The 144,179-nt window shown below is 37.6% G+C and overlaps 3 protein-coding genes across 3 annotated transcripts; 1 reads left to right on the top strand and 2 right to left on the bottom strand.

The window, feature by feature from the left end:
* The first annotated feature begins 25,011 nt into the window (after positions 1–25,011).
* LOC124160327 (cuticle protein 6-like) lies at positions 25,012–74,948 on the top strand. The gene is made up of 4 exons (XM_046536157.1): positions 25,012–25,224; positions 68,258–68,438; positions 71,221–71,353; positions 74,102–74,948. The coding sequence occupies exons 1-4, from the start codon at positions 25,204–25,206 to the stop codon at positions 74,205–74,207; spliced, it is 441 nt and encodes a 146-aa protein (XP_046392113.1). The 5' UTR covers positions 25,012–25,203; the 3' UTR covers positions 74,208–74,948.
* A 9,089-nt stretch (positions 74,949–84,037) lies between these two features.
* On the bottom strand, positions 84,038–85,368 carry LOC124161135 (biogenesis of lysosome-related organelles complex 1 subunit 2). The gene is made up of 4 exons (XM_046537367.1): positions 85,164–85,368; positions 84,955–85,085; positions 84,692–84,803; positions 84,038–84,506 (listed from the first exon to the last, which is right to left on the bottom strand). Exons 1-4 carry the CDS (start codon positions 85,210–85,212, stop codon positions 84,370–84,372), a joined length of 429 nt encoding a protein of 142 aa, XP_046393323.1. The 5' UTR covers positions 85,213–85,368; the 3' UTR covers positions 84,038–84,369.
* Positions 85,369–87,954: 2,586 nt separating this feature from the next.
* On the bottom strand, positions 87,955–99,440 carry LOC124161134 (cuticle protein 19-like). The gene is made up of 3 exons (XM_046537366.1): positions 99,264–99,440; positions 93,298–93,426; positions 87,955–90,238 (listed from the first exon to the last, which is right to left on the bottom strand). The coding sequence occupies exons 1-3, from the start codon at positions 99,423–99,425 to the stop codon at positions 89,951–89,953; spliced, it is 579 nt and encodes a 192-aa protein (XP_046393322.1). The 5' UTR covers positions 99,426–99,440; the 3' UTR covers positions 87,955–89,950.
* Positions 99,441–144,179: the final 44,739 nt, after the last annotated feature.

Raw genomic sequence — 144,179 nt, 5'->3', positions numbered from 1 at the left:
AGTGGCGCAGTTTTGGGGGATAAACCCCCAAAAACTCAGAGAAATTTTAAAATATAATCCAATTTACCCAATTGGATACATATTACTTACAGAATAGTAAAAATATTAATTAAAAATATCCCACCGAAAGCCGTAAAACTCACCATCTTGAACCATTTATCTTGAAAATATTCTGAAGGAGTGCCCCCGCACCTCCCCCTTACCCTGGCGGGTATTCCACACCCCCCAGACACCCCAGTATTAGTTGTGCCTAAGTCTTAATTCCTAGCTACGCCCCTGTTTGTATTTATCGATGGGTTTTGTCCTATCTTTATTTCTGTGCGTTGTTGTGCGTCAGTATGGACGGGGTCCTTGGGAACAAGAGGCCGGGGGGGGGGACTGTGGGGGAGGTGGGATGTTAGGAGGGAAACAAGGAGATTGGTGCGCGCATTGCCCGGGGCGAAACACGAAGAGGCCGGCCTCGCACCGTCTCGCCAATGAGGGCCGACGCCGCCAATGAGACTCATCTTCCTCCAAAAGCCACGGGCTCGGACGATAAGCTGACCAGCGAACGAACCGGTTCCCAGCGAGACGGTAGCCGCGGAGAGATGCAGATTATGGCTTTGAGCTCCTTCGTGTTTTTCCATTCCCTTTATTTTTAGACGAAAGAGATTTCTATTTGTCATCCAAAGTCGTTGAGTTCCTCAGAAGTCGTGGGGAAGCCATTCTGTCAGAGGAATAAGCTGTGAATATTTTGAGGATTTGCACAGCATGGGCGTAAAACTGTATCTTGTAGCTTGGACCTACTCAAAATATGTAATTTATACTATAAGGTCATTTAAACGAGTTTTTATCGTTCCTTACCTCTAATGTTGAGGAGTCGAGGATTCACCAGGATTCTAGTTACTGTAATACGTTGTATTGAATATGGGATTTTATCATAAAAAATTACGGCGTCAATTAGCATAGTATTACTAGTAAAAGTCATTAAAAAGCATAGTTTAAAATTTTAACCATACCAATTACAACAAAAGTTCAGATAATGAAATTGTATATCTCTATCCACATGTGAATATAAAATCCTAAAATGGTATCCACTTCAAAGAATAAGGAGTTTTCATTTCAGACAAATTATGATGAAAATTTGGAAATCGCCGGAGCAATAGGGTAGTTTCCTTCATCAAAGAAACGGAAAGGCATTGATTGCGATTTGTTACCCACAATTACTGTATTCATAATATACAAATTATTTCGTTTTAGAAATACCGGTTTAGACGAATGGCAATGGTCCATTTTTATCCTCATTTGAAAAGGGCCAGATTGGCGCCCATGCGATGCCACTCCACGTGACGTCACAGGGACCTAGTTTCTATAGGAGAAGATAGGAGTTATACATCGTCTGAGATTACCAATGCATGCATGAGGCGCAGAGCTCAGGGGAACATGTCTTAATAATCACCTATTAAAACTGGCTAGGGTCGGAAAGTTTTCTTCGTTTGATAAGGCATTAATAAACCTTTTTTAAGCCAAGCGCTACCATTCAGCAAGGCACTCAGCTATCCGCTAGGATCCTGCGTCCTATCAGCGCTCAGAGCCTCGATCAAGGTTACCTCACAAGGCGGGAGGGGGAACCAGAAATACGTCACACGGAGAGATTTTCTTACCCGTCGCGTTTTCGCGCGCTTGAAATTTTTCACTTTTCATTTAATCGTGAAAAATAGATATCGTCATTTAAAAATCTAAAAGCGTGAAATACGTACTCCAGGAGTAATAATATTCCGATATAGGCAATAAAAAAATAATAGGAAACCACCCTATTGCTTAAAATCCTCAAAGAGCCAAGAGCATTTTCATTAATTCCCATATATCTTTAGCTACTTCTGATAGAGAGTTGATTTCTTCAACACACTCGATTTAAATACAACAGAAATAAGGAGCCGCTGAACCACCAAGCGGCCTGAGTCAAAGGATATTTAGAAAGCTGGGTGCACGATATAATACGAGGATCGAATTCTATTATCACATAATGATCTACCAAAATGTTCACGCTTTCACGTCCTTATGCATATTCGAGAACCGTGCATGTTTTCCAAAACAAACATGATAGCACTGTATCAAAAGCTGGCAATAGTCACTAAGCCCATCCACTTTCATCAAAAGCGGCGTAACGGTTTTAAGGAAACGGTAAGATAAGGATATTCTCAAGTGTTCATTCATAGTTTCCGAAGAATCCGTGGAAAACAATAGAAGTCAATTCTTCCTTTCATGATTTCCGTCTTTGATTGTCCACACAATAGCTTTCCCTCAACCGCAACAAAGTCATGAGAAGTAGGAATCAGAAGTGTTCTTTTTATTTTTCAGTTTCATCTGGCAAGCGCTACCTTTCAAACTGCATGGTACGTGGTGTGAAAACTAAAGCGTGCTTTTATCTATCGCTGACAAATATACTGCTATAAATACAGGCGCAAATAAAATAATTTAATCTTCAAATAAAAAGGAGGATGTATATTTCCTTCTTTACTTTCCGCAAATCACTTTTCTTCAAAACCAAAGGCATTTCTTTGACCTAAAAAATATTAAAATGGCAACTAAACTGCACATAAATAAGAGTACTCTCGTACTAATCAATAAGTCTAACGGATATGAGTGAATATACTGACTTGGCACACAATTAACTCAGTGGTAAAATTAATCATATCGTGTACTTATAACAATGCTAGCAGGGATAAAGAGATTCAAAGCAACATTCGGAGGAAGCAGTAGCAACCTTTGAATTCAGAAAATCAATCACTTATTGTTAGTGGTTATTGCCATCATTCGCAATGAATATAATATTAGTGGAAAAGAAGTAAAAATTTGAACTATATTGAATTTAATTGTTCACCTTGAAACACCCTTAAAAACTGATCTAATAACAGAAAACTGAAATATTTCCTAATTAACAAAAATATCCAGAATGACCCACCTCTTTTAACCAGTGCTTCCATGAAGATTCTTAAAACCTGCAGGAGGCTCCAAATATGCTTAGAAATGGAGGATTTATGACAATTTTGAATAAAATACCGTATCGATGATGAGATTTACTTCACTGTAATTTAAGCGAAATATTACCATTTTCCTATGCTGTCGTAAATCGATTGGAAACTTTAGGATCAGCCAAATAAATGAACGTCTGGAAACTACCACGATCCGTTTAGAACACAGTTTTCCATCGGTGACTCACACGCTGCGAAGAAACAGTGGACGCGCAAATAAAGGGAGAGCTAAGAAAATCCAGTCTGAAAAAAAAAACTTTATAGGTTCAGAAGCATTCGACCACGTGGCAGACAAAGGTCATCTACAGCCGGATACGGATTCGGGAGGTTTTGAACAGAAGGTTATTTTTACTATAGACTGTGTTGGCAAGGGTACCTTCCTTTTAAGTATTTTCACCGGCTGGATGAGATAAAAAAACCATTGCTGACTCAACCCCCTCGTTTCCGAACGAAAGGTAATTAGAGATTGAGTGAAGCGCGGTAACCGTCCATTTGCTCAAATGATATATGTTGGACGAGATTCCAATGATGACCCATGCCCTCGTACCCATGGCTGGCGTGAAAAGCCTTTTAGCAAAACATCATCTTTTTGTGAAGGCAGTCGAAATTTTTTTTTATTCATTCCCTCTGATTGAAAAATGAAATTGTTTTTTCCCATCATATACTTTCCTTCAACATGAATTTCTAACATCAATGATAACTTATACAAAAGGAAATATAACTGATGACTTAAAGTGTAACTTCGTGAAATCTTTCGACTATAGAAAATGAACGAATATACCTTATTCGGTCCACTAATATATTAGAAAAGGCTCTACCCGGGTTTCTTAGCATAACCTGACGATGTGCCTACGTTATTAAACCCGGATCGTGCTTTTTCAAATATATAATACTAAATCAAATACAGTTTTTTCTTTCATTTTCCATTAGAAAGTATGTTCTGCGAGATATTGTGTATTAAAAAGGTAATCATATTATCCATTACTTGTAAAATCAGATCAATATAGCACATACAGCTCAGGAAAAAGTCGATGTCTATAGAAAATTCTAGCAAAACATTCTTAAAAGAAGGAGTTAAGAAAATTCTAACACAGAGTGTAACTGTGTGGAAATAGAAAACAAAAAAATAAATTATCCAAATACCACATTACACAAAAATATAATTTCCCATCGATATAGTTTTTCCTAAATACGACGGCTGGCTACGTGAGTTAAATTGAAGGATTGAATTAATATCTAGACCCGGCGGACAATGTTATAAAACTGTATCCTTAGCATTTGTCAGGAAAACCTGATTTCATGAATTTTTATGTTTTAACCCGCCTAAAATTCAGAAAATGTATTGAACTTCAAAAGTAATTAAACAAGGAATAAAACCACAGCTACGTCATCAAAGGTACCGCACATGATTTGTAACACTATGAGCATACCAGAATTCGTAAAATAAAAATTAGAATTTTCAGGAGAGGATGATAGTTCATGACCATTTTATAACGGTTGCCATGCATTTGCATTATTTCAAGAGAATAAGCAAAAACATTGGGCAATTTTTGCCATCATCGTATGTTCACGAAAATATGTTTGCCATTGCTATTTTGGCTCCAATTATCTATAAACGATTTCTTAAAAAAATATTTGTTTGCAAAAAAGAGGAACGGGTTCACGGCTGAAATTAACGAAATCATTCGATAAATGTACGACTTCCTGAGAACCGAATTCCGATCTTTCTTCTTGAGAGCGCCTGCTTTAAACGATGGCCCTAAGGGAAAAAAGAAACGGCCACCTTTGTCTGCTTCTAAATGAAACTCGATACCGAAACCGACGTGAATGAACAAGCCAGGCGGATGACTGATTCACGAACTCAGGGTGAAGATTGAGAAAATGTTTACATTCGGGATAAATGGAGGAGAATGGTGCCGGAAAAAAGGCAACGCGAGAAATCCACAGCAAGTTCCAGACTCCGCCTCTATGGAGTCTATTCATACGGTCCATTCTCTTAACCCCACCTCCTCCAACTCCTTCCCATCTTCCGTGAAGAGCGCTCCCCTTTCACTTTCGCGCCCAGGCCGCGAGAGCGGGAAAAAAAGAAACAGTCGACTAACGGCCGCCCGCTGAAAAAAAAAAGAAAAGCGTTCGGCGTCGTAGAGTCACGTCACCGGCCGCGAGAGAGGGTGTGGAGCGAAGCTGCGCAGTGGATATTACGCACCGCGACGCGGACTGCGTCTCGCTGTTACGGAGCAGTTGGCGAAAGAGTTGGGAAAGGTAAAAGTGAGAGTGTGTCGTCTCCCCCGCAGAAGTAAAAGCCATGCCCGCTTTACAACGGGGACGGAGAAAAAACAAATGATGACTAATGGCGGCGGAACTGCTCCGCTTATTCATCACATAAGGAGTGCACAATTTGCCCTCATAAGCCAGTGGGGTAGCCAGGAATTTCGTTGGGTGGCGGGTCCAAAAGCAGGGGAGGAAATTTTTGATTAACAGGATTCTACGTGGAGGACATTAAACCAATTTTAATACTTTTCATAATCGAAAAACTTCATTTTTCACAGAAATCTTTTGTAAATTCATGATTACTCAATGTTTTATTTTCTTTTATGAAGAAAACAAATTGTATTTCTATTCTTCGGAGAGGAGTGTTCGGACTGCTACCCTCGCTACGCCTCTGCATAGCTTCCCCCATTAGCGGATCAATTCCTCTCGGGTGTTATAGCGGGTCATATAGTATATGCTGGCCGAATTTTGCTGGAATCATTTATTATAAAACCCACTTCGTACCACTGATTCACTGACTGATTCATACGGGTTGAACGAGACGAGAACGGTACGTTTGCAATTCATGGAATCGTCCCCCTCTTAATCGTCTGAAAAAATTGCCGAAACACTAAAGTTGCTATCTACGAGGGCTATTCTTTCAACCTCAGATGGGTCATGAACGGAAGACGAAGTGATTGATAATAAGTTGTAAAATAATTTCATTGCTAAATATTTAGCACACTTTTTATGTCCTCGGCGATTGAGCTATTGGTCGTGCCTGTGAGCAAGCTTTACTATACCTTCTTCTTAGGACGAATTCTGCCTTTGTCCTGAAGCTCAGCATCCGTTTGAAAACGCTTCCCTCCGAGCCACATCTTCATTTCAGCGTAAAGATGGAAGTCGCACGGAAATAGGTCGGCATTGCACGGCGGGTGGTCGGAAATGTCCCATTAAAATTCTTCAAGGAGCAATTGGGATGCATCAGCGCTGAGATTACGGGCGTTGTTATGGATCAGAACAATTTTAGAAGTCAGCATGTCTCTTACTTTGCTTTGAATGGGAATGTGTGTAATTTTTCACACTATACCACAGTGCGTTAAAAATTCTCTTCTATCGGCATAAATACACGTCAATGCTGAAGCCAATCGGCGAGTTTTCTGGCTGTCTCTCCGCTGTACAACTTGGCGGGATAATCAATTGAGGCATTGTTAATGAGATTGCTTCTAAACTTAAACTAACAACTTACAGTGAGAAACGATTTGAGCGTGTTGTGTGGAAGACGCGCGGTTGCCCTATCCGCGTAGTGTCCGCCTGTCGCTTTTATGGTGTTTTTGTTGAAGGATCGGAGGTTGAAAAAAATACCACCCGCGAATTACAGTCTTGGCAACTGCCTCTACTTTTTGGGGGTATTTAGAGATTAAAAAATCGATGGTGATGAGAAATTTGAGCATTGCGCAGAAGGTAATGGCTCCAAAGGCGTTGTGGCAGCTATTAGTTTACACAATGTAAAAGTTGCAAAGCCTGGAAGCTAAGGACTGTTTGTAATTCCTATGATTCAATTCAAGTAGTTTAAATATCACCGAAAATGAACGATCCTTAGAGAACAAGTGGTAGAGTGGCCAAGAAGGCCGCAGGTATTTTCCGGGGGGTTCTGCGGCCGAAACCGAGTTCTTTTCTAGCATCCTCAGGGCTGAGGTAAAATGGCCCGATGCAATAACCCAGAAGAATTTCTGTGAGTTATCTGCCGGAAAAGCATGAGATCTTTCATCTCTCCTATTAAAGTTCGCATTGGTGCCGCGTATACTATGGAAAATAATTTTAGTCATTCATGGAAGTTCTACCACAAAAACGAGATTCGATAAAAATTAAGCCCAATTTTTCGTTAACATAGTTACAACTATAACTTTCGAAAGCGATTAATCCCGTCCTTTGTTTCAGGTTGAAGTTTTCTATTTGAATCAGTGAGCGCACAGCATACTCCTCTCTAGTACAGTTCAACCCAAATCATCTCATCCCAAAGGTAAGGAGTTGATGACACTAGTCGGAATTATTCGGATGTTTCAAGATTCCAGCGTTCGTTACAGATGCTGGTCTGGAGGAGAATAGAGAAGGTAATGTGGACGGAGAGGAAGATGAACGACGAAGTGCAGGCCATGGTTGACGAGGAGAGTAAACTGTTATAGGAAATAACATGAGGGGCAGAAAGATGAATGAGGATGTTCTTACCTCACTTTAGGCTGCTTATGGAACAAAATGTTGGTCAAATACATGGGAAGCAAATAAAAGGTCTTGAGTAGGAATTGAGGAGATGCATACTTCCAATTTGAGATAAAGGTCTTGACGGACACGGGAATGGAACATAGTATCACGCTATCATGAAATATATGTATAAGGTAAATCGCAAATATCATCTTCCAGTAACAGCCCGGCTGGACTTACTTGACATTTATGCTATTCCAAGACTCTTATTATTAATAACGAATGAATTAAAGTATGTACCTGGATTTTATGTCCGTCAAAGACCATATTTCAGCAGCATATTAAGCTTATAACATTAGGTAGGCAAGCGAGCAGACTATAATTCGTTACTATAAGCATGCAATTTTAATTCCAAATGTAATGCGTAATTAATTAATTCTACACACAGAAACGTTAAACTCCTTAGCTCCCAAAATGATACGCTATCTTTAACTTCAATTCCCAGCATGATAACCCTGAAATTTCACAGTTTTACTATCCGTAACGCATTTTAGGAAGATGTAAATATTTTAATATATTTGTTTAAATGATATCTACTCAGGGAAGCCATCAAAGTCTCAGAAGCAAAATACGATTAATTTGGTGCTGCAAGAGACGAGATAAATAGAAGCGCATGGTGGCTTAATAAAAGGAGGCTCGCCAATGATCATTGTATAATGATGAAATATACTCATAGATCGTAGATGTTGACGGGGTTACTCCAGAAACGAATTCTACTCACAGGAAATATAATCAGTGCCATTAAATTAGAACACAGTAAATTCCTTCATTGATGGTTTCGTGGTTCATGGTTTGTAAAATAAATTTTTTTCAGGTCTTATCACGTAGTTCACGTTATCTCCCGGCGTTTCGCGAAAACTGTTGGTCGTATCTTAAAAGATTAATGGGCTACATTGGAAGCAGATCAATAACCTTTGAAAAGTAGGGGGTCGCCAAAAGTCGGTATATAACCTATACAATGCGTAAAGAGCCGGAAAAAGTTTATTTTAACAACAAAATCCATTTTACAGAAAAGATTTATAAATATTTTCACTCACAATTTCAAAATATAGTAGTATTTAAAGGTACCTAATAAAATTGCTAAGCCCCTAAATAAATTCGTGATTCGTATTCTATTCAATCCCGAGTCCATTCAGGGTGCCTTACTTACCGGTTGCCTATTTCCTAACATTCTCTGATGACCCAGTTAACGGTCCACTAGAGAAGTTTTTCAGCTCATAGAGCATTATCAGATATAAAATCTCACGAGTCCTACGTCATTGTACGCACGTCAACATGTCTCTCTCAGTTGGACGGAATTCACCAAAAAGAACTAAAAAAATTAATTCTACACGTGATACGGTGACTACTACCAACTTTGGGTCTAGAATACCAATTCTTCCCGCGCAGAATTCCTTCCGAAGTCGCCTGCGTCAGTGAAAAGTCCGTCGGTATATCACTAAGTGAGAAAAATTATCATGGCACTTCTTCCGAGCGCATCCCTTTCAATTTATAAATTTTAGAAGGGCAAAGGTAATTGTACACATTCCCACACTAAATACAGCTACTAGAAAATACATAACCTGAAGGATCCTGAGTCCAACCACAGGTCCATTTAGCTTGCAGATTTCCGATAGATTAAGAGTGAAATTTACACTAAATAAAAATCATTTACCTTAGCCGAGATACGATCCCGGATCCTCCGAATTTGCGCCAGGTATTTTTCGTACTAAAAACTGCCAAGACATCTTTAACATCAGAATTTTTTTGCCCATTCAGGAGATCCGAGTTCGAACAGCGCTCAAGGCAAATTAGTTTTATTTTGCGAATGTTTCGCACTCAACATGCACTTGAGGTTGGCTAAAATGAACGCCTTTTTCTAATCCCCGGTTATTTTCTTGAATAATGTCGTATTATAAAGTAAAGAGGTAATTTTAAAGGATTGAAATACCTATACCATAATATCTAATGGTAATAATGCATTACCTCCCAGCATAAAGTTAACTCTGGTTTACGAAAAATATAACAATGCAAAGGATAGAAGGCAAGGATTAGAAGAGTGTTATTGATCTCATTGCATGAAATTTTTGAGCGAATTTTCTTTAAATCCTAGAAAATTAATAGTAGCATTCAACATGTAACTAAAATAAAAATATTTTTTTCGATATAATAATTTTTTTAAACCAATAAAGCCTCCATAAAAATAAAGACCACGGCTTCCCCTCCTCTAGTATTGATCCTGGGTACGCCTAAGCACTAATTTTCAATTTAGCCGAGGAATTTTTATAAAAATACTCTTCTGACGAATATTTCTCGGGTTTGCAGCCATGTTAATGCTTTTATACAAGCCGACGTTTCGGGAGACGACTTGTCTCTCATCCTCAACTCAGTGTTACTTTATGGAAGTCCAATTTCACACTTGTAATTTTTGGGTGTGAAATTGGACTTCCATAAAGTAATACAGCCTTTAAATCTAAATTTAAATTAAAAATTTAAATCGTTTAAAAATACTCTTATTCTTAAAGGTTAAAAATGTTGAAAAAATACCTATTTGTCAGTGCGTCTAATGTCATCCCGTACTATTGACTATATTAACTTCAACTAAACGATGAAGCATTCCATTTCATTATTTTTCAAGGGTCTACCTGTATTCCACGAACCTTAATAATATCCACAGAATAAAATGAGTTACCAACAATCGATGCGTAGCGGTAGAAGGAAAACGTACGACCATACGAAATAAAAATATTGAATTAACGATTAAAGAATACATTCCATGAGTTAAGGTGCTTCCAGACTATGACTTCATACAAAATAGAGAAAATTGAACTTTACTTCAGGTACGCTCAGCCGATTCTGGGAATAGTGAATAAAACATGTTTATACTGCCACAAATATCGAGAGAGTTGGATAACCTCTGCTGTTTGTTTACACATCTAGCCTCTTCCTAATATTTTATTGGCGTATATTCGCGCATATATGAGCATCTCCACACATAAAAAAAGGATATTGAGTAAAAATATTGCACATAAAATAACGAAATAGATATTTTCTGCTGTCTCCTTTCCATTGTTTATGGCTGTCGTAATCATTTTTACGATTACGGCTTCATTTATAATTCACGATGCCTCGTCGAAAGCTACTGTCAGGACAGCTGTGATAAACAGTTATGTTTCTGTGAAATATATGAATGAAGTTGCGAAACCTACGACGGAAAACCGCTTAAATAGTAATAGATGCTCACCCTCACTCAGCCATCCAACCTAAATATTGACTTGTTCGGTGAGGCTATAGCTTGCCTTGGATTAATCCAAAGAAATGGAATTGCTCTCATTTGAATGGACTACCTCTCACTTCGACAATTTTTTTACTTGGGAGTCCAAAAGTTTCACTGTTTGAATCCAAGACCCTAAGAAAAGTAGCCAAAAGCTCTACCCACTGGGCCATAATGCTGTCCATATTGAATCTAACGAATATTTTTAAAAAAATGGAATGAATAGCCCCTCATAAAAGCTATTTTCCTCGATTTAATTACTTAAAAGATGCATTTTCAAGTCCGGCCAAGTGGCTGATGACGCAGGCAAGTAAAAGCCCACATTCGATCAACCCGCAAAGGACTTTTATCGAATTATCGTCACAATGGGGGATTAAATGATAATATTTCATTTTATCGACCAGTTTGTCGCTATAAAAAACGAGAGTTTATTTAAATTTAAGTTGAAACAAAATTTGAACACGAAATTTAAAATACTTCGTCAAGTTTTCGTTCAATTATCGTCTTCGCTTTATTGACGTTAATTTTGTAAAGAGTACGGCCTAGCTTACTATAAGGTGACAAAGAGATATCTATTCGAGAAAAAGTAATTTAAGCCTCCGCTAATGGACTAGTTCTTCGTTCTCTCAAAAGCAAACACGGATACCTAGAGATACGTGAAAATAAGTACTTTCATTTTAATTTTATCGCAATTTCAATTACAGTTTATAGCATATTGTAGCATCTAATTTTTCATTTATTTTCATTTTGTATCACTAGTAGTTGTGACAAAGTGCGATGAAACAGGTATTTGAAAAAAAATACGGAATAGTTTAAATAAATATGGGGTGTGGCACTAATAAATTAAGGATTAAGATATAAAGTAAACAATTTAAAATAATATTATTAGCAAGAATATCATTTACACTAGTTGAACATTAACATTGAACAAGTTTCAACACTGTCTTCCTTCAACTGGTTGCGTCTGTCAGTCACAACTAGATTGTGCTGGCTGAAAAACCTCTCTACATCCGAGCTACTAACTGGTGCCCAGATTGTGTGGAGTGCAGCATTACCAAACTCAGTTTTTTCTAAGTAGATGGCGCTACATATTTGCTTAAAAACGTTGAAGGTACTACCAGGGCCCTCTCTCAACCTCTCTTGCATCTGCCGATTAAAGTACATGTAACCGCCTATAAAGCAGTAGGGGCCCAACGTCTAGCGGCGTAGCGACTAAACGAGCTGGCCACTGAATTTACGAATTTTGCCATCGAAAAAGCAAATATGGTGTTTAAATATCATAAAATTCCAGTAATCGCGCCTATGTCGCCTTTACTCACGTGCATCGCATTAATATCGCATTTGTCGCATATGCGATTTTCACGTATCACTACGGATAACCAATGGAGAGGCGGTATCCCGAGGCATCTCTGTCAATGTGAGTCGAGCATACAAAAAAATTGGACGCCCAAATTTCGTCAATATTTTGGCGGCGGGCCTTGTCCAAATGAGCATACGTCTGAAAACGACAGTTAGGTTATGAGAGAGAAAGCTACAAGTTAGAGACCAAAGCCTCAGGTAAAGACAGCCAAGGGAGAGCAGTGAAAGTATTAATTGCAGCATTACGATCGTTAAATCGATCCAAACCGGCACGTGAATCGCGGGACATAAAAATGGCGAGTGGATGGCAAGATAGCGCTGACCGCAGAGAAGCAGGGTGGGTGCTAAACGGGGGCGGTTGCCGGACGAGAAATAATATTTGCTGCCAATGACTCCAGTTGTCGAAGAAGGCCCGTGCGTGAAAACAGCACGCGATCAATTTAAATCGAGTTCTCGTCAAGATGTGGACCAAATTACATTAATTCACTCATCTCGATAGCCTGTTTGTTACCATAAGTAAGGAGAGTTCATTTAAATTTATGTAAAGCGATATATTAATGCATAATTGAAAATATTCATGTTGCAATAAACTAGCTCAAATAGCTAAATACTAGTATTTAAACAAGTAGCATTTTTGGATACTAATAACGTAACTAAACCAATTATTGCAAAATTCATCAGCTCATAAATCTGGACAGCCTGTTTGTTAACATAGGTAGGGAGAGTTCATTTAAATTTAAGGTGAAGCGAAATTCGAAAGTATAATATGAACTATTTAATTCATTTTTCTAATCAACAAGCTCCTATGGCTAATTGCGAGGAATTTAACAAGTATTCATTTGGAATAATACCCATATAAAACCAATCAACCTAAAATTCACTATGCCATATTAAGAGTATAATTATACAACATCTTTTGGGCAAACTCTCAAAAAAATGATGCAATGAAAAAATATCTCTAAAAAATTATGAAAAATTGTCAAAATTAGATGCAGAAAGCGCAATTTCTTCATAATGCGCGCTTAAAAAGAGTAAAGAACCAGTAAAGCAAAAGAATATGTTTCAAGTTATTATATATGCATGATAATAATTAATTAACCCAGCTTAACAGCCTGTTTGTTACCATAATAAGGAGAGTTTATTAAAATTTGAGGTGAAGCGAAATTTGAATGCAGAATATGAAATGTTCAGTTAATTTTTGCAATCAAATAGCTCCTATAGAAAATTTCCCTGAAATGAACTAGTTGTCTTTTGCGATAGGTACCAATACCCTAATAAAACCAATTCAGCATGCCATAGTGAGAGAATATTTATCCAACATCTTTTGAATAATCTCACAAAAAAAAATTGTCAACTTCAGCTGAATACAAAGCAACCTATGCATAATGTACGCTTAAAAATTGTAAATAGCCGGTAAACTGGAGTAATATGCTACAATAATAAAAAATTCCGATATTTCACTCGCCCTGAAGTAACTAGTAACGAAAGGTGGAGTTAAAAGTTTCCAGTAATGTGATCACGGAGCTTGTATTCCAAACTTACCGAACCAGCGTAATTAATATATAGAGCTGAAATAAATAGATCTGATGCAACGCAACATTAATTTTGGGGAGTAAAAATGCACTTGACCCTTCCGTTACCGTGCATGGTAACTCAGTTTCCCCACCAAAAAAATTTGATTTTTCAAAAATAATTTATAAGTGAAAAAATCACTCATCGCCAAAATAACGACAAAGTGGTTGAGCTCAAACACAAAAAATATCAATGGGACAAAATAAAAATAAAAAAATTATACAACATTAACATAAAATAGGGTAGGCATTAACATAAACAGCTGTTAGTGGGAGTGCAGGAATAAAAGTTGAAAGCAATACATTTCATCATAGTATAACTTCAATAACGCCAACATTCTACATGATGACACCTTTTGTACTTGTTTCTTCATTGCATGATAGTCAGTGTACCGTTGCAATAGCAAATATGATTAATAGTAGCGGGCGTAACTTGGTGGAAATCCATAATCGTGGACGTGGAGGTGACTTGACAATGTTACGCTGTAACGAAACCATGGTCGGTCTCAATAAATTACCATGTGGAAATAGCAAATTTATTATTTATTCTATTCCTACGAAAAGCAAAATATGAAAGATTCCTGCCATTTCGTACAAAATCAGTGTAAAAACCTAAACGTAGCCTACAATTTATTGATAAATTTCACAAAACAAGATATTACATCATAAAAAATAGCCATGATGTTGAGTTACAGGAAATACTAAAATACAACACATAATTTATGAATTATGAATGGGGTGCCTGAGATACCCCACAGTCGTTTGCGTAAGTTTTCTAAGCACACTCACGGAAGAGTTAAACTTTATTTTCCTGGATCTCTTCTATTAGCATCATCATCGAGGAATAAAGCAAATTTTGACGCGAGAGGAGCAGTAAATATTGGTAAACGGGTGGTGAGCAGTAATTATTAAGAAATGATAAAATAAAATAATGATAAAATAATCTCTTACTACGAGGAAAAGTAAACCCAGTAAAGACATGTCGGTTTTTACATCGGGGAAGATTCTCAGTATTTCCTTCCAACGCATCGATGGGTGACTCGCCTCATCGATTCAGGAATCCAAATACGGATTATTAGACTCTTGAATCCTTGAGTGATGCCTCGCTCAGATTACGATCGTTATAGCGATCGTTAGAACTATCTTACATTCACACTACTCCCTGTTAAAACTTGTGCTGCCCTCCAGTGCTGAAATCTAAAGTGAACGAGAAGTTGATGTTAAGAAGGTATGTAGGATCAAGATATGTTCAACGTGTATTTTTAGCATATTTCTTCTTCCACCTATATTCTTCCTTGCTTGGAAACCTCCATGAAAAAAATGGAGCAATGGGAGTTTCACAAACTGTTCGTCTTTCTATTGTCGCTTCCTCTTCCGGTTAAAAAGCGCCTGACTATCGTAAAGTGGCAGTGCTTGGAACTACGTGTACTATTGTTTGGACATGCATTCGCACCACTAGTTCTGCCAACTATCGTTATGACGATCGTTGGGACAATCGGAATCTGAGCGAGGCATAAGATAGCCGAGTTGCTTATCGGAACGTTGGATGAAGATATGGAGACTCCTGTCCGGTGTGGACACCCGGGATATCTTCACAGTCATTGTCCGCCAAGAAAATAAATTAGACATAAAAAAAGTAAACCCGTCATATATTGTTTGCTATATTATACCTTTGTTGAACGGGGATTTTTAAAATGGTTAAAAAATATTAGGCTGGTATTTATGCTAACTACATGTATGTTACATGATAACTTTGAAGAACTAAGATTTTGAAAATAGTTCAAAAATATTCGGCTGACTTTTATGCTAACCACATGTAAGCATATTTTCTGTATAAAATATTGCTTCGTAGGTCGTAAATAAAGCTATTAAGTTTCATATGCTTCGAACATAAATAAAACTTCGGAATAATAACCGAGCATTAACAGGATATTTTTGAAAATTTTCCCATATTGAAGGATTATATCAGTGTCTCTGACTGAATAATTAGCCAGTTGATAAAATTTGGATTGATAAAAATAATTAATCAGTGAGACTAAAGTATCGGAATTTTTTTAATTTTATAATTATTTCCTCAACAAATTGAAGTATATTACTTCGGACTACTGGCTCTTTACTATTTTTAAGCGCACATTGTGAATAAGTTTCTCTTTTAATAAAATCGTGAAATATCATGTTAACTCTGACGGTGTAACTCTTAAAGCCGGTTTATTCACTCAACTTGAATGACGTTTTGACGGCCGCTAGTTTGCACGGAGGTGGGAAGTTTGCCGGAGCGACCAGCCAAGTGACAGGGGGAAGGAGTTTTCCGTGTGTGTCCACTTATATCGTCTCATGCAGATAAACCAGCTAGTACTCGGAATAATATGAATAGCTACCCTCAGAGTAAATGTACCTACATTGAGATTGATGAATTCGAGTAGAATATTTCTTTCATAGGGTCTGTCGGCGGCTAAGGCCATTTTGCACCACTTATTGACTGGAACTGGAAAAGGGGAACAAGTCCGGTTTTAAAATCTGGTGGGAATGATGTACAAGAGGTATCATTTATATTTTATTTAAATGGTCAGTTGAGCGTGAAGGTGCGTTTACACTGTGTAACATGTTACATAAACAAGTTACGTATGACATGTTTTACGAAAAAGTTACAAATCCGTGTAACAAGTTAAATATAACATTGTATAACAAAACCAAAATTCGTGTTATGTAACAAGTTTTTGCTTTCCTGCACGAAGTGGGAAAATGTGTAACATGTTACAGAAAGCAGGTGAGGCGCATAGTGGGGATAGCCAGTTGACGGGTGGGCTTGGACTGCATCTGTAACATGTTATTTGTGCATTTTTGTCTCCGCTGAACTCTTGTTATAAAACAAATGTTACATGTAACTCGTTACATATAACATGTTACACAGTGTAAACGAATCTTAAGAATGCTATCAGTCGAGAAGCGTTTTCGGGAAAATCTCCTAGTACCTCAGCTAGGTTAACGAGGTTGTGATTCACCCGTGCAATCCGATATCTTTCAGAGTCCGTCAGGATACGTCGCACTGTTAGTGAACAATCGCATTCTAAGCATTGGGGCTGAATTCTCTCTTCCGTGAAGAGTTATGAATGGGTTAGCAAGCAGTGACCTATCCTTAAACCTGCTAAAACTACTCCCTCCCGTCGGACATTCCTCACGGAGGTCTGCCACGCAGTTATTACAGGTTTAATTTCCCGAAGTTTGATGTTTTTCAACTTGAATCATTGGGTCTTCCAATTTTGTCTTATTATATACCTCATGGCATGGAAAAATTCGAGAACAGGTGTGTACTTGATTGGCTGTTAAACGCGATAACGTTATTTTCACTTTTTTAATTCCGATTTAAAATTTTATTTTCAATGAAATAAAAAAGAAGTATCAGGATTCCAAAATATTTAGTTAAAAGTTTATGTCATCTGTTAATTATTTCCAATTTTCATAATATTTTTATAGTTCAATCAATCAATCGAATTCGAATCAATATAACGCTGGACTCAGAATATGGATAAGTTTTCACCGCCTCGATCGCTCTTGTATGTATTTACTTTGTGACTAGATAAACAAAATGAGCTAGAACTTTTGATTTTACCACATTGCTGGACTTAAAAACCACGTATTACACCAAAGAGGAAAATATAACGTTCAATATGATACAACTGCTCTATTATTAATGGATAGAAAAAAATTAAAATTTTCACTCGGATATTATTTGCATCAATAACTAGTTTCAACCGCTTTACGTTATTTTCAAGTCGGGTTCAAGTCGAGATCAATGATTACCAATAATGTTAATATCAAATCAAAAATTTTAATTTAATTTATCGATCACAAAGTTAGCTATAGCTTCATTGTTTCCAAAAAGGAATAATGACTTCATCATCGACGGATATCTTAAATTTCGAAGGTCAGAAATGAGGCCATACTGAAGAAAAAACAGTTACAAAATTTCTACGAATTGCGATAATTAAGTAAAGTTTCAAAAATTAAATGTCAGTCATATCTTACTTACCTTACCCATTTACCTATGTGACCACTCACACCAACGTAGATTATAGGCCATGCCAACAGCACTCGTTCAACCAACTGCCATCCACATTAGTCCTGCATTTGCTCTGGGATTGATTTTGAAATTTACACATCCATCAGCAGTGGGTCTACCAAAATTATTCATGCGGTCGTCTAATTTGCCATCCTGTGTTCTCCTCTCTGGCTTTCCTCTGCTAGCGTGACCAGCTCAACTCAGCCTTCTCTCACATGGCTAAAAGGATATAAGGATAAGCTCATAAAGGATAGGGAAAGGTTTTACAAATAAAGAAGAGAGCTAAAATACATAGAACCAAGCATAAATATTAAAAATCCAACAAATCAGGGCATAGATTAAAATTTTGAAATCGAAATGGCAAAAAGATTTTAAGTACTAGGAAGGCATTACTTTCTACTTTCATAAACTTCATTTAAGTCAGATTTACTGCTAGTCTAAACAGAACGACACATTGAAGAAAAAGATTTCCTATGTACTTATCAAACAATACACAACTCTAACAATATGAAACGATAATACGGAAACATTACGCTATGCATACAAAAATTTCTCTCAGTTTGATTTTTCCATGCTTCATTTGAATGTATAATGTGTGAATCATTGGCTGCAAATCTTAACTGTTAGAAAGGTGCTATAAATATTTGTTTAAAAGACCACTAAGCAGGACCTTACGTTAGATTTCTTAAGATTAATCTAAACAAAGGTGAAAATAAATCGATGAGAAAATAATATAACCAGTGATTCTTGAAAGCGCGAAAGAAGATATATTTCCTAATTTTGACCAAAGCCGTATTTGGCGAGATAATTGGTACCATCTTCCCTTCAGAGGCCAATTTCTGATGCTGCCTTTCACTCGACGGCGCGGGCATTCTGAGTGGGCTCGGAGTTGACATGCGTCACTCAAGCCGAACCCAATAAACGTCGACCTCATCAACATAAATTGATCGTCAGGACCATGTAAAAGAAAATACAAACGCAAACTTAAATATAAGAGAAGAAGCACAACAGATATCAGGCGTCGTATCACCCAAGCTATGATGGCCTCCATAATGTAAAGGCCGCTACTCTGTCACAAGAGCATTATAATGGCAAGGAAGAAGTTCGTGTTGTTAGTGGCATTCTTAATAGCTTACATTTGGAGCATACTTCTTCTTTATAGTAGTTAGGTATGGAGAATACAGCAGAGGAGAAATGGAGGATGGTAGCTTTTGAATTGTGGTGCTATAGAAGATTCATATAAAACCTACTTCCGAGCACTGTCTGACTCACTGTCTCGTACAAATTCCTGGGGGGAACAAGACGAGATACGAAAAAAAGTTATAAAATCGACCACCACTAAAATCGTCTGAAACCCTAGGTAAAATTGTCAAAACGCTACCTTTTCTATCTATGACACTGTTTCCAACTGCCCCTTTTCCCACTTTTTGGGGACATTTGGGGGTGAAAAAATAGATCGCAATAAGGAATTTGAACATCGCGGAGAAGCTTGCTAGTGGCACCAAAATATTTGTGGCAGCCGTTAGTTCACACCTCGTAACAATGAAAAAGCCGGGAATCTAATTTTGGCAATCCCAGGATTCAATTCAAGCTATATGCCATCGAAAAAAAACATCCTGAAGGAACAAACGGCAGACTAAAATTGTAAGAACTGGCAGAGCGGCCATTAAAGGCGGTAGACCTTTTCCGCGGTGGGGTCTGGGAGGCAGAGCGAAAGCGAGTAGAAGAATTATTATTAATGGATAGATCATATGAGAAATGTGGAAGTTTTGAGTAGGAGAGAGGCAGGTCGCCAGGATACAAGGACGTATCCCGGTGCGCCCTCCAGCCTGGAAATCTTTGGCGTCCCCGTGTTCATAGAACTGAAAAAATTTACAGCTAGAATACCAACATTGAGCAGCAAACCAGATTTCAATTGTCTCATTTATCAGCATTATTAACACCGCATTGAGTAAACAAAATAACAATTTAAATTAAAATATTTCAACCTTGTTAGGTTTAACTCAATCCCAAGAGGGCAAGGATTAAATTTTCAAAATTTATTTATTACATTCCACAGCCCCAGACCTCCCGGTAGTCCTACTCCTGCATAGGGCTTGCGCCTTCTGGCCATCGCAGTCCACCGCTCTAAGAAGGAGTCTAGCACGGGCCTGAAGAGAAGTTAAATGTTTTAGGAACCTTGGATAGAAAAGATGGACAATTTAGACGGCTACATCAGGAGTCACCAAGGTCTAATGAAAATTATCGTCGAAGGAGGACAGGTGGAAGGGAAGGAAGGCAAAGGTAGGCCTTGCAGGAGATACACGCAATTGATGAATTATTTACAGAAGAAGAGTTATGAAGGCGTTTAAAGCTTAAGCGATATAAGAATTAAGTGGAGAGCTACTTCAAACCAATATTAGGATTCATGACCAATGATTGATGGATTGAGGATGAACTGGGGCAAGTGCCCCCCTCCCCTAGACCCTTAAAAAATATGCAAGATTTTTAATACGGTCCCATTATCATTGCGTTCTTTTTGTATTACGAGGTAACTTTGGGCCCCAGAACAAAATCCTGGATACGGCCTTGCTTGTGCCCCTCAGAAAGAAATCCTGGATCTTCCCCTGACCACTATTGTAACTTTTTTATGTCGTAATATGCCATTGTCTTGTATATGTGTATAACGAGTCTAATTATAAGTTTTTTTAACTATGAATGTGATTTGATTATTTTAATTAATGTTAAAGTAAAGGTAGTTTAAGATACTTTTGCACCCTCCTCCCTTGAGTTTTTTTCTCTATCCACTACTGTTGATGAGTGGCACTCAATGGATGAGAATCATTGGAAAAGCTGACCAGAAAAGACCCCAAGCCTTCCAAAACTACGAATTCTGTACTGGCAGCGGGTGCTGAAGTTGAAATGGGCAGAATGTATGAGAGACATAGAGGCGGGTCGAAGAATAGTAAAGTGCACTGCGAAGCGCCACACGCCGGGGGACGTCATATTTTCGGAATGAGCTATCCACTAAGGTCTATCCGAACTTTCCGTCACGGGAACTTGTTCGAGAGCAGCCGGGAGTGTCTCGGGAAGTGACTTTCCGTTTCTCGGAATCGGAAAGTGATTTGCCAGCTGGTAAGTTATGGAATATTGTTTCCGCGAAAACGGTGCTGCAGAATCTGGTAAGAAGTCACAAGTAATTTGCAATAATGATATGGTATTAGGACTAAAAATTATGGGAAATGGAATATTATGCACGGAGTTAGGATTTATATAAAGTTACAGGCGAAACTAGTTGAAAGCGTAAACGCCTTTAAAGGTTTTAAATCTTTTCAACAATACAGTAAATTTAGCAAAGCGGATAGGAGACGGAAAGTTCGATTCCGAAATCTCGGAAACGAGGATATCTAGTTACCGGATAGGGCTCCTAGTGGGTAGTGTTTTCACGCCAGAAATATAACGGAGGTTAGAGTACCTGAAAGAGATTATGGTAGAAAATGTAAAAGAAACATTATCCCGAGGAAGGCCAAAATATAATAATTAAGGGCACGGATAACTTCATTTTGGAACCCCACGATATTCCCAGACAGAAAGGGTAAATATTTTGCAGTATGGATAGGATTGGGAATTCGTTTTTTCCCCTAACAACAATGGACTTTAATGTTAGAAATGCTCTGCGTTATTTCGTTAGCGCTATTCGTTTTCACTTGCAACCGCTGGGTGTCCAAAGAGCCATTGAGGCAGCTTGCGGAATAGAATGCAGATGTATTTTCCACAATAATGGCATTCAACGTCCCCTCTTCAATTAGTATTAATTCCATTATCAAATGAGTATCCTTTATGATAAAATATGGGAGGCTTTTACGAATACTATGGACTAAATCTTCTCGGGTTGTGCACCGGATACGGCTGTTAAAGTCCATTGTCTACTTACGATATCCACTTGGTCCTCCGCCGACTGTTATACGCACCTCTTTACTCAATGCCACACTACTCTAGCACAAGTCTTAACCTTTACAAGGTGTCACAAAAGTGGGTCACAGATTACAACCACACTTTGTAGTGTTGTAGTCATTCGGGAGCTGTCCACGAACCACCCCCAATATGGGGTTATACAACCAATAGTTTAAACAAAAACTCAGTGAAACATGTTAAGGTTCATTATATTCCCCAAGGCTCCCGTGTGACAAAAAAATGAGAAAACCATTGACGCTTCCACGTTACAGAAAAATATTTACACGCAAAAAAATAAAATTTTCATTGAAAATCATGATGAACAGCAAGCTTTTGTAAAATGTAAGGTAAAAACAAATTATGAAAATAATGTACCGCGTCCAAGAGTCAAACCTGGGACCTCCGTGCAGGAGTGAAACACAGTAACCACCGGACTACCGCTCTAAGTTAATAACTAATTTCTAGGAGAATATAATGAACCTGTACATATTTAACTGCGTTTTTTTGTTTTGTTTATTGCTTAAATAACCCCGATATGGGGGGTGATTCGTGGACAGCTCCCGATGGATTACGATACTACAAAGTTTGATTGAAATCTGAGACCCACTTTTGTGACACTCCCCTAGTTATAGTCCTGGTGTGCGCTATCGTGCTCCCCCTATCTCAAGCGAAAAGTGCCAGGAGCGCGATAGCGCTCTTCCTGCAATGTCACTCTTAGATGCTGATAGTTCACTAATCATTCAATAGTCAATATTCATTTTATTTTAACATAATCAACTTTCTTTACATTATAAAAATTAACTCTTATTTAAGTATACCGGGACTAGCCACGGTGATAACTTTACAGGAGTCACCCGCAATACACAAATTGTGTGAAAAATCCACAGGAAAAAAATCATTCGCCTTGACCGGGATTCGAACCTGGATCCAGGTCCGTATCCTGGTCCAAGGCGAATGATTTTTCGCACAATTAACTCTTATTACCAAAAATGCGTCAAATAATACATTACATAGGTTAAACGACGTATAATAAAGATTTCCTAACGTTTTTGAATATGTTCCTTTAGTTGTTTTTGATTTAATTTGTTCCTAACCTACTGCCAAATTAGCAAAAATACCTCGGCAGTTTTAGAATAGTACCTAGAAAATCGGTTGGCAATCAGAGGGTTAAACAGTCTTACCCGGTGCCAAACCCGTGAAGATTTTATGGAAAGAATCTTTTTTATCATTATTTTTACCGTGTTGTGAGCCACGTTATTGCACGTTTTGTGAGACGAAAAGCCTTATATTCCGGAGCTATCACTTCCGCACCAACGCATAAACTCACCCCGGGGGGACTATTGGTCAAGGAATTAAGTGGCCTTCTCTCACGAGAGTGTTTATTTTTTTGCGCCAAACACGGTATCGCAGCAATTTCAGGAGAGGAAACCCTCTCTTATTGCCTCTCTCTCTTCCTCCGCAAAAAATAATCATTCTTTCTCCCAACTCCGTCTACCTCCATATCCCGCCAAATGCGTCTACCTTTCTCCGGCCGTCAAACAGTGATAGTAACCGCAGGGTAAGGGCAAAAAAGAGCAATACTCGACATCTCTACGCATGTGATCCAGATTAAAAAATAAAATCCACATCAGACAGCCCTCCCACTACACCTTTCCGATAGAGGAAAGGGTGCCAATTCCTGGCCCTGACGTTGTTGGTAAATAAAACAATGAGTTCTAAAACAATGCAGAGAGTACATTAAGAGGCGTATATGCTTGCGTACCTACACTACCAAAGGGACTCCAGTATAAATGGAAATTTTTATCCTCTCTGCTTGAATTGCAGTGTAATATTGTGTTTTTTGTGAATAAAGAACTTGGACATGAATTCTGGTAAAACATTTTTTCACCTTATTATAATATTTCGAACAAATATTTCATTTAAAAGCATTAGCGATTTTTTATTTTTTTCAATGTCGAAGCATCATTTACGTAGGTACTATTTATGATTTAATAATTTTTCAATGCAGTTTTTGAATGCGATAATTTTGTTAATATTAATTAATTGCCGGCATCGTTAGCGGCGGGTAAGTCCTCCCCTCCCAAATTGAAAGTCGCGGGTTCGAGTCCCGCCTGAGTAGGTTACCCCTAGCCATGGCCTGGATGTTATTGGTCGTCAGTTGTAATTAGTTGTAGCCCCCCGATGATAGGAGCAATAGTGCCGTTTTCGGGATGATGAATACATAATATGTGAATAAATAATAAATAAATACAGTAGAACTCGCTTATAACGATCACGCATGTAACGAAATCCCGCCTATAACGAGGTTATTTTCTGATCCCTTGGACTTTTCTATGATTACCAATGTTAATTTACCCGCATGTAACGAGTTCGGATGATAAGTAATCCTGGCTAATACGAACTATTATTTGGGAATCATATATCTCTCTGGGGGAATCATTTCCTTTTATATCGCCATTTTTGCTACATAACCGTTCCTCACCTTATCACCAGCTGTTTTCCCGTGTAGCCATCAACAGATAGTTCTATTTTTGATATTAAAATCCCTCCCTTTTCAGCCGTTTGATGGAAAGGGTGGAAAGATTGTTAATGTTAATTTTCACGGATTTGTTGATAAAATAAAAATTATTTACTGAATATTAGCCGGGAATCTTGTGATGCATACGGCACAAACATTTATTATGGATATAAATAAATTCCGTTTATAAAAAAATAGAACGGTTTTCCCCTACAATTTGTTGTAAGCGAGTTTTACCGTATATAATTAAATAATAAACCCAAAAGTAGTTAAAATTCACTAACTCTTGATTAACTTTTCGGTATTCCATTATAAGTTTCCCTAAATATCACACAATTAATTTTACCACATCTTTTTTACAGAGCGCGACCCGGGTTTCAATGAATTGTCATCATCTTCGGGCGTAAATTATGATTTGCAAAATCGATATCGATATTTGTTTAATCGATGATATGTGCCTGAAAATGATGATAATTCATTGAAGCCCGGGTCGCGCTCTGTAAAAAAGAAGTGGTATAAGTAATTATGTGATATTTAAAACTTCAAAACTTCAAAAGTAGTGGCCTGAATTGAAAAGCCCTATGATCTCTCATCGGGGTTTTATTTCGCGTGACCCGCCTTCTATTGCTATCATACCTCAATGAACGGAACAGCTACGACTCTAGACGCTGCTCAGACCCAGAGCGAGAGCAGGAATACATAAAGAGATATCTCTCCCACCTCTTACGGATATATATCCCCTTCCCCCGCCGTCTCTCCCTTCCTCCCAATAGCGTTCTGCTCTTCGCCGCAGTCCTTTCGTGAACGTCTTGGGAGAGGCACGGAGAGAGAGAGAGGGCCCGTTGTCTTCTTACTCTTTCCTACGAGCAGCTTACGGTGTGTAAAGGCCATCGCACCGTCAGAGACCGGGAAAAACATCGGCGCGGCGGCGGGTCCGAGTTCGCGGATTGTTTAGAGGCGGGGACAGGTCAGCCCGGGTGGACATGTCGCCGCCCGCCTTAAAGGTCAGTCGCCACGGGATCATCTTCTTTTTCACTCCCGTCTGAATTCCTACGAATTGATTGGAAAGTGGGGATCTTAAAGGGTCAGGTGTCTAGCAGACGCGGTGCCCCAGTTTGAAAGTCGTGCGAAGCTCGTTATCTTCCCTGTCTTTTTTTTGGAATTACTGATAAAATCGCTTTACCTCTTTGTTTTTTCTCAGTTGCAAACATTCACGCACCTTCGAGTGAAATAAATTTACGATATATTTTCGGGTATCAATGTGTAAATCAATTAATTGTGTATCCTATATGATTTTCCGCACGACAATGTGGAAATTACCAATATTCTAAATAAGTTACGGCACAATTTCCACTAAATTTATAAGATACAACGTTATACAATATTCAATTATGCTATAGTGCTCTATTATACAGCGTGTTCCGTTAATATAATACAACACTATCATATGAACACATTTGAGTGGAGGATGGGTCGACGTGGTACGTAAAAAGACCCGCTGAAGCTTATTAACCAAGGGAATACTTTCACGTATAATTCATTAGTCGTATCTTCCATTCACGCCATTAGAATTTGAATAACTATTCGACCAGCTTGAAAACAAAATGAATGGAAATAGCGTTATTTTGGCGCTATTTTATTTCACATAACATATTTACCAGACATGTCCATGAGAGTAAATAAAGAGCGCAGATATTACTTGTATTACCTCACATTTTGAATGCCTATTTTACAATTTCAGGAGAAATAATATCAGGAAAGAGAGAGAGAGAGATTTGACTTTATGATTTGAAGTAAATTCATAAACTATCCATCAATAGAGTGTCCAGATAACGTACCGACTTTTATCTTTAACGTCATCAGGCTTCACTTCGTGGAAATTATGTGTATGCGTAACTGTATTTGTAACTTTACTAAACTTCGATGTTAGGACAACGTTTCACCGCTAAGCGGAAACATTAGCGACATTTACATCAATTTCTATCAAATTAAAATTTCAAATATAATGATGAATATGTACCTTCTTTAATTTCTAAGTCTTGAAAAACCCAATTCTCTCTTATTTTTATACTATCAAAAACAGCTTTCGCTTGAAGGAGTGACATCTTTCTCCATATCATTATTTGCTCCTTGAAATGTTTTCTTGATGCTCAGACTTGAATTTATTTTAGCAAACACTGTTTTACATCGTGTAAATTCATCACATTTATTAAATTCTAGGCCACCACTTGATAATCAATCATCAATCCCCTCTTGCCTTATTTTTTCCGCGGGAAAATGATTCAAAATTCACTAAAATTAGGGGAATCGAATAATGATGCATCATTTTCCAAGCAAAAGGGCTTTTTCTTATAACTTTTCTTACTCTTTAAGACTTTGGTACAATTCATTAACTGATAGAACGTATAAGCGATATCATAAAACAAATATGTGCAAGGATTTATGTATTTGAATTATTATCTTAATTCTTTTCAGCAAATATTTTTAATTCGTTCTCATTTTTTTTATATACGTATAGAGAAAATTATGTTCATTTTATCAGCACCAATGCTAAGGTAGCGAATAAACAAAAACTAATTGCACAAGCTAAAGCACGGAAATTTGTTCGCCACAGAACTAGGAACCATCGCTGTCTAAAAATCATTTGTGACTCATTACGGATGAGTTCTACTGAATTATGAATGATACACTACATAAAAATTCACGCAACTGGAAATGCAGAGAAAAGGGAATATTTCTAGCGTTTACTTCACAAACATCTCAATTTAAATTATCATTATGCTGAGTTATTGGCAGATTCATTATTTTTATCTACTTCTCTAACCTTGCGTAGCACCCTTAATGATTTATTTTTCACTAACCTTCGTCCTCATTTCAATAATCCTCAATAATCTTACATAAATTCCAACGTTTTCAACCTCAGATATTACACAGAAAGGTGCATGAATCTTACAATAAGGCGGATTCCCGGATTTTGAAGCTAACAAAACTAGTCTCACCAACTCAGGATTTAAATGAGGTTCTATCTTCAGTCAAATTTTATCGTTACAGTGAAATGCATTTTATTTTTAGGCTGCTATTTAAAGAGTTGTGGTATTTCCTCGTACAACCTCATCCCGATTACAAAAAGGGTTCATTGAATAACTTATTTCCTCACATACCCATCCTTCCTCACGTCCATTAATTGAATGATGCACCTCTGACCTCCTCCAACGGATTAATTTTCATGCACGTAACCACGGAAGCAGGCACTAAATATTTATGATTTTATCACGCGCGTTACACGCGCTTTTTCACAGCATCATCCGATTATTACCCTTCATTTGAGAATCCATTCATGTAAGATCCATCTCTTAACTTCTTATTAGTTCTCAAATGACGCTTTTAATGATGTTTTTCTCTACAAATAAGGGTAGCTAATGGTCATTTGCGTTTCATGCTTTTTATTTGCCTTTTATCCTGAATGCTCTCAATAAACTACTCCATTTTAAGGTCGCATGCTATAGATTATTTTTGCCATGAACTCATCAATTTAGTTTTAATTACAAAATCCGCATAATATTTCAGTTGTTTGAATAGTATCAACTGAAAGCAATAAAATCAAGGTCGGCAAGAGTTGGAGTATGAAGCATTGGGCGCTTTTGTCCCAACTGGTATACAATGATGTGTGGATTTGTGAAAGTTTTTCTTATACATACGTTACTCGGATTCATGATTAATTTTCCAGGCTTGCCTTCATATCTTAGTATCGTAGAGCAACAGGTTGTAACTTGAATTAAAAATATATAAAGCGAAAAAAACTGCAAAAATCTCAGTCCATGTTTTTAAAATTTTGACGCATTCATTGGCCTTTAACACCAAAAGCGTCATCTTTTTCCCCTGCCTCATGGCTCCGGCAGTAGTCAACCGGCAGGTGTTTTCTCTTGCTGTGGTGGTGTGTGTAAATAATTTCTCACGCATATCGTATTTGAAGTACGGCTATATTATTTTTTCTCAAATTTACAATATTTTCAAATAATAAATAAAACTTTTACTCAATTTAGTTTTTCAACTTGATCCCAAACTTTGGTAAGTAAACTCTGAGGTATTCTATGCAAATATCCTGTGATATAACTGCATAACATTAAAAAAAACATAAATTGTATAAAAATATCCGGAAAATCAGCTGTGAATTAAATCTGTTATCGTGACTGCCACTCATAATGCTATAAAAAATCTTTTTGAGGATTTTGAAAGACTAATAATTTGCAGAACATTAATAATATCTGGTCAAAATGACCTCTCCAGCGCTTTTAGTCATAACAGCAACTATTTCATTATTCATGAAGCCGATAATAATATTTTTAGCCGTTTGGCCGGAAGAGAAAAATTCATTGAAAGTCACCAAATATCAACAATTTTTAAAAATCGTGAAGGAAGGGGAGACCATTTGATATTCAAAAACGGTCAAAATGACCGCCCCGGCGCTTCTCGTGTTAATACATTCATTTTAAAGGGAAAAATTACTGTTTGTAGAATTTAAAAAACTGGAAAGGAAATGCTAACACTTAAATGGGAAATAAAAGTTTACTTCCACCGATCGAGTCCAACAACGTTACAGTTACCACCGTAGAGCAATCGCCAATTTGCTGCACGCGTGGCTTACTTTAACTTTATCAGAGAAAAATAAATTGGAGTAAATTTATTTCAATATATATTTTTCCAAATCCACAGTTGTTTGAATTAAATAGTTATGAGGCAACGATCTACCAACTAAATACCTTTGTAAGGTCAAATACGTTTGTAAGATCAAATTTATTTGAAAGAATGGATCATAAACCACTAAAATTTTGCGATTTCGATGTTATAACGTAACATGTTTTATATCTTACGGCAAAGTAAAGATGTTTTCATATTCGGGCAATGTTATCCACGGTACCTCAGGTTTTTACAACTCCCAACTGATCTAAATAATTCCTAATACTTATAAGGATCTGGTCTGAATAGATGCAATGTTAAAAACATAGCTAAATTTATCAAATTCACAACAAATATGTCTCATGTGTTCTTTCACTCGATAATTCCCCATAGGAGTATATTGTGTATCTAATGTTTTCCCGCGATAAAACGCTACTCATGCAAATTATTTTACTATTGAAATTCAGCGCGCTCACTATAGCAGATCTGGCATATCCGCAGATGAGGGCATTTTCCTCTTATATTTGTTTCCGATAAGGCTACCATATCGCGAGCATTGAAACCTTATAACTTGTAATATACTATTTGGGATCATGGACGTTACATGAACATAAAATTACAATTGTCATAGCAACACGACTCCCTTTCCGAATGTATGTAGTACATAATAGCACTTCCTTTTCAACACCTGCGTTCTGCATCATTCATATTCCAACCACAGCTTTGTAAGCTCAATCTGCCACAGTATGGCATAATTTTTCCGAGAGCGGATTTCCGGGATGGGTTCAGTCAAAAATCTTCTCCCACTTTAAGAGAGAGGAATCGCTCATCGCCAACTTCCTAGTGTATTTCAATTGAAAACAAACGCAGAGTGGCAGGCGAAATGCTGAAGTTGGAAGAAAACTGTTTATGTCGAAAACTGGGCATGTTATCGATGAATTTTTATGTTTCGGACATTTATTTTTAGGAATGTTTTGGGTTGGCGTATTTTCATTCACTTGCACATCAAGTAACAAATTCTCAAAATATTATGAAAAAAAAGATTAGTAAACCACGCAAAAAACGCTGTACAAAATACCTTCATCAGGACTAGTTTATCCTATAAAAATATTTTAGGATAAATAAAGGCTAATTGAAAATGTTTAATAATGCTTCCAATTTGTCGATTTGTAAGTTTAATAAGTGCCATTAAGAAGATATGTGTTCGGCTCCGTCATCAAACAATTACGGTTACCACAAAACATTGTTGTTTAATTAATGTAGTTTACACAGTAATAATGACTTCACTCACGCTGAAGACCATTCTACACTGTACTTGACGAGTTTAGAGTCAAATAATCGGATGTAGCGTCACATATACATAGGATTTTGACAGTAAAAGGAATCAAAATTTTAAATTGCCAAACTATTTCGCTATTTTATTCTTTACCAAAATAGTTACGATTCCCGGTATTATCACCAGAATATCTATAAAGTAATTCATTTTACTTATCGGTTTTATATTGATAAAAATGTTATTGAAGATTTTATTGCATAGTAAACTCAATTTGATTGCTCACACCATTTTAAATATGTGCAACGATACAAATTACGGTGTCGTAAACAAGGAGCTATATGGTGATGCAATGAAGTAAATGCAAAAATAGAAAAACCGTGGAGAAATTCTAAATTGTTTTTTCAGTTATATTCCTGCACAATAAACTTCCACATTTCGAAGTTACAATCAGTGGAACGTAATTAAATATTTCCACTTATGAAGATATACTGACGCAATTGATTTAACAATCATTTAACTTTACCAATGTAATTATGAAGTTAAACAAAAAGTATCCGAGATCGCAAATAAGATTCTATACAACCTCGTCAATCAAACTAGCCAATAAAAATCAAAGAACGACGAATGATCATCCTAATAAATCGGCACTTAGTTTTCCCGACACAATTCAGATTTAGCTCTTCAAGGAAACACCAATAATCCGATGTCTCATTTTCAATTTTGTTGACCTTTTGCCATTTTCCATAGTTGGGCACTCAATCACCCTAAGCATTTCCTAAGCGATGAACAAACTCTCAGTCACGCATGTATACTAATAACGCTGGAATCTGTTGCGAACCTCAAGAGACCACTGCAAAACCTTGTTTCCAAGCTTTCGTTTTACCAAAACCTAATTATCTTATTCTGATCGAACGTTGCCAATCTTTTCCGTGGACCCTCGAGGGAGCGGTTCAATTTAATGAGGTTAAGCGTTTAATCCATTTTATAAAAAGGTCCGATCAACGCCCAGAAGGAAAATCCAGTAAATCGTGACTTTGAGAAGAGTATAACAAGTTCCAATCACTAGCAATCATGAGAATAGCGTGGAGCGTAGATAATATTTTCTTGGCTTTTCTTCTCACTCGCTTCAATACCAGTCGATTTCCACTGCCGAGAAACCCTGAGGCATCTTTAGTGATTGGCTCAAATCTTTTGCGGCTACCAATAGATTGCTCGCAAGGAAACCATTCAGAAGTCATCTTTTTAGCTTTGGCGGAGTAAAGGTGCGTTTACACAGTGTTACATGTTACATAAAACAAGTTACGTGTAACATGTTATGCGAAAAGGTTACATATCCGTGTAACATGCTACATATAATATTTTGTTATAAAACAAAAATTCGTGTTATACAAGAAGCTTTTGGTTTCCCACTTCGTGTGGGAAACTACAACCTTGTTGTATAACAATATTTTTTGCATAAATTTACCGTACTCGGTCACATTTCACCATGAACACGATATTGCACACGTGAGTCAGTATTGGTGTCACAATGGCGGTTTGTCTTTCACTTAGGAATCTTGGGAATGTGTGTTTATTGTTGAGTAGCAGCATTTTTAAATAGAAAATGCAAAATTTGTGATCGGATTGGCGTGGTTGCAAGATTGCAGGCTTCTAACCTTTTCCATTTGGGTTCAAATCCCGTAGGATCCAGGGCTTTTCCGTAAACACTACGCGGAATATTATTCACCTATTAAAATTGCCTATGGTCGGAAAGTTTCCTTCATTTGATAGGGTATTAATAATCCTTATTTAAGCCAAGTGCTACCTGCTAGCAGGGTACTCTACGCTACCGCCATGCTCGGCAGCAAGCAGCCTGCATCGTGGCGGCGTTCATAGCCTCTCACCCAGGTAGCCCCACACAGCAAAAGCCAGACGTCACACGGGCTTTTCCCAGCATTCATACTTAGCCTTTCCGCGATTCCTACTGAAGTACCCTGATGAGGACACTTCAAGTACAGCACTCCGTCCGTCAGATAGGACGCTACACCGTGGTCCCCTAGACGCCTTCAGGCTAATTTAGGCCTATTAGGCTAACGTTGACGCAGAGTTTCTTTCTCCCTTACTCTCATGCTTTTCCCTCAGGGCGCAAATTACCGACTACTGAGTAAGCTGTCGGTCGTCTCCTTCAAAGAACTACTAGCCTACCAAAATGCAAAAAATACAACAAATAAAAGTGAAACAATTAAATAGTTACCATTATCATTATTCTGACAGTAATCGATCATTTTAGCGTATATTTAATGACAAACCCTTGAAACTAGGAGTTTAACCGATTATGCAACTTACATTTGCACTCTATGCCGTATCAAATTGAGACTCAAGGCATTCCGATACAGACGGTAGAAAATTTACCTATATAATCAAATGCTCGCTCACACATCCGTAATTATTCCCAAACCTTTATTAAAATTCTTTGCTTGTGCATCCGCCAAGGTACAGAAAACTCATCAACAAAGCGTATCATATATTGAAAAACTCATTGCCATTGCCAATTTCATACTATCGCGTATCTCCACGAGCGCAATACGCACGTAAGAGCCTCCCTTAGCGTTCGCGGTTTGTCATTCAAGTAATCTTGTGTTCGGGAGAAAGGAAGAGAGTGGCTACGATATCAAGATGTAGGATTAAGTTATAAGCAAAAGCACAAATAAAATACAACCAAAAAAAGTAATTAAATCATTATTATTTTTATTATTTATCTAACAACTTTCGAGAATTTTTGCGTATTCATCGTAGAAGCCCAGTGAATTGAAAAGTATTTATCTGTTAGCAGCTTCTTATCGTAATTAGTTTGTCATAAAGTAGGTACTCAACCGTTCCTCAGTAATTTTGGATCATTCATACAGTGAAAGTCACGAGCAAAGTCATAAATTTTATTTTGATGGTTCATCAAAATCCTTGAGAGGCTTACACGATTAATTCATATAAGTGAACAATACTGCATATCAAAAGTACAATAATTCAACAAGCACTCTCACGCTAACATATGTTTCTCGACAAATGCGATTCCGCACTTGAGTCAATATCTAGAGCGTTAGCAGTTCGTTGTTCAATTGAGCTCATGCAGTGGAAGATGTATCAGAATTATTGATTAATAAAATTATTTAAATCGGCATTACAAATAAAATAAGGCAACCAAATCATTTCCACTGGCAATATTTTGACTGTAATCTAGAAGTTGCATATTTTAATTTAACCCCTGTTTATTTCACAGTTTCACTCCAAGTGGAGTTTTGCACTCAGTTTGTTATCTATTAGGTGAATAAATAAATGGCGGGACGTATGCATGGGCAAAAGAGTGTACAAGAATGTTCATTCCCGAATGCGTATTAAAATTCTTGAAAAGTTAATCCGCTTGAACTCGGCAAACTCATCAACATGGCGTATCATATTTTGAATGACTCTATCATAGTCTCGAACATTTCGAGATTACTCACGAGTGAATCACCATTGGCGCGCGCAGTTTGTCATTCACGCAATCTCCTCCGCGGAAGGAGAGATCAGGGGGGAAGGGGAGGAAGTGAGTTATTTCAAGGGAACGCCGCACGAGGAATGGGCAATCGCGTGAAGATGGGACGACGCCGGCGGAATGTCGGGCCTTTTTGACGAAAGAGGCTCACTCTACCGGGAAAGAGGAGTAGGCGGCGGTAGCGCGATGTTCGGGGAACGCACCTCGGGAAACAAAAGAAGGGTGAGCGAGTAATCGGGCGTCGCATACAAATCGCGGAGGATGTTTTTTCGTCTCTTCAGGAACTAATTTCCAGAGCGGAAGAGTTGTGACAGAGTTTTGGGTCTCGCCTTCGGCTTTCCCCACTAGGACGCGCGAGGAATGGAAATATATTGAGGAGCTATGTATGTGACTTGGCTACAAGATAGCTCTGAATACTGAAAATAGTATAAAATAGTAAGTGCCATGAAAAACAGCAAAATTGTGAAATCAGAAGAGTATTTTCTAATACCGACCAACGTTATGAATTTACCAATTATCCTAATTGTTTTGGTCCATAATTTTAATTAATTTGTGAATCATAATTAGCTGTTATAATTTCTATAAGATGAAATTAAAGTCTGCCAATGCATTTCGACGATTTCCTCGAATTTCAGTTGGAATCTCCAGATATAACATATCAACAAGCTGAAGAGAGTTTGAGAAGATAGTACCTACTCCCAACCTTCTTCCCATTGCTGTATGTTTATATCTAGATTATCTTTCATCTGAGATAAGTATAATTCGTTCAAGGTTAATAATAAAATCCCGCCACGGAAGGCAAATTGTGCTCTTTTAATTGATAATATCAAATATTGGCACGTTGAGTACTGTAAAGTCTAACACGAGACTTAATTTTATATTTGCATTTTACAATATTTTAATTCCATTACAAATACGTTATGTCTATTTAATAGCTATTTTCGTAGACTTATGACCAAAGTCAATGACAGATATACAGTCAGCTTTAGAATATTTTCCTAAATAATGCAAACCGCAAATATTATTAATATACACAAATATATTCTCAAAAAATAACTATCGTCTTAAGTGAATATGCTAAGGATAACTTTTTTTGAAATATTATTCAATTTCTCCACTTTATGAAAATTATTATCTCCATTACAACTCTGGAATATGATGTCTATTCGAAGGTACCAATTTTTTCACAAATTTAGATTCGAATTTTCATGTAGGATTTGGAAAGCATCAGATAAATGTTATTTTAAAGAAGGTTTTTGTATGAAATAGAACAAAAATGATATGACCCGCCTTCACTGGGCATTGTGATATACTGGCTCATGGATCTAAGGTTATAATGGCTCCCTACCCACGATTCCTGATCATTGGGTAATCCAATACTTCTTGGGCTAGTAAGGCCAAGGTCTGCAATTTTAAAAAAATTGGCGAAAGAATAATAGGTACGCTGAAAAATGGCTGCTTAATTCGATCCCTTCAATATCTCGTTCGTGCTGGCATTTTGAGAGTTATTTTCCAGCAATTTGGGTAAAAATAAGGGACGACCTCCTTTTACTTCAATCTCAATTAATTGCTCTCAAGTCCATATAAGGCATTTAGGCGTGCTATTTGAGCCTGCAGCTGCCGAATTATATAGCGAACCACACGAGCATGTAGAGATGACATCGTCCCCAGTTACCTCATAGGAACTTTATACCGATACTATAAAAGTCGAAGGTACCAGAATAATAGAATGAAATTTAAATTTAGCGCCCGCCTACAATTGAACCTTTATCTAGATTTTACTATTATGATTGGCAGGGGAGAATTTACCGCTATTTTATTCCTAAAAATTCTATAAAATTGCAGTCTTGCCTTCCAATGTTTTTTTTTCGATTGTTTTTACTCATAAGAATAAGTTTTAAGAAACTTCCGTCGTCATTTCAGTATATAAATGACATTTTTTTAATGGAACAAAAAAAACGGTGTTGCCACTTTCTGTATCTTATACTGTACTGTAAAATATATATACATGGAAACCGAAAAACGCAATTAATCGCCGGGGACAGTAGAAAAAATTTAAAACTGGCTGTTCATGGGTAGGTATTGCAGTTATTCCCTTGCATATATTTAAAAATAAACCGGTCAAGTGGAATTTATTTTGACAGATATTGCTAGTGAAACGCAACATAAATACTTCGTTTCAATCCGGAGGGAAACGAAAATACGAGGCCTAGGTTTAGTTTTTTCCCGCAAAAAATTAAAATCACCAAGGAGTTTTATTTCGACCTGGGACGAATCTTTATTCCCAGGAACGAATCTAAATTAATCAAAACTCCACCGCTCTTACACGGGGAGACCACGTACCTTGCTCCACCTTTTTCAATGCCGTACTTTTTATGGCATTCGGAATGGCTAACACATCTCGGAACTGATTGTGGTTCCATTGTTAGTTAATTTTCGATCCCAGAAGTAGAGTGGAAGGGGATAAGAGGGAATAGTTTCGACCCATTACGTTTGACACGCGTGTAGAGAGGTTAAAACATTGATCTTAAAAATCGAATGGCCAGTTTGCGTTCACCGTTCTCCTGTTAGTGGTAAAAATATGAGTGCCCCTTGGATCTAATGGCGGTAGGCCGAACGTCTACTTCATTCATTCCACCATACTTCGTACTCGGGGTGTGGGTCGAAACTAAACTGTGCAAAGGTGAAGCACGTGGTCCCTCCGGTGCGAAAAATTATCTGTGTTTCGTGTCATCCCAGAGTTTTAGTGTAGTTTCAACCCGAGATAGTTTTGACTCCGATTTCGTTTAGACCCTGAGTTTAGTTCCCGGGTTAAAATACATTTCATTTCGTTTCTATACTTCGTTCCCGAAACTATTGAAATTTTACTGGTTTTGATTTTCGATTAGTTTCGATTGCCATCCGTGATTTTTGATGCATCATGCGAATGGAAATGATCATAAGCCTCCGTTTTCAATCATCTGAATTTGGGTTTGGATCATTTGTCAAGCAAAATATTGTTTTTTAATGTGCTACACAATGCCTCATCACTGTAAATAGGGTGTTTTACTATTTTTTATTGCCTAAATCGAAAGATTAATACTCCTGGAGTACTTACGCTTACTCCAGTACTCGTACGTATTTTACGCTTTTAGATTTTTAAATGGCAATATGTATTTTTCGTGATTTAATGAAAAGTGAGAATTTTCAAGCGCGTGAAAACGCGACGGCTAAGTATGAATGCTGGGAAATGTCCGTGTGACTTCTGGCGGCTGATGTGTGAAGCCACCTGGGTGCGAGGTGCTATGAACGCCGATACGATGCAGGCTGCTTGATGCCGAGCATGGCGGTAGCGTAAAGTACCATGCTAGCAGGTAGCGCTTGGCTTAAATAAGGATTATTAATACCCTATCAAACGAAGGAAACTTTCCGACCATAGGCAATTTTAAAAGGTGATTATTAATAATTGTTTCCCTGAGCTCTGTGCCTCATGCATGCATTGGTAATCTCCGACGATGTAAAACTCCTGACTACTGGTATAGCATCTGGGCCCCTGTGACGTTACGTGGAGTGGCATCGTATGGCCACCAATGTGGCCTTTTTCAAATGAGGTTAAAATTAACCATTAAAATTCGTCTAAACTGGGATTTCTAAAACCAAATAATTTGTATATTATGAATGCACTAATGTGGGGTAACGAATCGCAATCAATGCCTTTCGTTTTCTCTGATGAAGGAAACTACCCTATTATGCAAAATGTGCGTGAAAAAATCGCATAAATTCATTGAGTCAAGTGTCAAAGAGTGGATCCTATGGAGGATTTTTTTTCAGTGGACGAAACCACAGTGGTAGGAGGTTTCAATAGAATAACATTATTACTTACGTAGGCAATCACTCATTATTAAACACAGAGGTACTCACACATTTTGTGATGACTGAATGAATACTTTTAGTATATTATTTCTCCATATGATAATTTTAGAGCGATCTGGTTTATATTTTGAAGTAGGTTATATCACAATCACATAAATACCGTGAAATGGTATATCGAGATTGAAATTTTGACGTTGAATCTGATCAAAATATCATTTTATAACGTGTTGAAATGAGATAACTACATCTGTAACACTTTCATATTATAGCACAATACTCTGTTCAACCCCTTCAATATGGTAAAAAAATAACTGAATCGGCTTCTCTCTGTTTAGCCTATTTAAAATATTACAATATATTTTGTTATATTAATGGAAATAATGTGTTTTGTTCACTTCATTAAGATAGCTGTCTTTCGAAAAGTAAATTTGCTCATAGAAATCAATTCCAATAACGATAAGATCGTGGATACCAATATTTACTTTACTTTTAACACTTCCTAACCGAGAGCTGCTTCTGAGAGAAATCGAATTTCAAGATTTTTCATTTTGAAAACTTGAAAATTTTGCACTCAACTATTATTATTGTGAAAACTAAATATTTTGTCATTACAATTTACAACCCAAAGTAATCCGTAGTTTAGATATTTCCTAAATAGAGACAGGGGAAATTTATAAATTTTTGATGCTGCTTAGAAGCAACACTGGGTTATAATGGGTTAAAAGTTCGTCAAAAATAGGGTCACTGAAATTTAAGGAGAAGTGACATCGTAAAAAGAAGGACGGATTAGAATTTGGATGCATGAGATCTTTTGACTCGGATAGTTCTCAAGGACTCGTGTCAGGATAAGAGACTACACGCCCAGGTTGAGCGTGGTAGAATGAACATTCTGCGGAAACCTCTGGCGGCGACTCATGAGCACATTCTGAGCACGCGTTGGTTTTTGGAATCCGCATCAACGGAAATGCATCGTACGTGAACTTTCATGGAACACTGTCACTCCTTACTCAAGTATTTTGAAAGCAAGAGGTTCAAGGCACGGCGGTAATAATAATAATAAACTCATTTATGGTCCTGGGAGTGTATCCTTTGAAACATAGAAACTATATACAGTGGTGCGCAAAACAATTAATATGGTAGTAAACCAATCAGAAAACAAATAAGGGAAGTGGTCATACGCATTGCTAATAATAGACATATACAATGTTATCGTTTAAATATGATCTGGAAATGAACTGAATTTCTTTTTGCTAACAGAAAAACGAACATTAAACATGCCAATTAACAAATAATACAACTTTTAAAAAGGAAATTAAGCTGAACAAATGAAAAAAGAACTAAATTACTGCTTCTCACACAATAATGGACATTAATCGCATCAATGACCAGATAAATGAATTACATGTTCAGTAATAATGGGTCGCCAGAAAGTAAGAGGGTGACAATCCTTTTCTTTAATATTTTCTCTGATGCACTGTCTTTTACATGTTTTGGAAAATCGTTCCACAGCTTTGAGGTAACAACAGTATATGATCTCTGGACTCTAGCTGTGTGGAAAAGTGGGACATACAAAAACAGGGGTCATGTCTTGTAACAACATTAGTGTGTTTACAACTAGGAAGAAAAAGATCCTTTAGTCTGTATGAGTCGCTCCAGTCACTCGAGTCTAGATCCTTTAGTTTAGAACTAGGGAGAAAAAGGTCCTTTAGTTTATCCTGGCGATAGATACTCAATTAAAAGAATTGCAGATACCTTGTACTTATTTAGAACCTTTTGGGCACATGACCAACCAACATGACTAACCAGCAGAATAGCCAGAAATTAATATGGAAGAAGGTCCCAACCATGCTTATGAATAGGAAAGAGCGATATGAGGATCATTACCTATGTTAGAGTTTAAAGAATAGGCTAGTCTGATCTGGAGTGCAGCGCTTTACGGTTCGGAAACATATAAACACTTAGGAAGCAGGACGAGAGAAAAATGAGGCAGGCTTTCTAGATATGGGGGTGGAGAAGAATGGAGAAAGTGAAATGGACGGAGACGAGGAATGACAAAGTGCCTCACATGGTGGATGAGGAGAGGCACCTTCTAAATAAGATACGGAGGAGACAGAAAGTTTGGATGGAGCAAGTAATTATCGGGGAGGGGATGTTGAAAACAGCTATAAAGGGAAGAATGCTCGGTAAACGAGGAAAACGGTAAAAAAAAGAATCGAATTTTTAGACGAAATGAAAGGAAGTAGGGCTTATTGTGAACTAAGGAGGGAAATACGAGGGAGTACGAATAGTACATTAAGGAATAGGAGGCTCCCAGAATGCTTCTCAAGTACTCCATGGATACCAACATTATTCGGTAGAATAATTTTTTAAAAACACACGCGAAAGGAAGCGTTGGGCGCAACATTAATGATTTATAGGATTTAAAAATCAAAAATACAAAAAAATAAAACAATCCAACCCATACTGCTACAACAACTATGCCTATTATCGAAATTCATTTCACAGCATTATTCCAATTGCAGTTTCCATTTGCACCAGTTTCACCAGATTGCAAGTAGCTATACAGGGAAGAATGTTAGGTAAACGAGGAAGAAGAAGAAAGGGGACAGGATTTTTAAAGAGGCTTAAAAGAAGAAGGCCTTACTATGGACTGAAAAGGAAAGTCCAAGAAGGGGAGGGATACTGATAGAATAATTCTTAATACTCCATAAAAACCTAGGTACTTTAATCGGTAGATTACGTTAATAGAATACTACTTTAGATAATTATGATGATAGATCCACCAGGAGCTACCTTCGTTTGGTTTTCCCGACCTTGTCTCGCTGGGATGTGTTCTTCGGGCAGGAACACCGAGGAATCATTAAGACTTCGCGGCGGTCCGTCCGGCAAGTGGCCGATGGAAGTGAAAGGATGGGACGGAGGTCAACCGATTTCCGTGAGGTAGAAGGCGATCTTATTTCGCCCGAGCGAATTACCTCCGCGCTCCAGCTGGCTATCGCCTCGCCAAAACGTGATTTTGCAAGAATCCCCATTAAGCCTGCAGCCACCGTCCAAGACAATTGCGAAATTTCAGGCAAAATCAATAGATCTATCCATGAGAAAACGAAAGTGAAGGGGATCACAGCTCTCCATCATGATGACAATTCAGCATCGCGCACATAGATGGTCAAGTGCTCCATGAAGTGCACTATCACATCTTCTTATCGATGTATTAATATTACCAAATGAACATTAAGCATGCATAACTGGACTCCACTTGCATTATAGCAGTAGTTAAAGGTTAAATTTGGGACACCCAGTAACAAAATGGTGTCTTTTCGGATGGTACTTGATTTTTTCACGACATAAAGAACTTAGTTGTACCTAAGAGTTTTTTGGCACTAAATTGTTAACTAAATGTATCTAATATTACAAGAGATACAATAAATATATCCTCTTATCAAGTCACCATATGTACAACGTATAATTTTTCGTTTCTAAGAGTCGATAGGTAGTGGTGTATGGGGTGAAACGTAGTACGATAAACGGAAAAATTCCAAATTCATATTTGGATGAAGGATTCATTCTCCGACCAAACGGTTTTTTTTTGCTCGTAAGAAATTCGGACACCAGATGTTGAATTAAGAATTTGAAGATGCTGAGTTATATAGAAAATTATGTTCAATATATGTATACAGCTTTCAGAAAGTAGCTACGGTATGTAATTATCATGATAAAAATGGTCAATTTTTCTAAGTGATGTGTTTTATGATTGGCAGTCATCTCCGCTCCATGGACTTGGACACCGATTAAAATGCACCCAAAGTGACAAAAAAATCTAGCTTTCTCGGGGTAGTTTGGGCTCTCCCCTATATAGTGATGAAAAAATGACGGTCAGAATTGATTTTTCGATCAATCTAATTATAATCGGAATGAAAAGCTCGATTTTTCAACAAAAATCGAAATTTGAACCAAAATATCGAATAATCGAAAAAGTCGGCCGCTTTTTTCAGCAAAAAAATAGAGTTCATGCAAAAACATGTTTATTATTCATTCGAAAAAACTCAAAATATACATTTGAGTTGCAAAAAAATAATCCCAGAAAATGTACTCAGAACACATTATTCAATTACTAGCAGAGAAAAATTTAGAAATGCCCGCACATTTAAGTTTTGGGATAGCCGCTTGGAATAATTCGGCTCTATTAAATTACTGTAGAAATATCAACTGATTGTGATGCTTTCTTGATGATCGAGGGATTACCTTTCCAATTACTCCAGCCTCGGACAGTCTTTCAATTTCTTCAAATCTTTCTTTCTCAGAAGACGCTATCATAGGCCGGCAGTGACGCTGCTTAGGACAAACGAAATGTTCCAGATCGATGTGAAAAATTGAGTTTTGATCGAAACTCGAAGATCATACTCGATAAAATTTCCTCGCTCTTACACTATTAAAAGTAGATTTTAGATTTTAATCAACTTAGGTTTTTTTTCGCATTAATTGAAATTGTTTTTTATTTTAATCGAAATCGATTTTTTAATAATTTATTTGAAATTGATTTTTTTCCATTTTGATAGAAATCGATTTCTTTATTTTAATTTAAATCGATTTTTTTTCGATATTAATGCAAATCAATTTTTACGCTTTAATCTTAATTGGTTTATTATCAAAATCGATTTTTTTTCATTTTCAGCATCGATTTATTTATTTTAATCGAAATCGATTTTTTTTCGATAGTAATTGATATAGATTTTTCCGTCACTAACACTCTGTAGTTACATTGTTATTGGATTATTTCCTAGAATAAGGCTCGAAACCCATAAGAATATCACTTTATTGCCATCTAGTCAACTGAATCACTCTGCTCCCGAGAAGGACGAACGGAAGGGGTGATGCTCTGGCATCCGTGATTCAGATCACGGATGCGGCGACGGACGACCGCACATGACTGTCAGTTTGGCGAAAAATGATTATTCTCACGGGAAAGGGGAAGCGTCGACCCAAAACAAAAAAACATTCACTGACCTTTGAGAGAGTGCACTTTGTATATGAGTGTATACTGCCCTACGTAGCAATACATAGCAATACATGCATATCACGCGAGTTTTTTCCCATGGAACGTTGAAGCCTACATCAAATACGACCTACATACTACCCCGACCCTCGATAAGACCAGCATCAAATAAGACCTGCATACTAGCCCGCTAGCCGCCTCAATCGGCGCATGGCGGGGGGGATTTGGACGCCAGCGGTTTAAAAATAAAAAGGAAATGTTTCAGCGAAATTGCGCCTAGCATTTATTAAAGTCCTTAATTGTTCGGGGGAAGCAAATTCCTAAACCTATCCGTTCGGCAAAGTATCTTTCTTAATTATTCCTCTCCATCGGACCTGCGAATACAGCGGGGCTCTAATATGATGTTCACCGTGTCTTTCTTAAAGATACCTTATGTCAATTTTTCAAGCAATTTAAGCCTAGCGCGCAGCCTCTGAGTCTCTAATAGCTCCCAGCATAATCAGTTAACATCTGTGTCATGATTTTTCTCTACCCGTAGCAGCTTTTGAAGACCTGCGCGCCTTTTTTGTATTTTATTAAGTTCACGTCTGCAAGACCTTGCTTTACGATTTAAATATCAGCCATTTGGTCACCGTTTTCACTCGTTTGAGGCGAAGAGATTTCATAAAGTAGGCACCAGTCCGTCCAGATGAAACTCAATTTTTGTTTCCCTGTGGACACATTTTAATCACTTTTCAAAAATTTCCACAAATCTATGATGTGTGGAGAGCGATCCCTTTACTATCCATTAAAGTTGTTTACAATCCGAGGAATAGCATCAAAAAGTCACGATAAATTTAAGCGATTCAGGCTTCATATAGTGAAAGTTCGACAAATTGAAGTATAAAGTTGCTGTAATTTCCATAACTGTGGAAAAATACAACTACCTTTTATTTCAAAAAAGTCATTACTTTAATATTATATTTATAAAAATATTCCGTTAAAAACAACAATAAATGATTATTTACACAAGGAATTCGGATCGTTTTGTCAGTCAGCGACACAAGTGACGACTTCAGTAATCTTTTATATACTATAATGCCCACTTCTAACCATTCACTCACTCATACGTTTGGGGAGAACGAAACGAGATGCGACAAAGAGTCTTATGAAGATCCCCTCTTAAATTGTCTGAAATCTCAGGAAAAATTGTGCAAACACTAATTTTCCCATTATTAATCAGTCTTTTAATTTAAAATTGAGCATGGTTATAATTTCAAAAAAGGCCACCAAAATCCAATGGTGGAGCGGCGATCATTGGAAGGAAGATACATACAAGTAATCATAGCAACATATTTGTTTGTGCAAACAAAAGGAGCAAAATTTATTGTGTATTAATGTTTTCCCGGTTGTGATGATTTCCCGCGGAATTACGAGTAAAACCCAAAGAAGATGAAGAAATTAAAATAAAAACGTAATAAAGATAAGGTAGGAAATTTACAATGTAATTTTGAAGTCAATTTCTTAATGGCATCTTTTGATATGAAAAAAATTGTTCTATCAAAGCGGATTCAAACGAAAAGAGGAGAAATATAAGGCAGGAAATTAAATAATAATATATTAATAATTTAATAAAAAATATTTAAAAAAATCAATTCTGTAGGTACATATAATTTCCGTGTTATCGAAATCGTAAGTGTGGTTGTTATTACTTTTCATAGTTAACAAGTTCACATAATACCATTTTTTTAAAATGATTCGTTTTGTTGACAGTAGTTCCTGTCGATTTTCCGATACACGATCGCAGTTGAAAGATTTTTAAGCAAACCTTCCGTAAAAGATCGGTGGGTAAAAATGATTTCATTTCCATTGCTTGTGATGGTGATAACGTTTTATTTTTGATTACGTTCTTTTTTCTGTTAATATCCTTTTTAATGATCAATGTTATCCGTGAGCTGGTGCATCAAAGACAGTGAATAATAGAATATGGAGGATAAGTGCAATTATAGGTATTTCGGTAAAATTTTACAAGAGGTACAATTCGGATTTTGCCATCAAACCTTCACTTTCCTATTGTATTTTCCGGGCACATGTACGGGCTGGTCAACTAGAAAAAAATATCCCTCGAGCTGGTCCAGTTGGTAGGGTGGGAGGTAGAATAGGAAAGTGAAGGTTTGAAGGCGAAATCCGGATTGTACCTCTTGTAAAGTAATACCGGTATTTCTTATGAAAATTATTTGTCTTACGAAATCACGTTTTATCTACATTAATAATTCTTCATTCATCGCATTGAACTCATCACCGCGCCGAATTTCAAAACCGATTTGTATTTGACCGAAGTGGCAACAGAAATCAGGCTTCTGTGGGATTGAATTGGGCCATTTCTATGCAGTTCCCTTGGCATATAGTACGTAAAAGAAATAAAACGAATGTATAGGCCTTTATGCTCATTCATGCTATTAGTAGAGAATTTTACATAGCAATAAATTTGTAACCACCTGGAGGCCTCAATATTAATCCAAAAATCAGCGTCAGTGCCTCATTAATTTCAGCGTTACTCAAGTACGACTAAAATTACATTTCATGAACACCCCTCTATCTTGACAAGATTTCCATATTTATCCACTCAAAACTATACGACTGGCACGTGAAGAATTTATCAAAATTTTTGGTGCTTGAAAAAGATTATAAGTAACTTTGGAATCGTAGAATTTACGCTTAAGGCAAGTTATAGTCTAATGGAACATTCTAGCAGAAGACTGAAACTCTAAGATAGAATTCATATAAAAAGAAATATAATGAGGAATGAGAATGCCATCAAATACCTTCCTTGAATCCATTGGTTTCTCATCGTAAAAATCAGTGGCGTAACTAGAAATATGCTTGAGGGGGAATGGGTGGTTCTGTGGGGCGAACCCTCCCCCCTCCTAGGCAACGGGGTGGAAGGGAGTCGCCCCCGGGAAAATGTTTGAAAAATGGCATGCCTGGAAATATATTTTACATCATTTTGGCACTTAAAATTTGGGTTTCACTCGTAATTCCGCGGAAAATCATCACAACAGGGAAAACATTAATACACTATAAAATTTGTCTGAGGCTTCAGTCCCTGTCCCCAACCATAGTTACGACACAGGCAAAAATATTAATGTAATTTCTCGCGTGGAATTTTCAAGGAAACGTATTGAGGAATTAGCATCGGAATAACATTAACCGTCGGCATTTCGAAAGCGCGACACCAATTGAATTACTTGAAACTGGTCCTTGAAATGTGAAAGGATGATCTCGACGCTGTTTCATTTAAATAAAGTGTCCTTTATTTACAATAAATCTCTTAGAGTGCTTCAGTAATGGCTGGTAAATAGAACGAAAGATAGAATGAAAGGAATTTAGAAGTCAACACAAGCGAAAGGAGAGCAGCCTTCGAGCACTTGGCTCATCCTCACGCGATAATTTCGAGACAACGTTGGCACTTCTCATGCTAAAAAAACAAATAGCAAGGTACGCAATGAGATTGAAGCTGCGGCGTATCATGGCCACGGTGGATAGCATTTTCCCTGCCAAAGATGACGATATTTTGATCCACAAAGCAAGGACTATTCTGTTTTCCAACGGCATTAAGGACGGCATTTTTTTTATAAACGAAAATCCGATTTTTCGCACAAGTGCATATGGCGGAATTTTTTTATGTAGAAAATAAATGGACCACTGATGAAAAGTTGCTATCATAAAAAATAATATTGGTGGCGACATATCATGCATACCGACAAGCAAAAAAAAAAAAACATGCATCTCACCACATTAATATCGGACTTGTGGGCAAATATCGTTCAAATATGAAGATGCATGGGATAACATGGGATTAATGAGAGATATGGATGGTAATGAGGTCGCTCGCATTGTATGCGAGAGGAATAATGGGATTAGGTATATAGTATCCTCCTCACATTGTGGTATCACCCATTGAGAGACACATCTATGTTGCAGGTGAAGTCAACGTGCATTAGTTGAAGGAAATCGGCACTGAACGCGCTTCGAATAGCAGGACATGGTTACTATCTATAGATGTGCTGTAAATCATATTTTCCTATTTTTAAAATCGAAGGATATCACATATAAAAACAGGTTTATCATAAAAATTCAGCGATTTTGAGAATGGTTTTAATGAAAACAGAATCATTACTTATAGTACATATTTTTATCGTAGGCTTGATAAATACTAGTGATAAAATCTTCCCGGGTTTGGTACTAGGTAAGTCGGTTCAAGTTCAACGTTTCCATGAGATATTCCCTCGTCATCATCAGGGCTAAGTCTTCAGTCGTCATCGAAACGTTGGCCTTAAACAGCCATACCCGGTGCCAAAACTGATGAAAAAAATTTGTTACCTACGGCGTTTTTATTTGATGACATAAGGTTTATCACGTTTCTACATTTTATGAATTATATTGTGATCACGTAGCTCTTAGTTGCGCATAAATACACCTCAAATCGTTAACTCTACCTTTGTTTTCAATGTTTAATGCTTAAACATATTACAGAATTCTATGGCCGTAAGATATTTTACTGTTTTTTTACATTCTACCAAAAGTACTAATTTGGCAATGAAACTGATTATTCCTCACGGTCTTGGGCTTGCTAGTCTCATAATGACGAATACAGCTACGTTTCACAAAATACGACGCTAAAAATAAGAACTGAAATTTTATTGACAATAGGATTCACAGCCTAATAGCCACATTTAAATAGTAGCTTCATTTTAATCATCTGTCCACCTATTTTTGCATCAAAACATTCATTAAATTTATAAATAGCAAGTAAAGTCCTTCACTTTTTCTTCTCTGTTTTCTAAACATATCGTAATTTACCGTAAGGGATGCATCAGCCTCATTATCAGCCTGAACTCATGTTAGAAATCTTACCTCGATGCGTTATTTATGGTGTGGTAATACTCGAACAAAAAAACGCCCATTACGGCAAGCATGAGCTCAAAACATATGAGTAGCAGCTGTTTTCATTTGACCCGGCATGACGTCACTTCGTGTCTTGATTTTCCGCTTGACCCGGCAATGGAATGAGGAAAGCGGCTCCATTACGTTCCCAGCTGGGCAAAAAGAGTTTTCAAACTCAGCCATCGCGTAATATATACGACGCTTCTGATCTTTTTTCGACAAATATGTCTCGAGTAATTACCTGTATCGTTTTTCTCCATCCAGCTCCGAAGCAGCGACCTCTACAACGCACCTGTATCGTTAGTAATACCATGAATACGTAATGTTGGATACCATGGATATGTAAAGTTGGCTTGCTCGATGAATAAATTTATAAAAATATTATTGATGGCTTTCGAAGGCAATAATTAGATCATTATTCTCATTAAATTGTCACGAAATAATACATTTGTAATCAGTGAATGGAGGTGGTAGCAACAAATTGCTACCTGATACTATATATTATTATCAGTGACCCAATCGAAGATATACTCCATTATTTTGCTACTTCTTCCCGGCACACTATCAAATACTCCCAAGTATTAATACTCTATTGGCCCGGACTGTAATTACTTGATGCTATATGAGTGGATTGGAAGCCAAGGGGTACAAGTGATTTATTTTTTTACACAGAGTTAGGTACAGTAATTAGGTATAGATATCATACGAGATCAATGAGATTATCAGTGCATTCGATTTTCCACTCGAAGTTAGCACAGAACTGAGATTCACTCGTATCCCTTGGCAACCAATTTTTGTGTATTTCTTCGGACAATTAACTTTGCCTAACTCCGTTGAGGAGAAAAAACGCTTGTACCCCTTGGCTACTCACCCCATCATAGAGCTTGCGCTATAGGTTTCAGTTTATCCTATACGAAAGTAATTTCCAACCACAATCCAAAATAAACACAAAAGTAGGAAATGTCAACTAATGGAATCGAATATAACCGAGCGCCCCACAGCAATCGGCAACCAACAGTCATCAACGATTATTACGGCCAAAGTGGGGATCCGATTCTTTTATCACTTATACTGCTAATAGATTTCAACTGGTAGCATTTAATAAGGAGCAATTGGTATAAAAAAACTTCACATTTTGCGATAAAAATTAAAAAAAGGAAGACTTCTGTAATCTATTTAAAAGAATATATTACCAGCTTCTGCTATGTCGTATCCAAAGGAAATTAAGGATTATCAGAAAAGAAAAAAAATCCATTCATTAATATGCTCTCTAATTTTACTTAATCGATTCATAAGTGCAAAATGATATTATAACAAAATATATCCAAAATTTCCAGAAATCGAAATTAAAAATCCGATTTTTCGCACAAGCGTGTATGGCGATGTTTTTTTAATTAGAAAAGATATGGATCGATGATGAAAAGTTGTTATCACTAAAAGATAATATTAAGGGACACATACCATGCGTGCCGGAAAGCAAAAAAAAATGCATCTCACCACGGGCCTCACGAGGGAGTAGTGGGCAAATAAGGTTCAAATATGAAGATGCATGGGATAACATTGGATCGATGGGACATATGGGTGGTAGTGAGGTGATTGTCTGCGAGAGGAATAATTAGATTCTAATGAATCCTCCTCCCATTGCGGTATCACCCACTACGTGACACATCAATGTTGCAGTTGAAGTCAACCTGCGTTAGTTGAAGGAAACACTGGACGGCATGAAAATCGGCCCTGACACCATTCCTGCTCATTTTCTTGTAAAATGACCTCCTTAATCTGAATATGAACTCGGTTTTTCCCCATCACCCACCATTTTCGGGGGAGCTCCCCCCTCCAATTTTATCACTTTTCGGTCATTTGGAGGTATTAAAAGGATTATTTTAGCATTTGAATTTTTATAGGGATTCTGAGGGAAGTAAAATCCTAAAAAATTAATATTTATGGTAAACAGGTAGATTTGGGGGAATTAGTTTCCGTAAATTGTGTAAAAACGCATTAAAAATGATCAATTTTGCATTTTTTTCGCAAATTTTCACGTATGTTTTTAAATTTTCAGCTTCCACTTCACATCATCCCCCACCGATTGATAAAAAAATATAGCAACAAGAAACAGCTGTAATAATAAAAATATTTTGCTGCATAGCATAGCAGCAATAATTAAAATATGAAGCAATAGCTCGGAAGATTCACTTTACTACGCTGTCCCTCGCAGTACCTCTCCTGCTCAGGCTTGGACGGCAATTCTCTTACTTTCGAAGCTAGAAAAAGAAAAGTAATACTTTCTAATCCTCGAAAAATATAATATTGGAAGCCAGGGCTAGGATTAAGCTCTGAGTGTTTGCTGTACCACTTGTTACAGTAATTTGACGAAATACTTGGTCAAACTAATGTTGCTGCTTCTGAACTGCTTCCTTAGTGAATACAGCAGCCGCGCTCGAGAAAAACATTACATCATACGGACCTGGCCTCTACGATAAAGCTTCACTCATGTTTTTGAAATGTCGCTCATGTTTTCCTGGTTCCGACAGAAAATATTCACTTGCCATCATTGCGCATCAAACAAGGACAGATGAAATATTTTGTGAAAGCAATCGACAAGGCAGGAGCTAAATTTCAAATATTAACTTGAAGTCTTCGTTTTAGTGAGGCTAAAGCAAAAGAAGAAATTTGTAGGACCCAGAATTGAAAACTTTTCCAAGAATCGACGTTTATGAAACACCTGAATCATAAAGAAAATTGAGCTTGCCTTGGATTCTGAAACGTGTGTTAGAACTTTTTGGGTGAAAATTAAGTGATGATTATGTCGCCCATGTCGAGGAATTGCTGTCAGCGTATTAGGCCATGGGGTGTAACATATCACTAAAAATGCATTTCTTTCATTCACACCTGGACCTTTTCAAAGAATACTTTGGAGCAAATTTTCAAATTAACTTTGGTAACGGATCCATGAAAATATCACCAAAGAAGAGGAGGTTTTCAGAGAAGTTGAATGCGGGCATGTTGGTATGTATTTTAGGCCTACTGCTGGTTTTTGTATGAGAAACTTCTACCTCATAGTATACAGGGAAATTAAATACCAAATTACTTATGTTATTCATCGTTTTTCACATTTGATATTTTTCTCTTTGTTGATGCGCGGGTGGTATTGAGGGCGCCAGCGTGGTAGCGTACCTTCTGAACTGTTGGCACAAATTTCCATTATTTTTTCTATGCCGTGTTCTTAAATATTTTTATTATTGCTGATATGAGCTCTTGATATATATTTTCCCATCATTCTGGGATATTTCGGGTAGGGAAAAGAAGAAATGGAAGCTGAAAAATGAAGAAAATAAGTGAAAAAATTGCGAAAAAAAGGAAAGGTTGATAATTTTTATGTGTTTTTTTAATCATTAACGGAAACTAATCCCTCAAAATCTACATCCTTACCATTAGCCGTCATGTTTTAGAACTTTTCACCTCTCGAAAACCTAATAAGAAACATAAATGCAAATAAAATCCTTTTCATTCTTCCAAATAATTGCAAAAGTAATAAAAATTAGAGGGGGGGGGCTTCCCCCCAAAAATGGTGGGTGATGGAGGAAAACAGATGTCATATTCGGATTCAGGAGGTCATTTTACATAAGAATCAGCAGGAGTGGTATCAGGGCTCGAGAAAAAATTATTTTTTGCCGTCCAGTGAAATCGGCACTGAACACGCTTCGAACACCTAACACGACTACTATCTATTCATATATATGCCATATATCCTATTTTTAAAATCGAAGGATATCACATATAAAAACAGGTTTGTCATAAAAGAATGCTACGATTTTGAGAATGGTTATAATAAAAACAGAATTCTTCGTTAAAACTTTCGCGGGTACTACTCGTCATGTTAAATAAAAACTTTTGGGCTGCGTCGCCGTGTCAATCCGTGTCCCGACAGATTCTGGTCACTTCTCAAGGGAATTCTGCTTTCTCAACGAAAACAGAATTATTAATTTTTCATCTCAAACAGGTTTTTTACACAACGAATGAATAAGGGCCCTAGGGGGGCCTTTAATGGGATACAACACACCAAGGCCGGGACCCAGTAATTCAATTGATACGTTCGATCACCCGGGGAGGGGAATGGATGGGAGGGAAGAAAGAAGGCAAAACCATTCTTTGCTTTGCCAACGAAATTGTTAAATTTTTTCTATGAGAAGAAAAATCCAAAGATCATTTCGTTGGATAGTTTTTTTACACAATTAATAAATTTCAAAATGTGCGCACAGGAACCATCTCTTCACTACCTATTCACAAAACGGATAAACTAAAGTTAATAGCTAAAAATGTTCCTTCATGTGAATGGACATTGGAATTAGGACACATTTATTGATTATTTATTGATTATGTGCAAAAATTTAAGACGATAAATTCGAAATAAAGGAAACAGAAACTGTTATAAATTATGTTTTCATTTAAATCATGTTCAAAATTGCAGCATTCCATTATGATAACCCCGTAAATTAAACACTCTAATCGGCTGGGCGTAAAACAAAATCTGCGGCCAGCATAAAAAAACTGGAAATTGGAAATGACAATATTGTGCGAAACGGAAATTTTTGCTAATACAATGAAAATTTTGCCAGTGACGTGCTTAATGTCCCATCCGAAGGATGAACTTCTGCACTTGATGTATTCTGTAGGCACTTAAGCAGAGATCAGGCAGTCTTTGAAAAATCCCAGCCTCCATATCTCTACTATCTTCCTATAAATTGATGACACCGCACCAGTCTTTTAAGATAATCATGTATTGAAAAATATTCAAAATTATATAAAAATATATAAGAAACAAAATGCATGAATCGTGCAGCCGTGGTGGCGCCTTTTCAAGGAGAAGGGTGTGTATGGGCGTATCTTCGACTTTGATGAACGAAGGGAAAGATTAAAAAAAAAAGAAACAAGTAAATAACGGGAGCGCAGTTGGTGTATTTCTGCGCGCTCAGCTTCGGATGGAAAGTAAAAGTGATCTCGGATGGAGCGGAGGACGGGGTGGGGGGAAGGATATCTTCGACGTCGGGTGGGAAACCGTTACGATGCGCGGCGCGAGGTGTACTTACCTCGTTGGGGCCGGCCCATCATCCCACGCGACTGCAAGTGGGAGGAGGGGCGCGGTGAAGGGCGGAGAAAGACAGAGGAAAAGTCAAGGGGAAGGGAGGAGTCACCCAAATATTTCAATCTCGTGCGAATGTTTCCGAAAAGTCATCGAAGCACGTGGAGAGACGCAGAGGAAATAGACAGCAAAACAGAGGGATTTAAAATGCCATTCTCTCCGAATACTGTTAGGGATAGCACAAGTTACATGATTTTTTTTTAATTTATGACTTTTTAGGTTTTAAAACTTTTTAAATTTTAAGGCTTTTTAAAATTCAAGACTTTATAATTTCTAATATTTAAGACTTTTTGATAATTAAGACTTAAAAATATAAGAATTTTTATAATTTAACGATATAAATTCATAAGGGTGCAAATGCCATTTCACTTGTTTTGTTAGTATCTACATCAGTTAGTTATCCGAAGCTATACAATGAAGTTAGTCCCAAAACTATCAAGTGGGAACTCGAGGAATAGCCAGGTTGTAAATCTGCACCAATTTGATTGCCTATCGGTTTGGTGTATATATGATATTAAGATACTAATTGAAAAATATGACTGAATCACAAGTATTAAATAAATGGCGTCACTCGCCATGACGACTTACTGAATGTCTATTTCTTCCATTGTTCTAACTTTGAATGATTATATCACTGGCATTACTAACCGTACCCAAGTTTTGGATTATTATATATGAGCTTATTTGTGTTGTGGACTCTAGTTGTATGGTTGCATAGTATGCTATGCATGCGTGGTGGGAGTGAACCATGAATATGTACATCTTTGGAGATACATCTCTACGTACCTCTAGATACCTCTATGGAAACTTCCATTAAGTTATTCATTACAAAGTTATGATTCAAAAGGCATTGATATTAATCACAAATATAAGTAACTAACTCTCTGCTAGTTATAATAACAATATAAGTAACTAACTTAGCTCCCTGTGCCATATAAAGATGATCTTTTTATTACTATGACTGAGAGAATAAAAACGGTAACAGGAATCTTGATACAAGCTATGAGCTCTATTTTAAATTTCAATATTGCGATGCGATTACCACTTTTCCAATAGCCGTTTCCAACATAAAAATTGACACACTTATCCTAACAACTGACGCACAAACACTTCTAGCAAGCCCCTTACATTTTTCTTCAACACGTCCTGAAATAAATAAGTTTTCCCTACAACTTCAATATTTTTTTTCTTTTTCGCCATAAGCGTTTAGCCCCAACAAGGACCAGTTTCCAGTTAGATTGGAAAAATCATCGTTTCGAAAAAAATCCTATGCCGCAATCGATAATTTTATTCATAGTCAAAAGTGGCTCGTGTGCATGTATATCAATAGCCTGATTGATATATTTTCATCGCAATAAGGCAACCATCCAGGCGAAAACCAATTTCGCTCAATTTCCTCTCTTTAGTATATCATCATCTAACAACGCCATTCTTGGATGATTCTAAGTCTCATATTCGTCATCATTTGTTGGATTTATACCTAGTGATTTGACCCATTATTTATCTCTATGGCCGTCATCATAAGCAGTATATCACGCAATAGGTTTGTTTTTCCTATATTTAATCTTTATCGTCAATGCTTACTTTCAAATAACTTAGTTCCCTACACCATTTATCCTGCAGCCATCATCACCTATTTTTCACCATTACATACATGACGCAATCCATGAAATGCTCAAACTTTATAAACCTACAGGCAAGAGAGGTCGGTTAGCTGTTTCTGGAATTTTCTTTTGAGGGGCTCGGGTTGGTGTAGTGGCTAGAGTCACGGACGCAGCTAGGAATTAAGGCTAGGGGAGGTTTTTAGACGCAACTAATACTGGGGACTTGAGGGGTATGGAATACCCGCTAGGGTGAGCGGGAGATGCGGGGGCCCTCCCCTAGATACATTTTTAAAAAAGTGGTTCAAATTGGTGAGTTTTACGGCTTTCTGAGGGATATTTTATTACTCCTTACACTATTCAATAAGTAATATTAATCCAACTAAGTAAAATGGATTCAACTTAAAAATTTCTCTGAATTCTGGAGGGGAGGTATCCTCCAAACCTCCCCATTGGCTGGCTAGAAAGTTGGCTTCCTACCTCGTGGACCCGGGTTCAATTTCCACCAGTGGCGTAGGTGTTTCAGAGACTGTCCGATTCCTGCTAGCGTGCTTTAGAAAATTAAAATGGAGAGTTTTTTTGTTTGGAATGAGAATTATATTTCATTTAACTAAGGAAGGAGAAGATTGAGACTTTGAATTGAGTATTTTTCTAAGGCGTCGGGTATGGTATGGTGTATGGGGGAGACGACCAACAGGGTCATTTGTCTCACGCTGGAATGGCATGAAAGGAAGGGTGGATCGAATTCGGCATTAGCGTGCTCTAATCGAAAGGCACCAAGGCGACAACGGCTTAGCGTCTCATCCGATGGACAGAGTAATCCACTTGAGGTATTCCCTACACGGCACATGAGTAGGAATAGGACAACTTACGACAATATCTGCAACCGCAGGGATTCCAACTCGGGTCCATGGTGTGCAAAGCCAACACTCAGAACACCACACCAACCATATTTTTGTTCATATTAACGTAGTTCACCTGCTTTATATATTTACAACCAGTTCCATGTAAGAACAAGGTAGCCATGGAACATCCTCTGTACCTCTTTCTAGGTTCTGCCAAGATTTAAGATTTTTTAAAATTCCACATTGTGTGAGCAGCATAAACTCAGCCGTCCATTATATTCGATTCGTAGATTCTCTAGATCGTAGAATGATACTTTACCTACTGCACCACCCAGGGGAGCAGCTAGGAATTAAGGCTGGAGGGGGGGTCTAGGTGCAACTAATGCCGGGGTGTGTGGAGGTATGGAATACCCACCAGGATAAGCGGTAGGTGCGAGATTAATAAATTGCGGAATTTTAAGATTAATTGTTCAAAATGGTGAGTTTTACGGCTTTCTGAGGGATATTTTTCTAATCCTTGAACTATTCTATTAGTAATATCAATCCAATTAAGTAAAATGGATTAAACTTAAAAATTTCTCTGAGCTCTGGGAGGGGAGAATTTTTTTTATTATCCCCCAAAATTATTCCCCATTAGTTTATCCCCCAAAACCCTCCCTCGCTGCGCCACTGGCACCAACGGACGATTGTGCTCTTGAGCAGTTTTAGTTCCGAATATACAGGGTGGAAAGTAATCGTGTCACGAAAATAACCCAGGATAGCTGATGCCAATATGAACCAAAATTACGACTGATGTTCTGCCTGCATCACGTCATGACATTGGTGACGTGATGCCGGAAAAGTTCGGGTATTTTCGACTTTCCCCCACTAACGCGGAGGGGAAGTCACGGAAATGTTTTCGTGAAGCCTACTGAATGCAAACTAACGCGTTTTCGTCAGTTTTCGCGGCGTAACCACGAAAACGAAATCTCTCGTCTTCGCGACCGCGTAAACAGTTACTCAATATACCCATTGAGGCTCCAATTCACTGGCTTTTTCTTATTACCAAAAAGATTACTGGCTTTATACCGAGGCATGTGACTTGGCTGTTGGCTTCAACTTTCGCCTACGTTATGACACGTAGAGCACTGTTTTATACTTTACATACGCCTAAGTTTTAGTAGCTCTGGTCAGCTCATAGCATAACAAATATATTTCACTTTTTTTTCAACTCATTGATCGCATCCAGTGGTGCCAAAAAGAGACACATAATGATGCTAATACTATGACTGCACTTACTAATGTTTTTTCAAGGTGTAATGCTTACATGATTCAAGGTGTATTACTTAGGTTATTACCTTCAATTACAGCTTAGATTTGTAAAAAAAAGATTAAGGTAATACGTTGACACTATATTTTTATCTAGACCCTTAAGTTGTAAAGAAATTTACGAAACAAATGATAAAATGGAATTTAAATCCTAGCTTTATCCAGCTTTTTTCTTGCGCTTAGGCCGTGTGAGCCTATATAAAAACTCAAGATTTTCAAATGCTATTCTCACAAGGTACATCATGTTTGCAATCAGTCAGTGAAATTAGAAGAGCATATTAAGGATATCACGGAAGAGACGTAATCTGTGTGTCTAAGTGAAACCACTAAAACCTTGAAGTTGGAGCCAATGCAGATATGAAGTCAAACTCACCTCTGTAAGTCGCCTCCCCCACGGTCCTCATAGAATTATATATATAATATAAATTTTCACTAAGTTATCGGGTAATACACACATGATACTTGAACAAATGATGCTCAACTCTTCAAAGGGACGAGCTCCCGCGGTTATAACACCAACTCACAGAATTACACAGGCATACTGATTTTTTTTTAATGAAAACCCTGCAAACCAAACTTTGCAAAATGCTAAAAAAAAAAAAATACGGAAAAATCTGGAATTTTGAAATACGCAATGCTAATTTTAAGAGTACTGGTACTAGCCACAGTGACAACTTTATGGTAGTCACCCGCAATGCGAAAATTGTGCGAAAAATCCGCAGGGAAAGAAATCATTCGCCTTGACAAGGATTCCAACTCCCGGGTTTCCGATCGTTTGCTTTAGCCAGTTAAGCTACCGAGGCGTCATTCCCCTCAGTGGATTTTGTGGACACTACCGGACAAGGTGGTGTGTACTGCTGAGCACATGATGCCACAAGCAGTCCAAATCGTGCGCAAAGCACCACAGCCGGAGAGCAAAGCCCGCGCAATGCTACATACAAAATGCAATCTATTAGAATAAACAAAACAAAATATTCTCTATAGCTAGAGGCAAAATTTGAATAACTTAATACTACATACAAAAATCCAATACATATATGACAAAATAAAACACCATTTATTCCTTGTAGCACGCCAAACACAATATTTCGAATATTTTTCTTAACCAAACATTTATATCCCTTAAACCAAACAACCACATTTTCAAACAAATGACAAACCTCTTCTCAATAGTTTTTTAGAATCTTCTTTGAGTAAGGATAAAAATAGTTTTGGGCGTAATTATGAATGAAAAAAGTCAAAATAATTCGTTTTTAGATCTTGGAATATAAATGTACCTACATCATTATTCCCTCTAAAGCCGTATCCTCTCGGTTTATTTTTTCCACCTCTTGGGTATAAAAAACGCGGAGGACCTTTAAAACAAAGAGGTGCTTAAGAGGTAGAATGTTCATCTCTTCATTCATATTTTGACTTTGCGTAAAAACCCATCTCAACTCCGCTAAAGGCGCGCGCGGTATAAAGACAGCACCCGACGAGAATTGAAAAGTGAAGTTGCTCCAAGGACTGCCCGCGATCCAGGGAGAGGATAACCTCGGCAAAAAGCCCTTCCCACCCACTTCGCCTTCTCTGCTCTTCTTCCCAAGGCTGGGCTGAAATATGTAGCCCATATACACCTGGACGAGCAATGTGTCTGCTCGACTCTGACGCCAAAGAAGATAATGCCGACCTCCGCTACACTCCCGGCCGGAGATTAATGGCAGCAGTTAAATGCAGCGGCACTGGTTCAGAGGGGTGTGTGAGACCTGCTGCCGAGGCTGTGTGCATTCGATGGATCGCTTTATTGCGGCGAGAATTGTGGCAGCTAAGTTGAGACTTGGAAAGCGACGAAAGCAATTACAGTAAAACTCGCTTGTAACGATCATGCATGCAACGAAATTCCTCTTATAACGAGGTGAATTCCCGGTCCCTTGTACTTTCCTATTATCACCAATGTTCATTTCCCGCATATAACGAGTTTGGATTATACGAAATCTCCGCTATTACGAACTAATTTTTGGTCCCTCGGTGAATTATATCTTCTTTCATAAAAATGTATGGCAATCATCGCTACTTAACCCCTCCTTACTTTATCATTGGTACTTCTCACGTGCGGCCATCACCACATAGTTCTACTTTTGATCTTCAAATCCTTCCGTTTACAGCCGTTTGATTTTGCCGTATATGTCTTTGTTGAAACCCCTGAATTATTTCGTTTGTTTCTTAGGAGGAGATCACTTCATATTTTTTTTACAGGAAATGATATTAAAAATGCAATCCATTAGGCGTGAGCACTATTTGAATACACTCTGTGGGACGATGGTTAATTGTTACGGATCTGTTGCGTAAATAACGACGATTTGCGGAATATTAGCCGGCAATCTTTTCATGTATCCGTGTAGAACAAAATAGAACAATGGCCCCTGAAATTCGTTCAAAGTGAGTTTTACTGAATTTCCGATTTCAGAAAACTTACTAAGGTATAGAAACACTAACATAATCTTAAGAATTTCTTCATACCTAGAAAATTTAGTTAGACTTCTTTTTGATAATAACTTCACCTTTTCTGTAGTGATTTAGAATTTTTTAAGTGAATTGGAATCGCTGCGCTGGTGAATTTTGGCTTGGAATACCATTTTATAACTCCTTGGGAGTAGATAATGGAGGAAAAATGGTTTTTTGGATTTTTTCTTAAGTGTGCCAAAAGAGGTTTGAAATTTTTCAATAAGTGTATCCACAAAGTCTAGGGGAACTAGTATAGACTCTATAATAAATATAATAAATGTCGAAAACATAAATATTTCCCCCAGTGACGTGAAAAAATTAAAAATGTGGATGAAACTTTTGATTTAAATAACTTCTCAATTAAAGACACTACTGATTTTACAGGATTAATTAAGAGCAATCAGGCTGAAAACAGTATTACATATTATAAGAAAATTAACATTAATTTACATCATTTCAAGCAAATAATAAATGTATTTATATATTTACGCAATGTTTTTAAAGAATTATTCCTACCCAGTAAAACATAGATTGGTTAAAATTTATGGGTACGTAATGAAATCGCAAATGGCCCAGAATATTACCACTGATTTCTCCAAGAAAGCGTTAGAAAATGAAATTACGTCTATGACCGCGTTGGAGGATATTGAGATTGCAATTTATGCACCCTGAGGTAAAGAGAGAAGTAAAAATAGCAATCTAAAGATACAGGTTTAACAAAATCACCCAAGAGAAAAGATTTGCTAAATGATGGAGATGGATCTTTGAAAGGATCGTCTTGAAATAGAGCACGATAATAACAATTAATGAGGAGAAACCAGGCAATAAATAGAAAAGACGAGCGCCAAACTACTGATACCCGATATTCACAAAAGCTTTTTCACGATAATGACGATTAATGAATGGGTAGCTGAACATCAAGCAGAACTCACTTGCCGACAGCCTCTTCATAACGCTATTGAAGAGGATATGAAGGCATGAATACGGCCTATTCAATTGATGAACGGTGATTCTATAACCAAGAGGTGAAAAATCATCAAAGAATTCGTTCCCTTTGAGTCGAAGGAGAGTGGATTTCATATTGAGGCACGTGACATGAGTAATGGATGGAGATTTGTGGGAGCTCCACAAATCAGACGAGTAAGCGTTTAACGCGTTATGTAATGGGAGGAAATTGGTGGCAAGCAATACAAGCAGACAGCATGAGTGGGTGGAAATGAACCAAAGAATGATGCTTGATATCAATTCTTTTTAATCTTGCAGCGCAAAGATAAGTTTCCTTTGTATCATTATAAAATCGAGCGCCTACAATCTGTTCATTCTTGCAGCCCTTTGAAATTGACCTGAGGTGCATATATTATTCAACCTCTGCACGTTCTTGGGGTGTATTTAGAAATAAAAAATTATTTCAAAAATGTCTCCTTTCCCTTTAAAATATCCTCATTTTCTAGGGTAGTAAGTAAATATGAGCTAATATACGGTTATACGAATCGAAGCGTGTTTTATCGACTTCAAGCATTTGAAGATGCATTTATAGAAAAAAGCAGGATTATGAATATGTAGAACACTAGGAATTTATGAGCGGAAGAGAAAAAAAGTGGCGTCGAAAGAAGAGATGCCATTTCAGGTAGATTACACAATCAAGCTTATTTATTTAAGATATTATACTGGTTAAGGCAGGTTTACATGGAGCATTCTTCAAATTCCCTCACCAGTACCCTCTCCCCAGACTGGAATTCCCCCTTCATTTTAAAGTTAGGCTTATTCGGGTTAGTATACCAGGACTACCCACGGTGATAACTTTACGGGAGTCACCAGCGATGCACAAATTGTGCGAAAAATCCACAGAGAAAAAACCATTCGCCTCAGAGGCGAAGTTATCACCATGGCTAGTCCCGGTATACTTAAAACTAGTCATGAGTAAGCACCTCTATATCGATGACTAAGTTCGAACAACACGTATCTCAAACATAACAACTTTTCAGGAGAGCAAAAGAAACGATCTAAATTTTTAATTGTACACTGAAATTAAAAACCAAAAATTCACAAAACTGAAAACGAAACTTACATTTTCAAACAAAGATTTGTTTTTTTTTGCTAGGATTTTATTTTTTAAATGTCATTACACTTTTTTTGAGATACTTATCTCAAACCGGCTAAATTTTGAGATACGTATTGTTAGAACTTAGCCATCGATATGTGTTCTAAGTTCGAGCCTTGCTCTCCGGCTGAGGCGCTGTGCGCACGATTTGGAATTCTTGTGGCATCATATGCTCAGCAGTCCATACCACCTTGTCCGGCAGTGTCCACTAAATCCACAGGGAGGAATGAGCCTCTGAGGCGAATGATTTTTTCTCTGTGGATTTTTCGCACATTTAGGCTTATTCGCTTTCATTATATCTATGAACTGCATTCCCTTACTCTCCTTCCTGCTTACCTAACATTCTTCCCTATACGGCGGATTTTAATTTCCTCTCCCAGCTTAGTATATACCCAACATCCGAATCCTTTGACTACCCGTTAACTCCTCTGCAAGTGACCTCTCCTTTCCAACCATTTTTAGCTTTATAATCGTTCCTTTTCCTCTCCGATCACTTCACTTTATATATTCTCCTCCATACCCACATCTCAAACGCCTTCAGTCTATCATCGCATTGACTTTTCTCTTCAGATTTATAATTGTAGTAACCTCTTCTAAATAGTGAGTAATGTGAAAATAAATTTTCGCGCAAGTAAAGTGTGGGCCAATTTTAACGACGCCAAGCGAAGAAATAAGGAGTAGGATTACATAAGTAAAGATATTCCATTAGAGAGGAAAAAACATCCGTGAAACTTAAAAAAGTAGCAGCAAAATCAGCTCAGATGGTAAGCCAAACTCATCGTAAAACAGGGGTCGAGTTTTAAGTGATTTAGTTACAGTGACATAACCCAGACGTCATCACTAGTAATACATATCAATCAGGACAGCAGGATCACCTCGGTCATTCGCTCGTGCGAGAGTACATAATAATACGACTCAATAAGATCGCTCGGGAATCTCAAGGAACTGAAAACCGTAAATGTTAAGGTCGAATTCTTGAGGGTGATGGGGCACCACCTAAGACTACGGAGCGTGCGTGATCTTCGCACGGGAGGAAAGCTTCCCACGCTCAGTCACGCGGCGAAATGGGCGTGTAGTCGACCAGTTTGAAAACATACATCGGCTTCAAATTGGCCAGCGTAATCCAATGAAAGTAGGTAATCTGGGTGACCCGGAAATCGGCATTCCTTTCCCATGAAGATTGGAGCCAATTAACGCCAGTTACTCAAGGTTTCTTGAATAGCCGAAAGTTATAATCTAAAGAGGTTACTTTATTTCCATCCATGGGCGTACCGAGAATTAAAATCGAGGAGGGGGGCAAAACTAGCTGTGGTCGTTCTCAAAGTTGTAACTTTTTTATTCGCAGAAAAGGTAAATGAAACCAAAATTTTAAGGAAATTATGACAGAAATTCATCGGTTTTTATAATTATTTGCTCGAAAAAAACAATGATTTTTAATTTAGTTCCATGTCTTATACTAATATCATTTTTCTTTAAAAAAATTATTTATTACCTTTGTTTTGCACTTCATTTATTTTCGCTTCTAGGGGGGGCAATTGTCCCTCCCCCTACTGGGTGGGTACACCCATCTTTCCGTCGCCGATGGATGGATGGATGGTTTAACACGACTAGAGGTGCTGCAGGGTACAAGCTGATAGTACAGGGTTATCGTGAAAGAATGGTGAGGTTTTAAGCATGGATAAAATGAAAACAGAATTAGTTACAGCTTTTGGTTTTTTCGAATTTTTCGCCTTGAACAGTTTTTTTACATAATTAATTAAATAAATAAGAAGTCCTCGCCTGCCAAACAAGAGGTTGCGGGCTCGAGTCCCGCCAGGGTAAGTTTCCGCTATCCAGGGCATGGTTGTTCGTGAACCTGTATTTGTTAAAAATTGTTGAAAAGCCCCGATGTAAAGGCCAACACGAGCTGTTTCCGGTGGTATGAAAGTAAATAAATAATTAATTAATTTTAATGAGCACGCCTTCAGTCTCTCAAAAGAGAGAAACCCGGCGTCGACATTAGCTTACTCCTTACTAAAGGCGCAAAGGGGACCGTGGCTTCATCTACATCTACATACTACCCCGCAAGCCACCTAAAAGGCGTGTGGCAGGGTGTGTTAGATCACCTGCCGTTTACTCATAAAAAGAAAATGCGAAATTACGATTAGCATTTATTAAATTCCTTGATGGTTCAGGGGAAAAACGAATTCCCATATCTATTCGTTCGGCAAAACATCTCCATTAATTTATCATTTCGGTTGGACCTAGGAATATAGTGGGGCTCTAATATTATGTTCTCCGTGTCGCTCATAATGATATCTATTCTCAATGTTCAAACAATCTAAGCCTAATGCGCAGCCTCCGAGTCTCCAGCGGCTCCCAGCCTAATTCGCATAACATTGGGACAGCTCTGCCTGTACGCCCGTAGCAGTTTTTGACGAACCGCTCAGCATTCCTTTATATTTTATTCAGTTCGCGGATTAAGTCTTTCTGCACCGGATTCCATACGCTCGCTGCATATTCAAGGTGCGGTCGGACGAGTGCGAAATAGCACCTTTATTTTACTTTCTCATCTGAAAATCTTCCCACAATACGCTTGACGAATCCTAATTTCTTCAGGGTTATGCCTGCAAATATTCCTCATATGTGTTCCCCACGAGAGTTTCGAGGTTACATATTACAGTACAGCATTTTTTCTTTGATGAAAATACGATACAAAAATGCATTAGAAGTTTCTTTTATGTACTATTTTTCTTAGCGCAGTGCATTTCGAAGGATAAAAAACCTGGTAGGTTCTTTTACTGAAGACATCGCGGTCCCTACTATTTGTTCAATCAGTAAATCTGGTCAATAGGGTGGTTTCCTATGATTTTTTATTGCCTAAATCGAAAGATTATTACTCCTGGAGTACATATTTCATGACTTTAGATATTTAAATGGCGATACCTATTTTTCGCAATTAAATAAAAAGTGAAAATTTTGAAACGCGCGAAAACGCGACGGCTACGTATGAATGCTGGGAAAAGCCCGTGTGACGTAGCTGCTGCTGTGAGATACTACCTGGGTGCGAGACTATGAACGCCGATACGATGCAGGGTGCTTGCTACCGAGCATGGCGGTAGCGTATAGTACCCTGTAGTAGCAGATAGCGCTTGGCTTAAATAAGGATTATTTATACCCTATCAAATGAAGAAAACTTTCCGACCATAGGCAATTTTGATAGGTGATTATTGATAAATGTTTCCCTGAGCTCTGTGCCTCATGCATGCATTGGTAATCTCAGACGATGTAAAACTCCTATCTACTCTTATAGAATCTAGGTCCCTTGATGTCACGTGGAGTGGCATCGCATGGGCGCCAATCAGGCCTTTTTTCAAATGAGGTTAAAATTAACCATTAACATTCGTTTAAACTGGGATCTCTAAAACCAAATAGCTTGTATATTATGAATACACTAATGGTAGGTAACGAATCGCGATCAATGCCTCTCGTTTTCTTTGATGAAGGAAACTACCCTATTCATTAATGATATCAGGGACCAATTCATTTTATATAAGGGACATATTTCCCTTTTTACATAAGTATATGTACCAATGTTAACAATAAACGCATTCACTACTTTGATCCATGAAGAGCATTGCTTCAAAATTCTAATAAGAATGTTTTTCACGGCCTCCATGGAATCCAGAACAGCATCCGCGAAACATTCCAGTCTCATAACGCTGACTTCACAAATGAAAATGATGAACGAACCGATCAGTTTAGCTGCGTGCAAGAGCTATTTTCCAATCGCAAAAGGCCTTGAAATGCCTTCCCTACTCTCATTAACTTCTCAAATTCTCCGTTTCAAGGAAGTCTTTTATCTTAAATTATCACCTAAATACTTCATCTTGAAGAAATAAATTTCTCATCATTACATAAACGTCCGAAATTGCTCTTGAAAGTACATATTAACCCATTATAACCCAATGTTGCTTCTAAGCAACATCAAAAATGTGTTAATTTTCTGCTATAATTAGGAAATGTGTAAACTATGCTTTATCTTGTGGTGTACATTGTAATGACGAAATATTTAGCTGCCAAATACATTATGATTGAGTGAAAAAATTTCAAGTTTTCAAAATGAAAAATCTTGAAATTTGATTGCTCCCAGAAACAGCTCTGGGTTAGAAAAGGTTAATAAATGCATTCTTAAATAAATTCTTGCGTAATCTCTATTGGTTCACCACAATGAAGGACGAAAGTGCATTCATTGAAAAAGAGATTAACCAGCGGAAAAACCGATCTCAATGCTATTTAAAGAATTAAATTGATTAAGTCCTGAATTAATGCCTTACAAATAACATGTGGCTAATAAAATCTCTCTGTCATAGGAAGCTTAGAATGCATCTATGATTACTACCACTTCCAGCGAGAAAGTAATTAACGCATATCTTCTAGCATAGTTGTCCGAAAAAAAATCAAGAAGATGTAGTTACTCTGGAAAAAAATATATTTCTTGGATTTTGATAAAACATTGGAATCTTCGCACACTCTCTACTGTTTAAAAATTTAACGGCTGCAACAAATCGGACTTTCCTTTGGAATATAACAATATTTCGTCTCAAAAATATACTTTACGTAAACAGTATTCATGTTTCCATTATCAATTTAAATTCAAGTATAATTGATTCTACGTCTGACGAATGAACTAAAAGCATTAATCTTAATCCTCTTTTATAATACTTTTTACTAATAATAATCTGTAAGAATATACTTTGAATATAAATAGAACTATAGCAAACATTGATAGGTGACAGCGTATTGCAATAATCTTTTTTGGATCAATCGATAATTCTTTTTTCAAGGCTATAATGACTAACATAAGTATTCAGTAAGGAATCGCCACAAATTGCAATTCCTTATCTGAAATTCTCTTAAATACTGAGTGAAACCATAAAAAAATTACTTTCTAATGAGATGGTACTAGAGTAGCTTTGATGAATCCACTATTCATGTTGAAACCAACTAGAAAAAGCACAGTAAACTTCCACAGAATGTATTTACACGACCATGGTTTCGTTGAAAAATCGATATCACCGTCGACGACTCACTTGATAATGCCGACTGTTTGATGAATCCAATGCAGTGTAAGTAATCATCTTGTGAAAGATTACAATGCATTTTCCATGTTGGCTCAACATGGACACTTAATTTTATTCCAAAATTAATTTTTATACATTAAGAAAGCAAATTAATTCTCAATAGTAATAATTTTTCTATACTATACGTTTTATAATCATACAGATTGAAGAACAAGAATATATTTGCCATATTGTTTACCCTGCCCAGATAAATGCCTTTTAAAAGTAACAATACATTAGTTCACGAGTTACTCTTAAACTATACTGTCCCTAAATATTTATATCATTTAAATGCATCGATTTGAAGTCATTCTTACAAATACAATTAAAAAAGGAGTAATTTCTATCAACAGATGGTAAGCGTTTTCTTGACCGTGGGAAATATAGAGATGATCTCTGCACACTTGACACTAAAACAAGAAAAAAACGCCAGGCGCACCTTCCCTTTCTTTGCCCACACCGTGAGTTCTTAATTTCGTCCTTGGCCATAGTGCTACTTACCGGGTCGTGAAGATCTTACCTTATATTTCGAAAAGAATGTTCCGGAGTCAACTTTCACGAGCTCTTTTGAAGCGAAAAATTCGCCTCTCACAATCAGTCGCAGTCACTCCGCTCATTTTTTTCGGTCATATCCCATTCGACAGACAAATGGGTTCGCCGTTATCTCCTTACTTCTTCTTGTGGGGGCGCGCGAGTAGTATTCATCCCACTTCAGTGACCAGGTGCACCCAACCTGCGCGCGGTAGGACAACGAAAACATTTACAAGCAGACTAGCAGGCCACCCGGCGTTGCTCGGAAAAGTTAGTACCTAGAGAAGAGGGAAACATAGAGCTTTGAATTGATGATCACATAGCACGATTTTAAGGCACGCTGAGCAGCAAACGATTTCCGTATTATGCATACGGGATCAGCTTGAAACCCGTTCCACCAAAATCGTCTAATGAACTCGTACCCCACCAAAAGGTTTGCACCGAGAGGATTAATGGGTCAGCGTAGCATTTTTAGAGTGATGTTTTCGCTTTGATCGAGTGAAGAGGTATGCCTACACGGCAGGATGTCCAACAATAGAAGTTGTATGACGTGGCGTAACAAATGGTTATGAAAAAATAACGCGAAGAACGCGTTGGACGCAACTGAAAGTAGTACTACGGGTTTCCGGAGTATGAGATGCTTCAATGCAGTGGCGCAGCGAGGGGGGGCGGGGGATATCGGGGGATAAACCCCCCAGAACTCAGAGAAATTTTTAAGTTAAATCTATTTTTGTTAATTGCATCAATATTACTTATAAAATAGCGCGAGGAATTTTACTAAATACTTTTAAAAATAAAAATACCTGTCCAAAGAAGAGGTGTCAAAAAATTTTGACCCACTTGGCTTGTGTCAAGCCTAGAAAAGAGGAAAATTTACCGCCCTCTTCAGTGGGGTAGCCAGGAATTTTCTTGGGGGGGATCCAAAACCAGGGGGGAAAATTATTGAAAAACTGGGTACTAAGTAATGGATTTTAAAGTACTTTTAACACTTTTCATAACGGATAAAACTTAATTTTTCCAATATCTCTTTTGAAAATTCATGATTTTTCAGTATTTTTTAATGAAAAAAACGTGGGTCTGGAACCCCAGACCTCCCCCTCGCTACACCAGTGGCCCTCTTGTCACCCTAAGTGGACAAAGGTGCAGAAAATAGCTGTTGATTTATGGAGGACTCTTCACCTTTTTTCTGGATGCCTAGGAATTATGAAACCTCAACACACATGAGATCCATGAGGATCACTCCATCTTAAAAGTGCTAGATAAGAAATGCTGGCTTAAATTTTGCCTGGAGAAATATTGGCTGAGGAGATCCTTAATCCTTAAAAATTACCATTTATGTGTATATTACTCTCTGATTTAAAGTGATCATGTTCATGAAAAAAATACTTTGCATAGGAGGCAAGAAAATTTAATTCATTACGACAAATGGTATCCCATTGATGAATGGGGAAAAGCATGATTTGCTTTATATTTATAATTTAATTATATTATATATTACTTATCTGAATGAAAATTCAACCATAACCAGAGTTGTTGACCATAGGTAATAGAGGAAATATTGATTGTTTTGAGACTATATAACTGTGCAGTGTCCAGAGACATTTTCTGACTCTCATTATCCCTGATCACCACTATCTTTAGTCTGAAATGCAATGCATGAGAAAAATTCTAACGTAATTCTTTTTTGTAACAGATGCACTTCACATTGATCAGTCTGGTGGCATTATTCTGGATTGAAGAGTTTTCTGCAGCAGTCCAGCCACAGAGGGCGATTAACAAGTACCTATATCCAGTTCCAATTCCTGCATCATCGGAAGCTCACTTTGCTGTGAGGAATGCAAATGATGGAACATATCACTTTGGATATGATACAGGTATGTATAAGCATCTTACAAGTGCTTTCTCTAATTCTTATGAATGGCAAATTCCAGCATGCATTTCAGGAGAAAACTTGCAACAATTTAATAGCGGAAGGAAAATGTTGTCTGCAATGAAAAACATACATCAGTGATACATGGAGACTAATCTTAGGATTGTTGACTAATGATGATGATGAATGAAAAAATGCATCTCACTCATTCAATACTGTTAGTAATCTAGCCATAGGGATATGTAGCAATATTGCAGCAGTAGCTATTTTATTTTCCAAGTACATGCATAGTTGGCTATGGATGATTCATTTATAATAGCTTATCATACTCATGGATGAGAAACCTGGGCTAAATAATAATTATTAATTATTCAAATTTAGTAAGCCATATGTGTAACGAGATAGGTAGGCAGTAAGTCTGACATGACAGAAAATTGGAAAACGAGTACGATCACTGCACCCATCGCTGAGATGATTGAGGTAACTGATCCTTTTAACCATTAGACTGTGGAAACATTTTTAAATGTTTTGTATGCTGACAGCAGGAAAATTGTTTTTAAAAGTATGACTAATGCTCAGCTACCTACAGCAGTTTCCCAAAATTTGTATTGCTACCAGGGTAGAGCCCAAGTGTACTTTCCCTCACTATAGGGATCGCTAATGCGGCTTAACTCGACCCAGTCAACCTTCATGGCAGGGGATGCCTCCCAAAATTTCCTATCCTACTGCCTATTTTGTATTGTTTACTTCCAACACCAGTTAATATGCCTACGACAAGTGCCCATCCATTAGTGGGAAAGAAAGAAAGCGTAAAGGCATTCACTCCTTGCAAGGCACTCCGCCAGGCTAAAGAGCAAAACGTTTCTTGAATCTCTCCCACACAGGCTAGTAGCTAAAATCATGCTCTCCTGCAGCTTAAAGGTTAATACATTGGCTTTGTACAAATACTTCCAGCATGTCCTTTTCCACCCTTAATGGCAGAGCTAACCAATGAATGGGCTGAGTCAATTTTAACACAAAGCAATTCTAAAGGCTGTTTTACACAGTATACGGAATTGCACAGGTTAGAGCTGCATTAATTTCTAAAATGGCGTGGAATTGCGCGAATGCATGAACGAAATTAGAACATGGGCTATTTTGCCGTCTCGCATCCACGCATTCTTGCATGTGTTCTAGCAATTCACCGCTTTACACGACGCAATTTTGATTGCACCTTTGCACGTATGTCAGATTGCGCAATTCCGTGTACCGTGTAAAACGGCCTTAACACATAATGCCGGGCACAGTTGCTTGCATTCATAGTATAAAGAATTCTACCTGTTGAGGTAGGTTTGGATAGAGTAACTAGAAATAATTGCAGCAGCCATTCCTCCAATCATATGGACTTCCCTCTTCAATTCACAATAAGACCAACTCCAGGATATGATTGAAGCTTCTGGGGACTTCTTTTTGGATATTTTTAGGTAATTTTTTGTCACATTCACTGAAGTTGCCCTAACCTGCTTAAGACTTATCACGAGTATAAATCTTATCTAATTTTTGTTCTGGATCAATAAGAAAGAAGATGGAACTTTTTGGGGAGCACAATTTATAAGAAGCCTGTGAACACAAACAAATTCTTACATTTTCTTTCCCACATTCCTACATTTTCTTTCCTAACACCACTGGGGGCCTATCTAGGGTGTTCTAAAAAATATAATGCATTGCTTTCTTCATCTGATGGACTCAGATCATCTATAGGACGAATTAAACACCCTGTAGAATATTTACTAGAAAAATTGTTACTAGGAAGTTGTCATTGAAAGGACAAAAGAAAAAACAACTTAAAATCTGCCTGGTCAGGGAGGTAATTCAAATCCGAACGTATCGGGATAATTTAAACCGAGACCAGGGCCTGATGCTCAATGATAAATGGAGACCGATGGTTTGAAAATTTTTAATAGATCCCAACAGAATCGTCCCCCATAACCACGATTACATAATCGTTACACTATGAGGAATTTTTCTTACTCTACTCTCCTCTTATCTTACCTAATCTTTATTACTCTCTATCTTTCAGAGTAACACTCTATACCTACTCCTTTAGTACAAGAGAGGAAGCATCAGCACAAGTGACAAAAAATAAGTGGAAATAAACAAAAAAGAACATTGGTGATAGTTTCCGGACGACAGTTTCGGGCGCAAAAACATGAATCAACGCGGTGTAAACCCGCAAAACTATCACCAATCAACTCACCGCGGAAGCATCCGCAATAAAAAAGAACATTGTTCATGAGGCCTACTTCCTTTCATTCAGTCTATGAATCCTATTCTTCTCCTCCCTCTCCCTCATCTACCAAGAATTCTTCCCTCTTACACTGTTCAATACGCCCTACCCTCTTCAACTTAATCACATCCAAACCCTGTGTCCACTGTGTCTCATTAAGAACTTTCTATCCTCACCCAATATATCCAGCACTATATAATTTTCTGCCTCTCCATCCACTTTATCTTATCCATTCACAGTATATATTGTAATATAAGTTTTAAGTATGTACATATATAAATGACAATTGATCAAATCTACATTAATAATCTCCACACTTGTACATAGTTTCTATGGCTCTGAGAACAAAATAAATTCCACATTTCCTCATACATCACCATAAAAATTACAGTCTCAGAGTTAATTAGGTAATTAATCTATTCACCAATTTTTGGCATGAAATGGAAAAAATGACCATGGAATTTAAGTGTAATGAAATATCACTATCTTAAAATTAAGCCAATATTTTTTCTTCACTTAGGTGGAAATCAACATCAGTCTTACAGAGAAGAAAAAAGAGATGCTAAAGGAAGAGTAAAGGGAAAATATGGATATGTAGATCCCACAGGAGTCTTAAGAGTAATTGAATATGAAGCTGATGAAAATGGCTACAGGTATGTTTTCATGCAAGTTAATTTTACCGTCCATTAACAGCAAGAACTAATTGTTTGTTTCAAATCTAGACCATCACTTTACTTTTCCAATTAAATTCCATTACCCTAACAATGCCCAGAAAATTTTTTCAAGTGTCTGGAGAGTTGATTTCCAATCCAGTGGTTCAGGGTTCAAATACAGTGGTTGCACAGATTTCTAAGAACACCCTATCCCTGCTAGAGTGCTTTTTGGTACATACTACCAAGTCAATATCCCAACAATATCCCGACAGCATTGTTGGCATCTGTGCAATATCCATGTTAATCCAGTTAGCATTGAAAGTAAGGAAATAAAACTTTGTAAGGTTCACTGCTATTTAATTATGGGCACGACCCGGGTTTCGTAACTTGGTTACATCGTCAGGTGACTGATCTTGCATGCATCATACATTTATACACAAAGCACACAAGTGACAGTGAGGACATCTATCGGAAAGGAAAAGGACTGGTTGAAAGGGCGGGGGCGAGGGTTAAACACGGAATGGAATAGGGAGAGGGGGGAGGGTGAGGGGGAAAAGGGGCAGCCTTGATTTGGGACGAGGGTTTTTCATGTGAGGATAGGTATCTGACCAGCCAGGGGAGGGCGGGGTTAAAGTGGGTGAGGAGACGAGAGCTAAAGAAGGTGGAGGTGTTGGGGAAAAAAGAAAGGATTAGCGGGGTACATTGAGTTTTCTAAATCACAATAGTCTATGGAAGGTTGTTGAGTCCGGCTGTGGAAGGTGCTGGCATGGGTTAATGATTTCCCCGTAGGACATAGGTCACTGGGGGAATTTTGGTAAAAGCATTGCGTAGTATTCGTTTTTGGAAATTTTAATGACACACAGGTGGATAGGCACTTGAAAATTAAAGATTTTCACTGTAGGAGTTCATTGATGGGGATGGAAAAGAGAGGGGAGTGGAAGGGGAGCACTTGTCCGTTGGCAAGGGGGGTGTTGTTCTGGTCTGCCCATCCGGGGGGTCTGCCCATAATTAAATAGCAGTGAACCTTACAAAGTTTTATTTCCTTACTTCCAATATGGAGAGGTTTCACAAAGTAAAGCCTGAAGTTATTAGTTATACAGTTAGCATTGCATGGATACAGGGGCTGATACAGGATTTTTTCTGAGGGGGGGTTACAAGGGTCTGATAGGTCTACTCTTATTCGAGATTAAAAACAAAATACAACTATTATTGTATAAAATATAATTTTTTTATGAGAAAGTTATTAATATTAACTTAAATGATTGGGGCTCCGTAGTAAACAAAATATAACAAACGTCCTGAAGGGGATGATGATGAAGGGGATGAGGTAAATGAGGATCCCAGTCATGAATATTACAAAAGAGGATCCTCAAGGTGGCCTCTAAAAGTGTTGTCACTCACCGCAGTGGAACAGCATTGGGTTTTTGCTTCACCATGAATATCTCATGGTTCCATCAAGTCATGCCAAAATCAGTTGATTTCATTAACAGTGGAACCTCGTTAAAGCGAGTACGGGCTATAGCGACACCCCCGCTATAACGAGAGGTAGCCGATACACCGTCAATTGACCCTATAATAAGCGTGTTAAAAAATTCGTTTTTACGAGACCCTTTCGGTGTTGGCTCTCGCCATAGCGAGGGTTTCACCGCCGGAAGACTTTCATGAAGACTACTTAACCTCTGTAATTGCTAGCGATCTGTTAGAAATGAAGTTAACGGAGTGCTCAGTCTCAAATTTATGTGGTAAACTGTCGTTCGATAAATATAATGATGAGGAAACAATGCTTTGCATGATTTTTATTCAGTGCGGCGCTTATAAATTGTTTCATTAGTTAGTCGTTATTTGAGTAAGGAAATTTAGTGATGCAAAAAACCATCGCCTTTCGTCTGGATTTATGCTTACGTTTATCGGATAGATGTTTATCTGTCGCCGCACCACTCCTGTTCCTGTATATCTGTTTGCAACAGGTATATTGGCTATTATTTTCTCCACCTCCGGTACAGCGACAATTCGCTATAGCGAGTGTTTATTATTGCACCGTGGGGTGTCGTTATATCGAGGATTCACTGTAAATGGGTTTACAAAAGTTGCTGTACTCACTGTACTGTGCACTCGCATCGCTGACGGACAAAGTGATCTGATTTTCAAAAGGAAATAAGGTATAATTTAAGTCGTTAACCAAAATTTACATACATGATAACATGATTTATCAAATGAACAACTTTTCCATGCTATTCCTCGCAATAACAAACATTATAATGAAAAATATTGGAAAAAAGTGGATCGCATTGCACTCATCACCTCTCAGTGGACATTTTTGAAAACAGATTAAAATGCGACTGAAGTGGCAACAGAAATCAGCCTTCTATGGAATGGTATTGGGCCTCCTCTATCTAGTCTCCTTGCATCTATCATAAAATGCCAGTAAATTTTACTCCAATCACAAAAAGTAGAATCATAATCACAGCAAAAAAAGCTCATATGAAGGTAAAAAAATATATCAAAACATTGACTAAAAATTTTGCATTTAATTCTTGAAGACCTACAATCCAAGATGCTAATCAAAGTTAAAAAATTGAAGAAATGAGACAGAAAAAAAACTCAGAAAGAAGAATCATATCTAGAAGTTTATATAATTGAAAGTGTACTTTTCTGTATCAATTTTATAACTCGAAGCAATTTTGATTAGAGTAGTTGCATCTTTTACATAATGTCACATTCTAAGCTATTTTTCTCTCTCTCTTCTAGGTCTAACCTCATCTCACACTTTCCTGTAAGACCAAGCCTTCCATCATTCATTGGGCCAATCCCTACTCCCCTTCTGAAGCGCATACTGGCATCAGGGCTTAAGTGACCCATGAGTTCTAACAAGGAAATCAAAATACCATGACAAGGAGTGTCTTTAAAAGTGAAGTGCAACATCAAAAATAGAACACAGATAGTGAGAGTGAAATGCTCACTAATCAGCGGCCAAGTACAGAAACAAAAAACTAAAAAGTGAATGATTAAGTGCTCAAAATTGCAGGAGTTTCACCAACAGACAAATGTGTGATATATGTAGTATGTAGTTGCCAAATGACAGCCTCACGTAAAATATGTCCATGATGTGATCTCAAAAGAAGTTTTCATTTTCCTCTGAAAAGCTGAAGATGATGAAGTGGCTATTCATATTGAAAGGAAGTCAAAATTGCTGTGAGACTAATTCTTTGATGACAGCTGGATGCAAATCAGTATATTAGTATGTAATCTTACAATTAGATGCACTCCAAGCTGTCCATGTACACAGAGGAAGCCACAAGGTTTAGCAAACCATATGAAAACCATTATCCTATTTTGCCTTTTAACCCTATTGCGCCGAATGTCGCATGGAGCCAACAGGCATTTTCATTAGCAGGAGAGCTGAGGTTGGGCATAGCTGTCATGGATTTTCAACACAAACGACCAGACGTTGGCTCTAGCTGACATGAGGGAAGGAAGAGAACCACTGAGGTAGATATTGCCGAATGCATTCAGGCCTGGCCTGAGACCCAGCTTAGCGAGACCTTAGGGCCACTCCTCAGTAATTAAGCCCAACCCTCCCAATCGTCATCCTCACCACCCGAATCTGTTGCAAAGTGGTTATATTGCCATTGGTTTTTACTTTTTGCAATCATATATTTTGTTGCATACTACAGTTTTTTTATTCTTTGAAATGAATTCTTCGTTTTGTTCTGTAAGCAACTTTTAAACAAAATTTTAGGGTTAAAAATAATGGACTTGTGGACTAATAGTCTAAGTACTTTATGTTCACTAACTTTGTTGTTATTAATGCAAGAAGTCCATTTAAAATTCCATAATGCTTAAAATATGTTAGAATTTCTTATAGAAGAGTTAATTACAGTCGGATCCGGATTTAACGTCTTCGCATTTAACGTTTTTCCGCATTTAGCGTTTATTTTTTGGGGTCCCGATTCATTCCCTATTAGAACAATATAAAAATAATCCGTATTTAGTGTTTCCGCATTTTGCGTTTTTCCGCATTTATGGTCGTAAAAATTTTTCCCGCACAAGATTTTTTTGCCCGATTTAACGTTTTTTCATGACGGTTCGGGCAAATGATTATCCAAATCTTCGAATTTCTGCTCGTCAACAAGAAGAGTCCCATAGAAGTTTACCAAGAGTCGATAGAATACCGGGGAACGCTTCTTCAACTGCTTTCTTCCGCGAATGCAGCGCTGGGACCTTCAACTCGCTAGCTGGGTGATGTCTTCTCGTAATGTTTCGCTCCCTTTCTAGTCCAAACACCAGGCACTTTTTGGATCAGATCCAATCTAATGGAGCAAAGTCATCCCTTAATAACCTCAAACTACCTTATCCTTCACTTTTGGAATTTTACTTCTATGATAATTGACGACTGATGACACGAGTTTTTCTCCGAGGGCCGCTACAATGACGGTTTTCTCGTAATGTTTTCACTTGATGGCTTATTCCCCTTTCAACTCTACTCTCTACGGGCAGTCCAATTTTAGCCCAATATTTTTCCAGTCAACTACTTTCTCTTTTCAAAAGAGGAGATACAATATCATTTGCGCAGTTCACCAGATGATTCTTTCTATAGATTTCAGTTTCCACGGAGGAACAGAAAAAGAACCGAGGAAGCGTTTCCCCTGTCATGATCGTGAAAGAGAGCATTCTTTCCCTACGGAACAACATTGTTTCACGTCATAATTTAGATATCCCGGAGCCCATTTACCGACATGCGGTTGGTTGATATCGCTGTCGATTCAAAGATATTTATCTGGGGCTATTTTATGTCAAAAGGGAATGACAATCGGAGTTTTGACGAACTATCACGGTCCATGACTCTAAATAAATCGCTCATGCCGGAAAAAAATCACCGCATAATCACGGTAAAAAAAGATCGCGGATAGAGCGCGGAAAAATACGAAAATCCAGCAGGATTGCCCATGGTGGTTGACTTCGACATCATAACTCGGACGAAGTTGCCAAACTCTAGAGGCACTGACAATTTGTCAGAAGAAATCCAGTTCTGTTGAAGATTAAACCTTTTCACTTAACAGAGTTTAGCAAATCGCTATTCAAGGTCCAACCAAATTTTATTAAAGGCTGCGGTGAAACAAGGTGAGTCGGCGTCAAGGTGATTAGCGCGCCGCGTAAGCAACTTCTCCCGGCTCCATTCGACCTGCATGAGGCCGCGGATATATGACAATCTGGTGTTATCATTGAGTTGAATCACCATCGACTTGTAGGCATACTAGAAATAAGATTCTGCTTTTTTGGATGACCTCGAAATCCAAAATGTGCGCACAGGAGGCTTTTTAAAGGCTCATAAATCCCTCGTTTCGCGGAGGCTACAGAAAACTAGTTTTAAAGTATACCGGGATTTAAGTTTTAAAGGATCCGGGTTCGAATCCCGGTCAAGGCGAATGATTTTTTCTCTGTGGATCTTTCGCACGCTACAGAAAACGTTAAGTTGACAAAATTCCAATAAACCTCCCTTTTACTAGTTATTCGGTAGTTTGGAATTCGGGATTAGCGATCTTCTGTTGTCATTTTATTTCACTCATCTTTATTGTTGCAATGACGATTTTTTTAGGACATGCTTACACCTTTTCTTATTACATTAGAAATGCTATAGTCACTTACATGTCACTTTTATAGAAAAAATTTTAAAATTTCATTGAGACGACTGAAATATGAGTAAAAATGGAATCACTAACGTCCATAATAATATTCCGTGGGAATACTTTTAAGTTGATGTACATTATAATTTTCTTAAAATATTTCATTAAAGCAATTGTCACCCTCTCATTACCTACTTATTTCTACTACCCATTTTTTTAGCTGATTCCTGAAAAGTATTATCCAACCCTCACTGGGCAGAGAAAATTTAATCAATGAATTTTTTGCTGCATGCAGCACCTATTAGTTGCTTAAAATAATATATTTTATTCATAAAAAGCCATTCCATTCATTACAGACCCTAAAACCTGAAAAAAATGACAGGTCCTCATTTAGTGTTTGTCCGCATTTAGTGTTTTAAATTGTGTCCCCCCTGAAAAACCTTAAATCAGGATTCCACTGTAATGAAAATCAAATGCAATATTTTGGTGGAAAAAAATGCTGGCAATGCAATAAGTTGAGCATGGATTTGTGATAAGATTGGGTCAGAGAGTCTATAATCCAGCAGCAGGGATAATATCTGGGCACTCGTTGAGCTGGGTCCCAAATAGGAGGGACGAAAATACCAGGATAACTAAAAAAAAGAGCTCCACACATAGAGGTTTCAAATATTCTTATAACTCTAGTGGCAGAGAAAACGTTTTCCGATTATAGGCAGCGGCAGGAAAGCTGGCGAGCATTCTCTCCAGAGGTAAGGCCAGTGTGATGCTAATTAGTGTCATGTTTTCAAGTTTAAGCGCCAAATTTTCTTGAAATTTGTACAATAGCCAATCAGTCCAGTTCAACAATGATTATTTCCAAAAGTGTTGTACAGGATGTAGAAATATGGTGCGCGTATGTACAGCAGTGACACTTGAAGAGGGGGCAACCATTCCCCCTTATAATTTCTGAAAAAATTTAAAAGATGTTATATTCAACCTGGCTCTCCAGGGTAGTTTAATTTCTCTAGTATAGCAAACAATACCTACACACTTATAGATAAGTGATGAATACCTAAAAGCCACTTGTTCACACATATCAGACCTTAGACACAATATCCCTGCAAGGTACTGCATACCACCATGGAGATGAGGTAAGTAATGAATCCCACCCTTCCACAAAATAATAACTTTAACACGTTGACCACAAAGGTGTTTTGGTACATATTTCCTATGATGCTATTGGTATTTTTTCATCGGTTATGTATTATTGATTCATGTCTCCAATAGATATCATTATGATGAATCTAAAATAAATTTCACTCCATTTTGAGGTAATTCGGCCATAACGACCATTTTAGTCATAGTCCATGCCAAAACAATCTCTTCTGGTAACCCTTGGCATAAGAATTAACCTGGCATTCAGTTGCTTTGTGGCCATTCACTATTACCAGCCTGGTGACGCAGGAAGTTTCAATTTTGGTCATTAGAAATGGCATGGCAATCAATGCGTTAATCCACCCTTGATGCAGAGATATTTTGCAGCCTCCACAACAGTTATGAAAAGAATCATGGTGGAACTGAATTGAATTCATTGTTGCAGTTCACAGAACTTTGATGCCTCTGTGAATTAGTCAATAAAATCTCAGATTTCCGATAGTAATATTCCAGCTGTGGCTGATACTATGAGCACAGCCCAGAAAAACATGAATCAAATGTAAGATCTGATGTTCTGATTTTGATGACATTAATAATTTAAAGGGACAAAAGCAATTTTATAAGAGTTGTGATGATATTCCAAGTGTTCCTGGTATTTTTTCAACAGGTATGTACAAGGAAATGGAACAGTTTCAGAGGGAAGAAGAGGTAGACGCGCATGTATGCCAAAGTTAAGTTGCTATGTTAAGGTGGCAAAAGAGGATAAGCCATGTCTAAAATTAAGGTTAAAGATGGGAGGATGCTAACTGAGCGAGAAGAGGTACAGATCTGTACGACAAAAGAAACAGACCGGAGAGCTTGACTTTAGAGAAGGAAAGTGAAGTGCAGGAAGATAATCTTGGGATCTTAGAGAAGGCCAACAAGAAAATCAAATATCAGAATTTACTCTGAGAGACAGTAAAAGTGTAACAGTTATAGGGGGAGATTTTAATCTTCCATCTATAAAGTGTGGACAATATCCAATGCATTTGACAGCGTGAATGGGGTAAAGTTAATGAATATACTGAGGAGAATAGGTGTAGATTGGAGGGATAGGCAACTGATTCATAATCTGTAAATGGCCCAGAATGCGCAAGTGAGGGTAGCGGAGAATCTGGATGGGCAAGTATTGGCCAGGTAGTGAGAAGAGGCTGTTATTTATCGCCGCTTCTTCTTAACGTATATGCTGAGGAGATGGTAGGAGAAGCGTGAGGTGAGTTGGAAGCTGGAGTGAAAGTGGGAGGAATGATGTTTAAATCAGTAAGGTTCGCGGATGATCCAGCGCTCATCATCCAGTCAGCGAGGGGACTGCAGGCTCCAGTGGATGCACTAAAGGAGCGGTGCAAGGAGTATTGGATCAGGATTAATCACAATAAGACCAAGGTAACGTGGTTTCGTAAAGCATCACGAGTGAGGAATGTGAGACTCAAGATAAAAGTAGGTGGGGAAAACCTTGATCAGGTAGAGCAATTGAACTACTTGGGCAGCACATTTGAGGAAAACAGACACAATAGCAAGGACATCAGGAAGCGAATTGCACTAGTAAAGGAGGCGTTCATGAACAGGAAGGAGCTTCTGAGAGGATTGTCATTAAAGAGTTTAAAGAAAAGGTTAGTGAAGAGTTTGATGTGGAGTGTAGCTCTCTACGGTGCAGAAACGTGGACACTTAGGACGGAGGATGAGAGAAGATTGGAGTCATTCAAGATGTGGGTATGGAGAAGGTGAAATGGACAGAGAAGAGGAGAAACAATGAAGTGCTGGACATGGTGGGTGAGGAGAGGCAACTTTTAGAAGAGATACAGAGGAGACAGAAGGTTTGGATGGAGCGAGTACTTAGCGGGGAGGGGATGTTGAAAATGGTGTTAGAGGGATTAATGTTAGGGAAACGAGGGAGAAGAAGGAAGAATAATAAATAGGATGAAGAGAAGAATAGGATTTTTAGATAGATTGAAAGGGAGTAGGCCTTACAGTGAATTGCAGAAGGCAGTGCTCAAAGGAAAAGTAGGCTCCCAGATTACTTCTTTTGCACTCCATGGAACCCTACCTTAATCAGTAGAATACTATAATACATACCCACATTTATATTCTTGGCCAGAATTGGTGATGGTGGAGTAAAGATGTAAGACCCAGGTATCGTGGGTTTGAATTAAGTTAAATTGTAAGAAAAGACTGAAAGGTCCCAAATGGTCATCATTAATACACATGATATTACTATAATAATTACTATTATTGGTTTGAAAAAACACACCTATGACTAGATTATTTAATATTTTCTTTTGTTGACTGCTGGGCCTCATATGAGACAGCAAAAATTACTATGAACACTTAAATTTTAATATTTAACAATACATTATTGTCTTGCAATCCTAGTTATTTAGAGTTACAGTACATACCGTATTCCTCCGAATATAGTCCCCCACCCCTAATTTTGAGGCTTGAGTTTCGGGAAAAAATTTAAAAAATGGGTTTGAATCATAGAGCTTCTCTATGCTAGAGATGCTCCATGGTTTGAATATAGTCCCCCCCCCTTAACTTTTATCATGGGCATTTTTGGAAAAAAGGGGGGACTATATTGAGACATATATGGTACTTAGCTTATTTCAACACCATATGTATCTCTCTGAATTTTATAACAACAAATAGAGCACTAAAGCACGAGCATTTCTCTGTTAATATTAATGATATTCACGATATCATTAAAACTGTGAATTCCCAATACAATGGCTAGGTACTCATCACACAAGACAATCAAGGCATCATGAAATCTTGATAAATACCAAAGGAATCATATAATGCAGAATATAGAGGTAGCAAATGAAAAAAAATCGTTTACAGTGTTGCCCAGCTCTCAAATGGTACAAATTTAGCCACAAACAAATTGCAATTGATTCCAGACTAAATGGTGTTATCAGTCCTTTCCTTCCCTTTTCCCAAGTTTTTGCAAAGTACAAATATTTTGTTTATTTACAAATAAGAGTTCACATGTTTGGAATGAATCACCATAAATACATAGAAAAGCCCTTCAGCTGCTGTAACTAGATCGCAAGCCTTCCGTGCAGAATCTGAGCAGCAAAAGGAATTCCATAAATGTGTAAGACAAATGAAAGTTACATAATAGGGTGGTTTCCTATTTTTTTTAAATTACCTTAATCGATAGATTATTACTCCTGAAGTACACATTTCATACTTTTAGATTTTTAAATGACAACATCAATTTTTCGCGATTAAATGAAAAGTGAAAATTTTCAAGCACGCAAAAACGCGACGGCTAACAATAAGTATCAATGCTTGGGAAAAGCCTGTGTGACGTCATTCTGGTTCCGGCTGTTGCTGTGTGAGGCCACCTTGGTGCAAGGCTATGAGTGCCACTATGATGCAGGCTGCTAGCAGGTAGCAGAGTACCATGCTAGCATGTAGCGCTTGGCTTAAAAAAGGCTTATTAATACCCTATCAAACGAAGAAAACTTTCTGACCATAGGCAATTTTAATAGATGTGTCCCTGAGCTCTGTGCCTCATGCATGCTTTGGTAATCTAAGACTATGTAAAACTCCTGACTAGTCGTATAGCATCTGGGCCCCTGTGACGTCATGTGGAGTAGCATCGCATGGCCGCCAATATGGCCTTTTTTAAATGAGGTTAAAATTGACCATTAACATTCGTCTACCCTGGGATTTCTAAAACCAAATAATTTGTGTATCATGAATACACTAATGGTGGGTAATGAATTGCAATCAATGCCTTTCGTTTTATTTGATGAAGGAATCTTCCCCATTGGGGAGGGAAGGAAGAAAATAAGGTTTAAGGGTGACATGAAAAGTAATAGGACTTAATGTGAACTTAGAGAGTATGGAAGGGAGTGTGGCTGAGGGTACATTCAGGTGGTTTGCTTTCAGCTTCAAGTAAATCCTATTCAATTCTGTGATTGGCATAGCAGCGATAGCAAAGAAAGCATAAAATTTGAATAATTGTAATGCAGAAATAAATTATTATGACTGATTTAGTGAAAGAACAAATGGCGTGTGAGGTGACACAAGGCTATAACATAAAAGAAGGAAGTTGTTTATGTAACACAGAGTATCCACATTGTCCTCATCAAGAAAAAAAAAGACATCTTCGTATAAGGATATGAAGTAGCAAGGAGGAAGAGAGTGGCTTAAATAGATAATTATTTTTCCTGAAATTTTACATGTAAGAGTGTGCGTATATTCCACACAATTTGAGTTAATGACAAAAAATAATGTGAGCTTACTGGGTTAGCAGATGGACCATTGGGCAACTGGCTGATGTGTTAGGGCACAAATCTCAATATTAGCCTATGGAAAGCCCAAGCAAAAAGTCACACAGTTCAAGGAGACAATAAAAATAAATTGTAACCCCAGAAGCTGAGTTATGCCATACAGTAAGTATATACAGTGCAACCTCGATATAACGACACCCCACGGTGCACTAATAAACACTCGCTATAGCGAATTGTCGCTGTACCGGAGGTGGAGAAAATAATAGCCAATATACCTGTTGCAAACAGATATACAGGAACAGGAGTGGTGCGGCGACAGATAAACATCTATCCGATAAACGTAAGCATAAATCCAGACGAAAGGCGATGTTTTTTTGCATCACTAAATTTCCTTACTCAAATAACGACTAACTATTCAAACAATTAATAAGCGCCGCACTGAATAAAAATCATGCAAAGCATTGTTTCGTCAATCATTATATTTATCGAACGACAGTTTACCACATACATTTGAGACTGAGCACTCCATTAACTTCATTTCTAAGAGATCGCTAGCAATTACAGAGGTTAAGGAGTCTTGATGAAAGTCTTCCGGCGGTGAAACCCTCGCTATGGCGAGAGCCAACACCGAAAGGGTCTCGTAAAAACGAATTTTTTAACACGCTTATTATAGGGTCTATTGACGGTGCATCGGCTATCTCTCATAATAGCAGGGGTGTCGCTATAGCCCTCGCTTTAACGAGGTTCCACTGTACATACTCTATGGTTATACTCACATCCACCCAAACCCCAGCAGCTGAGTGGGTAGAGAGATTAGCAGCTGACTTGAGTTAACCCCTTCCACTTCAATTAATTTCTGTATATCGTGCTCCTTTCTCTCTTTATTTTTTCTGTGGTTCTTTTGATTTGTAATTCTAGGTAATGAAGTCTTATTTTGTAGTTTGTAATCAACGTAGAATATTGAAATGAAAAGTGATTATCATTTCAAATTGTAAAGTTAAATACATCAAGAACAGAGCTATCAATACTCATATAAAATCATTTTATTATTTCCAATGCATCATGCTTCAAGGAATATGACTTTTTTAATGAAAATTGTGGATGTTTTAACTCTGTTGAATTTTTAAAATATTCATACTGTTTCCCTAAGTGGTGATAAAATTAAGAAAATCTGTTGACGAGCTGCACTCGTCATTGCGCGATTTGGCACCAGAAGTTCATGACGAGCTAGACTCCTTATTTCAGCGCAAGGGGTTAATGACAAAAGCTGACTTAGGGGTCCTCAGTTCTAATCTCAGGCGAACCCTCTACCCTAGAAACCTGAGGCTTATTTTGGGTTGAGTTCTACTCATACCGACACAAACCAGTATTCTGGTTGAATCACTGAGTGATTGAGTGACCCTACTAATGCGATATTCACATCAGAGTGGCCTAGTCTGGGGTAAGCTCTCTTCTAACCTAGGTATCCTTACCAACCTTGTACCATTGAGTGATAACTACTTAAGAGATGTCTATTAGATAAACTAAGATGATGTAGTAATGAAGCCAATTGTCAATTAGCACTTCACATGCATGTACCTAAATATGAGTAAAGATTCCACAGAAAATAGTTACATAACTAATATTAAGAGAATGATAACTTACAGGACTCAAGTTTCATACCTGATTTTATTTTCAAACACAATAAAGGCCACATTCAGTGTCCTCAAATTACAATATTATCAATCTGATATAACAATCAACTCATACCGAACATAAGAAATTAATTTGCATTAGACAGCTGAAAATAAAGACAATTAATAAATATAAGTCAGAAGGGTAGATTGCACAAATATGTGTTCACCTTGAAATGTACACCAGTTCCTTTTAGAGTTGCTGCTGTCAATTCTCAAATTGCATAGCTGCAATATATTTTAAACTCCACCATAATGAAGTTTAAATTTAAGACAGTTTATATCACCTTGCAGTATTCACAAGAAAATTATCTTTTCTCTAAATGCTTAAATTTTGCCTCCAACCGCTTTGAATATGCATCCAGCTTATATGCAGCTTGTTCTAGCTTCATGACACTTTCCTCTATCTGATCAATTTGGTCCAAATATGGTTGTAAACTGGCGTCTGAAAGGTGATACATACAAAATTATTTCTATCTGAGCTTTTAACAAAAATTGAACAGTCAAAGTTTGCCTAAGATAAATTAAAGGAGAGTTTCAGCTATTAGTTACATTGGTTTGAACTAAAAACGAGCATTAATTATTCATGCCAATGATTACACAACTACACTAGTTAGATCAGTAACTTACATTTCTCATTCAGCTCCAAAAGTGTTTTACCAACATTACTCGAAATTTGTTTCATATCGGAATATTTGGTGATAGTCACTCTGTTCATAGCCTCAAGAAGGCGGTAGTCTTCCTATATACAGACAAGTAGGAGTGAATACAGAGAAAATAAATGAAACTATAATTCACAACTGGGATTGGAGACTGATCAAGAGGGGAGATGAATTTATGAAGTAAAAAACATGGAATACGGGTCGCTATTCACGTGAAATATCAACACTTACTTGAGTAGTGGTTAATTCTCCCCATAAGTAGTCACCAGTTTTCTGAAACATCAATGTAGCTAGACGACTAAGATTTGGATCATGGGGATCGAGGGCTTCAAAACTGCTCGTGCTAGTAGATAATGTTGGACCTATATGAAAAATTTAGTTCACTTATTAAGATGAATTCCCTGGATATCCCCATTTCACTCCAGAGCGAGTATTCTTACCTTTCTTCGGAGAATCTGTGACTCCTTGATCACTATCTTCAGCCATCATTCTTTAGTTATTATATAAATCTCTTGTTCACGCAACGACACTCACTCGAGCACAATATCTCTCGATGTCACAGATTGTATATAAACCTTAACAAGACATAAACATATGATCTCGGCCGAAAACAGCCATTTGTTTTGTTGCATGAGCGCATGAGTATTGTAGTATAACGTACAACCGTATCGAGGCGCCACTCCTGAGCCAGACTTTAGTGACCTCTAGGTATTACTGGATGAAACTTGTTGTAATGCTTTAGCGGGAATTTCGACGAATGGTAAAAATTTTTCGCAGTCCATTATCATTGATATAAGAGATATAAGAGTTTATCATTGATAAAAAAAGTCAAGTAAATATTTCGCAAGGAGCAAGCATATAATATATTTAAGGCTGGAACTGCGCAGAACTTTCACCAAACTGCGCAGTATTTTCATCCTAGATAAATGAACAATCCATTCAAAATTGCTGAAATTCAACAACTATCTAATCCCCTCAATTTAACCCGTACATTACATTTTCTGGAATCAATTTCAATTGAGAAAAAAATGGATTTATGAACGTGAAGTCGTGAAGTAAAACAATGCAAGTGACGAGAGGATATCAGTAAGTGTTTGAAGATGCCAATTCGTATGAGGCACAATGAAAAAGGTCCAAGCCCTATTTTCCAGGATGGTTAAAAAAAAATTGAGGCATTTTTTTTTATTTCATCAAAATATCACTTCTAAGACGATGCGGTACCTATTACAAATACAAATAAAAACGAAAAAAAAAACTTTTTCATAAGCCTGCCCGTTTGCGCTGAAGTTGCAGAAAGTAACACAGCCCGATCAGGAAAAAAAGTCAATTTGAATAGCATAAACCTATATAGATTTCTATTCATTTATGGTGGTTTTATATTATACCTTTCCGCCGAATTGACCTTTTTTTAACATGATACAAGTTACCTTGCTACGAGAACATGATAGCGTGCAATAGTAATCATTTTAATCTCATTATAGAAGACGACAGCATTCACAAAAGTTTTTCTGGGCCATAATACCTTGGCATATGGACGATGAAGTACTCAAAATGTTGGTAACAATATAAAATATTGCCCTAAACGAATTTATCACCGGAATTCAATGAATATTACCTACAATTTCACAAGTAACGTTTTCGCATCGTGAAGAAATATTCTCCCAATAACACACCATATACGAATTGAAAAACTAATTGCTTAGTCTGGTGATGATGAATATTAATTTTGTACAATATTTTAAAACAACAAGCCTATTGATCATGAACGGGAAATCCATCCCATTCAATCGGAGAATACAATTTGATTCTAATTGTGGCGTTTGACTGCGCTGTAGTGTGAACCTCAAAATAGGATGAGAATAGGTCCGATGCGTTTGATAAGTGGATACGGGGGAGAATAAAGAAATTGAGGTGCATGAAGGAGAATAAGGAAAGCTGGCTACCGAGTAACGTCATCATGTTGGTTTCAATTCGGAGTAAAAGGTACGAGGAATTCTTCTTAAAAGTGGGTAGGGAGGAAAGAGCTAGAAGGAGACAAAGAGGCTCCAAAATGTATAAACAGTATACCAAAGGTGATGGGAGGCTGAAGGCCTTAACAGTTAAGGATTCTAGGTATTCCGTAAGGTGGTGGAAGTGAATAGGGGATCATGGATAAAACGAAATCGGTTTCAGGCATGGTTTAGACCTTGCGCTGCACTGAAGAATAAAATTCAACGTGCCAATGCTAACATGCGGGTGTGAAGATAAAAAAAGCGGTGAGCTGGCTAACGAGTTATCCCACCCTGCATGTTTCAATAAATCTCAGAAGCCGATTCCGACGTTTTATTAATGTGAAACGGTCCTACGGTTCCTGCCGAGAATGCATACAGTATTTATGAAATAAAAAATAGCAGAAGAGAATAGAAGCTTCTTAGTTTTATTACTGGTTGATGATCTTTAAGATCAAAGGAGAATTCTTCAGTATGAATGGTCGTTTCTCATCATGTCAGATCTTCGATCTTAAAGAATTAATAGTAGGAGATAGTGGCGCAGCGAGGGGGGGGTTTTGGGGGATAAACCCCGCCCCCCCCCCCCAGAGCTCACAGAAATTTATTAATAATAAATATTCCTTACAGAATAGTGTGAGGACTAATAAAATATCCCTCAGAAGACCGTAAAAATCACCATTTTGAACCATTTATCTTAATTTTTTCCGGCGGAAGGCCTCCCCACTTCTCGCTTACCCTGGCGGGTATGCAATACCCAAAGCCCCCTAGTATTAGTTGTGCCTGAAACCCCCCCTGGCCTTAATTCCTAGCTGCGCCAATGGTAGGAGAAGCAAGCATCCTCAATGGAACTCGAGGGAAGCGTCAGCCGACATGGACCTAATGACACGATGTAGTAGCAGAGAGGAATGAAAGCAAGCAATCCTACGTGAAGCCCTAAAATATATCATCCGGAGAAAGTTTACTATGAGATATGCCAAAGAACAGGATTGTGAATTACCCATTACCCAAGTTGGGAGATACCGAAATGAAGAAGGGAATGAACTGGTGGAAAAAAGCAAAAGGAAAGTCTCCCGAAGAAAATAATAAGTGCTGAGTGACAGTGAAGAGGGATATAGATTAAAAGTATGACTGGGAAACAAAAGATGGGGTAGGAGAAAATGGAGTTTTGAAGTATACCAATCCTAGGGTTACAATAATTTGTATTCAGAGTACTGAGAGAATCAATAAACCGTACAATGAGGAATGTTGTCAAGTGAGTGTGTTTATTAATCAAGAAAAAAATATCACATGAAAAATGAATGGTACTATGATACAAAGACACATTTACAACGGAAATATTTGTTTCACATGATGACGCCACAAATCCTGTGCGCCTCTCACATTCAGTTCAAAGCGAAAGGCGTTTCTTGTGTTGTCGGGGATCTGTTGGAATTCTGTTATATACACTGGATGATTTCCAGTAATTAATATACAAAATATACAAAGAAATACAACAGAGTGAGGGAAGAATACTGTTGGCTAGGAAGGGGATTTACCTGAACTCTAACATGAAATATTCAAACAATAGACTAGAAGATGAAGACAAGGCAAGAGGATTTAAAAAAAAAAAGATTTGCTTAGCTTAGATATGAGTGACAATCGGGCATCATTGCCACGATAAATCAATAACTGGAAGTTAACATACAAAATTAAGCATTTAAGTCCTTAAAATAAACTTCATTGTACATTTCTGACTGCGTTCTATTGACGCCGGGATAAATTGATGGGGTAACGGAAATAACTCGAATAGGCCCTGATGAGTAATGGGAAGAGAACTCAGAGGAGTAGAAAACATTAACATTTGATAGAAATAGTCACTGAGTCCAAACTTGGCAGAAACACAAATATTCATCTCGGTATACCTCAATGATATCTCAACTTTTATCTTAAAAAATCTCAGATATCGGTAAATATATATACATAATTGCAACCGTATAACTGACTTAGCACCTCTTGTTTTATCCCATAAATTAAAAAATTGCGTCATTAATTGGTAATGCTTAAACATAAAAACTGACAAAATAAATGATACGCATATGAATTGTTTTGTGTGGGTCTTCGTGAAGTAGCACATAGACATAGTATTTCAGCGGAAACTTAAGCTAGTATGCTGCAAGTGAAATGAAGGACTGCGAATAAAAAAAAATTCTGTGTGGGCTCTTTGAGTTCAGAGTGGGCAGAAAATTAAAGGAAAATGATATTTCCAGGAAGATATTACAAATTTTGTATTTTGTGTCCACTCACGGTAATATTTCCAAGTAGAAATTGTAGTACGTACAGCTATTTGTATAACTGGTCTTATCCGAGTAATTGAAATGAGCTAATCATACGTCTTAGCTGTCGGTCACAGAATAGAGCGTTAAGAAATTATATTAAGTCGGCGATATTAGCCTCGTTGGATGAATATTTAAAAGGAAACATATCACCAAAATAGATAATGAAATAATTGAGATGGAATTTGACGGCAGGAAGAGTTTTTGTGGACGTATCTAGTGAGTAATGCATATTTGCTCTCCACAATTGCTATAGGTATTTTCCGTTCAAAGCGCCCACGCAAAAGGAGTTGTGTTGAAACTGTTTGAAATCCGGGTTGAAAGAGCAGTCAAATGGTTTCAGTCGTCTGTAACGAAATAGTTTGAACTGAGTCGAATTTATCCGTTTCCAATAATTGAACGAGGGGTTTATTTGAACTGTCTTGAAATCTGTCTTGTATTCTCTCAAATGAGCTTCTTGAAAATTCCTTATTTCAGCGTAATGAAGTTACCTTGATCTCCTTTTAAACTTATTTATGAAGAAGTATAAAGAGAGTTTTTCCTTAAAAATTCAAATGTCAACGTTAAAAAATAATTCAATGTAATATATTTTCTACACACTTTCTACGTAGTTTGAAGACAGCTTCAACACTGCCTCCACTTAGCTCGAGGCTGCTTCAAAACTAATTCTTTCACTATTGTGGACTCCACATTGGTTTAAAAAGTCTTTTCCAAAGACCCACAACAAGCAAAATAAACTCCCATTTTCGGTGCTTGGAAATTATAAAATAATAACTTCTTTTCCCTGACATAATCACCTCACCGGTGATCTCCAGGATGCGGATACCTATTTCATATATGTATTTCCTTGAGTGAACACTTGTGTTTCGCTAGACGCAGCGGAAATAGTCAGGTCGTCGACTCCGTTCAAGCTGGCGTGGATCTCGCTCAGAAGTGGTGGCCTCCGTAGAATCCTCCGTACTTGGGGTATGCGATGGCGGGCACAGCCGCCTTGATGACGGGTGCGGCGTGCACCGTGGGTCCGCTCTTGTGCACCACGGCGTTGAAGCCGTTGTGAGGGTCGGCGTGGTAGTCGACGGTTCGCACGCTGCCGTCGGGCTCCACCAGGCTGTACTGTCCCTTCACCACGTCACCGTCACGGCTCTCCCAGGCGGACTTGCGGTCTCCGGTGTGGGGGTCGTTCACGCCGTAGTCGTAGTTATAGTGAGGGCGAGCCTATGAGAAATGAAATGTGTATTTATTAATCCCTTGCGCTTAAGTGACGAGCCCAGTTCGTCATGGACTTCTGATGCCAAATCGCGCAATGGCGAATTTAGTTCGTCTTTGGGTTTTCAAAATTTTATCGCTATTTAGGGGAACAATATAAATATTTTGAAAGTTTAATAGTTTTAAAACATCCATGATGTACATAAAGAGCTCATATTCCATGAAATATGATGCATTACAAGAGTAGTGTAGCCAGAAATTTCGTTCGGGGGGGGGGGGGGGTCCAAAACCAGGGGGGTTGGAAATTTTTGAAAAACTGGGTACAAAGCAGAGGGTTTTTAAACTAATTTTAACACTTTTCATGATCGAAAAAACTTAATTTGTTGAAGAAATATTTCGTAAATTCATGATATTTCAATACTTTGTTTTATTTTATGAAGAGAAATAATTGAGTTTTTATACTTCGGGGGGAGGGGGAGGCTGGGCAGGGGGGTCCGGACCCCCCGGACACCCCCTCTGGCTACGCCATTGAATTGAAAGGAATAAAACGTTTATGTACGACTAGCGATACCTGTGTTCTCAGTGTTTTTTCCTTTTTATTTCTCACTTTTTTATTTCATTGTCCTACGTAGATTACAAACTACAAAATATCATTTCATAAATTACCATGCCATATAAAAAGAACCACAGAAAAAGTAAACAGAGATTTGGAGCAAGATTTCAGAAAATAAATTGAAGAGGAAGGGTTTAAATGTGATACTTTTATATTTACCAGTGGTGTTTACAATAATATCTTATTTCTTCATAGCAATTGCCAAACTAAAATTTCTTCCACTTATCGATCACACTTCAAATTAGTGGAATTGCAATATTTAAACAAAATAAAATATTCTGCAAACACTCCAAACAGTTTGTTTCATGTTTTTAGTGAAATCTTGTTGAAAAACGTCGAATGAACACATTTACTTTGGTGAAAAACGCCCGTCATGCCTTTTATAAGTGTAACTAAATGATATCAATAAACTCTGGGCTTCATAGGTCATTGGTATAAGAAAGATATGTGATATTTACAATGCAAAAGCATATGATTTGCGCTAAAACTGAGGTTGACGCGTTTTGAGTATCACTGTCGGATTCAGGAAGCGGATAAACAAAAAGAAAACCAATATTTTTTTAAAAGTATTTTCAGTTGTACGTAATATTGCCTCAGCGAATGTGTAATATTTCGTTTATCGCGGTAACAACCGGGGGATTATTCGTTGTATGCAACCTGTGCTTCTCCCGTTGAACGCGGGTAGCATATAATTTCGAGTTCGTAAAAAGGAATAATTTCCGGTCGAGCTACTCCCATTTGTAGCATTCTTTAACGGCCAGAACCTCAAAGTGCAGAAAAAATTATTTTTGTATTTTATGGATAACCGCGGAATAGTTGGAAGCAACACAAGTTATTATTATTATTATTTATTTATTGTTCCGTTGGGCAAGGAAATTTGAAATAGAACATGGTCATGAAAACATAAAAATATACACTTTACACAATATAGACACATATTATATTTCAAGATACTCTAATCATAGCATTAGAGTTGGTCACAAAAGTATTCATTAACACAGTAGTAAACTTTATTGAGCAACATTTTCTTTAATTGACATTTGAATGTGTGGGGAAATATAATTAACTTAATTGATTGGGGCAATTTATTGTATATAAGGGAAGCAGAGTGAAGCGGTCCATGTTGAAGTTAAAAAGCTTAAGCTAATTTATCCACTCAAGAGTTCTAAACCAAAGGTATAAAGCTTGTGGAAAAATTCTGGGAATCCTGCATCAAGTTCAGTGCCGGGGAATTTCATTTTGGTGAATTGCCTACACATTTCAAGAGCTACAAAAGATGCATTTCAATGAACTCAGAACAGTCACGTTAAAATTATGAAATGAGAAAAGTAAAATCGAGGGTTAGAGAATAAAACCCCCAAAAATTTCATAGAAATGAATCTCAAGCAAATGCCCTCATAGATTCACTTCTTAACCCTATCAATGCGGTACCGTTATATGATAACTTCGCTGGTAGCGGAATGTCTTTTTGGTACAATAGAGTTATTTCTGCATCATTTAGGCTTAATATGATAATTTTATTCTTATTATTCTCATATTTGCTGAAAAATAAATATTTTTTTAATTTTGACATTTATGGATGTCACCCGCGTCGTATGTCTTCTGTAGAATGTAACCCGCACTGTCAAACCCGCTTTTCTATCTCTTGATGAAATTTTTTGCGTAAATTCAAGTCGTTAGATACATTTATCTGAATAAGTTAATCGGAATTAAAAGAAATTGGTTCCCTTTATTACAAGTACATTTGTTATTTTTGCTAATTTGTGTGCTTTTCAAAGGAATGCTTTACATGTATGAAGCGTTGATGAACTTTTTTTTTCGTATTATATTTTGAGTCTAAGTCGGGAAAATAATAGCTCGAGCGATAAATTTCTGATCATTGGTAAATTTTCTAAAACATTTACACGGTAGATTTAAATGGAGCTGTTTACCACCTTACCATTTCCTTTACCAACATAGAGTTCCCTCATCAATTCGCAATTGGGCCCACCCCCTTTCATTCTATCTAAAAATTCTATCATCTTCTTTCTCCTTAAAAACTGGCATACTCTTCTGCACTATAACTTTCTGCTAGAGAATGATTGCACTGAATATTTACAAGGTATACTCACGTACTGTTGGAGAAGGTGAAATTGACAGAGAGGAGGAGGAACGACGAAGTGCTGGGGGTGGTGGGTGAGGAGAGGCAACTTTTAGATGAGATACGGAGGAGACAGGTTTGGATGGAGCGAGTACTTAGCGGGGTGGGAATGTTGAAAACGGTGTTAGAGGGTAGAATGATAGGTAAACGAGGGGGGGAAGGAAGGAAATAGGAGTTTTAGATAGAATGAAAGGGAGTAGGCCTTGTGAATTGAAGAAGGCAGTGATGGAAGGAAAGGGAGGCTCCCAGATCACTTCTTTAGTACTCCATGGAAACCTACCTTAATCGGTAGAATACTATAATAATAATACTCACGTAGTAGTCAACGGCGGCTGCTTTGACGACGGGTGCCGGGTGGTAAGCGAAGGGAGCGGCATATGGTGCGTGGTAGCCGTCAAAGATGCCGGCGTAAGCCACGGCCACTAACGCGGCGGCGAAGATAAGCTGTTGAACGAATGAATGAATGTTTATTTTATGCTCTGGGGGGAACCAATTAAAACAAAAAATAAATTACATAATAATACTATTCTCATAAACAATTAATTCCGATACAAACAAAAGATTCAACTTCATTAATACAATATATATTTAGCCACAACAGGCTTCACTTCGTGGGGAAGGTAATTGTATTCATGAGTATGTATTCGGACTTTTACACAAAATGTTAAATTAAGTACAACAAGTTCCACAGCTAAGCGGCTTCATCAAGACAATCAAGAAGAAATTCACAGTTGTTTAATTTCTCATGCATTTTAATGTAGCACAATTCTCCCAAGATGGCAAATGACCAATGCATTTGATTCACTCAGTTATGAGATATCATATTTCTACTGATTTGAAATCAATGCACGTGGTCAAAAATTATAAATAGGCACACGAAGAACGCTTCACTATGACTGTGTGATTCAAAATAAATAGGTAGCCAAATAATGGTAGAATATTTCACAAAAAATATATACTTTCGAAAAAAACCTGTTTGAATGTGTGACTTATCATTATGTAAATTTTAACTCTATTGCATTCAGATAACCGATCACTTTTCACCATAAGCGTCAATTTTTGTTTGAGTCAGTTTTGTTCATGCACTGAGCATTAGAGCATCTACCTTGACTTTCCGCCCCCCATTCAAAATTACGCATTTTCCATTGATATTGCAATTCCTTGCAGACATTTACTCCTCCCCTATATTTATCACGTCCGTTCTAGAGCGAGAGCAAGCAGTTTGCTAACAGGAGAAAAAAGTGACTCCTTCAGATCACTCCTGTGCTAATTGCTTACGATGCAGTTCTACACATATTAAGGGTATCTTATATTTTTAAGCCCTCCTAGTTGACAATTTTAAATAAAATATCAAGTAATCATTTATATAAATGTACAAATCACTTCTAAATTTAAAAATAAACATCACAAACGTTCAGTAGTAAATTAACCAAAAAATTAACAATATCAACATTTTAGAGATGTTTCAGAGTTCACTGTTTATGGTTTAATGTTCATAAATTCAGAGATTCTATGATTTGGTAGCTCTTAGCTGTTCCGTTTTTCGCTGTTTGATATTTCAACAGTTTATATATTTAAGAATACAGCATTACAATATTATCAAATGCTCAAAAGAAGTTCGGCAGTATAAGTGCATCTCTCGCTGCGCTCATATGGGAATGACTAAAACGATGTACACTAATTGTAATCACGATCGTTCAAGTCAGTAATCGCCGACCATTTGAAGCACTTCGATGACGACATAGTAGTCACCACTCCACATCCCGAGTCGGAAGATGGCAAGGTTAGCGACGAGATCACGCGAGAGATCGCTCGGAGAAGGAAGTTGCGCCATATAAGGCTCAACACTACGGAGAAAAGGAAGAAAGACGCGCGCCGTGATCGGATACAAGTAACTCGTCCACTGAATTGCTTCACGTCTATCGACCGACCATGTCTCCTTCCCCCACATAAACGGAGGCAGTGAAGCAACCATTTACGTTACGTGCTGTACCGAGGCTGGCGATAATAGGAAGACGTGAATTCCCCTGCACGATTTATAATTTTGGTTAGGAATTATTTGCATAAAGATACCGATGAAATCACCGGTTATAGACGTTATTCCAGTGGCTCGATGGCTTGAGGAACTGCCCGAAAATTAGGAAGTCCGTGGTTCCTGGTGACATTTTTCCACGCATTGTCGGTCATAATATCATTTCGGTGGCACGACTTTGGTCACCGTCATGCGTTGGTGTTCTATCTCTATATTTTTACCTTCTAATTATATTTGTATATATTCTTATGGTGACCTGAGAGATTGAGATTTGATATATTATTAAGGGATTCCTATAAAAAATGGCCAGTTGGAATAACAGTGACAAAAGGCAAATCTCGCTATCTCGAAGTCCGGAAAGGAAACTTCGGAATTTAAATATCCTGAAAATTGAAAAGCTTCGCTATTTCCAAAGACTTTATATATGAAAATTATCTGAATCCTCTCCAATCTGCCTGAAACAACTAGCATTATTTCTTTATTTAGTTTCCCCGGTTCGGAATTCTTCCGACTGGCGTCCAGCGCAACCCGCCTTGGGACCATGGAGCGTTGATCGGTCCCATGGAGTCTGTTTCCTGGATAACTGCGGGTCCACCAAATGCCTCCCACACCATTACTAATATCTCTCTCATTCAATTGACAGAGTGATGCTATGGGGCGATTCACTCGCACCCGAAAAGAAATTCATCAAAATAACTCGATAAAGAGAAAGGAAATATAAGTTAGGAAGATAAAAAAACCTTCTTCGTTCACTCATAAATTTCCAGCAAAACAGGCAACAATTGCTGCCCACTCTTATGAGTTGATGACGTCATTTGAGATCAAGCTCATACCCTCGTTTAGGAAAAAAAACAACCTCTGGGGATTTAATAGCTCACACAAGTTCAAACAAAAAAGCACGGGAAACACATAATTAAAGCAGAAGAGTACCAGAAACGTGGTGACACGGTCGAAATGAGTGACGTCATCAACTTATAAGCAAAAGGTTTAAGGCCGTCAATTGTTCGTCGCGAATTGATCGATTAGTATCGAAAAGCGTAAAATATATTGGTAGTTTTATTTTTCAACCCCCACATTTGTAGACAGTAAATTAAATAGTTGAACCAACCCATTACGTGCAGTAACTACCAACATTTAGAAGAAGGCACGATGGCCTCCAGTAAAAGTGGCCAAAATTACTGGTCCGGGGGCAGAACACGAGTTGGTGGGGGCGGAAAGGGCGTTGCTGGGCTGGGGTAGGAGGAAGGAGGGCGAATATGGCCACTGCGCAGCGAGATTCTACGCCTACTACTTATGAATTCCAAACACTGTTTTGTGATGTTTCGATTATAGCATGAATCAGCAAAAGTGGCTTCGCATCATAATTTATAGGGAACATGTGATGAAAGGTATGAGCAAACTTAAGTATTAATCAATTACTTTATACTCTGTATTGATAACTAATGAATAGTTAATAACATTTAATATACCCGTTTTCCCTCGGAACAAAAGAGGGCGCAACCTATGTAGAGGTTTTCCAGGTACCGGAAAAGTGGAAGTTCACAAACACCCATATTCTGAGTTATGAAATACTCACTCACGCGGGAATCGAACACGCAACTCCAGGATTAGCAGGCGAGGACTTTACCCCACCGCCACCGAGGATAAGATAACTTGTTCACTGATTCAACCCGAAGTTTGGTATGGCGAGGTGAGGACAGAGCTCACCCCAGACTGAGTCAAAGGCGTGGAAACATTAACATGTTGATGGTAGGGGAATCGGTTTCTCTCCCTGGGCCACATCTCACTTCTAGATTTTTCGCTTGGTGGTGTCTGAAGACTTTACTAGGGATTTGAATCCAGAACCCTCTGATCAGAAACCAAGCGCTACACCCACTTCCCTTCCAAATTCCTCGTCAAAGAGATGGCATATAGAGATATGAAAAAATAAACTTACGTCAATTGAATGAATTGCAAGGTGAAATTAATCTCAGGGTAGCATTCCAATGATGATATGATGAGCGAAGACAAAAGAGATTTTAAAAATGCATTTGATACACGGAAACAGTAGTCATTCAGTTCCTCTGATTTCTCTAATACACAAGGAAGATTTCATAACACTAATTGAATCGACTCAATTACAAAGACTCGATTGTAAAATTTTGTTCCAATTGTTTTGAAAACATAGGCGACCTACTGATAGATGCCATTAATTAAGGAAGGATATTAAAAAGCAAAACTTGCAGACTACTCGACAATTGTATTTTTAATTAGGACGTTTCCCAACCATTAAAATTGATAGCAGAGCCATTTTCGTGGAATTAAACTCTTTTAGGACACAATTTTGAAGAATATCGATAAAGAAAAACTAGTGGGGGTCAATGAAGTTCATCACGAGTAAAATTCACGAGATAATAAATTTAATTCTGAGACATATCTTCATCTTTTCGTATTAATTATTGGCTTTTCGTTCACCATTCCATTTATTTATTACCTATTTGAAGTACACCAAACACTAACACAATTTCGCAAAGACTCACCGCTGGCTAATCCACATTTTTCTCCAAATACAGATGTACTACTTCCCCGTAGTTGGCCCATTCTCGTTGTTAACAGAATATCAATTTAAGTTCACATATTGCATGGAAATAAACGCTAAATGAGAGTTTGTATTCTTATCCGACTAAAAAAGACATTTTTTCCTATACTGAGTTTACAAAGAACGAATAACGCATTTATAATTTCATTTTGTCGAGAAACTGGCTGAGTCTACCATGGTGTCACTTCTTGCAGTAAATATTTTCTATTTCATTATTTCAACATTTCAGTGAATCCCCTAGGGCAAGTCATCGAATTCAAGCCTGACCCGCCAGATAAATATCCATCACCAGGAGAAGAGGAATGAAAAAAGGAGCTAATATGGTAGTAAGCAAAAATGTGACTAAACTTAGATTTTCTTTTGATTATGATCCTTATAGCTACATTATGGGCTTTAAAACTCTGATATATCATAGCGTGAGTCCAATCTTTGTCATATGGCCTGTAGCGGCCACTACTCATTCGAAAGATAATTATAATGAAACATAACTCGTCACCTCTGTAGATGGGGTCCAGGAAAAAAGCTCAAGGGCTACATCCAAAGAATAAATTTAAACGAATTTAATGAAAAATGACAAAAGTTTAATTCAAATGCCACGTAAGGTTATAGAATTACATTTTCCATTATTCGCACCAAAAACGACAACTTTAAAAAAGGAAATATAAAATAATGTTGCTGTTTAAAATCATTCATGCTTGAAAAAAAAGGATGACTAACATTATAAGATTTCAACGCAAAAATCAAGAAAATTGGGCATTTTAACCGTGACATTGGAGATATCAACGAACGATTTCAGCTGAAACAGTAGGAAAGCTACGACTGTGTTCGTATTCTAAGAGGCATAGAAATATACCAGTGCAAAATGACTACTAAGAAAAATCCCTTTATTACCAAAATAATTAATTTAAATTATGAGTTTCACGTTACCATGCGAATGAATTGCTTGGTATGGACAAAAACGAATAATTACACCGCATTTAAACTGTAATAATCAATGCCAGAGGAAGTATTTTGTTTTGCAAAAACCGCGATAACTCCAATGCAAACAATTTAAAGTGCAATAACACCTACGAGCAAACATTTTTACGGGCGAAATTATTTAATTTCACATGAACAGCAATTGAGCTCTAGCAGCAAATAACTAAAGAAATTGATAGTATGGATGAATCGACAGCTTCTCCAATAAAAATTCGAAATTAATACACTTCCCTTAACCTTAATTCCCTCCTTATAAGTGAAACCGCCGATATTTTGATAGGAGCAACTCATTAATATTTATTTCTTTAAGTATTCCTGACATGAAGTGTAGTTTCATTTGAGGCCTATGCCCAAGTAGACATTCCAAATCGGTAAAATCAAAGCGAAAAGATAAATGAAAGTTTCCTACGCCTTATATTAAGTGGATGGTAATAAAATGGATAAGAATTAGTAAAGGAAGATATAGAAATACATCATTGGCCAGTCCGCAGTTTTTTCGAAGAAGCAAGAGGTCTCGAGTAGAGAAAACCTTGCACTCCGCCCAATAATTAAAACACTATACTACATTTACATATCAGTTGCCTGCACAACCAACAGTTTTTCTTTCAGAATAATTACAGTCATAGTACTAAATCGTATCGGCAAGAAAGCACATCTTCTGGAAAGGCTACCACGCCTGTACCACTGGCTCACCTGGAATGTAAGGGCCATTTCTGTTCTAGGTGTGCGAAATCTGTTGCTGTAAAGTGATCGAACCACTGCCTCCTGGGGTATCTTGCGCACTGTCTTCTCCGCCTTGTGTGATGACTGAAACCTCTGGTTCGTTTGTGTCGAGGCAAGGAAAGATTCCAACATTTATACACCCCAGGGGGTCCCCTCCAACCCCGCCCGTCACGGGGTGGGTGATTGACCCGCCCTCCGGGATTAGACGTGACCACCTCCTACTCCAGGGCGGTGGTCAGCGGGCGGGACGTAAGGTAAGAAAAAAATCGAATCAATCGGGATGTCTTTATGGCGATCGCGAAGGAGGAAGCAAAGCGCGGAAAGAGAGAGTGGGTAGACGTCAAGGTCGTCCCTCGACGCATAACAGGTGCAGCACTTCTTCTAGCACGCATTTGCTCCTCCCAGCATGCACTGCGGTCCGTACACGTCCTCCTTACCTATCATGCGAGTTTACGAGTCTTGACACTGTCCGTATGACAAATACGCGATGGAATCACATTCTTGTTGTACCTCATCACCAAAATGTCATTTATAACATTTCCATTACTAAAGGCGATGGAATAATCTTAACTTTTCAACTAGAAACTCGTCATCATTGGCATATTTTAAGAGAAGACTACACAATTTTTGCTGCACAATTAACTGGTAAACATACTCGACAGTGCGCAATAAACGTCACCTACGGCCAAGTGAAATGTGTCACTGAATGTTTTTATATACCTATATGTTATATTTTATATCTTACTTGCATATATTCTATTTTTGTATACTCTGCACCTCATTAATTATGTTGCATTTTTTATGTACCATAACATTAGTTTTCACTCAGTAGGTTTTCGCTGGTTTTTCACGCCCCCCTTCTTGTGTGGGCGTTTTCCTGCAGAGGGTTTTTTTTACCGAAGGTTGCTACACCGTTATCCTCACGTTTTTCCCACATGCATAAATCTCTTTTACACAAAATTTCCGCATATATCTGTTTATCTTGTTTGACATTTCACTAATACTGCATATTTTATTTGTATATTTTCCATCTTAAATGTTTATTTACCTTTATATACATGCATGCAATTACGCAAACGAGGGATTAGGTGGAAAGGGGGATTTTTTAGTCTCAACCTTGCCCGAATAAAGGAATCTATTATTATTATTATCATCACTAGACGAAGAGGATTCAGACGACAGGTCTCTCAAGGGGATTCACCACTGCCGCTATCTTCTTATTCTTGATGCCGTGTAGTACTCAGTGTGTTTGCTGCTCAGACATCGCTCTCTAGACCGTTGAAATAGGTCCCTACTATCTCTAACTGCTGTCCAATCTTTGATGCTTTATTCGCATGAATATTTCCTTCTCTTTCTTGGTCGCTTCCCTAAAACTCTCCCTTCCAAGATATCAGACTGAGGATTTCGGACTTTTTCCCTTTCAGATTGTGGCCAAGATATGAGATTTTCCTCTTCTCCATTAACTTCCTCAGAGAGCGATCAAGGCCCGCTGTTCATAGAACCTTAGTATTTGAGAACCTCAAATTTTGAAAATCGTCCTAAGAAATACATTTCATTTGCTTCCAGTCTGCTATTGATGTTTTTTAATCGTCCAAGTTTCCACTCCGTAAAATTAAGACCTATGTTTTGTAGCAATCGACCGATCATTTTTCACGATGATATTTTGTAGCAATCGATCCCCAATCGACTGATCATTCTTCGACACGTATTCATTGTTCAAAAATTACGCGTTCATCGTGAAATTTTAAGAAAATTATACTGTAGGCTCTTGTCAACAGTTGTTTTTGTGTAAAATTTAATACTCGGTAGTTCCAGTTTGTGTAAAATTTAATACTCGTTCAATTTTTATATACGTTGTAAAAAGCTTTGAAGAAGGTCTACTAAATATGCTACCAAAATTTCACGTTATAGCTAGCTGTGCTAGCAAGCATCTGCATATCTCATCATGCACTGCGGTCTACACACGCAGAAGTTACAGGCGAAAGGATTTTCAAAGGAATTAATCAATGCTTTTGTCGTGAACTCTGTGAATATATAAGGAATCACCACTCCCTCATTATCATTACATTTTTTCGACACGTATTACTTCTTTTTAAAGTTAACGCAATAATTGTGCAATTTAAATAATTTATGTATACAGTAAGCTCTTGCCGACAGTTGCCTTTGTGTGTTATTTGAATATTTTAGTAGCTTATTTTTACGAGGACAGTTTTTTTCGACCTCCGATCGCTCAGCAAAAACACCATGCAGGCGACAGGCGGGTACTGCGCGGATAAGGCAACTGCGCATCCTCCGCACCAAACCTCCAAGTCATTTCCGACCATAAGTTTTTAATTTAAGCTTATATTAATTGATTCTCCCGCCAAGCGTGCCCTGCGGAACGACAGCCAGAAAACTTGCGGAATGGCTTTAGCATTGACATGTCTTGATATTAATGCCGATAAAAGAAAATTTTTTAATGCACTGAAGGTTTAGTGTGAAACAGTGAGAAATATTACGCCCATTCCCATTCAAAACAAAAGAAAAGTCATACTGACTTCTGGAAGTGTTCTAATTCACGAAAACGGTCGTCACCTCAGCGTTGATGCAGCCCAACTGCTCCTTAAGCAATTTCAATGGGACATTTTCGATCACCTGCCGTTCAGGGCCAACCTAGTGCCTACGCTGTTATTTACGCCTGAAAGAAGATGTGGCTAGGAGGGAAGCGTTTTCAAACGGACGATGAACTTCAGGACAAAGGCAAACTTCACTGGAAGTTATTGACGGCAACAGTCTATGAAAAGGTTATAGTAAACCTTGTCCTTAGGCGCGACGAATTCCTCAATCGCTGAGGCCATTATGTCTAAAGGACGAAACAAGTGTGCTCAATGTTTAGCAATGAAATAATTTTTAATCAATAACCTCTTGTTCTGTTCGTGTCCCAACGATGGTTGAAAAAAAAACCGCCCTCGCACATTTATTATAAAAAATGTCAATTAAGATCTAATTATTATTAAATTTGAAGATGGCCTTAAATTTTAAGATGATAACGCTAAGTCTTAAATGAGCAAATTGCCCCGCAAAATACAAAAATACGACCGGTCGAGAAGCGGTGATATCGAGATAGGTCTTATTCGTGTAGTGTTACTTGTTTGAGAATTGAAAAATGATCATGAATACTTCAAAGTAAATAGAGTAGATACTTTCCAGCATTGCGCTACCAATACAATGAAATGTTTTTTCCTTGTCAAAATTTGTGTACCTTACATACGGATAAACTTTGACTATAGTTCACTCTATATACCCAGAAAATTTCAAGCTAACAACTATGTTTCAATCAAATGATTCATGACGGAAAAAAGGAAAATTCTTTCCCAAAATGTTGAGAGAGGGAATGATAATTTCTCCTAATGGTTTGCAATTAAAATGGTGAAAAAAGGAAATTACAATGCGTCCGCCCCAAACACGCCAACCGCACACTATTCCAATGAGACTACGTAATTTCCCCAAATTTTGAGCACTTTTTCATTTTTATTTGTAATTTACTTATATAATTAATTTTCTCAGATATAATTATTGTTAACGGTTTCTAAAAAGTCCATCTACTTTCTACATAGTTGTCATCAACATTGCAGATTCCTGTACATTCTTATGCAACCTCATTGACTTAAAATTTTATTTCCTAACTCAAAACAGCAAAATGATAACTTAAATGTAAAGACAACTTGGGTTCAACCAATGAAAATACAAGCATACAACCATTCTAGACGCAAGTTTTAAATTAGGGTTATCACATTGATTCTCCTATGACACTTAATGAAGTCTATCTATAATAGTAACAGCTGATTATTCACAAAAATGAGTTATAAACACATCAGTGCCAACATCTATCAAGGTTAGGCGCTTGCTGACGGAAACTTTACTCACAAATTCTCACCCTAGCATCATCCGGGACAATTCTTCTTGGACTGACCGGAAGCAAGAGCTTTTTGGGTAGAAGGCACCCGCATGCCCACACGGCAGGAAAGAAGATTTTGAGAATGCTTCATTGCATGGGAAGAGAATATTTGACCTTGTGGGATTTTATAGTATCTCATCAAGGCTTCCATCGGAGGCTGTACTCCAACACACCCGTAACACCATAACCAATCAATCTCCATGTGGAGGACAGATTTGTGACGTTCAGTAATAAAAAAGCCTCCTCATCTCTGTTGATTGCAGTTTGTGCATTGAAGGATTAAATAATGCAAGTTGAATAATGTATGAAATAGCGTGGGTTCAGCAAATGAAAACGATATCGATTTCCACAAATTATTTCAAGGCTTTCATTGGGAGTAATAAAATTCAAATTCGGAAATCCATGATAGAGTCATATATACTTCAAACTCGCACATTATAATACTTGTTTCCCTTTACAAGGTTTTTCACATTGTCAAACAAAGTGATAATAAATGATCTCTAAAACTGCCAAAGTCAGCTGGCGGTTTATTGCATTTAACTGACGTGAGTCATCGATAGACGTTGATGAGACCAACATGTTGAAATTTTGCCTTCGTCAAATAAGTGTAGTCTAGCATCGAAATAAAATTACGGTAGCGTTAATAGAATCAATCGAACAACCAATGGTACAATAATAGTTTAACAATTAATTTAATCAATTAATTAAACCCCAACGACTACCACATGCCGTCTCAGTAAATATTAAAGAATATGATATGAATATTACAAAGTATTTCAAGCATTTTATTAAATGAACCAGATAATTGTACGCAAATTCCATTAATAGTACTGGTTTATCATAAAATAAAAATTTAACTCAATTTTTGTAGTGCACTAAGAGGTCAAAAGAATCGAATTTAAAAATTCCGCACCTCTTTTTCAAATCAACATATGATCGCTTAAAAATGCATAAACTCAAAAATCGAGCGTTCCTACTGACTGAAAATAATTCTTTCAAATACTCGGCATACTTCGTTAGGACGTGAAAAAAACAACACACATTTGATATAACTTCCGGATATGCGTCCCAATGGCGGAATTCCTCGTGTGCGGCCGAAATTTTTATATTCCAATCAGGTAGGCAGGTTTTTTTATCAAGGAAAACTCCGCGATTATGCATATATATCTCTGGAGAGAAGGCATCGTGGCGTAACCGCGGGTTGTTTCCTTTTGGCGGCAAATTGCTTCGGGCCGCACCGCCCTCATCACTAAGGCTCGTCTTCGTGTTCTTACCTATCAACCGCCGCCCCCCACCCCCGCTGAGTAACGAACAAACCCACCAACGCAACGGTTTCGTACATCCCCCGTTTTCGGTATTCCCCCGACCAGATCCGCCACTGCCGCAACAACTTACACTTCGCTTTCACTCTCTTGACACATGCCCAAACCAATAATACACTCGAGGAAACTACTACTATCCTGCACTCGAGGAAACCTACGAGCAAACATTTCAAACTAAGTGGCAACAAATAATCTCTATGACTAAAAGTCAGCCGGAGGATTTTTTGGATTTCACCGATATGGGTTATCGATAAACGTCGATGAGACCAACACATTGAAAAATTCCCGTCGTTACATAAGTAAAAATAGGAGACAAGTTACAAACTAAAACACGATGAAAGTAATTTTATTAGAAATTACTGAATAGCCAGTTATAAGATGATAGTTTACCCATTCATTCATTTAATTAAACCTAGCGTCAAAAAACTCGAATAATTTTCCGTCAAAATGATGCATTCAAGACATTTTTTGTTATTATTGAAGTATTCCAACGATTAAGGTAGGTTTACATGGATTATTTAAGAATTATTCTGGCAGCCTCCCTATCCATCTTTTAGCTCCCTATTAAATTCACAATAAGGTCTACTTCGCACTATTCTATCTAAAATGCCTATTCCCCTTCTTCCTCTCCCTCGTTCACCCAACATTCTACCCTCTAACACTGTTCTACGGATGCCCACCTCAGTAAGCACTCCCTCCATCCATACATCCTGCCTCCGTATCTCAACTAAAAGCTGCCTCTCCTCAACCACCATGTACAGCACTACTAGTTTTTAAATCACGGTGAATTACCTTCTGTGACGGGAATAAGATTGAATATCTTAATAATTTAAAGCACCAAATACATTCCTATTTATATTCAAGGAACAAGACAATATACCAACTTAAATATATTATCATTAGAAGCAAAGAACAAGTTAACATGGGAAGCTTTCATGTAAGGCGAATATTCAATATTCAACATTCAATTCACTCTTCTATTCCCATTTCAGCACTGAATTCCTTTTCAATACCAGATCATGTACTAGGATGAAACTAACCTTCATGGGAAGATAAATAAAAGGGTATTAAAATCATTAAAGAAACACTTATTTTACGTAACCACATCCAATTTGTATTAAAAATACATTCAAACCCATGGGTAATGTAAAAACCACTTACCGTAATCACTTTTAAAAATCAATCGTAAATTATTTGTTTAAAACTAACATTATCGTCTTGAAATTTTCAGGGCATTGAGAGTAGATCTTTGCCAACATTTTGCTGTTTATGAAATCCATATTGAAATGAAAAATTACTTTCTCATTTCAATATGAATATACAAAAATTCCACACAGTAATGAGTATTGTAAAAAGCATTCGCTTGAAAACGGTAAGCCTGTTAAAAGGACACATCGTTCCATATCCATCGATCATTTTTTCGATCCACCGTTTTATTTACTAGTTTCAATCGTAAATTGCACAATTAAAACTTATTTTGACGTCTAGAAATTTTTAGGGCATTAAAAGTATATCTTTGTTACCATTTACCTGTCTCTAAAAAGGTAAAAATCACATTTGAGCAAATATTGAGGTAAAATTTTCAAATTTGAGAGGGAGACCAATGTTGACAAGGGTCTTCTGTATACCATGACAAAAAGACAGTCCAAGCTTGTAATGAGCTCCTTTGTGCGGAAGCCCCGAGCAGCAACTAAAACCTAAAGTGAAAGAGTGTAAAGCTTTCCTCTCATTTTTTTCGGAAATTTCACCCTAGATTCTATGACGACTCGCACGAATTCACAGCATGCCAAAAATATTGGTGTAAAAATACTGATCGTGTTTCGTCCCCGCAGCATCTAATGAACACACATTTTCATTCCCTTGGCAAACAACCGGGAGGGAAGTTGACATGCTTTCGAAAGGCGTGGCTGAATTGCCCACAGAGATGTTTTTAGAGCAGAGGTTAAATGGGGTTACGAGAATTTGGGATCCACGCGGCGCGAGAAAGGGAAAAAAACTGCCCGATCGGCAGTGCGAACTGGTCCGGTTCAATGGCTTCGACACCTTGATCCATCAATCACTCAATCGGTCACCGGTCGGAGGTTTAACCCACTCCGGCACTCAATCGATCGAGCCACTGAATGCCAGACGTCTCCATTTGGAGTGGACGGGCTAGGAGTGGAACCCGGTCCGGTCGCGCGAGCACCTTTCGGCCCATCTTGCCCCGGGAGTCGTTTGACCCAGCCGAGTGACCCAGTCACGGGGCGCCGAGGAGTGTGGGAGGGAGGCAACGCCCAGCTGGAGGACTCAATTCGCATCCCATACCATACTCGATGGTGTGGAAGGGAAAGAGAGGTATCGGGCGATAAAAAAGACCATAGGAAGGAAGAAACGTGTCAAGGAACATTTAGGGAAGCCATTTAATCTTCAAGCTCCTTCAAAAGACCGTTCTTAACCTCTCTTCATCTTCAAAAAACGGTATAAATAAGCTCGAAAAATGTGCATTTTCACCTCTGAGAATGACATAGCGCATGGTGTAGAAACCGGAGTTAGATCATTAAAACTGTTGTAGAACATACAATTTTAGTGCATCTGTGATTGTTTCCTGCTACACGATTTCATCAAATATTGAAAACCGCCTTTCAGTTGCTCGATACTCCCAACTCTATACGCACAGTGAATGTAAAAAGTGAGGCTGACTTTGGTTTACTCCGTAGAAATAATTATTTATGCATATTTTAATGCATGGTACTTATGACTCATAAAGGGGAATATAGATATTTTAAGAGAACGCCGATAAGAAAAGAAGACTCGAGGCCTTCGAGATGTGAGTGTGGAAAAGAATGGAGAAAGTGAATCGGACGGACAGGTAGAGGAACAACGAAGTGTGAGACGTGGTGGGCACTTCTAGAGGAGACGTGGATGAGACAGGGTTTGGATAGAGACAACATTAAGCACGGAGGGATTGATAAAGCTGCATTACAGAGAAGGATGTTAGAAAGGTACACTGAAAGAAAAAATTGGCTGTTGTATCCAATAGTTGGATCCCACATCCAATTTAAATGGTTGCGATGGCCCCATCCAGTTAGTTGGATGAGGGAGCCATTTTAAATGGCTGGGTGAGAAATGGCTGTGACAACCAACTCGTTGGATACCACAGTCAGCGTCGTTGGGTCTTACGTCCATCTATATTGGATGCTTCAACGTTGCGAAATTGTTGCCGTAGCGTTTAATGAATGGGTAATATTTCAACGGATATTATTATTAATAGTGTCACCATTTGAAAGTAACATTATAATATCCTTTCGTGGTACTGTTTCCGCCACTTCCGACGAACATTAGAGTCAGAAAATGCATTATTTTTAAATAAAATGTTTATTAACAGTAAATTTTGGGGTTCATAATTTTCACTGCAACTTGTTACCTTGAAGACTTACTCACCTCGGATCACTATCATGTGGAATTGAATGCCATAAATAATGCAAATAGGTTAAATGATGTAAGAAAGCAGTGGTCTTTTATAAAACGTATTTATTAAAAAATGAAGCAACTTTTTAAAAAGAAATAAACTTTCAGGTGAAACATTTTGTTACACAATATCTGAAGGCTGCATACAATTCTGCTGCAATAGTCCGACATTCTCACATAAATTACAGGCTGAAAAGATATTAAGTTTTCAACATTGATGGAGTTTACTATGCTGGTTTCAAGAACTTCGTAAACATAAAAAATTTGTCGAAATCCAAGGTGTACAGAGCTTTGTAGACGAAACACTCAATCATTTTCGTTGGAAATTATTCTGTCCACTTTTCCAAATTCAGGAAGGCTGAAATCGTCGAAACCAACAGCAACACATTTTCCACTTCGGTAACGAGTGAACTTCCTTTTCACCCAAGGCACCTCCGGGCAAGCTGATACATACTCACGGGAGATTTCCTATAAGTTCACAGTGTCCATCAACACCTCACAATCTTCCACTAAGGACCTGAAATAAATGCATAAAATATTTACATAATAAAACAAGCCTTTATGATTATTGGTTATACTCTTTTGCAATTAGTTACCAACGTTTTAAATGAAAAGGTAGCTACTTCCTACTCATAACTTAAGCTATTTATACAGTACATAAATCAGCCGTAACTTCTTGACATGTAAACATCAAGAATAGCTAGATCAGGGGCGGAATTCTGTACACGGATACCGACGATCGTCGGTGTCGGTAGCTACCGACGATCGTCGGTCGCACCGATGGAAATGTGATTCACAAAACCCCGCTACCGACAGATTGTCGGTGCAACCGACAAATTTACGAAAGTGGCACCCGCACGCGAGGCTAGGCGCCTCGACCAATCATATTTCTCCTTTATTTGCATTAAACAAATGAGGCTCCGAAAACGCCATCTGTTATTCGTCAGCCCGCGAAGAAGTTAAAAAAGTTGATCACTGCTTTGTGAAATATTTACGATGTTTAATCACTCTGCGAACACAATTTCTTACTCCCGTTGGTGCGATGTGGCTTGTATTCCGAGATTTTGCTGTATTTACCATCGGATTTTTTCTAGCCCAAGTAAAAAAGCCTTTATATTCAAGGATTCAACGGTCGTTGATAGAAGAACACCGGCAACATTAGGTGCTCAATGCATTGGAATTTTCAAGTAAAATTGTCTTGAAGAGGACTTTGTCTGCTACATAATTGATCACCTACGCTTATTATAATTGTATTCTTGGGATTAGCAGTGACGAAATTATTTTTATTAGTATTATAACAATGTACCTTCATCTTGAGCCACGGCTTGTTTACATCGTTTGCCTCATTGTTCGCCGTAAGTCCGATACTTCCACAAGGGTAATTATTTAATTAGAAAACATTTTTGTCGCTTGAATTCACATTTTGGGCTATTTAAAATACATTCGTTGAGAAAAACACCGAGATTCCGCGGATGTCACGGAAGGTATCATCAGTATCATTGAGTATCATCACGTCAAGTGTTGTGATTGTGAACTTGAGTGACATACTTTACGCTATCTATTTGGAAGTGTTAACATTTGCATTTTGATACCATTTGTGTGTTATTTCAAACTTTGCGTTGACATGACTTTGACTAAATATGCATGATCAGTGTTAATTTGTGATATACCGTTGGAAGTATAAAGGTTTTCTCGTGTTGAAATTAAATTTTTGTAGTTTTATGATGAATAATTCATTAAATGTTTCCTTGTTTCGTGCAATCATTCTTTTTATTTGCCCCTTTCTACCGATGGAATACACGGTACGTACCTACTCAGTGCTCTTATAGTAATAATGAAAATCTATCTTGAAGTCCCGTACGGTGTTTGGTTAGTATGGTGAAGTAAATTCAGCATTGATTTTACGGGAAGTTTTGTGCACCGGTAACGACGTCAAAGAGTGAGAGGAGTTAAGTGATGCCATTTATATTCTTCTAAAATATATTAGCAATATGCTTTTTCTATTTCGTCGTTGCTGTCTGATGCTCTCAAGAGTGCTTACGAAGGTAGGAGAGTTATTTTCATTATAAACCCCATTCTCAGACGCTCACATAGGGTATTGAAGTTAATATAAAAGTGAACGAAATGTCCACGTATATATTTCATTGGAAGTGCATCAATAGGCATTCGTTTTTATTGAAAATATAAATTAATTTCGGATCCAAACTTTACGAATCAACAATAGATACCTATCGTGTCTTGTTGTGAGTAATTCAAAAGCAAAGCAATACGTTACATACTTAAAATTACGGAATATTTATAATGTAAAATACCTTACGCTATTGGAACGCATAATGTAATATACGTGTAACATTGGTAAAGTTAAATCCTGCTCCCACTATGTAAATTTTACGTTTCAAGTGTTTAATCAATCATTTTTATTATAAATAACATACAATTAGAGCGCTTCCACGGATCTAGCGTCGTAGATTATGATTTAAAATCGTCAGCTTAGGCCGAAAAGTGTAAACAAAAGTCCGCCATGTTGCTAAAAATTTGTCGGTAGGTCCTACCGAGCGTTTTGAAATCGTCGGTATGTACCGACGGGTTTACCGACAACTGTCGGTGGGATAACGACAATCGTCGGTAAAACGTGTCTCCTGAATCGCTCGTACCGAGACTTATCGGTAGGACCGGCTTACCGACACCGACAATCGTCGGTACGGTGTACAGAATTCCGCCCCAGGAGAAAAATGATTTAAAAAATTCTGTGGTATGTTACACCTTGCAATAATGATACTATTGTATATAGGTCTATATATCCTCGATTTGAGTTCTAAATTTCGTGATACACAGCTCTATATTGACGTTCATACGCATTGTAACGTGTGATATTATGTTTATGTTTTCATTTCTATTATTTATTTGATGTTTACATTTGGATTGTTGCTAATGAGTTGCTGAAACGAGAGAGGGAATTGTTGAGAGGGAAGCCATTTAAATATGAGCTGGAAGGAAGGAGAGGAGAATAAGAAATTGTGATATGAAATGAATAAAGAGGTCTCTGGAAGAAGCTAGTGTCTGATATTACACTTTGATATTATATACATTTGGGGTAGAGTCCTTCGCATAATTAGTGCATAAGTATCTGCATTTCTACTTGTACAGTGGATCTCAGGTTATCCGTTGTGCATGAACTTGATATCCAATCTAATTGAAATTGAAATCTAATGGAAAACTACTTGAAACTTTTCATCAATGGATTAAATGAGAATACAAACATTTCATTCAGAACTAATGATACTGTGGTACACATGTATTAAGTTAAAATGCATTCGTTTTATTAGTAACGAAATGCATAATTCATACGGGTAGTGATCGAAAATTGACCGGAGTTATTTTCGAGGAAACGTAAGGTTTAAAAAATACAATATCCAACCTAAGGATAACATCAACCCAAAAGATAAAATCTTGAACGGTGAAATAATATAAGAGTTCCGCATAATAACGAAACACGATAGCCAAACTCACCGGTAAATTTTTCCATGAGACAGTTCAGGCCCCAAACATCAAGAAAATCCTTAGCTCGGTTATCCATATATCGGTTACTTATCTTCGCGTCTTCAAGTGCTCTAAGAGTATAAAAAGATTTATTAAAATTGAAATTGAAAGGCAATATTTTTTCACTTGCAAGAGGAAACTTAAAACCTATTTACTTACCTCCAAGCGCGCCAAACATGTGCACTTACGAGTTGTTTATAATAAGAACAGATTGGGAGTCCGTCACTATGGCGATGATTGACGTAGAAGCGATATAAGTCGCCCTATCCATCGAGTTGGCTGTGGGATCCAACTGTTGGACGAGGGATCTCTTCGAGATGGGTGGGGACCAACACTTGGATACTATAACCACGGCCGTCTTTAAACAGGCCGGAGGGATGATATTTGGCAACAACGCGAAGGAGGCCTGTTTATTATTTGTTTATCATTCTACAACAGTGGACTCGTGGTGAATAAGATACTCGACATGACTCGTTTGAAGTTAATTTTCTTCCTCTAAACCCTATTTCTGCAGGAGATGACGTCAGAAGATTCATTTTTTAACATATAATATTAGCTGTAGTCGAAGGTACGTTATTTATTTGTAAGTTGAAGCGTTGGAAGATGATGAGCTCATACTCAATCAGTTCGACCTCCTGGAAACTATGAGCAACCCAATATTAATCACTGCCGAGGAATATTCGGGTCTCAATTACGTTTGTGGGTATGCTGTCAGGAAGGCATTGCAGCACTTAACCATTGATATATGTGCATGTTCATTTATTTCAAATGAGGGTAGTGAAGATGCCTATTTCATAGACTTTACACGGCACACGAAATTGCGCAATCTGACGTACGTGCGAAAGCGCAATCAAAATTGCGTCGTGTAAAGCGGTGAATTGCTAGAACAGATGCGAGAATGCGTGGACGCGAGACGGAAAAATAGCCCATGTTCTATTTTCGTTAGAACAGGGGCTATTTTGCCGTCTCTACTTACTACTTATTCCTCGGCACCACAGCCCGGTATGGGCTTTGGCCTCCGCCAAGACGCCTGTCCATTCTCTCCTGCTCTGCTCTTTCTCCCACCATCTGACAATCCTCATAGCCTTTATGTCGTCTTCCACATCCTGCATCCATCTTTTCCTCGGTCTTCCTCTTTTTCTCTTTCCATCCATATTTCCATGTAGAATCTTCTTAGGCATCCTTTCTTCACTCATTCTTTTTACATGACCTAGCCAAGCTAGCCGTTGGGTCTTCTCAAATCTCACTATGTCTTCGCGTCGGATAATATTTTCTATTTCCTTGTTTGTTCTTATCCTCCAAGTTACCCCCTCTGTCACGGGGCCATATATCTTTCGCAAAATCTTCCGTTCAAATATCCGCAGAGCTTGCTCGTTTCCAGCGGAGATGCTCAACGTTTCTGCTCCATATGTCACGACCGGTCTGATAAGTGTCTTATAGATCTTGAATTTCATCTCCTTAGATAGAAGAGTTGTCTTCAGGAGCTTAATATTAGCAAAGTAAGCCCTATTTCCAGCCATTATCCTCTTGTTGATCTCTTCTGTCATTGAGTTCTTACAGTTCAAATTAGTACCGAGGTAGCTGAAATATTTTACATTTTCAAAGTTGTACTGCCCAAATGTAACGTTTTGAGTCCATCTTCTGTCTTCCGTGGTCGACATTTTCATGTATTTCGTTTTTCTCTCATTGATTCTGAGCCCTATATTCTTACTCTTCTGTTCTAAGATTTTGAATATTTCTTTCAGAGAATCCATATTCCGTGCCATTAGAACTATGTCGTCGGCATGGGCACATGCCTGAGTAGATTTTTGCACAATTGTCCCCTCTAACCCCAGTTCTTTCATGGCTTCATGTAGACACAGATTTAATAGTATTGCTGATAGAGAATCTCCTTTTCTTACTCCAGTTGTTATCTTAAAGGCTTCACTAGTCTTGCCCCCGATATAGGCCTTAGCTTGAGATCCTTCCATAGTCATATTTACCAACTTAGTTTTTTTGGTATTCCAAATCCCTCAAATGCCGTCAACATTTTTCTTCTATTGACACTATCAAAAGCTTGCTGGAAATCAATGAAAAATATATGTAGGTCAATTTTGTACTCATAACATTTCTCCATGCATGCATGTCTCATTACAATGATTTGGTCGGTTGTTCCTCTTCCCGGCCTGAAGCCACATTGGTATTCACCAAGGATTACTTCAGCATACGTGTGAAGTCTCCTCTGCAGTATACAAGAAAGTATCTTATAAGTGACATTTAGTAATGTGATTCCCCTGTAGTTGCTGCATTGCAATTTATCTCCCTTCTTGAATATAGGGCAAATTAAACCAATCTTCCATTTCTCAGGCATCTCTTCTTTCTCCCATATTTCACATATCAGTCTACGTAGGTTCTTTGTTAAATTTTTTCCTCCATACTTGATTAACTCCGGTACAATTTGATCTTCCCCGGGAGCTCTCCCATTCCGCTGCCGTTTCAACGACTCCTCCACCTCCTCAATTGATGGCCTACTAATACTGGTGTCCACCCTCATGTCCAACATTTCTCCATCCTCCTCATCTATCTCATTGACATTCAGCAATTCCTTAAAGTACTCGACCCATCTTCCCATTACTTCTTCCTCTGTTCCAACCAACCTCCCATTATTATCCTTACATGCGTTTGTTCTTGGTTGAAATTTATTTGTCATCCGTTTGATTGCCTGGTATAACTTTCTACTTTCATTTTGTGCGTTCAGTTCCTCAATCTTTTCCACATACCCTTTTAAGTAGGTACTGTTTTTTCTTTTTTCGTAGTATTTTATTTGCTTGTCTCCTGCTTTCTTTATATCTTTCGACATTTTGTCTTGTCTCTTTCTGGATGGTGTTTCTTCGATCCATATTCTTCCTTTCTATAGCTTTTCTGCACTCATTATCAAACGATTCTTCATTCCTTGTTATCTTTCTTTCTCCTATGGTCTCCTTTGCAGCCTCTGCCATAGCCTTCTTTATATTAAGCCATTTTCTCTCTATCGAGTCATTTACACTCAGGTTCTCTGCTCCTTCTTCTAGTTTCTTACCCAGGATTTCCTGATATTGGGCTACAATTTTGCCGTCTCGCATCTGTTCTAGCAATTCACCGCTTTACACGACGCAATTTTGATTGCGCCTTCGCACGTACGTCAGATTGCGCAATTCCGTGTACCGTGTAAAACGGACTTATTTCTCCTTGTATGTCTGTAATAAGTGTTGATCTTCATGCATTGGCCATTATGATGACTCTAGCAGAACCCAAGTATGAGGCTACATTTCTTAAAATTATCCTCCTTGACGATAATTTAAGAGGAATTTATGAAGACAGCTGTTTTCAGTGCAATGTACCGAACAGTTATTTTTTTGCAAGATTCATTAAAGCTCTGACAAATGTATTTCTAAATAATTATACTAAAGTGAGGAATAACAGATTGGATGCCGCTAGACACACTTCCAATAAGAGAAAATACTCTACAATTATGTGACTGCTTTCAATTCGGTGACTATATATTTCAATAAAATCATCTGTTTTATACATAACTAATTTGTATCATTCCTGTCTGCTCCTGCTTCACAATCAGCAATGGATGCACGATTATGCCGAGGTAAGTAAAACAGAAGTTTTTTAGTGGATTTCCTTGCCGCAAAGCGATTTCTTTTGCCGATATTCTACGCCGAAACAATAGACTTGATCGCAGGTGAGAGCAATCCCGCAGGCCTCCTAGATGACGGGCGCGCGACGTTGCCACATCGGTCACTCCGGCCTGTTTAAAGACGGCCGTGCTATAACCAAGTTGCGATCGTCCAATTTATTTGGATAGTACATCCAATCGCGTTGGCTGCCGTGTCTGTTGCAGTGGATACTGCATCCAACTTTCACTTATCCAATTAAAACTGGATGCCACATCCAATCCTTTTTTTGAGTGTAGGTAATCGGGTAGGTAGGTAAAGGAGGAGATAGAGAAGAGAATTAATAGATAGAATGAAACGAAGAAGGCCTTATCGTGAGTTGAGAGGGAGATCTCAATTTCGCGAGATCATCATCATTGGTCAGCAATCCTAAGATTGGTTTGACGCAGTTCTCCAATCAATTCTCCTATCAGCTAATCTTTTCACACGTACAATATCTTCTCTTTCATATCCATCTTTACCTGTTACGTATATATGGTTCGACGTCTCCCTTTTCCGGCCTTGCCATCCACTTGTCCCTCGAAGATTGTCTTCATCAGGCCATCATGTCTCAAGATGTGGCCAATTCAGCTGTTCCGTCTTCTTATAAAGGTTTTCGCGAGACTTCTTTCCGGCTCTTCTTAGGACCTACTCATTACTAACTCGATCGATCCATTTCATCCTCTTCATTCTTCTGAAGCCCCACATTTCGAAGGCCTCTTATCTTTGCTTTCTCCGATGCTGTTACTGTCCATGCCTGACTTCCGTATAGGAGCAACATAAATCGGAAAAGTACTTCAATGAAATAACATTACTCCCGCTCGACCGGTTGTATTTTGCCTATTTACGTGTTGTTCTTTTGACTTAAATAATATGTTGTTCGTTTAAAATTTAACACTATGTTATTAAAATAATCAGGATACATGTATAAACAGAGAAAAACCTTTTCTTTAGTCTAGACTCTAGCCTACACTTCAAATGTAAAATATTTGCTACTGAGAAAATCCTGAGAAAAATTTTCGTACTTAAGATGTAGCTCTCTTAATATGTAGTTTACTATTTTTGGAAGACTTCGTAAGTTTTTCCCATTTAATATTAACTTCTGGTGTTGATCAATGTGTCCTCTATGTACCCTAAATATTTTAACACTAGAACCGCTGAACTTTCCAACCCCACCAAAACCGCGGCATGGGACTTTTTTGTCCCATTGACAAAATACGTTGATCCTGTCATGTTTAAGTACAATTGACGGTTTTTTGTGGTTTGCGTGAACAAAAAACGTGTTTAGGTAATGTTTAATACGTTTTATTACGTATAATTAGGAATAGAGTAAACTTATTTTGAAGCGTGTTGGTTGCAAACTCAGACCTGCAGACGCGCCGGGCATAGGTGACGCGGCCGGCGCAGTGCACAGATTATTCCCTTATGCGCTTCTAACTGGCAGAATAACGGTATCTGTGCATCGATCCCCTTCATAATAAACTATTATTATGCCAAATACAAAATAAGTGTATAAAAAAAACTGAAATTGTATGTTTTCCCCACATGGGACAAAAAAGTCCCATCCCGCGGTTCTAGGTAAATGGTCGTTTTTCTCGCGAACCAAACATCGTACAATATTTTCAATATAACCATTCGAAAGACCATAAAAAATGAGTAAAATTCAGCAAATTTCAAAGGGATTAAACCACTAGTACATGAATGGCAAACATTTGCAAAGGGCGATGGGACAAAAAAGTCCCGTCCGCGGTTCTAGTGTGAAGTATTAAAAAAAGTAATAAATCACGAAACAAAGGTCAGTCAAGCAGGAGGTGAGGCGTACTTGAGAGATATAACCGAGAGAGATAATTTTTCGGATTTAGTTAACTGTTTTAATTTGTATTATCATATTAGATTCGTCTAGAAAAAAATTCGTAATTTAATTCATACATTGTGAATGAAAAAACTAAATGCACGCGCCGCAGAAGGCATTGAATAAGAACCCTCATCAAATTGAGAATAAGGTCATAAAAATATTATGAATCATCCGTGGGCCATCTCGTGGTCAATCGTGTTGTTCGTAAGTTTACGGACTATGGAAGTGCGAAATTATGTCACCTAGGCTGGAGCATGAAGCCACGGGGGGCGGAAGACAATATACTAGGTGCTTCGATAAAATACACCGGTATAAAATTCAAAGAGTTTATATCTACCCTTACAGTAAGGTATTAAACCTGGGCGAAGTAGGAGAGATATTTTTCGGGAAAACTCTCTAATGAAATATCATTTTAATGTTATGCCATCTCAATTTTACGGAAAGTTACAATGATAGCATTTTAATCAGCTAAAAGGATATTTCTTTATTTAAGGACGTGTATAACTTCCTGCTTTATCTTTATGTCATAAACCAAAAGAGCCTCAAAAGCTATTTTTGTACAGTTTATTAAAAAAATAAAAGCAGTAACCAAGTAAACCTAGAGAGCAAGATATATACTGGGTAAAATACATGCGTGTAATATTTACGAGGAGAAATTCACATTATCATACGTTTCCCAATTGCAGGAAATGGGAAACTTTCTCTCTCATGGGCTCAATTTGGATTGAAATCCTTCCACTTTTCAAGTTTTTTTGTCAGAACACCTTTTGAGGAGGGCGGCACGCGCGTCTTTGTGCTACCTTCTACCATTCATGAGCCTTCACAAGTCACTCTCTCTCTCTCCCTGTCTTACACATAAAATCCGGGCTGAGAGAGTATTACACAAGTCTGTGTACAGAACCAAATAGAGACGGGTATAACTTACATCTTTGGGTATGAAGAGATGTAGATTATAGCGTGATAAGGTAAAGAAATTTTAAAGGGAGAATACCCCATGATGTTCTACAGTTAAAATAGCTGAATAAGTACATAGGTGGATTTAGGGGATGGGCACAGAGGCACATGTCCCCCTCCAGACACTTAAAAAATCGACGAGATTTTTAATACGGTTATCATTACATTCGTTTTTTTGTGTATTATGGAACCTCGATAATTTAATTTCATATTAATAGCTTCCATATTAGAATAAATAAAGTATTTTGTACAGTAATTGTTGCATGTGTATTGCTAAGTTCTAACAACATGCATCTCAAAATGTGGCCGGTCTGAGTTAATACTGCTAATAATACAGTTAATAAAACATAAATTCAAGCCAAAACAATTCTTCGTTTGCAAACGTATGCTTCTTTTTTGGTTTTATGTATTTTTTCTTTTTAATTTCAATTAAAATTATATAAAATTTAAAAAATAAATCTTTTTTTTGCTCTCCTGAAAAGTTTTTATTTTTGAGATACGTGTTGTTAGAACTTAGCCATCGATGTGGCTTTTAATCTTAAATATGAGAATACCGTTTATCAGTCAGACCCTTGTGCCCCCCCCCCCCAGAAAAAAAGCGTGTATCTGCCGTTGAATAAACAGGATAGATCTTTAGGTTGGATAAGAGGTTCCGAGATAACTGTAAAGGTTGTTTTACAAGGGGAAAGTCATTGCAAAACTCAGAATTGCATTTTTTTTCCTCAATAGGGTGTACCATTTCACGAACGCATGGACGAAATCATAACACAGAGTAGTTAGCCAATTAGCGTTGATATATTCTCGCATGCGTTCTAGCAATTCACCGCTTCACACAATGCCATTTGAAATGCGTTCTCGTGCTTGCGTCAGAGCTGCGGGCTTAAGCGGTGTGTGGTAGGCACCTTAAGCACTTTATTATTTCCTTATTTTGATGGTCCACGACACTTGACCCCTTAAGCCTCTCCTATACTTGCACCAGGAATGAACACCTATAAAATATTGGGAACATATTTGAAGATAGAAAATAAACCTATCCTAAAATGGTGACTATCAGATAAAGTTATTAATTCATCATTCGAGTCAAGAGAATTTATTTGAATTGAATTTTAAAATTGAACTAAGTTAAATTTTAAAATTTTCAGAAATAAAATAATTCCTGAGAGTTTATGAGTTTTAAAAATTACATTAAAAATTAGCCTTGATTTTTTTCTCTTTTCAGGCAGAGATCAAATGCAACGACCAAGACGCACTTTTTTTTAGACTTTCAGGTACCACCAATCAATAGCGTCTGAATTACGTTTACGGCAGCATGTGGTATTTTACAGTGAAACTCGCTATTAATAAGATTCAAACCTTATGCCTAGTTACGTATGATATTAACTGGATACAAAATTTTCTCTGTAAAGTTTTATTGCCGTCAGATTTTTACATATTTATGCCGTGTTTGGGCTGCGCTTAAGTTCACAGCTATTACGTATGCAACTTCATCAATTAAATTTGATATTTTAGTAAACGTGCGTGGATAAGTTTAATCAATTCTTCTTTTATGTACATTTGTGAATCATTTTGTCTTGGTCAAATGCTAATATGGTTTAAAATACCATTAAGAAAAATGATCCACATTTGTTTCGCTTCGCAATGAGATCCTATATTCAATTTCCTCATATTTAACAATCCTTGGCACTTCAATACGGAGCGTTCAGTATCACCAAGTTAGCAGTACTTGCAGTGACGGATACAGATGGGGGGCGCGCGCCCCTCCCTTGCGGGTCCGGCCGTATTGGCAAACATTGCAGAACCACGATTGTGACTTTTTTATATCATAAGATGGCATTGTCTTATATATGTGCATTATTATTTTAATTAAAATTTTATTTTACTCTGCCTGTGACTGGATTATTTTTATCGCGATAAAAGTAAAGGCAACTCAATATATCTTTTGCGCCCCCCCCCCCCCTTGAGTGTTTTCTGTATCCGCCACTGAGTACTTGTTATACTATCAAATAGTCTGCACCATTAAAATAAAAGTTATTAGCATAAAATGCATTAAACATCTTGCAATTATGGGTTCAACTAAGGGGACTATGATGAGGACGCACCCTATAGGAATGATGGGATGGTAGATGAGATGGGAATGGCGGCGGGTGACTACCAATTATTTGTGGGCCGATCTGTGGGAAGTCCTCTTGTGATGCTTGGAAGGGACTGACCCCAAAGAACAGGACGATCTCTAAAAATCCGCACAGAACATATTCTGAACGAATTCCCTTTTACAATATCCCTTTAATAGATTTTTCTAATGATGTAACAAGCAATGGCGCTAAAATAATATAAAAAATGTCTAAATCCGTCGCCTTCATCAATCTCTCCTTCCATTAAAAAACATACAATAAAACCTCAAGTGAAATGATAATTAAATGTGGTAAATTAAACGATTTACTATGAACTGCGCGAGCCTTCAATCAGTCGTCTATTGAAGCCGATAGAATTATAAATTAAGGCCTTCGTTCAGATTCATTTTGTCTCTATTTAGTACGCCTATCACGTGAAAATTGAAACAACAGCTCTTCGCGAGTCCTTAATCCTTCACGGATTTACCGTGATAACAATGCCATGATAAAACCCATCAATTACTTCTTCATAAGGTGAGAATAAATGGACCGTTATCAATTTTTAATTTATAGACAAAGCCGGGGTAATATATTTATAAAAATAACTTCACCCAATGATTCTCCCACATTAAAAACACTCCCTCTTCAATAAATAAATGCGATGAATAAAAATGCAACTTCGAATAAATATGAGCCAAATATGAAGCCATAGGTTATGCATTATTAAACTTTTTCAATGATTTGAATCTAATAGCAGAAATCTAGGTACCATTAGTCATTTTGTGATTCAGATTTTCGTGGTTCCGCATTTAATTGCTCTTCATTGAGGTTTTAAATTATTTTTTCAGCTTTTCTCAGGAAAATTTGTTACGTATTTCTCAGGATATTTTCTAACTTTTGAAAAATTGCAGGATAGCAGGAAAATACCAGTTCCATACGGAATGAAAGATCACGGCGTAACGGCAAACAACAACTGCAAGATATAGCTCTCATGCATTAGCGCCATTTCCATTAAAGAATCACTCACACATGAAGTTCTCCACGCATTAAAAATTTCAGAGGTAGATTTTCAAACTCCAATCTTTCACCCAGTACAAACTACTACTGGCATAGTCATGGGATCCTGGCTTCTCATAACAGCTCCCTCCTGCTTTCAGCAAAATATGAAGTAGACATTTAATAAGTTTTGTAAAGTTTCCCTCATCATTTTCATCATGCCTACCTAAGAACGCAGTGTACGCATTTTCAAGACCCCAAGCTCAACAATTCAAAGTCATTTGATTAGTTTTACCGAGTTTTTTTTACCATTTTTTTACATATACTATCAAAGATTTTTATAGACATATGCTCAAGATTTTTTTCAATGTTCTATTCGTCAAAAGAGAATGTTACCGCTAAATGTACATGTGTTTGAACGTTTCAAGGCTCAAAGAGTACCGTAGGGTATTAATCCAAGATTCATCCTTCCGAAAAGACTAAGATGATCCCACCCTTAGCTTTAATTGGTATGACTTGTAACGCTAAAATTACCAATTTTGCGGGTTTTCTATTGGATTTAAGGAACAAACTAAATGCTTAGCTATTGGTTATATTCGGTAAATAAATGGTAAAATAATGGGTTTGGAAGAGAATGAGAAAAGGGGTGACAACTCATGCCTAAGAAATGCTCAGATCATCCCTTATTAATTTGGAATCCAATATTAAAAGGGATATATGGTAAATCCCCCGAGAAAGGAACTCCCTTGAAGTATTTTTGTATGGCATTTACAATAAATTAAAGCAATCTCGAAGACATCGTGATATAGTGATTCCTTCTCTGATTAAAAATTCCTCCAACGTTCCTTCAAATGATACTTTCAGGAATTCAATGAAAATTCCTTAAGATATATTTAAAAACAAATTTTTAAGAATTTCCCTAAATCTTTCTGGATATTCTGTGGAATTCCTGAAGGTTCTCAGGAGTATTCATTTATTTCGTGCATTTCAAAGAAATAACCGTACAAAATTCTTTCGAGAATCCTTTATTTTTATTTTTTGTCCGTGAAAATTCATAAGCGGGAGTAAATGATTGGTATCGCCATATATTATTTCGTCATTCTTCTAAGTGAGCGTTTTTTGGCTTTTCTTTACGGAGACAATTAGTGAGAATTCACTAAGTCCATTCCATACTGGTGTGTATCTTGGTATATAAGCTTGAATTGGTATCACCTGTAACGCTAGATTCGCCAAACGGTGCGGATTATCTGTTGGATGAAAGGAAGATACTAAATGCTTAGCTATTTGTTATCAAGCACCATATTCAACAAGCATCAAATTGAATGTAATCATGCTAGAAATTTTGGTTCGGTTAAATGAATTAAACAAAAGCAGAAGTATGGATTTTTCGGGAGCAGTATAAGACAAACCAAGTTAGGAAGAATTGTAACATTAACCTAATAAATGATATTCCAATTGTTGACCTCTCTTTATTCCTCATACAATTTATTTAAACATTATAACCTACAAATAATTCCTTTTTAGTAAAATTAAAAAAAAATATTAGATTTATATCTAATATAGTAACTCCATATTGAGTTTTCCATTAAGTGCTACAAAATTCTTAAATTTGCGTTCGCACTTTTCGCCAGTAGCACCAAATTTCAGTGGCACTAGAAGGGTGAAAGAATGAACTATAAGAATCTTGAATATGACATGCTATTGTTGAAACCTTGTTCAGAAATAAAGATACTGTATGAAGCGAACTAGATAGCCTTAGTTTCCTACTTCGAAGTTGATACATTACCCTGAATAAGACCACCTCAAAAAGGAATATTAGTTGATATTTTAGAACAAGGTGGAACATTCCATGATAACTAGTATTTTGCTATTTAAACATAAGCAACCAAATATGTTGACAAGCATCCTGGTCGCGTTATCGCCGCTAAACGAATCGATATTATCAAATGAGTACAGATCGTTTGTAGACGAGCCACGGTGCGTGTTTTAAACCAGCTTGGTTAAATGAAAAAATTCTCACGCGACAGGCACTTCTGAGTGCAAACGTTCTCGATGTCCTTTGCGGCAGCTCCAAAGCGGTGCTGATAAATCATCAAACACGCAACGAGACTTTTTAGGCGAGACAATAAGCATTCACGAAACACTTGCTTTACGAGCTGAAATGATATTTTCGAAAAAAAACATCAAAAGCAACGGCGCAAACGGGTAAGACCGCAATTACATCTCTGTTAATATAGGCGAAGTTGTTGCATTCCGCGCGGCCGTTGGCAGACGAAAGAGTCGAGCGAACACAACAGGGAACGCGTAGGAATGAGTTACAGCGGGAATTTCCGTTATCCACAAGAAGAAAGCAAGGAATTTCAGCTCCCAATTCCCTTTCACGAGCATTTGTAATGCTTAGGATCGATAGCGAGCCGAACGGTCGCCATTATATCCCTCTAGTAGACCATCTCCTCTGTTACCCTGAGCATAAATAATTCGCTGATTTTACGTCCAGTCAAACCACACACTGTTACCTAACATTTGCATGTTATGAATTGATGTATAAGAGTACTTTTTAACTTATTAGTTTATATTTAGAAAACGTGAGTTATTAAGTTTAATTTGTTCATCTTTTAATACATTTGTGAATCGTGGTTTCATGGTCGATACCTTAAATTAAAAACAAAACATTCTATTAGGGAAAATGCTCCTCGTTTATTTTTTAAATTATGCATTTTCCTCGAAAAAGAAATTTATTTCGCTTCGTAATCATATCCGTCATTCAATTTCCTCGTTTATATTTGTTTTCACTCATGCATCGAAAATTAAAACATTTTAGTAATTCACATTTGCTGAAATGATGATATGATTAATGATGAAAGGTGATCGATTTTTATTAATAACCTTTACTTATCCACCGCCTCCTTTTATTTGCTTATTATTATTTCTGTATTTTATCTAAATCTGATAATAGCACGATCCCTTGACGATAAATCAAGAAATCATAACTATGCCACAAAGTATTTTGTACCTATTCTGTTTTATTTTTGTTTGTAGCCTCTGTATGTGCTATAGGACAAGAGATGGAAAACACGGAAGAAACGAAAAAGACGTTTGAAAAAAAAACTTTTTTTATTTGATCCCAAATAAACGCGTTTTTGGTGAACTTTATATATTGTATCCTACTGTTATTCCGATTAACTTACCATCGTTATTCGCTACTCAACCGCTGGCCTGCCTGAATGACTTATAAACGTATTTTTAAGCACAAATTAAAAATGAAGGATTTTTGTATTTGTTGGGCTTAAACATTAGTCTTTGAAACTTAGGGAAGTTCCTTCGGAAAATAAGTTATGGTCCAGTTTATTTCTTCAAGTTTTCAATTAGTTCCATGATTTAATGAGTCCATGAGATTTACGCAATGACAATGATAGCTGATTAATGATTTAAAAGGCGCTAATTTCCTCATTAGAAGTGATAATTTCATTACCATTATCAATATTTTATTTTAAAACAACTTCCTTGGAAAAGGTAAGATATAAGTTTTAGAGCTCAGGTTTAATATAAATATAAAGTATATTCAAAATAGTCACATTTAAACCAATTTCCGAAAGTCTAGGAATAGAATATTATGACATTTATGCGTTCTACTTCGAAGATATACAGTAGTCATAAGATATACCTTCAGGAATGGGATCTCTTTAAATGGAATCGATAAATAAGACAGATTCCAAGCCTCCGCTTCAGGATAAAATAGGTGATTTTAAAATAAGGACTGTATCATTTTTACAAGGATGAGACAGGGATAGTCTTGAATAGGATAAATATCTATCAGCTCCATGAAAGAAATGGCAGCTGTTTCCTGGAAAAAAAAAACAAAAAAAAATGTTTCCAATCCTCTTTTTACCGACGCAGCAGTATCTCTATCCCTATTTATTTTTCTCTTATTTTGGGAATGCTCTATTGGGAAAAAGTTATAGATTTTTATGTTTTGTTAGTACGTTTCACTTGTGAGTCAACCCTTCTCGGCATTCCCACCGGGTTAATTTTTTCATAATGACCAATGCTTTAAACTCTGATTCGGGGCTCATCCATCTTTTAAATCGCACTGGGAAGTCTTCCATCGAAATAAAACTCCCAAATGAAATGTGGAATGGACGACCAGTAATAATCCTGAATCATCTGATAATCTTTGGAACAGAATGTCATGTACATGTTATCAAGCATTTACGCTCAAAATTTGACGACAAGGCTTTTATGGACATCTGGTTGGGTATATTAACGAAAGGAACAGATTTAGAATGTAGGTTTCTTATCAGTAGAAATTTTTTTCAAGCCACGATGTAAAATTACTTTAGCCCTGAGGATGAGCCTCGAGCCGGAGGTTGAAACGTTTTCCATTATGAAAAAATTAACCCGGTGGAAACGCCGAAAAGAGTTTACATGCGTTAATCGCCGGGAAAACATCAAATCATATTACGTATCACTTGTTGTTCACCAGGTCAGTCATCCATTCAGATGCAAAAAAGCTTGATCATTCATCTTTTAAAGACCGAAAGAACACACCACCTGATTTTAATTATTGTTTTGCATATCATATTTATTTTACATTTAATTAAGAGATATTATGAAAGAAAACCCGAAAAAAAATTTAAAATACGTTTTCATTCCCAAACGGGAACACGCCACAAAATTTTGATATTGCTTTAAAAATAAATTTAACTTGACCGGAAAAACTAAGTTTAACAATGTAGCAAATATTTATCATTTGAATAACTGAGCATTTGTTGATGGAGAGCGAGTTTAGGGAAAAATATCGAATACACACTACAAACCGCATACACACCGCATATAAACCGCATACACACTACAGAGGTGATGAAGATAACCAATTTTGAAAAGGTATAATTAACAAATAATTTATACACATATCATGCGATTCACTTGAAAAAATACTTTAATAATTTATCTACATAAAAAAGCTATAAAAGTAGTCACAGATATGGATTATAATTTTAATGAATTTTTATTAATCTGTTCCCAAATTGGAAACTTGGATTGTAAGCGGTAAACGGTTTCATTACAGTTCCTATCACCACCACGCCTGTTCAGACCTGAAGATGAAAATAACTGTATCAAAACTGTAGAAATTAAACATATTCCGTGAAAATTTGCATCTCGGGTATGAATTGAATACTTTGAATTGATTTATGTGAAATAGATATGTGCCCCATCGGAAAAATAAGTCCAAGGAAATTTCGAACGATCTAGTAATTGAAAATTTACTGTTTTTCCCAAAAATAAATAAGGATATTTAACTTGGAGATAACGAATCTTCAGAAATGAGGGCCTTAACAAATAACTAAATATATTATTTAGATTCCTAGGCCTCAGTCAAGGATTGATTTGACTGTAATGAGACCATCATTCTATGAGGCAGACTTGAATAATAATCTAGAATTTATCTATATCTTGGGTCACCTTGTAAAAAGCCAAGTCGAGGATATTTCCCTAGGTTTAAGGGGAGAAAACTTGAAAATATTACTGTTTTTTACAATAGATTGATAGATAAAGCTGGAGCAATAACAAATCAACAGAGAAGAATATAGATAAAACCGAAGAAATAAGTAACATAAATTTCAGGTCCTCTACCCGGGATGGGGAATTATCTTTGACAGTGATGAGAGCATCATTCTATAAATTATATGGCAAGGGTAGCCTTCGATGAAAATGAGATTTATCATATCTATGGAAAAGATAGGTTGCCACCAGGTCAAGGAAATTCCACTTTTTTAATTCCACTTTTTTAATTTCAAGCCACTTTTGAATTATGAGGGATCTGAAACGTGAATATGTGAATGTTTTCCGAATGATCCCAATTATAAAGTCGGACCAACGACTCTTCACTAGCGAGGATTCTAAAGAAATGAGTCATTAATAATTTAGGTTTCTAGAATTAGGTCCAGAATTGTAATTGACAATAAGATGGACCATCGATTTCTTAATGACGGGATAGGGTAGTGCTGGTTGGGATTAATATTAAACATAGAACTTGGTGCCTTCCGGCGCATCGGCTTCAAGAAAACTTATTGAAAAATATAAAAAAGAATTGCTAGCACGAAGTAAGTGTGATTATAATAGAAAGGTGAACATCACTCCACGGTTATTACAACTTTCAAGGGATATTGCACATGAAACTTTAATATTTATCCTCAAATATATAAGGCTAGCGAAACAATTCTCTATCAGTGAGGGCTCTAACAAACGAATTGAAAAAAATAACTATATTGCTAGTTTTCACTCCAGGATAGCATTTGATGGTAATGAGACCATGATTCTCGCAATGATGAGGGGAAGGGGGTTGTCTTGAATGGGATCGATATGTGCTGTTTCCCGGGACAATAAGAAAAGGCTTCAAATCTTTTCTTTCCCTCTTCTTCTTCCCTTTCTCCCACGCTCTTTTCTCCCGGCTCTGGCCTTCACTCGGATGAAAGGGAAGGGTTTCGGGGAGCGGGGGAGCAGGGGAGGCGGGGTTGGATTCGCTGCCAACTTTCACCCCCGTATCCTTTACCCCAGAACCCCTCCTCCTACACCCCCCAGAGCGACCATCAGTACACAACCACCGCCCGCCAAAACCATCGCCAAGAGGCAAAAGACCGCAAGGAAAGGCGGGAGTGACTGCTGCTCTCTGCTGGCGAAAGAGCATGCAGCAACAGTCAGGGCCCCTCTCCAAAAGCAAAAAGCTCATTGTCTCCGTGCTCGCTGGCTTTTTTTTCGTGGACAAAGGTGTTATCTTGCCTCTTTTTTTCTCTCTCGATCTCCCTTCCTTTCTGCTCCCTCAAGTATTGAGTTCGGATCGCATGCGAAGGGGGTCTCGAAAAAAAAAATGGGGAAGGATTTGGCTCCCCTTGCAACGTGGACTCCCTCGTGTAGTCTCCTTGGATAGCGCAGCCGGGTTTAGGACGCTGAGACTCTCTTTCCCTCTCTCTGAGCCCTGCGCTTAGCGATCGATCTGTTACATTTTTCTCACCTGAGCTTACCTCACCGGTTGCTGCAGTGAGGAAGGATAGCAATTTCTAGGAAGAAGAAGAAATAAATCGTCGTGAGGGAGAGAATTTATCTCCTAACGGCCCCACGAACTTAGTTTTACTGGCGGAAACAAAATGTTTTTTGGTATTTGAAAGTAAGTTATTATTAATATTATTAAGGTATCCTGCCGATTTAAGTAATCTGGCCGATTTCCTTTTCTTCATGGGCCACTCTCTATCTCTAAATATATGGCCTGCTCCCATTCGCTCTATCTAAAAATCCCATTTTTTCCTTCCGCTCCCTCCTTTACCTAATATTCTACCCTCTAACATTTTTTTCGATATCCCTTCCCCGCTAAATACTTGCTCCATTCACACCTTCTGTATCGTTCGTATCTCATCAAAAAGCTGCCTCTCCTCACCCACCATGTCCAGCACTTCGTTGTTCTTCTTCCTCTCAGTCCACTTCGCCTTCTCCATTCCTCTCCTCACCCACATCCAATCTTCTCTCGTCCTCCTTCCGAAGTGAAGATGATCGATGAAATGTCCACGCTTCCAAACCGTAAACAGCTAGCTACGCTCCAGATCAGACTATACACTTGGCCTTTTCTCTAAATGTTTACATAAATATCCACTCATAAGCACCTTACTCTTGACAAACGCCTCCTTTGCCAACGAATTTCTCTCCTTGATGTCCCTACTGCTGTATCCGTTTTCCTCTACTGCGCTGCCCAAATTGTTGTATAGCTCTATCAGTTCAAGGCAAGGTAAAAGTAAGTGCCTAACAAATAATCTCTAAACCAGAGTGTAGCGCTTTAGAGTGAGAAATGTGGGTGCTAAAGAAGGAGGATGATAGCAGACTGGAAACGCTTTAGATGTGGAGTTGAAGGTGAATGGTGAAGTGGACGGATATGAAGAAGGACGACAAAATGCTGGAAATAACGGACTCGATGGGCGAGGAGAGAAAGCTTCCTGATGATGTGCGGACGAGACGGGGTACTTTGAAGGGGGAAGTGCTGAACGGGGATGGGATATTAAAATACGTTTTAGAGGGAAGAATATTAGACAAAAGGGTAAGGGGGAGGAAGAGAGTAGAATTTATGGATATATACAATGAAAGGAGCTTGGCGTTATTGTAAATTGAATATACGATACCAACTTGGGAAATAAGGCCGGGGGGGATACATAGTAAATTGTTCCAAATAAACCTACCTTTACCGAAAGAGTAACAATCACAACAAATCCATGCTAGCAGGGAGAAAATGACTAACCAGGCTGCCTTTTCTCCTTCTCACACTTATTTCTTCATTCAGTCTGGCATGATGACCATTGTATGCTATCCATAATTCCTATTCTCTTCCTTCTACTCCAATTTTACCTCACATCTTAACCTATATTACGGTTTAAAGCATTACTTTAGCGCTGAGCACTCGTTCCATCAACACCCTATGTCTTCTCTGTATCCTCAAAGTTCTCAATTCCTCTCCATGTCTTGCACTTCCTCGTTCCTTTTCCTTTTCGTCCATTTCATCTTGTATTTATATGTATCACTTTGCTATTGCGATATCTGAAGTGCCATTACTCATTGAGAAGTTAATTACCATTCACTGTAGGTCAGTAGTGGATCTATAGGGGGGCTTAGCCTCCCCATTGAATGGAAACACACACTAGATAAAATCGAAATTTTGGGGGTAACAACTTTGTACAAAAGTATTTCGTTATATTTTCCTACATATTTACCTACTTCAATTAATTGATATACAAATAAGCTCTAAACTTAGGGCCTATTTTACACGCTTTTGGTATGTTAGAAAGTGATCCAGAGAGGAATTAGGGTGGGATATAGCCCCTCCCCCTTGGGTATCCAATTTACCCTATATAGAATCGTAATCTCAGCCCCTCCCCCCTCATCCATATCCTGGATCCGTCACTGCTTTAGGTCAAGTACTTTGGATGTTCTTTAGCTTAGTAGCAGTGCCCTAATATGAATCTTTTAACCACTTCTTGAATTCTCGTTTCCTCGACTACCACATCCGAGAATTGTTTTCCCATCTCTCAGTCTCGCGTAACTCTAAAATATTTTCTGGTGACATAGCAAAAGTATTTTGCTTCCAATTCATCCAAGAGACATTGAAGTACTATCATCCAATCTTGATAGATAGGGTAATCCAACGAAATAACAAATAATCATTCTTTTCCACTAGTACCAAAATGATGCCTTATATATTATAATATTTACCTCCGAAATTAAAAAAAGACCTTATATTATAAGGTCTTATAAGGTTATAGATCACATTGCTACATGGCAAAACTATGCTATCTAAAATCTATTTTCCGTCTAGCTATTAAATTTCTAGACGGAGAAGCTAAAAAATTGGTGCTGCCGAGACAATGAACATAGGTAAGGACCATAGCACCCGGAGACATAGAGGTAATATCAATGTTAATTTTTTTAAGGTAATCCATAGCCTAAACGGTAAAAATACAGTCTTATTGTACGAAGTGAATTTCAGATTTTCTTATCATCTTCATGAATTACACAGGGAAAAAATCCACCAAAATTTCAATGAGGTAGACCCGGAATAATGTGTCCATGGCCGAGCGATGAGATGCGGGCGTTTCTTCCATTGATAAAACGTAATAGTTGCCATAAAATGAAACCGGGAGGAAAAGAGTGCTGTATAATCCTTCTAACGTGACCAGATTAGTATTAATAACCATTTTCCATGAAAATAATAATAAATATTTATTATTTTTACAAAAATTATTTATATTTATTACAGGTAATCTACCGGAAGAAATTGAGTTTCCGTGGACCAGAATTAAAAGTCATTCTTTCAGTTCAACCCGATGTTTGGTTGGGATATCAGAGGGTAGAGCTCAAACCGAACAAAGAATAGGGGTTTAATACCTTTACCTGGGCCGCCTAGCCAGACTTCACTCAGGATTTGAACTCAGAATCTTCCTATCATAAGCTCAGCGATGCACCCATTGCGCTACCATGCTCCCAATAAATAATGATTATATAATTTTTCGTCTTCAGTTTGGCATTAGGCTTACCATATGATTATTATAAAGGATATTAATTCTCAATCAACTCAATAATTATCGAAAGAATTTTTGAAAAGGCACCTATATCGATCCTCAATAATATAAAACCACGATCGCAAGCTGATTGCACCAACAAGCCCCCGATTAATAGTGATAAAATGATTTTCCGTCTTCAGCTTGGAGTTTAACCTAATATATGATTATTATAAACACCATTTTTTCGCAATTCACTCCTTTTTGAAGGAAATTTCCCATAATCGATCCTCAATAATACAAAACCACGACAAAAAGCAGATTGCGGCCCAGGGTATAGCTTTACAATCTAATTCCCCAATAACAAGGGGGTTAAAAACCACAGGATGAAATTCAAATGAAAGGCTCGAATAAAGAACACTCCATTGATATAATAAAAACGTACATCTTCGTCGCTATAAATATGAGCAACGAGCGAGCTCGAAAAATTCCCCCCCAACGAAGCGTATGGGAGCAAAGAGGATGTGGCAAACGAGGTGTTCCATCACTCTCCGTTGGTTGGCAGCCGGCCGCTAAAAAGTGTGATTTAAAACGGGACGGAGCAGACAATGTCTGGCAAAATGGATTTTCATTGGTGCCGTGCGCGAAAGGGAATTTAAACCGCACAACCGTCGGCTGAGGCCGCGGAATAAAAAAAAATTACAATAATAAAAACGAATCTGCTGCACACTCCTCCATCTCGCTCATATTTATGAGGTCATTTGCGATTCAGGTCAGCCGCCAATCAGCGCCAACGACCCCCGTACAATCCGGCAGGGACTCAGCCGCGAAGGCGAGCCAAGGCGAGCACCCACGGCGGCGGGATATATTAACGAGAGGGATTTTCAAAGGGAAACGCGCGTGTGTGAGCATTAAATGAAAGAGGGGAGGAGGAATTTTGGGCTAGGTGAGAGCAAAAGGCCGTTGGAGTGGAATGGTCTCAAAGGAAATAAATTCCCGATTGCAGGAGGGCGCACGGTGTTTTATTAGCTAGTATCGGGGCGCAATTTCATGCGGACAGGCAGGTCTTAAGGTCGTATTTTTGCTGTTTTAAAAAAATCCTTTGCCTTTTACGAGTAAAAATTATTGAGCATGCCGTTCACTGTTTTTTGTATTGGCTAATTGCTATATAAACCGGAAATAACCATTAAAAATAGGTGATTCCTGTAGCAAAAGCGCTCCTTGTTTAGGCGTCAAATTAAAATTATGTTCCTCTATCGTCAAGGAAAAGCAAATAAGGCAGGCAGATCATAGGGTCATATTTTTTCTATTTATGAAAAATCGCTTATCTTTTACGAGTTAAATTGTTTAAGAATGATTTTTTGTATCGGCTCATTGCTATATGAACCGAAAATTGCTATCAAAAGGAGTGATTCTTGTACCTAAAAATTTGGTTGTTTAAGCGTCTGAATATAAATTACAAGTAAGTTTTTAAAAATAAAAATGACACAGTCGATATGGTGATTCATTAGCTAGTATTGCAGTGCAACTTTGTACAGGCAGACAGGTTATACAGTCATACTGATAATGTTTTAAAAAATTGCGAGCCCTTAACGAGTAAAAATGTTTAAACATGCTGTTCACCGATTTTTTGTATCGGCTAATGGCTGTATGAACCAGAAATCGCTATTAAAATAGGTGATTCCTCTACCAAAAGCGCTAATTGTTTAGGCGTCGAAATAAAAATTTCAAATAAGTTTTTTTTATAAAAATGACGAAGTCGATGAAAAATGTAAGAAAGAGCGTCAACAGGATAGCACTCTGTTACGTGACCTTCAAACTGAGTATCTAAAATGACAATTATTTTACATCATATGCCGCCCATTTAACAAGGACAAGCAAATTCAAGAACGAACGACTATAAGATGACATTCGCATTGCAAATGAAAATTTAGTATATCCAGGCACTATTAATACTTTAACCGAAGCCTAAGTATGTTTTCAACTCGCTCAAGAGTCGACTTGAAATTCTAATGAGTGACTAAAAGGTGAGAGTTTTAGGTTAACATAAAATATATGGGACAATTAACTAGCCATTTTAGAATACGCATCTCTATGAAGCCTTCTTAGCAAGAGGGACAAAGAAAACCGCGACTGTTTGAGCTTCAAATGAAAAACGGGATGATTATCTGAATGTTTGGAGGTGGGAACCGTGGAATGGTCTCAAAGGAAATAAATTCCCGATTGCAGGGGAGCGCATGGTATTTCACTAGTCCATGGTTTTATTAGTCATTGGAGCGCAATTTAAATAGGCAGGCCGGTATTAAGGACGTTCCAGTGATAAACGCACTAAATGCTGTTTAAAAAAATTCAAATGCATATTCATTACCTAATTCCGTCCAAAAGGTTAAAAAATACTATTCATTTTATAAAGAATGTCTAAAAAAAATTGTAAGGGCTAAAATTTCTAAAAATAGCAAATTGAGTTTCTATTTTGACATTTGATTGACATCGAATGGTACAACACACGAATGTGAATTTTAAATTATATTTCCAAGAGCGTGAAATCTATTATCTGTGCACAATCTTGTGATCACTAAATAAGCTTCTGAACGAGAGCGATTTTAGAGGAGACCACTGAGTGAGCTGTAAATTATAAACATGAGGAGGTTCCGATTCGAGAGCAAAGAACACTGGCGTGAAATTTCTGCAAAGGAAATAAATACCCGATAGTTGGAGAGCTCATAGTGCTGCGGTAGCGAGTCATTGGAGCGTGATTTGATTCAGACAAGCCGGTCTCAAGGACGTATCAATGAAAAACAGAGTAACTGCCGTTCACCAGTGAATATTTTCCAACATTACATTCATTTATTTTTGGCCCGGCTCATTACACTGGCCATTTCTTTAAATGTAGTTGATTCGTTTACTTTAGAGCGTTAAAATATTAATTAAAAATTAATCTAAACAACCATTGTAAATGTTCACATTTTTTTCTGTGGTACGACGCGTTTTGACGTTAAGTCATTATTCTCGAGTAATCGAGAAATAGATGAACATATGCAAAGGTTTTACATCTTCAATCAGCATGAATTTTCACTAAGTGAAAGCCGAAACAATCGATTTGATAAATTTAAATTTTATATAATGTCATTTACACAAATAAAAAGAGACATGTGAACTATTATAATGTGATATTCACATTTTCGATTTAAAAAATAGGTACGCCTGCACTTTAATTTTTCGAAAATGTCTAATAAATACCTAAAGCTCAAGACAAAATACATTTTAAACCAGAATTAGAGTTGACTGAAAATTCAATACAACAACCAAAAAATATACTCCTGTCAACTGAAAATATTCCCGTTGATTAGACAAAGTGAGAATAAAATGAAGTACTCTAACTTAAATCCTTAATACATAAGAATAGCACAGGTGATAGCGGTAGGCTAACATAATACTAGAGAAAATTAGCAATCAACTATAGAATACGCATCACGGAGGAGGCTACTTGAAAGGAGAGATTATCACGGGTGTTGGTGACATACATGTAGAATGGGTAGAATTATTTGGAAGGACTTGAGAGAAAAACCATTGGCTTGGAATGGCCTCAAATAAATGTCCGATTGTGAGGACCACCATGTTTTATTAGATATACTCAATCGTGATGTGACACGAAAGCCGTCCATTCAAAGATTTTGAGACGATACCACTCAAAACATACGAAGTAAAAAGGATACAATATTTAATCGAAGGGCAAGTGATGCATCATCGTCATGCCATTGGCGGGAAAATTCTTTTGTAAGCGCTGATCTTAAGAATCCTGAACTTCAAAGATAGGTAGTTGTCATTTCAGTGAAAATTTAGTAAAACACGGAAGTAATGAAAAAAAGAAGGAAGAAAAAGTGTGTGGAATGGAAATGATACCATGATCGACTTAAACCTCAATAAAGAATTTTGAAATATGGATATAGTCCTTGAAAAATCCATAGCGCGCGACCTGACTTACTTTAGCATCAAAGAATTTGACATGGTTACGCGAAATTTTTATGACATTTAAGAAATTCTGAAGTCATTGTTAAGAATTAGGCTGTCACGAAAAAACTTCCACAATAAGATAAAAGACTTACGAAACCAGGCGCGTGAGCTGTAAATGAAAAACAGAGGAATTCGGAAGCTTCGAGTTGAAAGCAGAGACTACTGGCCTCGGCTGGTGTCTGAGGAATTAATTTCCAATTTGAGGACACGTGATGTTTTTTTAGCGAATCAATGATCGAGATAATGCGTAGGAGCGTACTCAAGGGTCTTCCAAAAGGGCGATGATCAATGATTTTAACATCAAAAGGATTCCAACCACTTGAAATACAGATTAAACTCTCTCAGGAGTTCAAGGAGCTTCCTATGTCATATACGCGCTTGTGTTATCCACTTCACATACAGATGTGAAGACTCTTAAACTGAAGAGAATTTAAATTTTAAATTTTTAGGCGTATATTGTCTCTATGCTTACAATTTTTACCGGAGACACTCCGGTGAAATAAAATATATGGGTTTTCATTAACCAATATGTAAGCTAAAATCTTCCCACGCGATCACATAAAAAATCATAGATGCCCAAATTATTTATGAGCAAAACAATGATCGTAGCTTTCAATAAACCAATCCCGTAAAGCAATAATTGATTTATGCCGTCATTGGTAGAGAGATATTTCCGGCCCATAGCTGCTGCAGCCATTTTGAGACATTTACTTCTGTCATGACTCTTGTTTTTCTTCAAACAATTAAAAAAAGATAAAGGAATGAAATGTACTCAAACCTTAAAATATCTGCCCTCATGCTTTAAGCCGGGTGCAAAGTAAAATAATGTAGATATGAATGGAAAATACACCTATGTGCACACAGTAAAAATCCTGGTACATCAACGTATTTCCAATATTCATTAAAGGGAAGATAAACGGAATATCTTCAACCGCATAACTCTTTTTTGTTAATCGGGAACGAATCTAAACCATCAATACATAACTATAAATTTCCGCCAAGCCAATAGTCTATTTACCCCTTCTATTGCAGCTGCACCAAAGCCATTGCTTATTCTAAAGGATTAAATTATTATTCGAGATTAATTGGGGAGTAAACTAAGACGCCCTTCACACTGAGGCCATCATGCGTACATTCTTTAATGATATTTCTGATGACTGCAGCTAGTTTTACTACTACTTTTGGAAAAATTAAGATAGAAATTCTTGAGTGAATAAGATGTTCAACTTCTTTAAAATGTGAATCACAGCAACATAGATATAGTCATACGCTGATTAAGGCAAACTAAAAATATTCAAATTTTCAATTCTATGCATATCCAAATACAATGACAATGCTTATGTTTGGCCAAGATTAAAGACATAGAAATCAGTAAACGAATTTCAAATCAGGGGAATTAATATTTTTAGACAGGGTCACTGCCACTTCTCAATTCGCAATGAATAGAGGAAACGCCTGATTTTCAATTAGAAAACATAGTGACCCTAATATAGCTGTATCATAGTTTTTCGATTCATAAACGATTCCAAATTATTAATGTACGTCTGATTCGAGTTCAAAATAAGTCAGGACCCACGGATTTATTTTGTGCAGATACTCTAGGAAGAGTTAAAATATGTAATGCCAAGAAAAAGGGGGAATACGGAAAGGTAGTTTCTCTTGAACTGAATTGAAAAATTGTGTAACTTTAATTAATTTTGTATAGTTCCCCAAGCGAAGGCCTCAGGAAAATCCGGTAGGCTATTTATAGAACATGATGGGTTTCAAATAAATGTACGACTATAAGTTATATTTTTTTCAACTGGATTACGGGTGCAGATTGTCTTACCCCGGGAGGATCCTGGAGTGAATGTTGAGAAAGGCTGTTAAGGAAAGTTATAGTTATCTCAGCGGGCTTTCGACTACGTCAAATGATCATCCATTGGAACTTTGGCTATTCCAAATTTTGTATTTGGACAAAACCAGGTCTTAGAAGAGTCTATTTAGTTAATACGTAACTGCACGAATTTATAAGCCCCTACGGTACTCTCTTTGAGGCATCGATTTGATAGCTATTGAAGTATTCAACCGGTTTGCATGGAGCGTTTTTCAAGTCATCGCAGCCTACCCACATTGGACCTATCGTTGTTACCTACCTCCTAAGATTCTACCAATAAATAATATTCTCATCATTTCTCTCTTTTGCTTACCTAACATTCTTCCTTCGACCACGGAGTCCATCATCCCCTCCCCGCTCAGTACTCCCTAAACCAAAACTTTCTGCCTCATCAGTATCACTCTAGAAGTTTCGTCTCCTAGCTCACTTAGTCTAGCACTTCGCCGTTCCTCCTCCTCTCCGTCCACCTCACCCTCTCCATTATTCCTCATGCCCACATCACGAACGTCCCCAGTCTGCCGTAAAGTGCTAGACTCCATTTCAGACTCTTCACCATCCTTTTCTTTGTACCCTGACATAAGGATGCATCCATCAGCTCCATCCAGCTCATGAACGTCTCCTTTGATTACGCAATTGTTTCCTTGGTGTCCTTACCTGTTTATCCGCTTTCCACCAAAGTGCTGCCCAAACAGTTGAACTAATCCACCGGCTCAAGTTTGTGACCAACATCTGTTGGATAATTTCCTGATTTATAATGCATTAAGACTCAACGTATGCGTAAATCATGAGAGTTCATCCAGAAACCCCAATGGAAGGGATGAGGAGTTGACAAGTAACCTCATCATCTTGATCCTAAACTCTTGAGACGACTTGAGTAACATAAAGTTGAGGGATGGATTAGAGAGTTTGGAGAAAATCCCACTGTCAGCGTCAGCTTACTTGCAAGGAAGGCATCTGAAGGGCTCACAGATTAAGTTCGCTCAGCAGGACGGCGACCAAGATGCCTCTAATCGGGTCCTTTGCTCAGGACGAGTTTAACTCCTTGTATATCCACGAGCAAAGTTGGTATGAAGACAGTCTTTTGAAAGGAAAACTTAAGGATAAAAGGCATACTGTAATGTAATAGCTTGTTTTTGAGCGTTTTTATTCTATTTGATACGATGAAACGAGCTAATCTATACCTGAAAAGTAAATATCAACTGCTCTTTCATAGTAACGATAAAACAAAGAAGTTCAGATAATTTGCGGGGTAGTCCAATGGTGTTTCTCCAAAACTACGCCCGTATGCAACTTACGATGATCTATTTAAATTCATTAACCTGGTGATTAATCACAGCTTCTATAGCAATTTACAACTAATGATTATGATAAAGTATCAAACGTACGACAAACTACATTCATCTACTACAACAAAAACTCGCAAATAATGAATTAGCAGCTAAGAATCTATCATGGAGTACGTAGATGGAGGAAGTCAAAATATTTATCCCGTACATCTATACAAAAAAGTAAACAGAGTAACATCATAAAAGTTTAAAAAAAAACATAATTTAAGATTACGCAACATCCCTGTAAAAACAACAATTTTCTTGAGGCATTGCTCCTTTAAAAACCCATGCTATCATTTTTGAATTTTTAGGGTGAATACTGTAAAAATTTTCAAAATCATATATCTCAGATTTGAAAATTTCACGAAAGTGTTCTACTCGGTTTTACATTTTTATTTTCTCCTAGATATGCAAAACATCTTGCCACTCTATACACCCTAAAATGTAGGGATGATAACGTACATTTTAATGGAGTACTTCGTGGCGCTGGAGAAGAACGGAGAAGATAAAGGGGACGTAGAAGAGGAGAAAAGACGAAGCACTGGACAAGGTGGGTGAGGAGAGGCAGCTTTAAAATGAGATACAGAGGAGACAGAAGGTTTGGATGGAGCGAGTACTAAGCGGGGAGAGGTTGTTGAGAACAGTGTTAGTGAGGGTAGAATGTTAGGTAAACGAGGGAGATGAGGGAAGAAAATAGGACTTTTAGACAGAATGAAAGGGAGTAGGCCTTACTGTGAATTGAAGAGGGAAGTACTTGAAAGAAGGGGAGGCTCCCAGTAAACTTCTTAAGTACTCCATGAAAACCTATCTTAATCGGTAGGATACTTCAATTTCTGCTACTTTGATTACCTGTTTCTCATATTTGAAGCTTTTACGTACGTTGCAAAGTTTTAAAATGAATATTTTTTTTAAATTATGCAACGACCGCCGCGAAGCTGTTACTAAAGAGCAGTTAGAAATTTTAAAAATTTATAATAATCAGGACGGCTCTCTCATAAATGAATATCTTTACCCATCCTTTTCCCTTATTCATGCGCCCGTTTCAAAATTAAACTCTTCCTCCTCTAGGTAACCAAGGTTACAATAATAAGATAAAGAGATAATAATTTACGTCAGAGGATGATAATTATTCATCAAAACCTGTGTAGCTTTATTCAAACAAAATAAATGTTATAAGTAATGGTTATCCTACCAATAAACATTTATTTAAGGTTTTATTTTCCTTTTATATTTATTTTCCTTGATATTAAATTTTAATTTTTCTTAGATATGCAAAAATATTGTCACAGGTTTACTCTATATACACGAAAAATGATAGAATGATGATTGCGTAAATTTTAAACAAGTGCTTTGTTGCGATACCAGGAAAAATATGACCGGTCGAGAGTGGTGATGTGTCATCTTAAACTTATTCCATCCACCAGATTTTCTAGCGAAATGTTTCGGCAGCGTAATTAGAATGAATGAGACGCAAGCATGGCCGTCCAAGCCTGTCGCCGAAATTTTTCATCCCCCACCGATTTTCCCATTTTTTGTTCCTGACCTCTTGAGGGGATCATGATCGATACGGGCCAGAAACAGAAAACCGTTATGCTTAGTCGCGCTGCTACGGTGGAATGGCCCCGTCCCATCAAATAGCGAGGATATACCGTACTGCCGAGACGGAACAATGTTAAACGTCCACTTGAGGGAAAAATATATATATAAATCGAACTAAACGACGCGGGCCATTTCGTTAATTCACTCTCGGGGGTAACTGGAGAGAAAGACTGCGAGGAACAATTTTCGCGGGAGCGATAAATCTTTGATGGAGACGTCAACACTTGACTCTGAAAGCGGGAGAAATGTGATCTTTCTCTGTTGCAAGAGTGGTGGAGAAAACAGTCAAGCGAGATAACTCTGCGTTTAGGAAGCATGCCATAAAGTTTTATGAGAGGGAAAATAAATATTTATGATTCCTTACGTTTTCACGTTATTTGTTGCTAGGGAACAAAATGATGATTATTCAATCGTAGGCGCCGGAATAGCTGTAGAAAAAAACAAATTTGTTTTGGTTTAATCTTCACACTCAACCCTTTCTAACCCAGAGCTGCTTCTGGTAGAAATTAAATCTCAATACTCCTCTTTTTTAAGTGAAAATTTTCTACTCAATCATAATTATTGTGGCAGCTACATATTTCGCCATTCAACTTCACAACAAAAAAGAACATGTAGTTTAAATATTTCCTGAATAGATCTGAAAAATACATTTTTCATGTTGCTTAGAAGCAGCATTGGGTAATAATGGGTGAATACTTGCACCTTGCGCTCTGTTGTAAATCAAGAGCAGAAGTTTTAAATGCTGAAATGAAGTTTTAAATCTAAAAACAACACGAAAAATATTTTCGCTACGCAAGTGATATGCAACAAAAATTGGTCCTTTTTGTTTCGTAATCCGACAAAGAAATTCTTTCATCATACGTTTTGGTATGTTTACATGAAGAATTTTGCGAACTAATCCGGCGTGTCTATCCTCCTAATTGGAGTTGACTTCATAATTCATAATTAAGACAACTCTATTTTAGAAAGATAAATTGGTCCTAAGACTAGATAAGCATCTAAAAATTGGTAGGTACCTGTAATCACCAGAACTTACAGGCAGACATGAATTAAGCATATCAGGAGTCGGAATAACGCTACTACGTCTAATAAATTATTTAAATCTCAAAGAAAAGTAACATATTTAATCAAGTTTTATTAAAGTTCTTCACTACGGAATAGTAGACTGGTTTAGTACTTATAAACTTCGTGACTCAAGGAAGCAGTTGAAGCTAAGTCACTCGCGCGAATATTATTGCGGCAACAGCTCATCTATCGATCATAGCAGCCTTGACACAGTCCCACCCTTCACTCTTCACCATGCACGGAGGTTTTCATGTCGCGGAAAGTAACGATCTGCCCAGGAATAATCCGATTCAGTGGTAGTTTAAAACCTATCTGAGCTATTTATCAACAATTTTCCACATAAATGAAGGAAGCAAAATCATCTCCCGTATGAAGAAGCCAAAAGAAAAATATAACTATGGCCGACCTAAATTTAATTTAAATAGTGAGATTAATTGTAAATGGAAAGTAGCACGCGGAAAATATTCACCGATTTCAGAAATAAATCGTACAACTAGGGGGGATATATATATATAGCTTTATAAAAACATTACCATACATAAATTGATACAAATGGTTCTGCCTTCACAATAGAAGGTAATACAAATCCCGAGAGTCTTTGCCAAGTGTTAACGATGACTCGAAAACAGAATGATTAGAAACTTTAGAAAGGAGCTTTACAGAAAATTTATTTATGCATGAACCAATGTCTCGATTGCATACAAAATGAGGAAAATGAGACAAACGAACGGAAACAAATTTGCACGTGATATTCATATCAGTAAGAGTTTGACAATCAGGAGAACCATTAGTATCACAAATTAGCATTACGTATCGGAGTATACATAAATGTGCTTCGTGAAATACGGTCCTACGAATCATGCTCCCAACATGACTTCCTTCTCAAATGAATGTAGATTTGGAATATAAATTGTAATTTTTGGGCAAAGACAAGAATAAAAGAAATTAAAAGTGAGTATGACTTTACCTGTCCCATTATTTTAATACTATTCTGATCATATCTTGTACTCTTTAACGCGAAATGTATTCGCATCAAGCAACTCTTCCAATGTCTTTGCCGGAAATTGACGACACGAAGCCAGCATAAGGGTACGACAATGCTCAACGAAAATTAATAATAGGCAGCAAGGCCGAAAGAGCTAAAATTCAGAGGACAGAAGTTAATCAGTGGATCCCTGATGAGGCATCAATTCCAACAGCAAATACGTTCACAAATGAGAATAGCTCGCATCGAGACTCATGCGAATTCATCAGCAGACTACTCCGCGTTCTCAAAATTCTTGCAGGCATGCAACTGCATTCGGACGTAAAGCACGCCAACCGCGGAGCTGACCGACTGAATGATTGCTGACCGTCGGAGCCACTTCCTCATACCGTCCGACCAAAAATATTCCATTAGCCTTTCGCGAGGCCTGCCTCCGCTCCGTGATTGCAAATGCCTCCCCGCTCTAGCCATCGGGCGAATTTCCCTGTAGCAGCGTTCCTCGTCGCGCACCCCCTAAAAAGCCACGCTCCGCGATCGTCTTTTGGAAGCTGCGCGTGAATATCCTACGTCCCGGATCAATGAAGGAGGAAGTGGCCCGCGCCGCCAAGACAGGGGGGTTCGGGCGAGAGTTCTTGCCCCCCCCCCCTCTCACCCCCAAGGGGGAAAAGCAGCTCGACGTTCGCTCTCTCCGGAGATGGCAGAGAATTATTACGTAATAAGCGCGCCTCCGGCACACGCGGCCCTCCGACGGCATGTCACGTCTAACCCAACATGGCGGGAAAAGTAAGAAAAAAAAAGATAAACGAAATAAATAAATACGCCGAGCATATGGATAGACGCTTACGAGAGCTGTGTGGCGTTGTGACATCACCGCTTATGTCAGGTCGAGTTTCTCAAAGATGAGCTTTATTTCCTCCTCTTCGCCGAGCGATTTTCTTTTTTTTTATTCCCGCCCGAGCAGCGTCCCGCCTAAATAAGTACGGGTGCGATGGCGGTCAAGTCGGCGGGAAAGCAGAAAAAGACGAGGCCGAGAACTGAGGAACAAATAAGGGCCTAGACACGCTGCCCTTTCCGTACGTGCATAAGCACTTGTATAATATTTCCAACGCGAGTGAAATCAATGACGGAAGGTGAAATAGATATTCGAGACTAGCAATGAAAAATGTTATTTGCGAAACGAGATAGTACGAAAACTAGGAAGTTGAAGTGGAGGTGTAGACCGTCTTATGTTTCTTGCGCACTTTCGTCTTCATCAGTAAAACAATGAAGTGGAGTAGTGGGAAGAGAGGAGTAATTTAGACACGCCGCGGGTTTTACGTCAAACTCCTTTAAATACTAAAGCGTTTAACAAATGTAGCAATTTTAAGCTTTTAATTACATTTTTTCGGATACGTTCCAAAAATTATTCAGTGTAAAATTTAGATTGAACCACATTTGTAACCAACACCTTAAGTCCTATACCTTTATTATGACTTTCCTCTTTTGATCTCTTCCAGCCCGTTTCAAAGGCACTATAATACCATCTGATAGCAATTTAAAGGCCATAAAACTTTTAAATGAATTCTGCCGATCGATAGAAATATTTCCATATTATTGGAAAAATGGCAGCTTTTTGATCATCGTAGTATTCATATCACACCAAGTTAAATATGATGAAATTCACATTAATTTACGAGCGAGAATGGAAACTTCACCCGAAATTGAACCTGACATATATTGCGTTTCGGGCCACAGATACTAGATTGCTATACCAGCCCTGATGCTAAATGGTAAATCCTAAATGGTCGAGCAATTAAGCCAAGTTCAATCACACTATAAATAAACTATAAATACTTGGAGAATAATAATGATAAGCCGAGGTCAATCATTACTTTAATTTAAATTCTTATCAACTAAAATCTTAAGTGGCATGTGTAGTCAATTGCAGTTATTAATTCTAAACTTTATCCAACGTGCCTTGGAAAACCAATAAACTTTTAGACACCACAATTAATGTTTGATACATGGACTTAAAACAAATAATGATACTGAAAAAGTGAAACATTTTTTGGACGTCGTGCTTCCAAAAATGTCGAGGCTCGTCAAATACGGCGCGAAAGGAAATGAAATATTGAATCGTTGGCATATGACTGAATTTTTAATT

This window comes from Ischnura elegans, chromosome 6, assembly GCF_921293095.1.
Source record: "Ischnura elegans chromosome 6, ioIscEleg1.1, whole genome shotgun sequence".
NCBI lineage: Eukaryota > Metazoa > Arthropoda > Insecta > Odonata > Coenagrionidae > Ischnura > Ischnura elegans.
The sequence above is the reverse complement of the archived record's forward strand: the minus strand, read 5'-3'. Positions and strand labels throughout refer to the sequence as shown.

Coding starts and splice junctions, on each gene's coding strand:
- LOC124160327 (XM_046536157.1), top strand. CDS start 25,204: ATGTCGCCGCCCGCCTTAAAG. Junction 25,225..68,257: donor TGTCGCCGCCCGCCTTAAAG/GTCAGTCGCCAC, acceptor TTTTTGTAACAG/ATGCACTTCACATTGATCAG. Junction 68,439..71,220: donor TCACTTTGGATATGATACAG/GTATGTATAAGC, acceptor TTCTTCACTTAG/GTGGAAATCAACATCAGTCT.
- LOC124161135 (XM_046537367.1), bottom strand. CDS start 85,212: ATGATGGCTGAAGATAGTGATCAAGGAGTCACAGATTCTCCGAAGAAA. Junction 85,086..85,163: donor CACAGATTCTCCGAAGAAAG/GTAAGAATACTC, acceptor TTTTTCATATAG/GTCCAACATTATCTACTAGC. Junction 84,507..84,691: donor TTTGGAGCTGAATGAGAAAT/GTAAGTTACTGA, acceptor ATCACCTTTCAG/ACGCCAGTTTACAACCATAT.
- LOC124161134 (XM_046537366.1), bottom strand. CDS start 99,425: ATGTTGGAATCTTTCCTTGCCTCGACACAAACGAACCAGAGGTTTCAG. Junction 93,427..99,263: donor AAATGGCCCTTACATTCCAG/GTGAGCCAGTGG, acceptor TTCGTTCAACAG/CTTATCTTCGCCGCCGCGTT. Junction 90,239..93,297: donor CAGCCGCCGTTGACTACTAC/GTGAGTATTATT, acceptor CATTTCTCATAG/GCTCGCCCTCACTATAACTA.